This window comes from Notolepis coatsorum (genome assembly GCF_963971535.1).
Source record: "Notolepis coatsorum genome assembly, chromosome: 3".
NCBI classification, from domain to species: domain Eukaryota; kingdom Metazoa; phylum Chordata; class Actinopteri; order Aulopiformes; family Paralepididae; genus Notolepis; species Notolepis coatsorum.
The window spans coordinates 57,773,292-57,917,470 of NC_140167.1; the positions used below are offsets into that span (position 1 = coordinate 57,773,292).

Genomic DNA, 144,179 nt, shown 5'->3' on the forward strand with positions numbered 1-144,179 from the left:
AGTTAACCATACTAGTGTGTATCAGAATATTGTGCTAGCACCACCTTTTAGATGAAAACTACACAATCAAAATGACACCTCTAACTAGTTTAAATCAGCTGTTCATGCCATGCCATTAGTTTCATGCCACAGGTGGTGAAAGTGTGAGTACATTTTGAACTTCCTACTGACAAGCACTGCAGTAACTAGAATGTAAGTGTGGTAACCATAATTCAGCTTGTCCCATGAAGTATAGTATTATCTTAACAGTACAGTACTCTGCTGTTGTTCTGTATCTAAGTTGCTTGCTGCATTACCCATAGGAGAATAGTACGGTGATGGAAGAATCATCAGGCAGGATGCGGCGCTCTCGTCAGAAGGGTTGCATTTATTGCATATAAACACAACTTATTTCTATACTAAAAGGGTTGAAATCCAACAAAGCTCAAGCATGAGTCTTTGTTGAAAAGAGTCTATATCCAAATCAATGATGTTCAGAACAGCGTTGAATATATCTAGCTAACTCAAGTTCTTTGTCTGCTGAAAACCAGGAAGTTCCTTCTTCAATGTCTTTTGTTATTGTTTGATTCGTTGCTATGGTGATGAGTTCCTCCGTCTGTTCTCGTTTGCCGTCATCTACCGCTGGGGTGGTGTGTTCTGTTTTTTCCTGTGTTCCCAGCGCTCCCTTTTATCAATGAGAAAGACACGTCTGTGTGACGTCATCAAAGGTCGTCCCCTAGACGTTTTCCACCAATCACTGGCTTTCAGTTTGAATTTGAAATTGAGGGTTGTACTTTGTCCAACTGCTCCGTTTTTCATTGTTTCAAATCAGAGTAATAGAATTAGTCTAAATATGCTTAATACTGTTGGCATTAAACTCCAGGATGTATTTAGTTGAACTGGGAGGCATTTTCTAAACATAACCATATTATTCCTGACTTAAAAGCATTTGGTTTCAGATGAGAATCACTGTTTTGTATCATCAAGCCCAGTTTTATAGCATTTTAATCATTCCTTTTAGCTTAAATTAATATCTATGTTAACAGTTATACTTAGTATCATCTTAATTATTACAGATTCGATTCCGAAATGGCTTGATTTGTACAACTCAATGATCCTCTTCATAAATACAACATGTTTCATATCCTCACGTTCAAGATTACAAGTACAATATACCAGGAAATAGCTACAGCTTGTTTGGAGCTTAAATTAAGGATTTAAACATACATTTAGTTACAGCAATAGTGAAACTTAAACTTTCCTCCTCAGACTTCTGTCTCTACTGTAAGTGTGTGTCACAGGAGACTCCAGCGAGATAACAGAAGTTATGTGACCTATTGGTCCTTTGTTCCGATCGACAGAGCCCATTGTCTTAAGCTCTTCCTTGGCCTGGCAGCTGGCCCTCAGGTTCCTGTCGTAAATAGAATTATTTGACCACTCACTCTATATGTAAATCGACCTCTGTGTGGCCACAATGTCAATCAGTCTCTGTAAACACACACACAATCTATGAACTAAGTTACCTTAGTCAAATCCAGGTCATCAATATTTTTGATTGCCAACCTACTAATCACTTCTTGTTACAGTCTAAAAGTGTAAAGCATTCCTTTTGTACATAGTAATCTTTAGGGACATTTCTCAACACATTTTATGCGCTATAATTGGCATAATTTACGACATAAGCTAAACTAACGTTAGCCCAAATAACATTCCCCCAAAGTCTTAGCTCTAATTGCCACAGTGGAGAGTGGTGGTGGGCGGTCATTGGTCATGACTCCCTCCTCCTGAAACTGCCCACCGCCCCCTTATTATCTAGAATGTTTGATTAAAGGTCAAATAACTGTTTTATTACCTACTGTATATCGGTGACTATTAGGAATTGCAGCAACATCTGCAAATTTATGTAAAATAACATTAGCGTCCAAGTTGAAACGCACAGCAAGATGAATGTGTGGGGACTCGTAAGCATGGTGGAGGTGATTGTAATTCAAATAGGTGAGGAGTGTGGTTAACCAGCCAAAAACAAACTACAGGCCATTTAGAAAGCCTGAAATCTCAGCAGCTAGTGAAGCAATTACTTAGCAATTGATATAGATCTATAAATTATGTTTTAGTTTTTGCTATGATACATTAAAAAGCATACTGATTTGACCTTTAACTGGGTGAACAAAACAAACAAATAAAATACAAGATAAAAGTAACAATGAACATAGTAGGCTATATTTTGTTACAAATTAGTTTTTTGTTTTTACAAATGTTATGTTTTATTCAGACATAATTTACAAAACCAATTCAAATATGTCTCATACAATACCAGTGATTAAAGTAGTTACAGTTTTCAATTCAGATACACATGTATATGTACACAAATGTCCTTTTTGTGGCTTAAAAATAACTAGGACAATCTATTAACATTTTCTTAAGGTAAAAATCCTGAGATGCTCTTACACTGTTGTTGATATTGTCAATGGAATACTGTATGGCCGCTCCCAAGTTTGAAGCAAAGAGAATAAAGCTACAGTACAGCCAATGTGTTCCCACTACCACACCATTAGAGGCAACTTAGGAAAACTCCACCTATTCTACCCAGAAGACAACACTTCTTCATTTGAGTTTGAGATTCAATGGTCGTTGGAACACTGAACTTACTGCCACTTAGTGGAAAGAGTAATGGGGATCATTCACCTCATTAAATCAGAAGCGCTATACAGTCAGTCACCAATGGCAGACATTCATAAAGCTGCCGAGACATCATTTCGGTTTTTTGAGGACCACAATGCAGTGCACTTCTTTTGTGGTCACAGGCAACATGCTGTAATGTACAGTGTGTCTTTTAGCCATCCATTACTGTGCCTTCCTGTCTTTGGCAAAACCATACCACTGCCCTAGCGAATGGCATCAACTGAGCATAGACCATACATATTCAAGAAAGAAACCGAGGGCACCATACAGTATGAATCCTGTATTGAGCTAAACATCCACCAATGAAGAAAATGCTAATGTAAGCACTGCCACATCGCCGGGTTGTTGCTAACTAACATTTAGCTATAGCTGCGCAAATGTAAGCACTGCCACATCGCCGCGTTATTGCTGACTAACGTTAGCTAGCAAACATAGCACTATGTTACAATCCTTGCTTTATGGTCTGTTGAGGCTACTGTCTGCCTGTTCTAAGATTGACTTCTCCCTGTATGATTGTTGAAGACAGGCGTAACATGGTTGGCCTTGAAAGAAGCCCTTTCTCTTTGGGGAAGTGGGGCTGACACTAAAACCTGACATTTTACACGGCTAAAACATTTTCATGGCTAATTACCTATACAATAATTGGTTACAAATTGGCTTGATTTGTTCCTAATCTTGACACAAATCCAAAAAATAACATTTTGACACTAAGTGAACCAACATTGTGCTTTTAGGGTAGGAACATCACAGCCAAACACATCATTTCTAGTTCCAAACAGTGATTTTCTTCACCCCTCTATTAGCGTTTGAATCGTGATTTCTACTTTAAAGGGAACTGTACCTCAAGCTATGTAGTGTTAAATCATTGAATATTCTAGGTTTAAACAAGATTTTATACATTTCTCCATTGCGTGACCACAGCATTTACCACACAAAATGACCACGACCTGATGTTATGTAGGCAAGGCAACGTTGCTCTCCAGCCATGTTCTGATCTCATCCTCGTTCCTTTTCACCCACATGATGTTGTTCCTCACCGTCTCTAGAGCTTGCCTCCTGGGCATCTCCCCAGCACCAGCATTGGGCGTCAGCTTGAAAAAGTGCTCCATCTATAAGACATGCAGCAATATGTTCAAATATATCACTAGTTAATCACTAAATGTGTATCAATAGCTGTTTCCTTCATTGGGAGAAAATGCATGAATAGTATGAAACCAACAGCATGCTAATTATTAGCATGCTGATGCTCACAATCACAGACAAACACACTGACCGCTCTTAGCATTAGCATTAGGGGTGACAGGAAGGAGGGGTGACAGGAAGCATGGGGAGTATGTTAGGAAGATGTTAGGATTAGGAAGCATAGGAAGGATGTTAGAAAGCACAGGAAGGATGTTGGGAAGAATAGGAAGGATGTTAGGAAGCATAGGAAGGATGTTAGGAAGCTACGCAGACGACATACAACTACTGACAAATTGGAGAAACTCAGCCTTCTCCAGGAGTGCCTGCTCAGCATTGAGAGTTGGATGGGGAGTAACTTCCTCCAGTTAAATGCTAAAAAAACAGAGGTGCTGATCGTAGCAGCTGAAAAGACTGCAGCTAGAGTGGCCACTCACTTGGGGTCCCTTAAAGACAACATACGTCCCCACCTGAGAAACCTGGGTGTTGTCTTCGACCAGGCCATGAACCTAGACAAACATGTCAAAACACTCACACGCACCTGCTTCTTTCACCTCAGAAATATTGCAAAACTATGCACCATCATATCTCACTCTGAATTAGAACTGTCCATGCATGCTTTTATTTCCTCTAGGCTTGACTACTGCAACTCACTTTTCACCTGTCTCACCAAATCATCCACAGACAAACTACAAATGGTCCAAAATGCTGCAGCCATGCTACTCACAAGGTCAAAAAAATCGAGATGATCGAGCCTTCGAGGTGACGACACCAAGGCTCTGGAACGCTCTCCCCCTGGACCTGCGAACTGCCCCCTCTGAAAACTCTTTTAAAAAACAACTTAGACAGGCCTTTGGTCATACATAGGCACTCTTTCTTGTCCTCACTGGGTCTCATTCTCTAACGTAGTTACGACAAAATATTTCGTCTTAGCCAGATTTCGGCCTATTTAAGACATATTAGGGCTGGGAGTGGGAGTCCTCAAATTTTCCTGAGATCTTATTTGAGAGCAGATCCAAGAGTGCTGAGGAGCACTCTTAAATATGCTCTCAGCCCACGATCAAATCTCATGATTGATTGACTAATTTAAAACTTTATTACAACTTGACAGACTGTGTTCTCATAGTGATTCCTTCATGTTAACGCTACAGGCCTCCTTGGAATTAATTACTTGATCATAATTAAAATAAATATGACAATATTTGTACGATAAGAAATTACGCATTTGATGTCGGAAAAATAAATAATATGGATTCATCTGATCACAGGGCAGCTGGATTAACCATATCTGAACCAGCTATTTTGGACAAATGTATAATTACTTTAATTACTCAGATATTCAAACAGAGTCAACAGCTTTAAGTACCTCGGAGCCTACATATCCGAGGACTTGACATGGACCACACACATTAACAGTGTTGTGAAGAAGGCACGACAACGCCTCTACTTCCTCAGGCGCCTAAGGAAGTTCCAAGTCAGCCAGAAGATCCTTAAGAACTTCTACTCATGTACAATAGAGAGCATCTTGACCGGCAACATCACCTCCTGGTTTGGGAATAGCACTGCACAAGACCAAAGCAGACTACAAAGAGTGACACGTTCAGCCGAACGCACAATTGGAGGGGGGCTCCCCACCCTCCAGAACATTTACTACAAGCGTTGCAAGGGCAAGGCTAAGAGAATCATTAAAGACTCCAGTCACCCGAACAACTGCCTCTTTGAACTGCTGCCGTCAGGCAAGCGATACAGGAGTCTCAAGGCGAGCACAGAAAGACTCAGAAGAAGCTTCTATCCCCAGGCCATCAGGCTGCTAAACGAACAATGAATGAACACTACACAACAACAACCACCAAACGCACATAGCACACACATCCACACGCACACACTCACTTTAAACAAACACACTGTAGCACCCACTCCACACACTTATAGCACACACCCACTTTAAACAAACACACTGTAGCACCCACTCCCCACACTTTATATTTATGGATGAAGGATTGCACTACAACTCGTACACCTTACTGTAAATTGTACCTAAAATTGTACCTCATCCCATTTCTGCTTTGCACTAGATAGTACTGTACATTAGTACACTGCATAGTATTGTGTATTGTATATTATATGGTAACTCAGAACATTGTACATATGTCTATACCGAACACTGTGACCTCATTTTCTTCTTCTAAATTCATGCTATATTATGTTATTATGTTATTTGATACTATCTTGTCTAGCACAGTCTCTGGAGCGTAACAGTAAGAAGCATTTTGTATGAAAGTATTCTGTACTTCTGTATGACAACTATTAAAGAACTTGAACTTGAAGAACTTGAACAATTATGCAATTATTGTGAAATGATTGAAAATAATAATAATTTAATGCCTTCTGTGGAATTTGCATTTCTTATTTGTTACACATCTGTTTTAATGATTAATTATATACATTTGAAAGAATGCAGGTCAACATGCAATGTATCCCATTGATTGGTATTGATTGAAAACTTTATTAACAGATTGCAGAATGGGTACAGTACAGTACAGCTCAATTACATAAGGGGATGCAGACCAGAGAAAGAATTTCGTCTTGTTTACATCAGGGTCCCCCATTTTCAATTCATCATAACATATATGACACACACGACACAGATAGACAGTACTGCTACATCTATACATTTATGACATACCAGATTTGCAAATACAGTACTGTTTGTGATACAAAAAGAGTCCAGAAAAGAGAGTACATTTGACGTACAAACTGTTGGAGGAGGTTGGAGGGGTGGTAGACTTACACTGTACAAGCAAAACTGTACATTGGAATATTGACAAAACCATACTTGGTCATTTACTGTACATTGGAGGGGGTTGATATAGCTATAAACCTGCATTCCTTCGAATATATCAATTAAACTTATATTGAAATACACTATATAGCCTATACACCAACACTGAAATGACAGTGGATAAATAAATAAGAACCAAAGCTAATCGGTGAAAAAAAAGTGCCAATACATTAATCTAATCTAGTTTTGATGGGCTCAAGCGTGATTATGAAACCTAGCCGCATTTCTCGGAGACGCTCTCTGATTGGCACTGACTGACGCTAGGTTTCGTAATCACGCGGCTCTCAAAGCACTTCCGCCATTCCATTTCACACAGCTGCGTCAACAGTTGCTTTATAAGGACTGTCGGGGGCGTGGTTTGTATGCAAATGAGCTGAACGGGAACGCGCTTTGGAGTTTACGACAGAATGCCATTCTCCAAGCAGATATCAGATCATATAATTTCTGCGACCGTTTCAGCCACTTAAGACATATCTCCAGCACGTTCAGGACTCAGAGTGTACTTGTCATAGATTATGTCTCAGTGGTTCCAAGATAAGTCTTCCAGAATATATCTTTGAAAAATGTTCGGGAATGAGACCCACTGTTCCTATAGTTTTGTTTTTTAATTAGTGACTGATGATTTTATCTAAATTCTTTTATTCTACTTTTTTTATCTGGTTTCACTGTTTTAACTGCTGTTTGTTGTTGTCATTTATTTCAGATTTTGTTTTTGTTTTTGTTTTTATATACTAAACTGCAGGGGTGTAGCTCCAGATTCTGGGCCCCATGAAAGAATGTATTTGTAGGCCCCCAGTGAATGTAAGCACGCGAGCGGAATCTTTTTTGGCCATTTTTTTATTGATGAAAACGCATAATATGGTTTTTACCTATACATTCAGATCAGCAGTTCAGCACCTGCACTGTTGGTGGGTGAGCCTAGTAAAGGATGTCGCATTGCGTTCATCTTCAATGAATGGACCAATGCAATAGTCTACCAAAGCCCCCCCTCTCTCTATATATATCTCACACACACACACACACACACACACACACACACACACACACACACACACACACACACACACACACACGCACACACACACACACACACACACACTTCAGAAACAAACATAGTATCAATGAGAGCATCAATAATACACCTGAGTGATGTCTTTTGGGCCCCCCCCCCAGTGCTGGGCCCTTGGAATCATCCTAAGCTACCCCCCCCCCCCCCCCCAGCTACGCCCCTGCTAAGCTGTAGTGTAAAGCACCCTGTGCATTCGTGCTGTGAAGGGTGCTATATAAATAAAAGTAATTCATTCATTCATTCATAGAAATAATGTTAGAAAGCACAGGAAGGATGTTGGGAAGCATAGGAAGGATGTTGGGAAGCATAGGAAGGATGTTCGAAAACACAGGAGGGCAGTGTAGTCGAGTCACAAAATCTCGAGTCTCGAGTCCCCAGTGTTCGAGTCCGAGTCCAAGTCCGGGTCACCAAAGAAGAACCAGAGTCGAGTCCCCATTACCCTAGTCCGAGTCTGAGTCCAAGTCATCAAGGTTGAGTCCACTCCACTCTGGCAGTCAAAGAGCTGACACAGCGGTCACCACTGAGTCAATGCTTGAGTCCAAGTCCAAGTCCGAGTCATCAGCGCTCAAGTTCAAGTCGAGTCACAAGTCCTGAAAATCAGTCCAGGACTCGGACTCGAAAGAAAGCTGATTCCCTGAGGCTCTGAGCAGCGAACCTGTGTAGTATCACCTTGTTATATTCAAAAGGTGTAACTTTATACTAAATATCTATAGACAATGATGGAAATTAATTCAAATAATATACTTGTCATTGGGAAGCAAAATCCAAGACAAGATCTAATTTATAACTAATTTACTTCTCCTAGACAAAAAAGAGATCTGTTCCATACCTAAATGAGAATAAGAAACAACTATAGCTGAGCAGATACAGGTATTACTCTGAGAAAATTATGAGGTTTTTAAATTCTCTCAAATATGTATTCATTTAGCTCTTGTTTAAATATTAGTTTGAATGAGAACATGAGATTGAAGTGAAATCTCAGCGAAAAATCAGTGTGGATGTTTCCTAGAATTGTAGGGGCCATATGAGACAATATTGATAGCTCAATGGCTTCTCAGATAATTCTCAAATGGTCTCAAAAAAGGATCTTTGTTGCTCTTTTGGGGCCTTTAGGAGCAATAATTCAGATATGAGTGCGCACAAAGTCATATCTAAATTAGAAAGTTGTTGTAGAACATTCTATGCAAACAAAGTGAAAGGACAGTTTTAAATGTATATGGTTGCCCTGCCCTTTTCAAATGGGTAATGTTGGTAACAGTAGGTATAAGCATAATGTAACAACAAGACCAAACCTTCCATTGCTGCAATTCAGTGTTGTAGGTGGTTGAGATTCGGCTCAGCAGGCGCCCCAGGTTTCTATCATTGATTGTATATCTGCAATGTAAAAGAATATATAAAATATATAACTACAACACACACATCAACTGTTAACCCGTCCTCCAATAATTTATATTTAGGAGAATACCAGGCAGACCAAGGAGACTCATAATATTGTGAGCTATTGTGAACCTAGCTAATTTCTCTGTCAGAAATGTAGGCAGTGTAACCACATAGCTGTGTATTAACGGCTGGCCCAAGGGAACAACCAAACGGAATAACGACGGGCGCCCTGGTGGCTCGCCAAGCTAACCATGTAATGGCAATTCCCTGGGTTTGAATCTGGCCCTTGGACTTTGTTGTATGCTTTCCCCTCCATATCTTACCTCCATGTTTCCTATCACTCTTCACTGATATATCTAATAATTCAGAAATGCCCTAAAAATAATCATATATATATATATAAAATAAATACTCCTATCTTGATTAGCAGTATTGTGGTGAATTGTAAATAATAATCGATGTTCACTAAGTTGTGGTTTGAATTAGTCCACCACATACAGTATGCTTCAGTATACACCATTCTAACATCAGCACAATGAAGTGAAACATTTCAATTTTCACCTTGTTAGCTAATTTCCTCTGTTACATTCTGCACATATTTAACACTCATTGAACATTGGTTTCTGTCATCATGCAGTAGGTTAGTTTGTCAACTACCTCACAGATAAGACCCAGTTTGAGAGTCTTATATCTGAAGTACTAACAGTTTGTAAGGGGACGTCCCTCTGGGTTCAGTTCTAGGCCCAATTGTATTTACTGTTTATATAAACTGCTTGGGAGAGAATGTCCCAAACTCAGCTCTCTATTTTTGTGCAGATAACACTGTTATTTATGGTTGTACATCTACTCTCAATTAAGCTCAACCCTCAAAAAATACTTGGGACTTTTAATTGACCACATCTCTTTTAAAGGAACATGCCAATGTCCTACTCTGAGGTAGGATGCTTCATAATAATACTCAGAGGTAGGACTATTTTCGGTCTTTGTCAAACTTTCAGTGCAAATCCTAGGAGTGATTCTGATGCTTGATAAATACAGGCCGAGGACTTTATGGTACTGACCTCTTGACGAGGTAATCCCAGTTGAGGGTGGTCCAATCCCATGCCATTGTCTTTCCCAATGGGTTCAAAGAGACATATCGCACCACAGTGAACAGATCCTGACTCCTCACAACCGTATCATCTTTAGATGCCTCCAGCAACCTGTGGGAAAGCAAAAGTTACTGTGTGTGTGTACTGCATAACAGACACACAGACAGGCAGGCACACAGACAGGCAGGCAGACAGACAGACAGATAGATCTGTTTAGTTAGACAGCTGTTTCTAATTGAGAGCTGTGCAAAAACACGCAAATTACGTTTTGGTGGAATGTTGTTTGTTTAGGAAATCTTTGCTGACTTGGAACCCGAAATAACATAGGAAATGATCTGGCACAAAGAATTGTGTAAGGTTTGAAACAATCATGTAATGACCAACCACTCCATACCTCAAATGTTGGTCTTTCACATACAGTATTTGCATACTAACGGATCACATAATGGAAAATTACAACATTACAATTAGTAGGCCAATGTAGCATGGAGACTTCAGAAGCAGTGATTGTTTATTTTTTCCTGCTTGAGTGTTATTGTGAGGGAATGAAATAAAGAGAAATTCGATGTTGTGATGATTGAATCATTTGATAATGTGATGAAGTAAGTAGTAACTCAGACCTATAGGTGCTATGGCAATTGCTCCATTCGAGTGTTGGTATTGCCATCATCTACAGTATATTCTATTTTTGGAGTTGTCTTTGATTCATCATTTTATTTTTGACATAATGCAGGGGTGGCCAACCCGCGGCTCGCGAGCCGCATGCGGCTCTTTGCCCGTCAATGTGCGGCTCTTCCATCCATAAAAAAAAAATATATATATATAAAAAAAAACATTTTTTTTTACTTTTTTTTTTTTTACTTTTTTTTTTTTATGTCACTCATTCCATAAGGACGTAGAATAAACATTTACAATTTTTTTTTAAATGGTCCATTTGCATGTTCTTGGTATCTGAATCTAGGGACATAATGGATCAGTGTCAGAAATAGTGTGTCTGTTACTAGGCTTGAGTAAATTGTAATGAACCAAAGGAGAATATCAATTCTATTTAAAAAAAAATTATCTTTGACTGTAAATAACACCATGCTAAAATTGACCAGACCTGAAAAATCTAAGCAAATGAATAAAGGGAAGATGATTAAACAGAAGGTTTTGTAGATACAGTACTGAATTCTGCCATCTTTTTTATAATGTAAATTTCTCCACCATTTTTCATCATATTGCAACACCGTTTTTTGCAAGACGTTCACAGAAAGGTAGAGAAACTAACTGCGTTCTGTTTTATGGCAATAACGTTCAGGTTTGTGGGAGATAATCCCAAAAAATAAGAGAAATTAAAAAGTAAATCCAGAAGTCAGATGATTGACAGGGGCTGGTGTGAGCTGGGTAGGGTAGTTTTTCGAAATTTGAAAGCCCTGAGTCTCTTCCTTCAAAAGACTACACTCACTTTTGGCTGTGCCACTTCCTCCTGTCAATATGCGCCGGTTTCCGACTCAATGCCCTGAGATTTCTATAATCTTATATTTCACTAATAACAGTTAAAATAATTGGTAAACAAACATAATGCTGAAAATATACACTTTTACTGTATATCTCGGGCTTAAGAGGTTAACCCTGTGAGGCCCAAATTAAAAAGAAATTAGCAACTTCAGAGGCCAGAGGGTGGGACATATAAACACATTTACTATCAAATAGCATTGTGAGGCTGAACAACAGGACCAATTGACTATACATGTGCTTAAAGGGGAACTATCTTATAAATGGCTTTTTTCAGTGTTTACCATTGTTTCTTAGCTATGTGGACTTATATTAATAGGATATATGTCTCTAATTCTCATATTGGCGAATTCTTCCAATTCTCCTCTCACAATATTTCAGTCATCTGAAAATATGCATATCTGTGATGTCAGAGATTTCTCAGCTGCATAATAATGTGGCAGTTGATGTGGCAGTTGGCACCAGGCCACACAGTGGTTGGAGCCCAGCCTCAAAACGGCTTAAGATCTTGAGGTAGAAAAATGCGGTTTTTAGTACTTGATTAGAAATACAAAACAATGCATTTTTTTTGAAAAAAACCTAGGTGTTCCATAGACTCACAGGAATTGTGTAAAAGTGCCCAAATAGTGAAAGAAATTGTAAAATAGTTCCCCTTTAACATTTTTTAAATAAACATTATTTTTTTAAATGGCTAAAAGTGATTTTGTAATTTTGCAACCGTGGGTCTCACAGGGTACTTTTAACCCTGTGAGGCCCAAATAAAAAAGACATTAGCAACTTCAGAGGCCAGAGGGTGAGACCTATAAACACATGAAGGGTGCCGTGACTGAAAAAATAGGTTGAGAAACGCTGGTATATGGTGTGGCTCTTTGTGGTACCACAGTAATTTTTTTGTGGCTCTTAGTCTCTGACTGGTTGGCCACCCCTGACATAATGGCTCAAAAACGTATTTGCCTTAAAACAAAAAGAAATCTATACAAAATATTCATTATAAAAAAAGAATTATTCATTATAAAAAGGGTGTTTAATGAACTCGATTCTGGGCAAGTGTGGCATCTTTGTACCTCTGGAACCTCTGTGGAGGCCATTAGAATCCTGTAATGCCGGCCTCTCGTGCATTATCCCTTACAAATATTCTAATATCAAACATTCAACATTTTCCTTTGGATTACCAGTCTGAAAATTGTTTACTTGTAAAGAAGTCCCACATCCTCTACAGATGTTAGTCCGTACAGCAGCTTGTCCTTCTCCTGGGCCAGCGTGGCAGCTTTGTACCTCTGGAACATGACGTTCCACTTTGTTTCGCTGCCCGAGTTCTTCATGCCATATCGATAGACCAGAAGCCTCAGGTTCACACCCACACTGCTGGATGCCAAAAAGGTCATAGAGTTTAATATACCAGAATAATACACAGTGCCGCTTTAATTTTCTGGTTGCCAATATATATACTAGCTGTAGCTACGCTAGCTGTATATCACAGCCTTTAAAAGGAATATTCACTGAGATGAAGATGGATGATGTCATATCATTAGGTGATATATCGATTGATGTTATATTAAACTTTTTTTTTTATATTTAATCTTTTTATAATTTTTTAAACAAACACATAAACATAAACATAACATAAAATTAGATATACAAGCATTAATTAACAGTGCACATCCAATGAAATCACCATTTAAATAAATATATTATACAAGATATACACCTAATACTTGCTATCTAATACCCTACACACATGTGCTTTCACTCGCTCCCCCCCTCGGGCCCCCCCTTGGATAATCCATCCATTATCATTCGCTCCTAACCAGGCACTACAATTCATATGCTAGCTTTTATTCTCTCCACCACTTCTAACCACATTGTAATTTTGGATTCACTGAGACCCAAAATTCTTGCTGTAGATATTTCTAGATAAATCACATCGAGATATGTAAGAATCCAGACCTTCCGGCACATTTTTTCCGGTTGAAACCATCGTGATGCTATCAGCTTTTTAGCCGCTGTGATACCAGATAAAACCAATCTCTTTAGCTGTATAGGGACTGCAAACTCAAAAACATCATTCAACAGTAATACAGAGGGGTGTACAGGTATATTCAGAGTTAAGAGATTTGATAATTGCTGGGTCACTTCTTTCCAGAATATCTTAACTGGTGGGCAGTCCCAATACATGTGCATAAATGTACCCTCATCCCCATTTGTACATAAGGTGCATCTGGAGTCTTGTTTAAGACCCATTCTGTTCAGTCTTATAGGAGTCAGGTATGTCCTATGAATATAGTTAAGATTGATTTGTTGATGGTCCGGGTTACGTGACGCAAGTCGAACATTTGCCCAGGCTTCTTGCCAATCAAAATTTATTTCTAGGTCTGGTATATCCCTCCTCCAGACTGAGTCTAGGTGGAGGATTTCATACGAGGACGTTAGTAATTGATGATAAAAATCTGATACAAAACCTCTCGATGTCTCTCTTTCATAGAATAATTTGTGGTATCTGTGGTGTACAATTGGTATCCTTAATGGGACACCATGAGCCTTCAAACATAACAATAACTGTGCGTAAAAATAATATGTGGAACTGGTGAGATAAAAATGTTTGTGTATTTCCTCATAACTACAAAAACCCTGTTTGTTGAAAACATCTCCTAATGTGTGTATGCCCTGCTTTTCCCATCTAGGGAATCTTATAGGTCGTTTTCCAATCAGGAGTGCATTGTTATTGAATAAGGGAGTATGATTGTGCCATTTATGTGGGTTAGAATTTTTTTTTTGTGTTTCACGCCATATCCGGATCGCATGAGTAATAATGGGGCCAAATTTCAGTTCGCATTGCTTAATTGATAATTTGGTGTATACTATGTCCTGCAGTCTATGTGGTGCTACTATATTTACTTCTAAATTTCTCCAGGATACTGATGCTTGGGGATCAAACCAGGTTGTCAGTGGTCTTAAAGTGTACGCCTTAAAATAGTGGAAAAAATCTGGAAATGCCATACCTCCGTCGGCTTTGTTTCTCTGTGCGGTGGATCTTTTTATACGTGGTGGTTTGTTATTCCAAATAAATCTGTATGCGGAAGAGTGTAATTTTTTCCAGTAACCATCTGGAGGGGGTTAATGGAGCTGATGAAGTTGATTCTAGGTAGGACATCCATCTTAACTATTGATACCCGTGCCTGTACTGAGTTTTTAAGTTTTGACCACCTGTCAAAGTCGTATTTGATTTTATTTTGGATTTTTATGTAATTGTGCTTCACCGTTTGGCTTATGGTAGGGAATACTTCAACTCCCAAACATCTAAAGTGTTTAACCATTGGTATTTCTTCTGGAAGGAGTATATTTTTTTTGCAGGGGCGTTAAGTGGAAGAAAAGCCGACTTTGGCCAATTTATCTTAAATCCCGATAGATCGCCAAAGTCATCAATCAACTTGAGAAGATGAGGCATTGCGGTGTTAGGGTTTTGCATGAACAGTATTACGTCGTCCGCATATAAACTAATTTTATTTTGTGTGCCCTTGATTACGATTGGTTCTATGGATTGGGATTGTCTTATATATTGTGCTAAAGGCTCTAATGATAAATCGAATAGTCTGGGACTAAGAGGGCAACCCTGTCTAGAAGAGCGTGATACCGGAAAGATTTCAGAGGTGATTATACCTGTTGTAATAATGGCCAATGGGTCTTTGTATAATACTTTAATCATATCAATGAATCCTTTTCCTAACCCCATCCTTTCTAATACTGCCCATAGATACGACCATTCCAACCTATCAAATGCTTTCATCGCATCCAGAGACAGCATCGCCTTAGGTGTGGTGTCGTCCTTGCTGGCATCTAGTACGTGTAGTAATCGTCTTATGTTATCCGTGATCAAGCGGCCTCTTATGAAGCCAGTCTGATCCGGATGAACTAAAGACGTCATATGCTTTTGAAGTCTGATGGCTAATACCTTAGAGTACAGTTTGATATCGGTTCCGAGGAGGCTTAAGGGTCTATAACTACCGCACTCGGTGGGGTCTTTGTCTTTTTTAAGGAGGACTGTTATGAGTGCAATATTGTCGTTCTTATGGAAGTTCCCCTCCTTGACTGAGTATAAAATCATATTAAGTAATAGGGGTCCAATTATGTCCCAACATGAGAGGTACATTTCTGGTGGGATACCGTCTCTTCCTGAAGCCCTACCACTTTGCATTTCGGATATGGCCTTCCTGAGTTCATCTAGTGTGATGGGTGTTTCTAACTGTTTAGCGTCATCCTCTGATAGTTTGGGGAGGTTAATTTGATTAAGATATGTGTCCATTTTGTTTTGATCGAAGGTTGTTTCTGATTTATACAAGTTGGAGTAGAACTCTTTGAATGTCGCGTTTATTTTGTTAGGGTCTGTAACAAGTCCTTGTTGAGCTTTAATGGTAGTTATATCTGCAAATTTTGCATTGACTCTTAATCACATAGCTAGTAGGTGACTTGGTTTAGAACCTTGAGAGTAATGCTGTTGTCTTGTGCTACGTATTTGTACTTCAGATTGTTGTTTATAAATGGCGTTAATCTCTTTTTTTAGCACATTAATTTGAGTTTCCAGTCGAACCGAGTCGTTGTATTGTAAAGAAGTAAATAACGTAGAGTAAAACGTTTCCAGTTCCGCCAGTTTTGAGCAACGATTCTTGCGTATTTTGGAGGAAAAGCACCCGGTAAAATCCTTGATCAATCCCTTTACCGACATCCATAACATTCTGGGGTCCTGCACCGAATTCGCATTCTCCAGTAGGAATACAGAGAGAGCTTCTTTGAGTTGTGAAATGAATTCCTTGTTATTAAGCAGCATCGAGTTAAATCGCCATCTTGGGGCTCGGGATGACAGTATACCAAATGATCCTTTTAGGAGTAAATAACAGTGATCTGATAATGCATTGGGTACCATTTCCACATCATAGTTATCAAATAGTCTTGGGGATGCAAAAACATAATCTATTCTGGAAAGTGTGTTATGTCTTGCAGATCGACAAGAGTACTTCCGGGTCGTGGGGTTGAGTGATCGCCATAGATCATTTACACCTGTGTTCTTCGACCAATCCTTTAACGCATTAGATGAATTTTTCTGTTCGTTGGAAAAGGAGGGATAAGATTTATCCATCCCTGGATCCCAAATGGCATTAAAATCCGCACCAATTATAAATGAGTATTCAGGAAGGTCTAACATTGTTCTGGTAAGTGTAGTGAAGAAATTAGCTTCGTACAAATTTGGGGCGTATACCGCTACCACCGCTATTTTCCTGTTCTTGTGTACAATCTTAGCTATAGTTATCCGACCATCTGCATCAGACCATACTCCCTTCAATTCAATATTCAACTTCCATTTTACGACTATGGCAACTCCACGGGTTCTCGTTCCAAAGGAAGAGTGACTAATGTTATGGTATATGTTGTCCACTAACGTAGCTTTGTCTTCCACTAAAATGTGCGTTTCGCTTAGCAGAGCCACGTCGACCTGTTTGTTTTTCATCAGTGTGAGCACGCTTTTGCGTTTGTGTTGATTATTTATTCCCCCAGTATTCCAGATCATTATATTCAAACTAGCCATAATCTATACATGTTGTTGTGTAGTTGTTGGTAATGCTTTTGGAGTGCGAATCTACAATGGATATACATCCAACTATTGAGGTCCCGTTGAGAGCCGAGCTTAAAAACATACATATATACAAATAATAATCCCCTAAGTCCCCCTCCCTCAGAGAGTCGTACAGGGCTGTGTTCCATAGACACACCCTACGCGTATGACTCCCTCCCTTAAACCACCGGGTTGCCCAAAATGAGCCTTCTAACCCTAACCTTCCTATGCTAATTGCCATAGGATCTAAAATTTTCATTCTAATTTAATAGAATGTCACTCTTGGTCTAGCGCCTTCCCATTAATGTAATAAAAGTAGTGTGAAATAGTGTGAAAAATGAAAAATATACCTCCATTGGTATATTTATTTGAACCTTCTACTAACTTGTATATGTTGGAACCTTCAAAAAAGAGGAGAAAAAGAAAAGAGAGAAAAAAATACTAAAAGAATAAGAAATAAAATAAAAATCAAAAAAAAATCAAAAAAAAATTAGAACTAAATTATGCAAATCCCTAAAGCAGTGGAGCAATTGCTTAAAATATTAAAATAACCTTGTCATTCTTATACCTATTGATGAGGATGATGTTTTTAAAACCTTATTGAACTTCCATATCTGGTTCTAATTATGCATATACATACCGGATGTTATTGTTACAGGCCTTCATTGTAGGAGTACAGTGTATTCTAGAAAGTTGTAGAATACCCTTGTAAATTTGTAAACACTGATGTTATGTTCCAGAATATTCTTCCTGTCCAAGAGTTATGTCCTTCTAGTGTTTTCCAGTACATTCCAGTGTGTCCCTGAACGGTCGAAAGAAGAATCCAGAATATTCGAGTGTTCCCAATGTCAATGTTGGATTATTGCCTGCCCAAAAAACAGAAATCTATAAATATAGTGCCTATCGTTTCGTATTAAACACTTTGTACCTCAGTGTTGCCTACAGGCATATCTGCTGTCGCTTTTGTAGTTGAGCCGTGGCAAAGTCATTCTAATAAAAATAATAAAAAGTAAGAAAAAGAAAGAGATGAATAGGCTTGTCTTCTGAGACGGGCCTATGGTGTGTCTGGCCCCAGGGGGCCGATATCATGTTGCTTCATGTATTCTTCTGCGTCTTTAGGCGAGCGTAACCCGAATCTTTTACCATCTTCCCCCAAGATGGAGAGAGACGCTGGGTAGCGAAGGCTGGGTTTGAGTCTTCTCCTGTAGAGTTTCTGCAGCACCTCTTTGTAAGGGGCACGTCGGGAAATGGCCTCCCTGCATAAATCCTCGTAGAAAGACACTGGTTTGTCATTATATTTCAGTCTCCCCCATTGATTGCGTGCCTCTCTGATGATCGCGTCTCTTATTTCTGTTTTGCGCAGAGTAGCAATGATAACCCTCGTCTTGTTGCCTTTGGGGTCCCGTGTACCGATTCTATAACAATGGTCCACTAACGGCACTGTGGGGAGGATCTGTTTACCTAGAATTCCAGCTAACACTGTTGGAAATGTGTCGTCTGTGCAATTGACTGATTCATCCAATCCCACAATACGGACATTATATCTACGGTAGTGATTCAGATTCAGATTCAGATTCAGATTCCTTTATTGAGCCATTTGTGTAAAACACATTGGTAATTGTTGCAGCAATACAGTGTATGCATTCTTTCTTTTTTCACAGTAAACAAACACCAACACAGACAAGAAACGAAAACAGTGCAGTGGGGGATTAATCAATAAATAAAATACATATATATATATATATAAAGTGAAGTGTGCAGAGATCCAGTACGGACTAGTGCAGTGCAGTCAATGTCATTGAGCCAGTGTCACTTGGGGGCAGAGGGGGGGGGGGGGGGGGGGGGGCCCTGAGGCATTGATCAGCCTGGCGGCTGAGGGGAAGAAGCTCAGTCTGTGTCGAGCTTTCACAGCCTTTGGGATCCTCAGCCTTCTCCCAGAGGGGAGCAGGGTGAAGAGGCTGTGACCGGGGTGGGATGGGTCGGCCATGATCTTTCTCGCCCTCTTCAGCGCCCTGGAGTCGTGCAGGGACCTGAGGGAGGGCAGGGGACAGCCGATCACCCTCTCCGCGGAGCGAATCACCCGCTGCAGCTTGGCAAGATCTTTTGCCGCTGCAGCGGGGAACCAGGAGATGATGGAGTGGGTGAGGATGGACTCAATGATGGCCGTGTAGAATTGGGCCATCATGGTCCTCGGCAGTTTATATTTCTTCAACTGCCGGAGGAAGAACATCCTCCCCTGGGCCTTCTTGAGCAGGCCCGTGATGTTGAGCTCCCACTTCAAATCCCGGGAGATGGTCATGCCGAGGAATCGGCATGACTCCACGGAGGTCACCTGAGTGCCTCCCAGTATGATGGGAGGGGGCAGGGCTGCTTTCTTCCTGAAATCCACTACCATCTCCACTCCATCTCCAGTGATGTTCGGTCTCGAGCCGCCTCTCCATTGCTTCCTCTTCGATGTCTTGTATTTTCTTCCAAAGCGCTTTGTCCACCTGTTGTATCTCCGCCGCTAGCTCCATGAATCCATCGTGAACAGTCTTCTTGTTCTCCTCGACTTTCAATGTGATTTCGAGCACAGTGTTTTCCACTGCAGTAATACGCTCGGTTTGATTTGCGGCCGCTATTTTAACCTCTTCGAATTTAGCATCGATGTGTAATTTGAAGTCGTCGATGTGTAATTTGAAAGCGTCAGCCTTGGCATCCGCCTTAACCCAGTTAACGTCCGCTTTATCCATCCGATCCTTTATCAGGTTAGTCAGAGACTTGAAATCGGGTGGTGTATCCTCCCTGCCTGTATCAGTTGAGGTTGTAGGAGCGTTGGGAGTCACGGCAGTGTTGTCAGATATTTTCTTCTCAATTTCCACTGCTTTCTCTTTCACGGAGCTCGTCCCCGCCGGTGCCGTTATATTGTCGTCTGCTGTCTCCCTCTCGGGGCAAGTCGTCATCGGGCCCGTTATATTATCAGCTACTGTCTCCCCGACGGTGCAAGTCAACATCGGTGCCGTTGTACTGGCCGCTGCTGTATCCCTCACTGAGCGTGTCACAGCCTGATCCGTTGTACAGTCTACTCCGTGTTTCTTTCCAGTCTCTTTCTTTTCCTTAGGTCCCATGTTGAATCTTTATTTCTTTTGATATAGTTAGTAGAAGGTCTTATTTAATATATACGATGAGGTTTAAACTCATTAGTGTTGTGCAAATAAGGTTTTGAAGCGAAATTAACATTGACGGGAGCGGAGCGTTGACCAAACGTGTCTGCTACATGTCGTTCTCAAACCGGAAGTCTTAAACTTGTATATCACTCATCATAACACAGATACAATAACAATATAACAGCATCCAGAGAGAAGGCAAACTATCCGTCAAAAGTCAAATAGGACCATTTTAACAACTTTGGAGTGAGTGTTTGACGAACAAGGAGCACAGATCTTATGTTTAGTTATAATAGAATGCATATGAGTAAGAACATTTTTCATCACCAACACTCTTGACATACTTTAGGGTTCCGTCAATCCACTGGTCAAAAATTCGAGATGCCTCATTCAGCACATCCTGATCTCCCATTTGGCAAGCAATCCCAAGGGCCGTCTCCCGTAGTAATCTGACGAAACAATTCAAACATTTCTCAGTCACAACATTATAAATGAGAAAAAACAGGAGTATGAATAATAAATACAAATGTATAATATACATGTATGTGTATGCTAACTACTTCAGTTAAATTGTTATATTTATTGCATTGCAACTACAATATTAACCTGAGCCAGTGCAATACACCTCTTCTTACATTATCAGTTGAAATTCGTACCTCACGGTCTGTGTTCCTTCATCTTGCCATCCGAGTTGCTTGGAGATTTTACTTACATGGTCACGGAACAGTTTCTAGAGGGGAAAGAAAAACAGGTGACATGTAACATCCTAATCTTGCTCCTTATCAAAAGATACCAAAGTTCTAATCCAATAACGGTGGTCCTGTGTGGCTCAATGAGTAAAGCACTTGGTGCTCTGAGCACTGCACTAACACTGCCAGGGTTAGGGGTTTGATTCCCACCCATACTGAAAAACAATGCAATCATTCCAATGTAGAGCACTCTGAGTAGGGTGTCAGTTATGCTAGCAGAACTATAGCTTCCTCTCCTAGGTTGAAACCTGGGGTCCATTCCAAAGGTTTAAAAATGGTTCCTTTCCTCTGTGACGCGGAAACTGAAAGATTGTCGCCATATTTAAGGCCATTACAAAGCTGTAGGAAACAGCTAGGGTTGGGAGGGCTACTTTATAAATGTATTCCATTACAATTACAATTTACCTGTTGAAAATGTATTCACTACCTTACTCTAAATATCAGTGTAAATATAAGTGATTCAACTGGAGTATAATATAAATGAGTACTACTGAGTAATAATGCTAATCAGATAGATGTATGTATGTATGTATGTATGTATGTATGTATGTATGTATGTATGTATGTATGTATGTATGTATGTATGTATGTATGTATGTATGTATGTATGTATGTATGTATGTATGTATGTATGTATGTATGTATGTATGTATGTATGTATGTATGTATGTATGTATGTACATTACTACTTAAGAGTAGGTATGGATACAGCCATAGATATTATACAGGTATGTAAAAAGGATTATATGCAGTTATATTCAGACAGATGTGGATAGATATATATAGTGTAAATATGGATAATAAATAAATACATACATATATGGTATATACAGCATATCATACAGAGTTATATGGGTAGACTATAGTTTGAGGTAGGTAGTTATGATTACAGTGTACAGCAGTTGTACAGCTCTCACCTGAAACTTGGGGTAGAGTGTAGTGTTGTCTGACAACATGTCCCGGACGTAGGCAATAGAGGACTCCAAACGGTCCCAAACAATGTAATCCGTCTCATTGGTCAGGTACTTTGTGAGGTTGAAAGCAATACCATAATCAAGAACATCTGCCCTAAACAATGGAATGAAACACAATGCTTGTATTAGATTTACATTCAGTGATATGGTCCGAGTTTGTGTCACCAGTGGTGTATGTTGTGTGTGTTTGAGTTTACCTCGCAAGAGCAAAAACATCATCAATGTAGCTGGTGCGATCAGGTGCATCAAACACCTGTTAAGCAAGATGATTAAAATAGTAAATGAATCACGTCTCAGCTTGGATTGTATCAGTAACAGTCCCTAGTTGATCTGTCCAGTCAGCGTAACATTACCGTGTGTTCTGCTTGAAGCTGTTGACTGATGCTACCCCACATGTGGTCGGCATGGTTGACTCTGTAGAACCCTATGTGATCATTGTTGACCTTCAGCAGTCCGTCCGTTGCAGGGGAGTAGTCAAGAAGGACGAGCTCTGGAGATCATCAAGTTTCAAGTTCAAGTTTCTTTAATAGTTGTCATACAGAAGTACAGAATACTTTTATACAAAATGCTTCTTACTGTTACGCTCCAGAGACTGTGCAAGACAAGATAAGTATGAAATAAAATAACATAGTAAAATTAGAAGTAAAAAAAATTAGGTCACAGTGTTCAGTTTAGACATATGTACAATGTTCGATGCAGAATAGACGTAACTGAGTTACCATACAATATACAATACTGTGCAGTGTACTAATATACAATACTATATAGTGCAAGGCAGAAATGGGACGAGGTGCAATTTAGGTACAATTCACAGTAGGTGTACGAGTTGTAGTGCAAATCCTTTATCAATAAATATAAAGTGTAAAGTGTGTTTGTGTGATCTAAAGTGTGGAGAGTGGGTGCTGCAGTGTGTTGTTTGTTTGAGTGAGTGTGTGCGTGTGGGTGTGTGTGCTGTGTGCATTTGATGGTTGTTGCATAGTGTTTATTGTTCGTTTAGCAGCCTGATGGCCTGGGGATAGAAGCTTCTTCTGAGTCTTTCTGTGCTCGCCTTAAGACTCCGGTATCGCTTGCCTGACCGCAGCAGTTCAAAGAGGCAGTTGTTCGGGTGGCTCGAGTCCTTAATAATTCTCTTAGCCTTCCCCTTGCACCGCTTGTTGTAAATGTTCTGGAGGGTGGGAAGCCCCCCTCCAATTGTGCGTTCGGCTGAACGTGTCACTCTTTGTAGTCTGCTACGGTCTTGTGCAGTGCTATTCCCAAACCAGGAGGTGATGTTGCCGGTCAGGATGCTCTCTATTGTACATGAGTAGAAGTTCCTAAGGATCTTCTGACTGACTTGGAACTTCCTTAGGCGCCTGAGGAAGTAGAGGCGTTGTCGTGCCTTCTTCACAACACTGTCAATGTGTGTGGTCCATGTCAAGTCCTCGGATATGTGGGCTCCGAGGTACTTGAAACTGTTCACTCTCTCAACCGGTGCCCCGTCGATGCTGAGGGGGCTGTAGTCCTTGACCCCCGACCTCCTGAAGTCCACAATCATCTCTTTTGTTTTGCTGACGTTCAGGGAGAGGCAGTTCTCCTGACACCACTGTGACAGGTTCTCTACCTCTTCCAGGTAGGCCCTTTCGTTGTTGGCAGAGACCAGGCCCACCACTACTGTGTCATCAGCAAATTTGATGATGGTGTTGTTGTTCCGCTGTGCTACGCAGTCATGTGTGTACAGGGAGTAGAGGAGGGGGCTCAGAACACAGCCCTGGGGGGCCCCTATGTTGAGCGTGATGGATGAGGAGGTGCAGTTGCCGGCTCTTACCACCTGGGGTCTGCCCGTCAGGAAGTCCAAGACCCACTGGCAGAGGTCATAGTTCAAGCCCAGGTCCCTGAGCTTGGCTATGAGTTTGGAGGGGACTATGGTATTGAATGCTGAGCTGTAGTCGATGAACAGCATTCTCACATAGTTCCCCTGCCTCTTGTCCAGGTGTGATGCTGCTGTGTGCAGCACATGGGCTATGGCGTCCTCCGTGGACCTGTTGGGGCGATATGCAAATTGCAGAGGGTCCAGGTTGATGGGGAGGGAGGAACAGATGTAGCCCTTCACTAGCTTCTCAAAGCACTTCATGGCTATGGAGGTGAGGGCTACAGGGCGGTAGTCGTTGAGGCAAGCGGGCGTAGATTTTTTGGGTACAGGGATGATGGTGGACTTCTTCAGACAGGTGGGGATGACAGCCTGTTCCAAGGACAGGTTGAAGATGTCAGTGAATACCGGGGCCAGTTGGTCGGCACAGACTTTTAGGACGCGGCCGGGGATGCCGTCCGGTCCTGCTGCCTTCCTGATATTCACTTTTTTAAAGATCCGTCTCACCTCATGCTCTGTTACCCTGAACACTGAGTCTCCATCAGCAGACCCCCCCCCCCCATTGCCGTGGTTTGTAGGCTGGTGTTGTTATTCACAGCCTCAAACCTCGCATAGAAGGAATTGAGATCATTCGCTAAGGAGATGTCACTGTTCAGTTTGAGGGGGGTGCCTTTGTAATCTGTCATTGTTCTGAGGCCCTGCCACATGCCTCTAGAGTCAGCCTGTTCAAACTGAAGTTCAACTTTATCCCTGTAACGCCGTTTTGCCTCTATTACTGCTCTCCTGACGTTGTATCTTGCCATCTTGTGTTCTTCCATGTTGCCTGTCACCAGCCCGGTGTTGTATGCTGATGTGCGCACTTTCAGAGCCTCACAACACACTATGAGTCTGGCACGTTTTTTTTACTTTGGATTTTCAATCAAATCATCTTTAAAGGAACACGCCAACATTATGGGAAATGTGCTTGACTGTCTTCTCTAGAGTCAGACAAGAAGATAGATACAAATGTCCTCTCATTCAGTAGAAATCTATCCATCTGCAAGCTAGCCTAGCTTAGCACAAATGCATGAAAGTGGATACCGACCACTAGCTCAAAACTCCGGGAGACGTATTTTGGGCCAACAGCTAGGCCAGCTGGTCCGTATCCGCTTCCATTCATTTGTGCTAAGCTAGGCTAGCTTGCAGCCAGATACTGTAGCTTTTTACTGAACGCACAGAGAGGAAATTGGCATCTTTCTTCTTGTCTGACTCTGGAGAAGACGATAAGTGCATTTCCCATAATGTTCCTTTAAGTCCTTACTGTTGAAAGGGGGTGTATTGTGTTCAATTATGGCTTGAAGATTCAATGATATAATTAGTTATAACCTGCTTTATTTTAGATTTATCGGCTGGTTTCATTGGTGTGTCATTTTATGGCTAAACAATTCCCAAAAGACTCTAGACTTTAGACTTTTGTTTCTGGACCAGCAGAATGGCCAACCAAGGACCAGATCGACCCTTTCGAGCCTATCCCAGTTCCCTGGGTGTCCCAATCAACTCTGTTCAGAGTAAGTCTTGATCATTATTGGGGCATATTTGGTACCTTGATGCGAATGTATATCCGTTAGGCTAAGATAGGTTAGGTTTATCTGCATGCGCAGAATGCCCATGGAGTCTCTGGATTGTCCAGAGATCTAGGTTTATCAATCTGCGCATGTGGAGTTTGGGGAGTAGGTGCGGAAAAGTGACTATAGCTCGGCCGAGAAAGTGCCGATAATTGGGATTGGTCTCTCTGTGTTCAGGAGACTCAGGCGTATACAAGTATATTGGATCATGTCTCCAGCACCCCCACAGCCGTAGCTCTACAACCACTTAATGTCAAGGCTCTCATCCACATTCATACATTTTCTCTCCCCGCTCTCTCTCCCATGAGCTCAATGTAACGCGGAAGGGTGGTGGTCAGTGCACTACAGTATATTAGCTATAGTCACTTTCAGCACCTACTACTTCGATCGAGACGCAGTTTTTTTTCTAGACGTTCACAGAAAGGTAAATAAACAAACTACGTTCTATTTTATGGCAATAACGTTCTGGTTTGTTCCCCCCGTCAGATATAATTACGAAAATAACGTTGAAAAGATATTTCATGCTAGATGGCTCAAAGTTTGACAGACGCTGGCGTGAGCTGGGTAGTGTAGTTTTATGAAATTCGAAATCCCATCAAAAGCCCTGGGTTTTCTCTGTAATAGGACTACACTGATGTATCACTGCGTCACTTCCTCAAATCAATATCCGCCGGTTTCCTCATATTTAACTTAAAACACTTAAAATCATTGGTAAACAAACGTAGTGCTGAAAATATACACTTTGACTGCTGTTTTGATAGGGTTAGGGTATTTACTCTTGGCTAGATTTGGAAAAAAACGCAACATTAATTAACCTGTTCCACCCATGCGGTCCATCGGCGGACCGCAGGTGACATCATGTCATAAATCAATATTTTTTAGACTGTTGTATAAAAGTTGCGATTTAAATTTCAAACATATTCAAGTATTAACATCATAAACATGTCACAACAGCATGTAGAATGTATATTATCAATCAATACGTTAGTTTAGCAATAAGTTAAAAGTGTCATTCGATTTGTCTATTCCAAGAGGGCGACCATTTTGGAAATTTTGAACCATTTTGAACCAATTGTAGTCTTTTTGCGGCCATTTTGTAATATACATCACTAGCTGTTGATCGGTGTTGGAATTTTTCAAAACGACACTTCCTGTAAATTTCTATGGGGTTCAAGGTTCAAAGTTCTGTATGGATTATTTCAATAACTGTTATTCAGGATAATTCTACCACAAAAGGTAACGTTTTTGACAAATATTGAAATGCAGTTAGTTTCTCCTCCCTATTGTTAGCATGTAGCAACAATTAGATCTGAAATTAGTTTCAAAATGGTTGCACTGAGCGGCTGGGTGGCGCAGCGGACATTGCGCTCGTCACCAACGCAAGAGACACCGGGTTCGACTCTGGCTGTCGGCATTGCCTCCGGCTTGGGCCAGCCGTCATACTAACTCAATTGTCAGAGTTAGGGGGTGGAAGTCGATGGGTGGTAATCTGGACGTTGTGGACAGCGACTCCTACAGGTTGGTTGGGGACGCCTGCACAGCAGAGACAGGAAATGGCGGGGGTAGTGTGAGCCTCCCACACGTTACACCTCACCAATGAGAGTCCGCGCTGGCAGGTGAAAAGATGTGACAGGCTTCCTCCTCGTGTACCGGAGGGGACACGTGATGCAAGGCTTCTATCCTCCCTACAACCGGCCAGTGGGGGGCATATGCGAGCAACGTTCAAGACAGGGGAGGGAAGAATTGGCACATTGGAATTGGGATGGGAGAAAAATAGGAGAAAAAAGTGGATAAAAAGAAAAAATTGTTGCACTGTGGTGAAAATAAAAAAGTACAGTAGATTACAGTATTCATTATCTGTTCGTATGCACGCCTGGTGTGGGATATTGTGGATATCCTGAAGAAGAAGGTTCTCAGTCAACCGAGGTTCAGTTAATAACAAGGTTTATTAACTGGACAGATAGAAACATAGAGAGAATGGCTGAGGCTCGCGCCCCAGGTGATCAGCTGAATGACCCCGGTAGCGACCAGGATTGTTGTCGGGAGGAGCCTTATATAGTTAAAAGGGGGGGGATGTGGTCCCATTTGATAGGTCAAATGGGTGGAGGGGGGGACACAGGATAGGGGAGAAAGGGGAGGGGAATGTCTTTACATGAGGGAGTTGGGGAATCCTTATATTATTCCACACTGGTGATACTAAATCCACATTGAACTCGGGCATTTGAAAGATAATATATGTATATATATAAATGTGTGAATTGGCTATAATAAGGTAATTTATAAGCCTCCTATTCTATATTCTATAATAATATTTCAAATTGCATTGGTCCGGATGGGAGAATTCAGTACTGTATCTACAGAACCTTCTGTTTAATCATCTTCCCTTTATTAATTTCCTTAGATTCGTTGTACACATGATCTCAAGAAGGTACTGATCATTGGTCATTATTAGCATGGTGTTATTCACTGTCAAAGATGCAAAGAAAAATCATAATTCATATTCTCCTTTGTTTCATCACAATTTAAGCAAGCCTAGTAATAGACACAATATTTCAGACACTGTGAATACATTCCCTGAGGTCCATAGATGTCCCTAGATACCAAGAATATGCAAATGGAACTTGTAGAAGTGGAGCAATATTCCATTTACCTTATTTTAGGCGGATTTTCAGAAAAGATTCCACGGGTGGAACAGGTTAATATGGACTGTATTTATCTATTCATGATGAGTGACAGCAGGGTCCCCCTACAGCTTAACAGGTGCTTTAACATGGCATACAAAATAAAAGTATCATAATAAAATATAAAAAAGCGGATAAATTAAAATATAAAAAAGCGGATCAATTAAAACAATAGAATGGTATAGGAAAGCAAATGAGTAAAACACTCCAGGACCCTAAGGAAAAGCACTGTGGAAGAGATGTGTCTACAGTTTTGATTTACAGTAATGGAGTCTGAAGCCCTAATAATTGTTTCTGGCAGCTGATTCCACAGTCGTGGACCCAGTGCTGAAAAGGTACGTTCCCCGATAGATTTCAGCTATTTAATTATCTTAACTTCTACCAGATGAACCCCACTGCAATCAAGTGGAGGGTTAAATATGAACATATCCTGTATCAGAACTGCACAGAACCGTTTGCTTACAGTATATCAAGTCAAGTTAATCTTTCATGTTATAGAATAAGCAAGAATCAGGGCGGCTACGTGGCGTAGTGAGCAAGGCGCTCGCCACGAATGCGGAGACACTGGGCTCGCCTGTTCGAGCCCAGCGCTCCACATTGCTTTCAGTTTAGCTGGTCGTTCATACTAATACACATTGGCCGTATTAGGGGGGGTGGGAAACTGATGGGTGGGGATCGGGCGTTGTGGAGTGTCGGGGGCAGCGTGAGCCTCCCACGCGTTACTCCTCGACACTGAGAGATCGAGCTGCGCAGGTGAAAAGATGCGACTGCTGTTACCTCAAGTACCGGAGGGGACTTGTGCTATGTATGACTTAGTCCACATTGCAGCCGGCTTGTGGGAGGCAAGAAACAGCGTTCGTGACAGGGGAGGGTTGAATTGGATGATACGAAATTGGGATGGAAGAAAATATAGAAAATGGGAGAAAAAGTGGATCAAAAAAAAAGAATAAGCAAGAATCAACCCACCAGTGGCAACAACATCAACTTCATCTCCCTATAATGTAATAAAACGATGAAGCTGTTTAGGCCAATATCCTGAATTTCCCCGAAGGGGATCAATAAAGCAATATCTTATCTTATCTTATCAAGCTGATTCAGATACATTCTGGAAACCCTGTAGCATGAAGAAAGTAGATGACTGTTGAATGTTTCCAAGGTTAACTAAAGATTGTTTGCATTTTTACAAGCCAATTATAACTTTACAGTCCCTTGAATTGGAAAGTAGACTGGTGGTGACCGTAATCTGTTACAGTTAATAAGACACAATCATCATATTACAGATACCTAAGTGATAAGGCTACTTGTTCGATTACCTGTTTGAAAAGGTTTGAAGGTGAAAGGTATTTTCATTGTATGGACATATTATGTATTTTTTCAACAATTGTATATGACTTTATTTTTTACTTTAAATTGGCTAGGATATTTGTTACTCATTGTATTGTATTTGTAAGCAATGTTTTGAAAAGTTTGTATTTCTTCTTTCTCTTTTTTTGAGAAAAGAAACTATATCTAAATCTAATTTTAGATATTTGTTTTCCAGCACCTCTTTCTTCCCTTGTATTGAAGCACACACAGCAATATACAACACATTCATTATTTATTTCCCTGCTTGGTTACCCCACACTCAAGAGAAAAAATATTTTAGGTAAACAGTGTTCCTGGTTCCAAAAACACAGCTAATTGAATAAAGGGATAGTTCAGATTTTTGGAACCCTAGCCCTATTTCTTACTTGCAGTACCGTAGCAATACTGTTGTTTGGAAGAGTCCTTTCTCAGCACAATTCATGCTGTTCCTCATACTAGCTCTGGATAGTTAGCCACAAACCAACAGAGTCAATGGGGTCACACTGAGGTCTGTACAAGCTGCCTGAGGGTCGCTGAAACGTACTTTGTGTGCACTGTAGAGTAACTTTCAGTGAGCCTCAGTCAGTTTGTACAGACAGGAGTGTGACCCCATTGACTTTGCATTGCTTTGTGGCTATTGGCTAACTAGCTGGAGCTGGAGTGAGTATGTGAATTCTACACATCTGACAATATCATATCTATATAATTTCAATAATCATTTCTATATTACGGTATCTTTATGTCTCTTTTATGCATCTAGTGTATTTATGAATATATCCTGTAATATACAATAGTGAACATCTTCGCACACAAGAGGTCAAAAAGTCTACATACCAAAGGATGTTAGTGTATGAGACATCTGGTATCTGATTATCTTAAATGTCATGGATAGACCAAGTTAAATGTATACGTGTTCCCAAATTAATACTTTACATCAACTGTCTCTAAAGTATATAAGATAACACTGTACTGTATGTCATTTGTTATCTTGCTCTTACTCCTATTTGCTTCTTTACCTACTTATCTTTTGCATACTTGTATGGATCCATATCTGTAATGAACTATCATATTGAATTTTATAATTTCTTAGTATGGCATGGCATGTAGTGTTATATCATCTCTTGTGGCCTTTTCAGGATGTGAGTCACAAGTGCTTTCTTACAATTTGTGGTTTTCATTGAGATTGATGTGCCTTTAGCATACACACGTTGTTTCCAATAGAACACGCTAGCATTTACGTTAGGCAGTCCACAATTCGAAATCAAAACACTGACTCAAAACTCAAAATCAACTGAGTAACGCTAGCTGGTTACTGGAAACGCCACACTCGCTATTCACATCACAAAATGAACTCCCCAGTTATGGTTCCAAAAATCTGAACTATCCCTTTAAAGCTAAATTATTGCTTGCTTTCCCATTGTGACAGCATTTAGGAGAAGCAATTCTGAACATCTTGTTAATCTGATAGCCCCGGCCAAATGGCAAGGAATGGGGTTGTTAAGTGACGTATCGACCTTCGATTAAACCGTTTCCCGGGCCAAGCTTCCTGCGTTGGCTGAGGCTCTCGTCTTTTCAACGTGCCTCAGTGCTGTGTCTCTTGTTGTTTTAGTAGATCTGAGTCATAAAAAAACAGTTTGGGGTATGTGTTCCTAGTATCTCCCGCTGTCTGAAGCGGAGCGTTTGGCCCCGGACATGAATGATATGGTGTCAGACTTAACAACCGTATAGCTATTTCATTTTCCCCCAATAACATTTCAGAATGCCAAATCCATACACTAGACTAGGCAAAACCCATTTCCCATAATATGTCCTCTTTAATTAATACATGAAATGTTATTTTAACTTGAGAACAATACCTGAGCTGGTCTTGTTGAACATAACTGACTGGTTTTTGTCAGTATTCACAGTATGCAGTTTCACAGGGACAGTCCACTTGTAGCTGTAATACAAAACACAACTACTGTTGCAATCCATCCAAGTCCATTAAATAACACCACCATTTAGGATCTCTTTTAAGATGGACAGCCATTTTCCTTTAAAGCCAAGGCACCCCAGTTGAAAATTATTATTTTGGCTGGATACAAAAACGTTGAGATATCCTATTTTACCTGTACTTAAAACATATTGAAGCAATCGTCAAAAGCAACTACAAATATTACATTACATTTGAGCGTTTTTGTATGAGCTGCATCATGTACACCAAGCTACTGAAAAAAACCTTTTCAGCCATTTTATCAGAATGATATATTTACGCAAAACAATTGTTATTCACCCTAATTTTGACATGGTGCTTCTTAACAAAGATACTGTAGCTGGTAATTTACAGATTTGGCCTAAACATTGTGTAAAAAAAATATATATAGATTGCCATTTATTTAGTTAGTTATTACATTGAAAACGGAAAATGTATTGACTGAGAAACAAAGCGTTCTAAGTAACACGAAGATTAGATCTAATTCGCTTATTTGAGTATCGCTGCTGTCGGGACAAAACCTCATAACTCCATTTTTTTATTTATTTTTTATTATATAAATCAACTCCATAGATCATCCTCCATATGTGTGTGTGGGTTTTACAAAGTTTAAACAATGGGAAAGCATTAAACCGATCATCTGTCTAAACCTCCTAACTCTATTCACGCTCAAATCTGTGTTAGTTTTTTTCATCTGCTGAAAAGTTGGGTTTTTGGAGTTATGAGGTTTTGTCCCGACAGCAGCGGTATGTTAATAACAAAATATATAAAAGCCATAATAAAAAATATTATTATTTTGTATCCAATTCTAATGTGTAAAGTTCCATTCAGATAATTTCTTTCCCTATTCAACTGGGGTACCTCCCCTTTATACATCCATGTCAGGCACATACTACTTGTTGTGAAGGGCCAGATTAAACCGAATATATATATTTATTTATATATATATATTTAATTGTATTTGTATATTCTCTAATATTCCCTGATATCCCTTGTATATTCCTTGTACAATATGCATTGAATATCCATTCTAGCCTACTGAACATCCCATAATAGTCTCCATTCTACTATTGGTCGAGACCTTGGTGCCAGGCTGCCATACCCCCCAGACCCAGTTCAAACGTACCGCTCAACATGTACGAACAAGTCCTAGTTCCGCGTAGGAATCTGGCTACCGCACCACTAATGGTACTATTTGTTCATAGTGCGTATATATACTGCGCTACTAAAGTAGGACTTCCTTTTTTAGTCCAGTTTCTTACCCTCCAATAGAGTGACGGACGTAAAGCCTCCCCGCGACGCCACGTGTGGGAGTAAGGCCAAGTTCGGCCTACCATCGGTATTGAGACATCGTGTATATTAATATTTGAATAGTCATATTTGGCACTATATCGTCGAGTTGGACGTAGTCTATTAAGCTAATAATAGTCTATTCATATGTAGTGCTTCGTGCGGTGAGAATACTATCGTAGTCAGTACCCCCATCGTTTCGGGTAGAACTGGCTGCTTATCCAGGGTGGCCGACCCCATGTGAGGCTGCACCCGAGGAGCCCCAGAGCCGACGAGCGAGTGGACCTGCATACCGGATTATTCTACCGACGACAGCCCGCCTTCCCAGGCACGGATTATGCTTTGTATACAGTGATTATTCTATGGATAAAGACCAACACTGCCGTGTGTTGGAAACCCCCCCCCCCGGAGAGGACGACAGGTGAGGAGACGCTCTACACGACGAGGTCGCTTCACGTCTCTCCATCGTGGACCGGAGGAAGCCGGCCCACAGAGAGTCCAACTGCTTTCATCTGTGGATCGAGGATCGCTGAGGCACCGAGCCGCACAACCGTGGGTTCTCCCAGGATACCCTCGGCCAGACGGATACAGCCAGACTCTACCCCCCCCCCCCCTTCTCCAGTTGTCTTACAAGCGACCGGAATTCCCCCCTAGTGTATCCAGTTCTATAATCATTAAAGTATCATTGCTATTATTCCTTAAATATTCCAGGTTGTATATTTACCGCCTGCGCCACCAGAGATTGGACGTTCTCTATTGATATACCAACGAATACTCATTTGCCATAAAAGTGCATCCTATTTCAAATCATAAATGTAATTAAGTGATTGCTCTACATACCTTTTGCTATGTATTAATTATTATTAAACGCAGACTTTCGACTTGGTACATTTGTGTTGGATCGTTTCATCTACGTGGGAGTGTTTACCATAATTATTTATGCCTAGTACTGGGTGGCCAGAGTCTAAAGTACAAGAGGTAGTGGTAGTAAGTATCATATCTAACAATACAGTCAGGGAATTGTACCCCTCAGTTACAATTGGTCCTTCGAGCCGGATGGTAATTAGTGTAATATTAATATAGTGTTATTAATATTGAAATGGCCTATGATGAACACTCCACGAAACGATCCTCCTAACCAACGCCCGCAGCGCGAACGACGGCTCCCTCAGTACTTAGAGGCTTACGCTGTCAGTCAACAACCTAGTCTTCTACTAACAGTAAACGCGGTAAAACTAGAAAGTAAAAGTATGTCTAACCCCAACGCCCAGACTACCCCGACCATAGAGGCCCCTACGGGTTCTAATGTAACTGACCAAGCTCACGGTGGGGACCAGTGGGAACCAGACATGACTTCACACCCCGCCAGTACTGAAGAAGTAGTCCCCGATGAGTCCCGGGAGGAATACAACGCTACCGAGAGAGAACTCGGCACGGAAGAAGACGGGGAGAGCACCGTGGAGATAGAGCTCCAAGGCTCCGCAAGGAGTACCCCGAGGGAAGGCTCCCCTATACAACCGCCTTCTCCCAGCGAGGCAGAGAGGACCCTACAGCAGGCCTTCCTCATCAGCCTGAACGCCGCTGCTGAACGCGACCGACTGCAGATCCAGCAGCGGAGCGAAGAAGAGCATATACGTCTAGAAATAAGACGCATTCAGATGGAAGAGAATGTGGCCCGAGACCGAGCAGACAGCCAGCGAGCAGCTGCTGGTGCTCTACGGGACACAGAGCGCGACAGACAGCAAGCGCAACTAATAGAACAGCTGATCAGACGGACAACACCCTCTCCCTCCGCCAGAGGCTCCAGGAACTCGTCTAGACACACCTCCAGGGCGGCATCCCCTAGCCGAGTAAACAACCCTGAACTTGACCAACAGACGAGGTCTATACCCCCCACAGACCACCTCCCCCCACCGGTCCAAGCGAGACCTAGCAACCGGGAAGGAGCAGCATATCCTGTGGAGAGGCTAAACCAGAGACTACAAGCACTGGATGACCTAACTGAAGACGAAGAGGAAGAGGAGGAGAACCGCGCCCGACGACAGCACAGTACTCTACCGGACCAGGAGGTCCGGTACAGCCCAGGCTATACTCCCGCGGAGCTGCGCTACAGACCCCCGACTCTATACACGGGTGAGCACGACGCATGACCCGCACCGAGGAACAGCACCTGGACAAGCGGGCCATGGTACACTGCCGGTACCAGCCCATACCAAGGAGCGGGAGGAGACTCGCCTAGGAGGCCTCTCCCCCAACGCTCGCCGATGTATCCACAGTCAGCGTCATACATTGGCACGCCTATGGTACCCGACTTCACCCAAGAGAACCGGGCCCAGTATACAGAACTCCGCATGTGTCTGGAGGCCATGTTGGTGGATGTATTGGATGAACGCCATAAATACGCCATCCTACTGAAGCACTTAAAGGTACCCCGCGCACATAATATAGCGCTCGCCTACGCGACTTCCACCACCCCATACACAGCAGCGCTGGTAGCATTGGACCAGAGGTATGGGCGCATATGGGATTACGTGATCCAGGAGATCCGACACATCGACCGCTTACCCCCAGCAATAGACAATCGAGCACTGGACGACCTGTCCATCAGAGTGCAGTCCCTGGTAGGGATGTTGGGAGCGCAGAGAGAGAAGGGGAGGCATGAACTTTACGCCAACTCAAATGTGGAAAGGATCTTGGAGAAGCTGCCGCCCGCTCGACAGGAGCGTTTTAGGCGGCAGAGAGACCACCGAGACCCGAATGGCCCCGAACCGAACCTCCTCGATCTAGCAGACTTCCTGGCGAGAGAAGTCAGCAGCCTACGGCTAGATACATTCGGACGGAGCACCCCTGGCTCCAGAGAAGGAACCAGACGACTAAATGATGGAAGAAGATCGGTGACTGTGATGCACCAATCGGAGTCAGTACCGAGCAGCAGGAGCCACAGTACCCCCTCCAGAACGGAGAAGTGGAAGATAGTGTGCCCCTACTGTGAGAAAGAACACTGGCTAGCGCAATGTGACTCCTTCCCCAAGCTGAACGCGGAGGAAGCAAGTCAATGGATAAAGTCCAACAAGCGCTGTTTTCGCTGTGCGCGCTCACACATGGCAGCCGAATGCCGCTTAAAGAAAAGGTGCACCAAGTGCGATGGAGCCCATCTGGACATACTTCACGACAGTAACAGACGGCGCCCTTCACCCGCACCATCCAGCAGCAAAGCGAGCGTCATGTACATCGATCCCGCCAGCAGCAGTGGAGCCCGAGTACTCCTAAAAGTAGTGCGTGTGACACTAAGCTACCAGAATAAAGTCCTGGACACTTACGCCGTCCTCGATGACGGGTCAGAGAAGACCCTTCTGCTCGCCTCCGCTGCGGCCCAGCTAGGGCTGCGGGGAAGCGAAACCCAAATGACAATTCGGACAATAAGACGAGATTTGAAGACGATAAAGGGCGAGAATGTCTCATTCTCTATCGCAGCAAGCGGCCAGCCTGAGCGACGGTACCAGATTACAGACGCTTTCACCAGCCAAGAAATAGGACTGTCGCGGTACACATACCCCGTCGCCAAGCTGATGGAGAAATATGCACATCTGCGCAAGTTACCGATCCCGCTCATAGACAATGCTATGCCGACCCTGTTGATAGGCTCCGACCATGCAGACCTCATTGTCCCGATAGACCGGGTTCATACCGGACCCCGAGGCTGTCCTGCAGCAGTCGAGACCCGTTTGGGATGGACTCTCCAAGGCCCGCTCGCCAAATCTCTCAACCGAAGTACAGCCACTAGATGTCTCCACTCCCGAGTCACAGAGGGAGAAACCGCACTCCTGCAACACGTAGAGCGGCTATGGACCTTGGAACAAATGCCCTTTAAGAACGGAAAGAAAGACATTCGCTCTAAAGATGACATTTACGCCATTCACCTCCTCGAGACAGGGACCAAGAGAGTCCCGGTCAACGGCGTGTTGAGATACGCCACGCCACTCCTGCGGCGAGAAGGAATGCCTACTTTCCACGCCAAGACAGACGCCACAGAACGGTACCTGCTGAACACGGAGCGGCGCTTAGCCAAGAACCCCGCCCAAGAGAGTGTATACCGCGCTGAGATTGAGAAGCTCATCACAGCGGGACACGTCACAAAGATGGACATTAAAGAGGCTGACCAGACCACTGAATCGTGGTACGTGCCTCACCACAAGGTCCATCACAACGGTAAAGACCGCATAGTATTTAACTGCAGCTACCAGATCGGATCCCAAAATCTGAATAAAGAGTTACTGCCCGGTCCCACACTCGGCCCCTCCCTACTCGGCGTTCTACTCCGCTTCCGCCAGGAAAAGGTGGCCATCAGCGGGGACATTAAAGGAATGTTCCTGCAGGTGAGATTAGTAGAGGAGGACAAGCCCCTGTTACGGTTCCTATGGAGAGAGAAGCCAGGAGATGAGCACCCAGCCATCTACCAATGGGAAGTCCTCCCCTTCGGAACGACGTGCAGCCCCTGCTGTGCTACATTTGCACTACAGAAACATGTAGCAGAGGACCCAGCAGCGGACGAAGAGGTCCGACACAGCGTAAAGAACAGCTTCTACGTAGACAACTGTCTACAAAGCCTTTCAACCCAGGAAGAAGCCGAGGCTCTCCTGATTAAACTCCGCGCCTCATTGATCAAAGGCGGCTTTGATCTCAGGCAGTGGGCCAGCAGCGATCCGCAAGTACTGCGCAGCCTCTCCTCCGAGGACAAGGCAGCCAGCAGCGAGACCTGGATGGCTACAATCCCGGGAGAAGCCCAGGAGATGACCCTGGGATTGGTGTGGCGATTCAAAACAGATTCGCTTCACTACAGACACAAGCCCCTGACTACGGAGCAGGGAAGGCCGGCGGCGGCGCCGACCACCAGACGGAGTGTGTACACAACACTCGCCCGACAATATGACCCGCTAGGATGTATTCTACCGTACACCACCAGGGCAAAAATGATTGTACGAGCATTGTGGGACAAGGACCAGGGCTGGGACGACCCCATTCCCGCACACCTTGCATCCACCTGGAGAGAGTGGGAGATGGAGCTCCACTCACTCCCAGGCGTTAACATGCGCCGAAGCTACTTCCCACCCACGGTGAGGCCAGAGACATGTAAAATGGACTTACACGTCTTCAGTGACGCCTCAGAGGTCGCATACGGATCAGTAGCCTACTTGCGGGCCCAAGAAGAGGGGGGAGAGATCTACACAGCATTTGTCCTCGCCCGCTCGAGAATAGCCCCACGCAAGCAACAATCTATCCCACGTCTAGAGCTCTGCGCAGCCCTAGCCGGAGCGCACCTAGCCACGCTCATCCAACGTGAGCTCACCATACCGGTGTCTAGAACAATCCTGTGGTCAGATTCCACGACAGTACTCGCCTGGATCAAATCGGACTCATGCAAGTACAAAGTCTTCGTGGGAGTCAGAGTCACCGAGATTCAAGACTTAACCGAAGAGTTAACCGGAGAAACAGAGTGGCGCTACGTTGATACAAAACAGAACCCAGCTGACGTCATCACCCGGGGAATGCCCCTAGATGACCTCACCCGTCGCAATGTCTACAGTGACGGCCCAGCATTCCTAAAGCTCCCGGAAGGAGATTGGCCCACGCCTATCCCGAGGGAAGCCAGTCAAGAGGAGGCTGAGAATAAGAAACCTATGTTCTGTGGATTGAGCACTGTTATCTCCGCAGACCCCAACATAGATGATTGCACTACCATAGAGAGTGCACAACAAAGGACATTCCTACTGCACTACCTACCGTCTCTACAGACCCGCCAGAAGTGGGTAAAGGAGAGAGACAATTTGACAGAAGGAACAGTCGTCATGATTATTGATCAATCACTGCCCAGAGCTATGTGGCCGGCCGGCCGCGTAAGCAAAGTGATCACCGGTGCCGACGGCAAGGTCCGAGCAGCTGAAGTGCTTGTCCAGGGTCGCACTTACACCCGTCCCGTGGCGAGGCTCATAGAACTGCCCCGACTCCCAGACACAATCGATGATGACCATGACCCTATAACCCTATGACTTTGTGAAGTTGACTGACCCCTACAGCAAACCCTTATGTGTAAATAGACAACGCGATTAATCTGTCTCTGCTTAACTGATTAGGTCTGGGACCAATCAGGGGGTGGCTGTTGTGAAGGGCCAGATTAAACCGAATATATATATTTATTTATATATATATATTTAATTGTATTTGTATATTCTCTAATATTCCCTGATATCCCTTGTATATTCCTTGTACAATATGCATTGAATATCCATTCTAGCCTACTGAACATCCCATAATAGTCTCCATTCTACTATTGGTCGAGACCTTGGTGCCAGGCTGCCATACCCCCCAGACCCAGTTCAAACGTACCGCTCAACATGTACGAACAAGTCCTAGTTCCGCGTAGGAATCTGGCTACCGCACCACTAATGGTACTATTTGTTCATAGTGCGTATATATACTGCGCTACTAAAGTAGGACTTCCTTTTTTAGTCCAGTTTCTTACCCTCCAATAGAGTGACGGACGTAAAGCCTCCCCGCGACGCCACGTGTGGGAGTAAGGCCAAGTTCGGCCTACCATCGGTATTGAGACATCGTGTATATTAATATTTGAATAGTCATATTTGGCACTATATCGTCGAGTTGGACGTAGTCTATTAAGCTAATAATAGTCTATTCATATGTAGTGCTTCGTGCGGTGAGAATACTATCGTAGTCAGTACCCCCATCGTTTCGGGTAGAACTGGCTGCTTATCCAGGGTGGCCGACCCCATGTGAGGCTGCACCCGAGGAGCCCCAGAGCCGACGAGCGAGTGGACCTGCATACCGGATTATTCTACCGACGACAGCCCGCCTTCCCAGGCACGGATTATGCTTTGTATACAGTGATTATTCTATGGATAAAGACCAACACTGCCGTGTGTTGGAACCCCCCCCCCCGGAGAGGACGACAGGTGAGGAGACGCTCTACACGACGAGGTCGCTTCACGTCTCTCCATCGTGGACCGGAGGAAGCCGGCCCACAGAGAGTCCAACTGCTTTCATCTGTGGATCGAGGATCGCTGAGGCACCGAGCCGCACAACCGTGGGTTCTCCCAGGATACCCTCGGCCAGACGGATACAGCCAGACTCTACCCCCCCCCCCCCCCCTTCTCCAGTTGTCTTACAAGCGACCGGAATTCCCCCCTAGTGTATCCAGTTCTATAATCATTAAAGTATCATTGCTATTATTCCTTAAATATTCCAGGTTGTATATTTACCGCCTGCGCCACCAGAGATTGGACGTTCTCTATTGATATACCAACAAATACTCATTTGCCATAAAAGTGCATCCTATTTCAAATCATAAATGTAATTAAGTGATTGCTCTACATACCTTTTGCTATGTATTAATTATTATTAAACGCAGACTTTCGACTTGGTACATTTGTGTTGGATCGTTTCATCTACGTGGGAGTGTTTACCATAATTATTTATGCCTAGTACTGGGTGGCCAGAGTCTAAAGTACAAGAGGTAGTGGTAGTAAGTATCATATCTAACAATACAGTCAGGGAATTGTACCCCTCAGTTACACTACTGTATAACAGAGGATAAATACAGAGGAATGGACCATGTGGATACATATGTCATCTTCCTGTATTGACGTCATGCCTATCCTATAGTGCAGTGGGGCCCAACCAGTCGATCGCGATCGACAGGTAGATCGCGGGCTGATTTCAAGTAGATCTTGATTAATAAAATTCGATTATAAAAAAAAACATTTTTTTTTTTTTTTTTTTTCTAAATCAACTCTTCCTCTCCTTGTTAACTACAACAAGCAATGCTGTTTGTTATTTAAGATGAGGTCAGACTCGGCACTGACAGATTTGTGTTCATTATGCTGCTTTTATAAAGCCTCAAATGACGGCTTACAATATACAATTTTGGCTGGTAGCTCTCGGGCTAGGTGGTAAATAAAAAAGTAGATCTTGGTTCAAAAAAGGTTGGACACCCCTGCTATAGTGTAACATGCGGCATATGCACTGGTTTTCAAACTGATCAGATGTTGACAGTTACAAGTGGGACATCAAAGTATTGATATCAACCTGAGCGCCGGACACCATATTTACGTGGTTGGTCAGACTGCTCTGGGAAGTCAACCAGTAAAGCGTGGGCTTTGAGAGAGATGTGTGGAGTCTCACCCAAGTGGAGAAGGAGGCTGGGTGGCATTTGCATTGGGATCCAGCAGGAAGCGCCTCTGGACCAGTTCAGCCCTAGTGTCTGTGACGGACAGACTCAGCAGTGGGTAGCCCATTTGTTTGGTCCATGTGTCCATTACCTCTGCGATGGGAAACCCACTCACCTGTTGCATACAATACAGACCGTGAACTGTTCGTATCAAACTCATAGGCAAAAGCATGAGGAGGAAGTGTTTACTTGTGACAAGTTGACAATACAAAATAAAAAGAAGTTCAAACATACATCAGCAAGAGATGCCCAGAAGTTGGCTGTTTTGGCGTTCTTAAAGTGGTAGTCTTGCAAGTATTTCTGTTGAGAGGATAAAATAAATGCAGGGTTCCATTAATCATAATCTGGAACCTCAGAATGCTGAACGATACCATATTCATATATATATACGAATAACTGTTGTAGATACCAAGGTTAGCACAGACTTGATCGGTAGAAATTATAGTTTAGTATAGTATAGTATAGTATAGTATAGTTTGTAAACAGTAACAGTTTGTAGCGTGTGTGAGTATGTAGGCAAAGTAAAATGATGAGTTAATAAAGCTGGATCAGAACGTTCTCTGGTGGTCTTCGACTTACTCGACAGCCGTCTCTGAACTTGATCTGACCCATCCAGTCTTCCAGCATCCTTAGAATGGAGGCCCCCTGAAACAAGTTGAAATGGAATTTTCATTCTAGTGTGTATTGCATTGCACTGATTTGTATCGTATTGTAGTATTTTCGCTGGTACCTGGCCTGACATTTCAGACCCATGGAAGGCTGCACAACCCGGGTCTTAAACTTAGAGAGTATCCTGGTGGAAAAGTCATTCTTACCACAGTGTGGTGTAAAGGGGGGAAATAAAATTGTAGTCTACTTCTGTAGTCTACTAGCCAACAGCTCTAGAAGCAGAAGACGTTCAGGCATAGAGATGGCTGTTATGTGGAGATGTTTGTACTCTGACTGAATGTCCCCGGTGGAAACAAGCCTAGCGTAAGGCAGAGCAACTTCCAAATAAAATCCCCCAAACACTTAACCTACTTAATTTTCAGATCCCCCTCGCCACTTGTGAGATACTTCTGAGTCTGTTACAGAGGCAATGGGTTGGTACAGTAGGAATTTTATATTCAAGTCGAGCTGTCATGCATGAAGCTTGATAACCCTGGGGAGAGCCGTTAGCACAGAGGCAAGGAGAGAATCATCTGTTTCCCATACTTCATCCTCATTACATCATTAGGAATGCTTTTTGGGGTAAGAGGCAACACACCACCAGAGTAATTGCAAGCGACTTTATAAACAACAATTTTGGCTGGGGGCGGGGGGGGGGGGGCTCTTTGTCACTAGCCTACGGGGCTGTGAGGCCTTGCATCTGATGTGCCCTGGAGATACCTACCCTGGATCTCCAAAGTTGTTTGTGCTCCATGGGTATCAAATGTGTCATGACCCTGGGACCAAAGCAAAAAGAGAGAAAAACAAAAGCCCTGCACAACAAACCTATTTCAGCACCACGGACAGTATTGTAGCACTCTGTTTAGAGGCTGCTGTCCATACTGCATTCTTCTTTCATTCAAACAAAAATCTTCTGGTAATTTTCTGAGGTTAATCATTGTCAAAAAGAAATTATTAGAAAAAGATGATAACCAATGGGTTCCAAGATTGAGCAACACAAGTGTTAGCATATTTCATCGTCAGAACGTTGAGCAGGGTAGCCAGCAGGGTGGATTTGTTTACCAAGTTGTAGTAGTCCGTAAGCTACAAGAGACCACTGATATGGGCTTATTCCCAATGAGTCACTCAGTATTTTACCATGAGAACCATATTTCTTCATTCAACAGGTCACGTTCATTGGCAAGAATTAGGACTATTTTGTGCTTCTGTGTAACAAATGGTGTATCAATAGACTTGTTTGACTAGGATCTCTGCAGAAATTGATGAATTGGACTATATTTTACGTGTGTTGGCAATATTGTTTCTGAATGGCAAAAAGTATTCACAATATTGGACATGCACACACAACTAGCCACAAAAGATGAGCACCTGAAATATGCTAACACTTGTGTTGCTCAATCTTGGAACCCATTGGTTATCATCTTTTTCTAATCATTTCTTTTTGACAATGATTAACCTCAGAAAATTACCAGAAGCTTTTTGTTTGAATGAAAGAAGAATGCAGTATGGACAGCAGCCTCTAAACAGAGTGCTACAATACTGTCCATGGTTCTGAAATAGGTTTGTTGTGCAGGTCTTTTTCTTCTCTCTCTCTAATTCGTTTGGTGGCAATAAAACACTGCTTTTAATCTCCACTCCTTCGTACACTGTAGGCTTATTTGAACTCTCCCTTTGTGCCATCATCTTCAAAGGCTCACAAAGCCGACTGCAAAGCCGACTGCAAAGCCAACTGCAAAGGCAGGCTACTGGGGCAGGAATCAGCAGACTAATGGCGCCACATTCCCGCCTTGAACAGTTTGTTTAAAAGCCTGGGTTGCGCGTGCTGCACTAAAAGGTCACCCAATCATGTTTCAAAACGGTAACGGTTCATACTCAATATCTACAAAAAGGTAAATATGCTATTCGGCTTAATAAAAACTGCCAAGTCCTTTTGAGTCAAAGCAGACCTCCTCTAAAGAAGTCCAACAAATAAAATTAGCCCTCCTAAATGTCAGATCACTGAATAATAAAACATTTTTAGTAAATGATCTGATTAAAGAAAATAACTTAGATTGCATCTGCCTAGTAGAGACATGGCTAAATAATGACACAGCTACATCAATAATGATAGAAGCTTGTCCACCAGACTATAATTTTCTTCAAATACCCAGAAAAAATAGAAGGGGGGGAGGAGTTGCAGCCATTTTCTCCTCAAAACTCTTGTTTAGAATCACAGAACTAGGCGAGTTCATGTCGATGGAATATCTTGCCATTGAGCTCAAAACAGAATCAACGATTATCGTCACAAAATATACCGCCCGCCTAGACACTCTCTGAACTGATCTCACTATGTGTTACCGGATATGATAAGGTGATCCTAAATGGAGACTTGAACATCCATTTTAATAAGAAAACAGACTCCATAACTATAGAACTAAAACATCTACTGGATAGCTTTGACCTAACACAGCATGTAACAAATGCAACTCACAGACTTGGGAATACATTAGACTTAGTTAGAACAACAACTGGGCTAAGCATAAAAGATATGGAGAAAAACAAAAACCACCATATGCTGTGATATATACAAAGATGCTTTAACTGCTTATAATAAAACCATCCGCTTAGCAAGGAAAGACTACTTCTCTAAAATCATTACAGAAAATGCTGGAAACTCCAGAATCCTTTTTCCCACTATTAATGTACTACTCAACACTGCCCCTACACCTCCTCAGTCATCAACGGTTAAGTGTGAAGAACTTGCACTATTCTTTAACAACAAAATAACCTTGATCAGGGCCAGCATTACTCATGATGGAAATAAAGCTGATTGCAGCAAACCGTGCAATGTAACCATGAGAAGATTCACATGCATCACATTAGATGTACTCTGCAAAACTGTCTCAGAATGTAACTCCTCCACCTCAGACATTGACCCTATACCTACAGCTTTCTTCAAACGGGTGTTTAATAGTGTTTCAAGCCCTGTGCTAGATATCATAAACACTTCCCTTAGAACTGGTATTTTCCCAGATGCCTTTAAAACAGCAGTTGTAAAGCCATTACTAAAAAAAACCTAACTTGGATAGTAATGAAATGGCAAATTATCGTCCAATATCCAACCTACCATTCATTAGTAAAGTACTTGAAAAGATAGTTTCAGTTCAAATAAATTCCTTTCTTGAAGAAAACAACATCTTTTCATCATTTCAGTCAGGATTCAGAAAATATCATAGCACTGAAACTGCCCTCACCAAAATAATCAGTGACCTCAGGCTAAACTCTGACGAGAATAAGATCTCCATCCTTATCCTACTAGATCTCAGTGCAGCATTTGATACAATCGATCACGATATTCTAATCGATCGTCTTGAAAACCATGTCGGTTTCTCAGAACATGTGCTAGGCTGGTTTAAAACATACATCAGAGGGAGGAAATTCTATGTTAAACTAGGAGATCACATGTCTGATATATACGACAACAACTATGGAGTTGCACAAGGGAGTTGCTTAGGTCCTTTACTCTTCTCCCTTTACATGTTACCGCTAGGTGATATCATCAGAGAACATAATGTAGATTTCCATAGCTATGCGGATGATACACAACTGTACATATCTGCTGAACCAAATGATACAGCGATTAGCTCCATTACAGACTGCCTACTGGCAATAAATAAATGGATGAGTAAGAACTTCCTGAAACTAAACAAAAACAAAACTGAAATTCTAATTATCGGCCCCAAAACTAAAAAAGAAACATTAATAAAGAACCTGGGAGGACTAACCCCTTGGATCAAATCTGAGGTCACTAGTCTCGGGGTTATCATAGATTCAGAACTGAAATTCAATTCTCATATTAGCAAAGTGACGAAAACATCGTTCTTCCATCTCAGAAATATAGCAAAAGTACGACCATTTATTAATCAGAACGATGCTGAGAAGCTAATTCATGCATTCATATCAAGCCGGTTAGACTACTGTAATGCACTTTTCACAGGTCTCCCTAAGAAAACCACAGAGAGGCTTCAGCTAATTCAAAACTCTGCAGCCCGACTGCTAACTAGAACCAAAAGGAGAGAGCACATTAGTCCAGTCTTAGCTGCTTTACACTGGCTTCCTGTAACATTTAGAATTGACTTTAAGGTCCTTCTCCTTACATACAAAGCTCTAAATGGACAGGGACCTAGCTACATCGCCAACACTCTAATAAATTACACACCAGCAAGAACACTGCGATCATCAGCTGCTGGACTACTAGAGGCTCCCAGAAACAGTCAAAAGAGGATCGGTAATGCAGACTTTATCAACTATGCCCCAAAACTGTGGAACAAACTACCCCAAAACATCAGAGAAGCCAACTCGCTAGACATCTTTAAAATACAGCTTAAACCCTATCTCTTTGCTCAGGCATTTCACTGTGAGGTAATGCAGGCAAATATCTGAAGATAGATATCTGCTACCACCTAGTGGCAAGGGGAAATATTATTATAGAAACATCAGGGATATCCTGACACAAATTGTACTTACCTGCACTATTATTACCCTGCCTACTTTTATACACTGCCTTCAAATTCATGTGTCGGTTAACACACTTTTTACTTCTTACTGATGACTATTTTTAAACTGAATCATTTTAAACTATTTTTATTATTTGTATTACTGAATCAAACTGTACCTACTTTCATACACTTCCAATGAAATTCATATGTCGGTTCTATGATGTTGGAGTGATGCTCTGCTGTGAGGAGAAGATGACTTTTGACCTAAATCTAGCAAAGTTGTTTACCATTCCAGTTAGGTACATCGTGAACCTCACCGCCTAGCCAAGGTTGATTCTCCTAACTGGGCCATTTTCATCTGATTGAACAATCTTATCACACTTTTTACTGTAACCTTGCTATTTACATTAAAAAAAATTATGCTTGCTTATGCCTGTATTTTTTACTGTTGTTGTATGTCCGTTCTATTTTATAATTTTTAGACTATTTTAATTTGTATTACTGAATAGAGAGCCTATTAGGATGCTAGATCCTAATGTGAAACACTGTGATTTACCATACCTTGCTATGCTCGCTCATGCCTGTATTTTTTTTTTTACTGTTGTGAAGCACTTTGAACTACAACCTCTGTATGAAAAGTGCTATACAAATAAAGTTATTATTATTATTATTATTATTATTATTATTATTATTATTATTATTATTATTATTATTATTATTATTATTATTATTATTATTATTATTATTATTATCTGCCTCGAGTCAAAGTCAAGTCTCAAGTCATGAATACCAAGTCAAAGTCACCATCCTCTGTGATTTTAACCAGATGTCACTGAAAAAAGTACTTTCAACACATCAACATGAACACGCAAGGCAACAACACGCTTGACCACTGCTACTCCTGCTTCCACAATGCCTACAAGCCCCTCCTCCGTCCACCCTCCTGCCATTAACAGAGGCTAAAACAGGCAGCACCCACAGTGAGGAAAATCCACTGCTGGTCTGACCAATCAGAGGCTGAGTTGCAGAATTGTTTTTACAACATAGACTGGGACATCGGATGACATTCATGAATATTCAGATGTAGTCATGTCATTCGTATGAAAGAGCATAGAGGATACCGTCCCAACAAAAACAATCAAAGTCTTTCCAAAACGAAAAACCATGGATCAATAAAACTGTAAGAACAGCCCTCACTGCTCGGGACAGAGCCTTTGCTTCTGGTGATGAGGAGGATAAAGAGGCACATTACAATCTCCACAGGGCCATTAAATCAGACAAGAGGGAGTACAAGGAGAAGATAGAGAACCAGCTCAGTGGGAATGATTCACGCAGAGTATGGCAGGGCATCCATACCATATCTGACTTCAAGGCTAGGCCTAGCTGTGCAGCCAATGTCTCAGCCTCCCTGCCAGATGAGCTAAATAATTTCTATGCCCGGTTTGAGTCCACCAACCACAACCCTCCAGAACTAACCCGCACCCCCACCAACTCCATCATGCCCAGTGATCTGACCATCACTGCTGGTTTATATTGTGTATATTTGTATATTGTATTGTTCTATTGTGTATTTTATTGCCATGCTGTAGGTCGAGGGGGAAATACCCAAGAATTTTGCTCTTTTTTGTATGTAAATATGACGAAGATGCAACAATAAAGCTGAATCTGAATCTAAAGTCAAGTATTTTATTGACGTGAGTCAAGCAAGTCCTCAGATTTGCAACTCAAGTCTCCGGCCTCTGATATGTATGCATGCAATTCAAAGGTATTACCACATTTTCTTTCAAACTAATTTGTTCACAGAGTTGAGTTTTTGTGACAGTTATAAGGCACTTGGGGGAGAGCTGTCGCAATCACAATCACAATGCAAGGTCTGAGCTGACCTGTATAATTTCCATTTAGTCTCCTTTAACGCTCCAGATGGTGTGCTATTCTAGCCATACTACTTCCACATTGTGCTTGCTTGTGTTCACAGGAAATACAACATGTCTATAGACTTCTGGGATTATGATCTTTGCCATAATCGAGCAGCCCTAATAGGTTATGTCCATGAGGATGAAGGTCATCTTTATTACCTTGCTATATGAGATTGCATCAAACACAGAGGTGATCTCAGCCGGGCTGGACACGTCCACGATGATTGGATGGGAGGAAAGAAGAGCATCATCCACCATGACAGGAAGAACATCACTGATGATCATTATGTCACGCTGTTAAGTACCAAAGGCAAAGAAGAAGATTCAGACACAAATTTCATCTCATCATCCTCAATTGTATGTATATGAAATATAAATGTTATGGTAAATGTAGGAAAACGCAGATTTCCAAATTCACCAGCTCTATGGTGATTTTCCAGTATAAATATTTCCCTGGAAGTGTGTATACCAGCTCCGTGGTGAATGTGCCTATTAACGGGTTATTGGGCTTATTACCCGACCACACAGGACATCTGAGTGGAAATCCCACATTTCCCGGTGAAATGGTTAATGTGGACGGGCAACAGTGCTGCACAAAATTGATTATTCGCCTTATGGAGTTACATTACGATGCATTTCTTAATCACAGGCCTAATGTGATTCACAGCTTAGCTTAGACCCAAAAATAGGAAAGAATTTGGCAGAAAGATGGCAAAAACCGCAAAGATATTTCAATGAGATGTTGATTTATTTAGTGCGCCTCAGTGCCTACAGTGAATGTTACTCAAGTCTACACAAATGAGTGACTACTAGACTGCCAAAATGGTCCAACTTATGCTTTCAACTTTCAACATTTTTAAATGTGTGATACAGGCTCCTGAGAAAAGGTAGAATAAGTTCAGTGCCTCTTGTCGCCATTTTCCATATTGTCTTGTTTGGTGCTATTATTGAATCATTTGGTGCTTCATTCATGTCGTTCAGAATCTAAATGTAGGAAAGAAATCCACTGGCCAGGCCGCCATAAACCTAGCAACCAGTAGGCAGGTGATAGAAGACGAGCTATTTAAATATTTCTGGTGCGCCACGACTTTAGAGATACAAACCTGCTTAGCAAAGGTCTGAATACGAACATCTTCTCCCACTTACCTTATCTAAAATCATCTACAAGTAAGCTATTCACTTCCATTCATTTTGAGGACCATGCATAAATATCAAGTGTAGTTTGACCAACTGTAAACTTCTCACAGAATGGTTACTTGAATCTGGTAACCACTCTCCAAACATTCCATGCGAAGCAAAGATACAAAGCACACTCAAACTTACAACAAATTAACCAGATCTGCTTTTCGATTTCAAAGGAAATACAATTTAAACGACACATCAAAAGACTGAAAGTTCTAATAAAGTGAAATATCCCTTTAGGTCCTCAACTCTGAATCGCCATGTGTTCATAGTAGGTGGGGAGACAGAGTGTGAAACCTATAATCAGTGTCATTCTTATATATTCTCTCATTAGGCCGATTTCTAGACAATAAAACAGTGACATTAAACTATTTCCCATTTTTCTAGACCCCACGTTGAGAAGCAGTGCAATAGAGCTTACCATTCCCCATGTGGGCTCAGCTTTCTCCACACCAATGTACTCAAAGAAACTGGCAAAGCCCTCGTTAAGCCACAGGTCATCCCACCAATCCATGGTCACGATGTTCCCAAACCACTGGAAAAGGAACATCCATACTGTTAATGTCATGGAATGTTAATGTCAGTAAGAATGATTCTGGCTGTGCCTCTTTGTTTCCTGTTTACCCCAGCTCTGCTTCGTGCTTAGAACCTGAGTGCCACCTAGTGGCAAAGGCCCTCCCATAGTCGAGCAGACTGTACACAGAGCAGACTCCGCGGAGGTCCGCGCGGACTCTTTGAGCTTTGATCTCAGCGGACAGCAGACCCACAGCAGAGTCCAAGTGCGAAGCTCCTATTTTCTGACGCGCGGACGTCCGCGCCGCTGACTTGGTGTCACACAAAACGCTTGACATCGAACTGCATTTAATGTGACGCCGATCTGCATTTTACTCTGACCACTCGCTCCGTGCCAAGAGAGATGTTTGAATAGCTTTTCTAAATGAAGTGTGTAAAATTGCCAGTTTTATTTCGAAATATTGGAAACGGAGATAACATAGAATGTTATCTCCGTTTCCAATATTTTGAAATAAAACTGGTGCTTTTATTTCATGCAATGTGTGTTTGTCATTTCAGCACCACGCGCTGTCCACCTCAAGCCTATATACCTGTTATTCAAGTGCGTAAAACTGCCCGTTTTATTATCGAAATATTGGAAACGGAGATAACATACTCTTTATTTTGACATCGGATGACAACGACATGACAGAAGTTGAACAGCGTGGGGACAATTGTGTAAACTGGCGCGTGACATGTAGGAAATTGGTCCGCGGAGGTCCGCTCGACTATGAAAGCTCAAAGAGTCCAGTCCGCGTACAGTCTGCTCGACTATGGGAGCACAAGACTTCCAGTCAGGGTTTTTCAAAATAGAATAACATCTGTCACTTCCTGTTTACACACTTCTGCATGGAGATGCTGCCGCCTGGTGGAGATTTGTGCTCTACTGAGCGCGCATTTCTAATTATAACTGTTTTAGTGCAGCCTCTCTGTGCACAGCCAACTCTCAGTATGTTGAGGGGGCATGGCACTCTGTTAATTGAAAGGAGATGTCCAGTTAGTATTATAATACATTAGGCTTTCAAATGTAAACTAATTCATGTGACAAGTGTGATTGGTTGCTATGGGACTAACATTGGCTAACCTGTGCTAGCAGATGATAAATAAATTGTCACAGTGGATGTGGAAGTTTTTTAACCACTAAAATTAACTAAATTGTAGCAAACTAGTGGACTAGTGATAACTAGCTAGCGGATGTCCTTTACAACTACTAACATTTACATTTAGTCATTTAGCTGACGCTTTTATCCAAAGCGACTTACAAGTTCTGTACGACAAGCCATCGGGAAGGGCACAAGTCGCACAACTCTATCAGCTGAGCAACAATGTTCATCAAAGTGTTGAGTGCTACAGTGTAGGTTAGTTTATTAGGACAAGTGCATGACAGTACGGTTAGTTAGGGTTAGATTTTAATTTTTTTAATTTATTTTAATTCAGATAATGGTTGAAGAAGTGCGTCTTTAGTCGCCGGCGAAAGATTGGACGTGTTTCGGCTGTCCTAACTGGGGTGGGTAGTTCATTCCACCATTGTGGGGCAAGGACTAACAACTGACAGACTGACTATGCTACTATAGATTATGCAACGTTTTCAGGGAAGCAGATTGGATATCTGAAATGATCTGATTGTGTTGATACCCAGGGGAATATAGTGATCAAAGGGCGTTACAACATAACAACATAGCAACAAATGGCTTTCATAACTCGTAAAAAACAGATTTCAATTGCACTGAATCTTTATTTCTTCTTTATTAAATCTTTATCATATTCAAGATTTGTTGTGGTTTCATGTCCGTGTCACCAGGAAAAACAGGTCATACATATTAACATACAAAGTGCAAATTATAAACAACCAGTAAAGTTGTTTTCATTCTTGCTAATGGGAAGAACACATGTTTATGGTCTCCTCTTCCTCTCGGCTGAGGAAATCATTTTGCAGCTCTTTCTACTTTATAGACTACTTTATGGACCTCACAGCCCGTATCTCTCTTCACAGTAAAACTAGTGTATCATCTCAGAGAGAGAGATCGTTAAAGGCTTAAAGAATAACACATGATGCATTTTTACATGACTCAACATTGACCTTTACTGAGTCTGTGGCCAATCTCACGGTCAATGACAGACCTGCCAAGGCTTTGCACGGGGTGAGATAAAGATAGAGGTGTTTTGTTCCTGTTCACTGCGTCATGGCGCTACAGTAGAGTAACTTCTTCCTCATGGCTTTTCATGGATGATTCACTCTTTGAACCCTTGGCATATCCGTGACGATCCCGCCATGCCATAAACTGCCTTAAAACAGTCCTAAAATGAAAAGGATCATTCGGATTACGTTTTTATTTTTACCTAGACCCTCATTTCTACCATAGCATCATACTGATGGAAGATCTGCTTAACGTCAAATAATGTCCTCAAAGGCAACCTAATAATATTGGTGTTTATTTCTCAGAAATTACCATGAAATGACACATGCTGTTGTGCTGCTCTGCCTCATCAGATTGAACTGTGACTGGGCTTCAGCCAACTGGATAGCTCAGAAAAACACGACTTGCTCAATTCGTGATTGGCAGAAAGTTTGGTGAGAAATGGACCGCGTTTATATAACGTTTTTTTAAATCCAAAGCTATTTACAACGTAGCCTATGCCTCGCCCACATACAAAACCATGCAAGGTGCCACCCTGCTCAGACGCTTCAATGCGCTGACGGGAACCTTGTGATTACCAGATGACCGTTCTACCTCCTGAGCCAATGTCGCGAGAATCGTATGTATGATGCCGGGGTGATAAAGAAAAGGGGTATATGTTGAAAGTAAGTGTAGCGATCCATTAGGTTGGCCAGACAGTCCAGTGCCTCACCTGGTGAACCAGACAGTCCAGTGCCTCACCTGGCGAACCAGACAGTCCAGTGCCTCCAGGGGTGCAGTGCTAGGCATACGCGGTCAAACGACGTTTGGGCTTCGTCACTGAGGCCGAAGTGCGCGCATCCTATTATTATGCAAAGTCTAGGTGGTAAGTGCCGGCGCGACGACACAAAAATGACTCGTCGCCGGCACTTATCACCTAGACTTTGCATAATAATAGGATACCGACAACCAAATACAAGCCCTGTAGGTGGGGGGTTGCTTGATCTCTCGACTGGAAGGATGAGACAAGGTGTATCATCTGTTCTGTGCGCAACCGAGGGAACATGTATGCGCGTGCGCGGTCGTTTGGCCTTCGCCCATATTACGACTGCACCCCTGAGTGCCTCACCTGATGAACCAGCTCATGAGCGATGACACTGGCCACACGCTGCTTGTTGTAGGAGGACGACTGGTCCTCGTCATAGAGCAGGTTGGTTTCCCTGTAGGTGATTAGGCCCCAGTTCTCCATGGCACCTGTGCCAAAATCAGGGATGGCAATCTTATCTGTATCAAGAGAACAAAGGAAGAAACACAGAGAAGACCTCTGACTTATCATCATTATTGTTCCACTTGCAAAGATAAGGACTCACACACCGCAATATACTGGTTGCATCACGTGAGCGGCATGTGTATGCCCTGGTTCTGTTTGAACATTCAAAAGTGTTATATCAAGTGCAATGCAAGCAGCTACATATTCTCATATTCTTCATATTCATATACTGATCTTCCTGTTTTGTATGTTTTTCCTATTCCTATTTTGCTATAAATATAGATACACTAGCAGATTAGCTAATACTGTATCAACTATGTAATTGACTGTAGGATATTGTTGGATGTGGTTAGATGAAAGAGAGAGAACAAAAGCTGGCTAGCTCGCGTAGAGCACAAACAATGTCTGAATGATTTATAGGCAAATTTTTTGTGGGAAAACCAACTATGGAACCATAAACACCCCAGCAGCCAAGTGAAAGCGAAATGTCAGATGCTCTCTGGTCTCTGGCAACTAAAGATCATTTGTCGTTTTATTTTTCTCACTTTAGAGCCTTTTTTTAAGTTAAGCCATAACTATTATACAAACTTTTTCTGACGTTGGGATATCCATGTATCTCAGAGACTGTGCTGCAGGATTGATTGATTGATTGATTGATTGAAAACTTTATTAACAGATTGCAGAATGGGTACAATACAGTACAGCTCAATACACACAATTGTTAAGGGGATGCAGACCAGAGAAAGACTTTCATCTTGTTTACATCAGGGTCCCCCATTTTCAATTCATCAGGACATATATGACATACATGACATACAGATAGACAGTACTGCTACATCTATACATTTATGACATACCAGATTTGCAAATACAGTACTGTTTGTGATACAAAAAGAGTCCATAAAAAGGAGACAAGGTTACAGTGTTGTCAAATCTCAAGAATATCAGATTGGATTCATAATTTATTTTATAAGTTACCTAGTTTGGGGATGGAGTATGTCATGTTGAAATATTCTTCAAAATAGTCAAAGATGACCTTGGTTGTGTTGGCTGCATACTCTGCAGTTTTTATTTGGGCTGGCTGTGCATAGATTCGCAGCTGCAGGGAAAGGATGAGAGAACACACAAATAGCAAGTGTTTGTGCGCGAATGCGAACATGTGAGCTTGTACACAGTTGTGCGTGTGTCGGTTTACTATGATCGGATGAAGTCCTAATCCCAGGGTCAAATTGAACATGCATCTCTGCCAAATAGTTTAGAGCTGATCTAAGATGGTCTCTGGTATGTCATTCACGTTGCTGAGGGGAGAATACTCACAGGAATTCCTCGCGCAGAGAATCTTTCCACAAAGGTAAACTGGTGTATAGCGAAACATACCAAATAGGTACTCATTGGAACTGACTTCTGGAAGGAGGTTTTGACTTTACTAGTATCACCAGGCACTGGTTCTGGTGAGCCCTGTGTGAAACAGAAGACATGGAGAAGAAAATAAGCTTGTCAAGACTTTGAAGATGTGTGCTGCCGGGTGGAGTCGCCCCAAAGAAATGTAACCAAGATTTGAACCTGGGACCATAGTATTAACAGGCAGCCACACTAACCAGCTGAGCTAAAGGGTCAGACCTGTTAGCAGTTGCTGGTTGACTGTGACTGACTCGTTAGTAGTTTACAGTCGTCCTCCCCCCAAGAAGTGCGATGTTGACAACTTGCTTTAGCTTTGCCTATTTTTTAAACCTATGCATAAAAAAATAAAATCCTCCCAGCAAATCTCTTAGTTACAACAATATTGTGCCAATAAATCAGTTTTAGGTTTATATGACAAGGCTTTGATTTTGGGGGGAAAATCATTTTGTTTATGGTGGAAATGTGCTGCCCTCTAGTGGTCAGAAAATGGTTATTGCAGCTTTAAATCATACCTCAACTGGCATGTTGGAGAGAGCTCCATAGGCAGTATCATGAGTGATGGAAATCTTATAGGTGGCCTTTTTATTGGGTTCATCAAAGCAGGGGTATGACTTGCGGGCATCTGTGGGCTCATGATCAGTCGCAGCAATTTTCCTGTAAACACACACACACACACACACACACACACACACACACACACACACACACACACGTATATATATAGACAACATTTCATTCGCTGTCAAAAAGCGTTTAAAAGCAGCTCTGTTATTTTAATCTGTCTGTCTTTGGGCTCTTTGCACTGTGGGAATCACATGGAAATAATGTATTCCATCCTAGAGAGCATGTGCCAATATGTCAAGCTGATGAATTATTACACACAACAATACCATCCAGTGTAGTAGTGCTATTTTTGGAAGTGGGGGAGCATATACCCACTGTCTACGAGTGCAAATAAACATCACTCATGACAACACGAAGCCTTCTCTTTGGTGAGGTAACATCTTGAGGAAATGAGAAATGTGTCACATGCTGGGCTAGTATGTTGCATACTCGGCCGCGTCCTAAAAGTCTGTGCCGACCAACTGGCCCCAGTATTCACTGACATATTTAACCTGTCCTTAGAACAGGCTGTCATCCCCACCTGCCTGAAGAAGTCCACTATTATCCCTGTACCCAAAAAATCCAAGCCTGCTTGCCTCAACGACTACCGCCCTGTAGCTCTCACCTCCATAGCCATGAAGTGCTTTGAGAAGCTAGTAAAGGGCTACATCTGCTCCTCCCTCCCCATCAACATGGACCCCCTGCAATTTGCATACCGCCCCAACAGGTCCACGGAGGACGCCATATCCCATGTGCTGCACACAGCAGCATCACACCTGGACAAGAGGCAGGGGAACTATGTGAGAATGCTATTCATCGACTACAGCTCGGCATTCAATACCATAGTCCCCTCCATACTCATAGCCAAGCTCAGGGACCTGGGCTTGGGCTATGACCTCTGCCAGTGGGTCTTGGACTTCCTGACTGGCAGACCCCAGGTGGTGAGAGCAGGCAACTGCACCTCCTCATCCATCACCCTCAACATAGGGGCCCCCCAGGGCTGTGTTCTGAGTCCCCTCCTCTACTCCCTGTACACACACGACTGTGTGGCTCAGCGGAGTAGCAATACAATCGTCAAATTTGCTGACGACACAGTGGTGGTGGGCCTGATCTCTGCCAACGACGAGAGGGCCTACCTGGAAGAGGTCAAGGTCCTGGCGGGATGGTGCCAGGAAAACAGCCTCTCCCTGAACGTCAGCAAAACAAAGGAGATGATTGTGGACTTCAGGAGGTCGGGGGTCAAGGACTACAGCCCCCTCAGCATCGACGGGGCACCGGTTGAGAGAGTCAACAGCTTTAAGTACCTCGGAGCCTACATATCCGAGGACTTGACATGGACCACACACATTAACAGTGTTGTGAAGAAGGCACGACAACGCCTCTACTTCCTCAGGCGCCTAAGGAAGTTCCAAGTCAGCCAGAAGATCCTTAAGAACTTCTACTCATGTACAATAGAGAGCATCTTGACCGGCAACATCACCTCCTGGTTTGGGAATAGCACTGCACAAGACCAAAGCAGACTACAAAGAGTGACACGTTCAGCCGAACGCACAATTGGAGGGGGGCTCCCCACCCTCCAGAACATTTACTACAAGCGTTGCAAGGGCAAGGCTAAGAGAATCATTAAAGACTCCAGTCACCCGAACAACTGCCTCTTTGAACTGCTGCCGTCAGGCAAGCGATACAGGAGTCTCAAGGCGAGCACAGAAAGACTCAGAAGAAGCTTCTATCCCCAGGCCATCAGGCTGCTAAACGAACAATGAATGAACACTACACAACAACAACCACCAAACGCACATAGCACACACATCCACACGCACACACTCACTTTAAACAAACACACTGTAGCACCCACTCCACACACTTATAGCACACACCCACTTTAAACAAACACACTGTAGCACCCACTCCCCACACTTTATATTTATGGATGAAGGATTGCACTACAACTCGTACACCTTACTGTAAATTGTACCTAAAATTGTACCTCATCCCATTTCTGCTTTGCACTAGATAGTACTGTACATTAGTACACTGCATAGTATTGTGTATTGTATATTATATGGTAACTCAGAACATTGTACATATGTCTATACCGAACACTGTGACCTCATTTTCTTCTTCTAAATTCATGCTATATTATGTTATTATGTTATTTGATACTATCTTGTCTAGCACAGTCTCTGGAGCATAACAGTAAGAAGCATTTTGTATGAAAGTATTCTGTACTTCTGTATGACAACTATTAAAGAACTTGAACTTGAGAGCTGAGATATAGAGGTCAGATGTGTTGCTCAATTGTATTGAATGTTAATGTCAAATAAAAGTATTATATTGTCTTCATTAAAATAATTAAATCATCCAATGAAAATACTTTTCCCAATCAAAGTCAATGAATGTTGCTCTTTTGTCAGCTCATATTCAGCTGCCTCTTCTAGTATCATCATTCTATGCTTTATATGATATTTACAAGCAAACGTATTGGTTTTGCCATAGAGTTTTTAGAGTCAGTTTTCCATGACATCGGCCTGATGGCGCTACAATCAAAGGTAAAAATATCTCATTTTGAAAAGCGATTACCTTTTACACGGCAAGTCCGATTAACACAAGAATTTGTACACATAATACAGCTGTCCTTGGTCTACAACTTGGCCAATAGGGAGGTGTAGTCTGACGTCACTGGTTGTTCCACCCGTATAGGGTTTTATCATTGGGAAAATGTATTATCTGCTATTGTAACAATTCTGCCGCATGGAAATTGAAAAGCTTTCCATTTTTGCACAAAATGAGTTCCCTTCTATCACTAACATTATTTTTTAAGCATTTTTAGTTGAAATAAAATTTGGCGATTTTTTTTTATGATTAATTGCGAATATTTTCATGTTGAGCTATAGATTGTGGATGAATAAGCACAGAAAGGTACAGCATACCAATGTTAATGCTTTATTTGTTTTAAACGAGACAATCTAGAAATGGGCAATGGGGAAATGCATTGTGTTCCAAAGAGGGTGGACCACGAAATATGGCAATGACGTAACCACTACACCTCCCTATAGGACCACCCATGTTCGCCATATTGGATTTCGTACCATTTAGCTATTTCCTCTAGTAATCCGAGGTTTTGCACCTGATTCTCAGGAAACATGATGTGTGGCATCTAGGGATGAACGTCTGTAATGGTTTAATTCTGCAAGTTACAATGCCAACCCATATGACCCCCACATCCAATGGAATGGAAAGATGCGTTGTACACAGGCAGTCAAGTGTTACTCATGCACGCTTTATCGGATTTGCACCAAACCTAATGATGGGGAAGAGGTGTGAAAACCTTTGTCATTCGGCCATATGGTGGTGCTATAAAAAAAAAAACACACACACACGAGAGAGACGTAAAATTTGCCACAATGACATACTGATGTACTGACTCAGCAGCCAAGAAAGTTAAAGCCACTATCTAGCAGCGGAGCCGGGTTGGGCAAGGCCAGATTAAGAATTCAGAGGCCTCTGGGCCAGACTCTTGTGGAGGCCCCCACACACACACACACACACACACACGTGCACACACGCACAGTGACGTTTTTATATGTAAAACATTGGTGGGGCAGCCACTTACCAAGGCTACATACCAGGCAAACTACAGTAATCAAAATGACAGTAATCGTTCGCAAATTTCGCACCACATATCAGGCATAGGCTACAGGTAAGCCTGCATTGTTAGTCGTGAAAGCAAATTAATCTGTCCACGCTGAATTAAACCCTCTATTTTCCTCAGACTTTCCTTTTTTTGGATTTATCCATGGTTAGCTTACTGGGGGGTCGGAAACTCAAGATTAGCCACTTGCAGACGGCAGGGAGAGGCACGGGGTGTGACATACTGTATATTTTAGTTGATAAAATATTTTTGTTGACTAAATATTTTTGTTGATGAAATATTTTTTTATTTCAGTGTCACAGTATGACATCGACCTCCAAAAGAAAAAAAGAAAAAGAAAAAAGATTTTTTTTTTTTTTTTTTAGGCCCCTCATCACTAGAGGCCCACGGGCCGCGGCCCAAACGGCCCGGTCGTTAATCCGGCACTGGGGTTGGGGTGTTGGTCCTAGGGGGTCCGGGGGTCCTGGGGTGGGGGGGTGGGAGTGGGGGAAGAAATGTATTTTGCAGTGTCTTTTGTGGTGTCTGTAATAGTACAAGTAAAAGTAAAAGTAGATATTTTTTATGTTTTATGTTCTGTATTTGTCATTATTGTTTTTATTATTATTGTTGTGGTATTGTGAGGTCTTGTTATTATTATTATTACTGTATTGTGTTTGTTTTGTTTTGTGTATAATTTTATTTTTTTCTTTAATAAAGAAAAAAAAACACTCTAGTTTGACAATAAATAAATACTCATACATTTCCAAGCTTTAAATGTAACTACACTACACATATCCAATCATTTCAAAACAGGGTGCTCCCTTTTGTTGAGGTTGACTCTTGCTGCGTGCTATTTCTGCTGTCCCATTTTCTGGGGATGTTCTGGGCGTATACTACCAAATAAATGATCATCATCAACAATAATAACAACAGTATTAATAATTGCTTCAGAAACATACCTTGTGACCTCTCCCTCTGTGTAAGTGACCCTGTAGAATCCCACCAGAGACCCGTTGAGCCATCCTTGGAAATCTAGCGTGAGGATATAGACTTCGCCGGGGCTGGTGATCGGCAGTTCTGTCGCGGCTTCCACCACCACGTACTCCTGAGGCTTGTACTCGAAGCAGCCCGTCACGGCCACGGCACTCTGCCCCGTCTGAGTCTTCAGCAGCAGTCTGGGCGTGCTGCTGACGAAGGTCTCTCGGATGTGGAGCCAGATGTGGCGGGTGGGCTTGGTGATCTCTAGATGGATGGAGACGCTCCCAGCGTAGAGGTCTGTGGTCAGGTCAGGCTCCATATGCAGGTCATAGTGCAGAGGTTTCACATAGCCGGGCAGACGGAAATCACTCCAGGCCCCGTTGGAGTCGATGGAGGCCTTGCAGGGCCCCCTGTCAGCAGGTGGCGGTTGGGGGCTGGTGGTGGGCCTTGGGGGCTCCTCAGTGGGGGCGGGGGAGGTTGACTGGCTCAGGCCCACTCCCAGACCCACAGCTACAGAGCAAACCACCACCGTTACACAGATGATGGCCGCATGTTTTCCACGGATGCAGTAACTTGTCTTCTCCTTCTCAAAGTCCATGCTCTCGACGACCATGGTGAGATGAAGGCTGCGTCTTAAGGCTAACCTTGGACACCACACCAGATAAGTAGGATAAAAGAGCAGGTCTCAGATCAGACCGCGAGGGACGTCCCCAAGGGAGAAACAAAAGTAGACCTGATAGGACGCAGACTGCAGATTAGATTCAAGTGGAAAATATTTCAACAAACCCTTTCTTGGGAAATCTGCTGTAAACCTTGCATTAAAAGTGGGTTCCAGACTCCAGCTGCTGCAGTGTGCAATCCAAGCTCTGCCTGCGGTACTGAACGCAGGGAGCGAGCTGTGCAGGAGGAGAGCAGGAGGAGGGCTGTGGAGAAGAGGATTCTATGAGACAGCACAGAGGGAATCCCACACGTCACATGCAAGCCATAAAGTATCCACTGCTCTTCACACCACTGTCTTGTTAAACATCAATCATCCGTGGTAAATCAACAATCTCGTAGGCTACGGTTTAGCTATCAGCTCATTTCCGTCTACAGTCCCTGGGCAGTATAGACATACAAGAAATACAAAATACATGATACAATTAAGCAATACAGAATACGATTATGAATGAACTAAATGACTAAGAAAACCTTTGGCAGTAAACAAACTCATGTACAGGAAAGAAATTATTAGTGCTGTAGCTGAGTGTGTGTGTGTGCGTGTGTGTGTGTGTGTGTGTGTGTGTGTGTGTGTGTGTGTGTGTGTGTGTGTGTGTGTGTGTGTGTGTGTGTGTGTGCATTTGAATGTGTGTGAACATGTGTGCGCACGTGTGCACAAGACCAATTGACCTCTTTTGGGGAGGTAGATGTTGTGTTCCTATATGACTCAGCATGACTCAGCTTTTTTTTGTCTATGAGTTTGTTGCTGAGGCAGGAGCAGATATATAAAGGATAACAGTTCATGTAGTGAAACAATGCTTTTATTGTCTGTGGGCCTCAGTCGGAGCATTTGGTTATAAGCTGAAAAGTCTGACTTCCCTTTAAGGCAAGGCTCCCCAGTTGAAAATGGTGATTTTGACTGGATAGGAACATTTTGATATTATTATATTATTAATTAATACATTAAACAATACATTCTTCCTCTATAATTACTGCAGTGTCGTAAAACATATAAAGCAACCATTAAATGCAACTATAAACATCACATTTTCATGTTTTTATTTCTCGCCTTCATGCAAAGGGTAAGCCATTTTAAGTTTATTAGTGAATCTTAAAAGTGAGGAACCAGCTGACTTGATTAAAGGGGCGTGTTTAAAACGGCCATTTTGTTTAGTTAAGTGCCCCCATTAAGGGACTGTTTCCTGTTTACTAGTAGCAACTGATTTGCTGAGTGAGCCATTAAGAGCCTGCCCTGTTTAAAAGCAGAGGTCCAGACTGTGTTGAAATCACTCTGTACTGAGCTCTGTTAAGGAAGGACAGGACACACTCACTGAGAAACATTGCTTTATACTGAAAACTAGGGTAAGCCATTTTAAGTTTATTAGTGAATCTTAAAAGTGAGGAACCAGCTGACTTGATTAAAGGGGCGTGTTTTATGTTTTATTATGTTATTATGTTGTTTGATACTGTCTTGTCTAGCACAGTCTCTGGAGCGTAACAGTGAGAGGCATTTTGTATGAAAGTATTCTGTACTTCTGTATGACAACTATTAAAGAACTTGAACTTTAAAACGGCCATTTTGTTTAGTTAAGTGCCCCCATTAAGGGCCAGGTGTTAAGACAGCACTAATTAGTGATAGAGATTTAAATCCACCTAGTGCTAAGTACACCCTAGTCCTATTTTACACTCCACTCTGAAAAATCTCCCTTTCCCTCCCACTCTGCTATTTCTCTACTTCCTCCCTGCCACTCTTGACAAAACAATGTGTCTCATACCTATATCCACAATCTGCTCCTGTAGAACAGATTTAACCCACCCACGGCAGTTTGCTAGCAACCCAGCTAATCTCTCCTACCCTCCTACAGCCACTAATACACCTGTCACAGTACGGGGAGGCTTATGGAATTGTCAATCAGCAGTCAAGAAAGCTGACTTCATTACTGCCTACGCCCATAGTCTAAATCTGCAGCTCCTGGCTCTAACTGAGACCTGGATAACCCCCAATAACTCATCAACACCTGCAGCATTATCTACAAACTATAACTTCACTCACACACCTCGACCTTTCAGACGGGGTGGAGGCACTGGCCTCATGACATCTCCTTCATGGGCTACAAACGTAACACCACTCCCAGAACTGTCACTCTCCTCTCTCGAATATCATGCAGTATCTGTCTCTAATCCTTTCAATCTCACCATTGTTACACTCTACCGCCCTCCAGGTACACTCGATCACTTCACAGATGAGCTGGACATGCTTCTTAGCTCCTTACCGGAAGATGGTACCCCTCTCCTTCTATTGGGCGACTTCAACCTGCCTGACTCATCTCAGTCAGTCATAGTAGTCTCCCTCCTACAATCGTTTGACCTGACTCCCACTGCCATGCCTCCCACCCACAAAGCAGGCAACTCCTTGGATCTCATATTTTCCCGTAACTCCAGCATCATTAACACCACAGTAACTCCCCTACATGTATCTGACCATTCCTTCATATCCTTCTCACTAACTCTCATGCTTAACCGAAAGGTCTTCACCCCAACTCAAACAGTCTCACTCAGACGCAACCTGCCCTCCCTATCCCCCTCCACCCTCTCCTCTGACATACTATCCGCTCTACCTTTGAGTGACACCTTCTCTGCTCTCTCCACAGAGATGGCAACCTCCACCCTCCTTTCAGCCCTTGCAACCTCCTTCAACAAGCTCTGTCCCCTCGTTGAGAAACCTGCCCGCCGTTCCCCACCCAGTCCATGGCTGACAGATCCAGTGAGAGAACAAAGACAGGTCCTGAGAGCAGCTGAAAGGAAGTATAGAAAGTCACGCCTCACTGCTGACATCGACACATATCACAACCTCTTGTTAACATTCTCCAAAACCATCACTAATGCCAAAGCTTCTTTCTTCCACCATAGGATCGAGGCCTCTGCCAAGAATCTTCGCAAACTGCATGCTACCATGTCCTCCCTCCTCACTCCCCCCCCACCCCCCCTCCCTCATCTTTCTCTGCCGAAGACTTTGCGATCTTCTTTGAGGAAAAAGTGGAGAACATCCGCAGCTCCTTCTCCCAACCCCCACCCATTCCAAATGCTGAATCGAGAACCTCATCCTTCACTCTGTCATCTTTCTCTCCCATTACAGAAGCAGAGACCCTGACACTGGTAACGTCGAACCGTCCGACTACTTGCCAGCTGGACCAGCTACCCTCCCCACTCCTCCAGACCATAGCACCAGACATCCTCCCATTCCTAACTGCAACCATCAACTCCTCACTCAACTCGGGGGTGGTCCCCACCTCCCTAAAACAAGCCAGAGTCACGCCGCTCATAAAAAAACCAACCCTGAACCCTACCGTCATAGGCAACTACCGTCCTGTCTCTCTTCTCTCCTTCCTTTCTAAAACACTTGAACGTGCTGTATCCAACCAACTCACTGCTTATCTCTTACAGAATGACCTCCTAGACCCTAATCAGTCAGGCTTCAGGACTGGTCACTCCACAGAGACAGCCCTCATTGCGGTCACAGAGGCACTTCACTTAGCAAAAGCGAAAGGCCTCTCCTCTGTCCTGATTCTCCTAGATCTATCTGCAGCCTTCGACACAGTGAACCACCAGATCCTCCTTGCGGCCCTCGCAGGAATGGGAGTGGCTGGCTCTGCGCTGACATGGCTGTCATCATACCTCAATGACCGCTCCTACCAAGTGTCATGGAGAGGGACCCTGTCGGCCACCCGCCCCCTGCGGACGGGTGTCCCCCAGGGCTCGGTTTTAGGACCCCTTCTCTTCTCCCTCTACACTAAATCACTGGGTAACATTATCACGTCTCATGGCTTCTCCTACCATTGTTATGCCGACGATACTCAACTCTTCCTCTCCTTCCCTCCCTCAGATATCCACGTCTCTGAGCGGATCTCGGCCTGTCTGTCCGACATCTCAGCCTGGATGACGTCCAACCACCTCAAACTGAACCTAAGCAAAACAGAATTGCTCCACCTGCCGGCCAAATCCTCCCCCCTAACCGACCTTTCAATCACAGTCGAGAATGCAGCTGTGACTGCGTCCCCGACCGCCAAGAACCTTGGTGTTGTCCTCGACGACCAGTTGAACTTCTCTGCTCACATCGCAGCGACGACCAGAACCTGCCGATTCCTCCTGAGCAACGTCAGAAGGATCCGCCCCTTCCTGACAAAAGAAGCCACCCAACTCCTTGTCCAATCAACAGTCATCTCCCGCCTCGACTACTGCAATGCACTGCTCGCTGGCCTCCCGGCCACTGCCACTAAGCCTCTTCAACTCATTCAGAACGCAGCGGCCCGCCTGATCTCAAACCTACCGAAGTCGGCCCATGTCACCCCACTTCTTAGGGACCTGCACTGGCTCCCCATTGCTGCACGAATCCGCTTCAAGGCCCTCGACCTAGCATACCGTGCGGCAAAGGGAACCGCTCCCGCCTACCTCCGGTCAATGGTCTCTAACTACACACCCTCAAGACCCCTACGCTCTGCATCTTCTGGCCGCCTCAGACCTACTCCTATCCAAGCTCCGGGAGGGTCATCCAAGAGAAGTCGCCTATTCTCAGTCCTTGCCCCACAATGGTGGAATGAACTACCCACCCCAGTTAGGACAGCCGAATCACGTCCAATCTTTCGCCGTCGACTAAAGACGCACTTCTTCAACCATTATCTGAATAAAAAAAAAAAAAAACAATAAAATAAAAAAAAAAAAAAAATCTAACCCTAACTAACCGTACTGTCATGCACTTGTCCTAATAAACTAACCTACACTGTAGCACTCAACACTTTGATGAACAATGTTGCTCAGCTGATAGAGTTGTGCCCTTCCTGATGGCTTGTCGTACAGAACTTGTAAGTCGCTTTGGATAAAAGCGTCAGCTAAATGACTAAATGTAAATGTAAATGTAAAACCCTTTTTTTCCACGTTAACTTGTAGGTACCGTCACCAAATTTGATATGGTGCTTCCCAACAAGAATAGCTGGTAATTTGATATATTTTCCAATTTCCATTTCATGGTATATTTTATGGTGTACTTTATCAATCATGTATTCCAAATTAGTCTTTTCTCTTTTAACTCGTGATAGAAGCAAACATTTAAAAAATCCCTCTGTAAATGACCAACTATTTACTTATTCATCACACTGAAACAGAACATAAAGTGTTCTAACTAACATGCAAATGTGTGGGTACTATTCATTTGGGTGTGTTAATAACTAAATATATATATATTATAATACATTTATATAAGTCATAATACAAAATATTGTTTATTTTTTATCCAAATTACATTTGCAAAGTTTAATTATGATAGGATGTACCACCCTGTCCACCTTTAGGGGCCAACTCAGGAAATGGCTGTTAGACAGCCAAATATGCACTCATTAAGGATGTTGTACTGACTGAATGTCATGTTAGTGTGGTCATGTCAGTGATGTCAGTTTTTATGAATGAATGTTGTATGGTCCGTTTTGTGTTTGTTTTATGTTAGGACTACGGGTGGAAATTAGCCCTGTGCTATTCCCTGCATATTTACGTCCTTATCATGCTGTGATGTTATGCATACACTCATGTAAATGATGTTCATTAATTTGCATTGTCCTTAATAAACACATCTTAATCTTAGGATGCAACATATTTTTTCTCTATTCAACTGGGGTCCCTCCCCTTAAAGGTCCCATGCATTATAAATAGCATTTTCCAGTGTTTAGCATTGTATCCTAGCAATTGGAGATTATATCAATGTGGTCTGTGTCGTTAATTATCATATTGACTCATCAGTCTAGTCTCGAGTTCACGAGATCTTCCCTCACTCAACTAAGCTGTTCTGATTTGACGGTATTGCTGAGTTGGGTTTTGACAGAGGCAGAGAACGAGCAAGCGAGAGAGAGATAGAGAGGGAGATAGAGAGAGGGACCGGCGGGACCATGCAGAAGTGTGTAAATGTGTGTGCGCCATCTCTCTCCCTCGTCGGGGACACACACACAAACTTGACTGCTTGTGTGTCGGGGACGTAGCTCATTGTGTAACCCGACACTTCCTCAAGCGGGTTTTGACAGAGGCAGAGAACGAGCGAGCGAGAGAGAGGGAGAGAGAGAGAGAGAGGGACCGGCAGGACCGTGCAGAAGTGTGTGTAAATGTGTGTGTGCCATCTCTCTCCCTCGTCGGACACACACACACACACACACACACACACACACACACAGACACACACAGACACACACACACACACACACACACAAACTTGACACCATGTGTGTCGGGGATGCATCTCTTCTTTCTCTCTCTCTCTCCCTCTCTCTCTCTCTCTCTCTCTCTCTCTCTCTCTCTCTCTCTCTCTTTCTCGCTTGCTCGTTCTCTCTCTCGCTCTCTCTCGTATGTATCATGCTGTGTGGGTAACTGTCACTGAAAGCGCTTATGGGCGGAGCCCATCCAATAACAGCCTGAAATCCTGAGGCTGAAAAATGATACTTTTGAGTACTTCATTAGAAATATAAAACAATGAATTTTCTTTGAAAAAAACCTTACAGATGTCTTCCATAGACTCACAGGAATTGTGTAAAGTTGCCCAAATAGTGCAAGGAATAGCAATGCATGGAAAAATTGCCAAATCAAGAATTCCAATATGTTATTTTCATGGCCATGGAATGTTCAATCAATATTTGTGAACATGAGCTACTCTCTCTCCCAAAGCCAGAAACCAGAGTAACACAAGTAAGACTCAAACTTGTGATGTCATCAGGTATAAGGTCTGGAGCTGCTCCATTGACAATGAATGGGAGACTGATTATGTCCCACGTGAACCCACATCACATTTTCTTAAATCTTTTAATTTCTTCTCAAATTAGTATAGTTTTATTATTTGAGTGTTATCAGTTCTGAAACAGAAAATGTACCTGTAGGCCTATACTCAGAACATTCCCCTGGGTGGGTCATCTTTACCATTAACACATTCAGTGCCAGCCATGCGGGGGCGCTAAAGGGCTCTGTATGCCAGCGTCCACTTCAATGATAGAGCTCTCATATTTGCAAACGCATAAACTATGTCTTAACTATGTCTATAAATTATGTGTCTAATCTGGCCGTCGCTTATCAATGACTTGTTTGCAGTCAACATTGTTGAAACGGATTGTTTTTTAATCGGTTCATTTCCGTTTTATACCATTTTGAAAAACCCTCGTTTTTTTTAAAGTTTCAGGAAAATATAAAGATTCTGTGATAAACGCCCTTTCCTGGAATATTCTGGAATACACAAAAAACGTTGTCATTTTTAGGCCTATTTATGAATCGTTTTCAAATAAACGCTAGATTATCGATAGTATATGTGTACTTATGCACGCTATATAAGCGGGCTGAAAAATCGAATCTCTTATTTCCTGATCGCACACACACACACACACACACACATATGGCACACGCTGATATCTCTGTGAAAAAAGTTCTGATTATCCTAAGACCAGTAGCGGCCGGTGTGAACTACATTTGGGTGGGCGCGGGTGGGGGGGGGGGGGGTGAAGGGGGGCAAGCGGACAGCTCACAGCTGACCAAGTGGACAGCTGACGACATAACGTTACCAACGTTAAGTCGAGTTACTACACTAGTACACGTATGATCAATGCAATAATGAACACATATATATATATCTTGTCATTTTAAACAAGTTACCATTCATTCATTCATCCATTATGCGTCAAATTAACAACAACAGAGAGAGAGCGAGAGAGAGCGAGAGAGAGAGAGAGAGAGAGAGAGACCGAATTAACTCACTGTTCGTGGTCGAGGAGGGCTTAATAAAGTGTATAATTATGTCCACTGTTGTCCCACAGTCCCAGACCGTTGATGTATATCCACTCTGTCCAGACTGCATCCAGCTATTAGCCAAATAGCTTGTTGTTGTTGTTGAATGAGTCTGTCTTTGCCCATTTCCGCGTCGAACAGCCTGCAAACTACCTGGCGTTCTATCGCCCTGCTCGAAGACAAACTCTAACCTTAACCAACTTTGAAAGAGTGCCTAAGCTTAACCGTCGAAAGAACTTGCCGTCACGCTCTAAGACAAACTCTAACGTTACCTTAACCTACTTCGAACGAAGAGTGGCTAGGCTTTCCCAGTGTAGAAACTGGTGTCGGCCAATCAGAGAGCGTCTCCGAGAAATGCGGCTACGGAAATTATTGACGCTGCTTGCTTAGATGATAATAGATCGCTTGCAAACGCGCCCGTTTTCCATCATAATACATCATATTTCAACGCACAGCGAATTACGCACTGATTGGCTGCGACAGTACAGCGATGAAACCAGTGCACGCCCACTGTGAGCGCTATGCGTCTAGCCCAGGAGAAATGCGGCTATGGAAAGTATAGAGGCGGTATTAGTCACTTCCTGTTCATGAAAACAATTATTTATATTTGATATATTAACGTTATATTGTGCATTGGAAACACAATGAGTAAATATTATTCATTTTAAACATGTTTATTTGATTTCTAGAGCTCTTAAAAAAAATAATAATAATCTTCTTCTTCTCTCTGTTCACCAGGGAGGGCGGCGCTCTAGCGCCCCCATTGACCAGCCGCCACTGCCTAAGACTGGTAAAATAGATTCCTTACCTCAGATCAGATGTTCTCCAAAAAGATTATTCCAATTCCTGATCGCCATTCCAAATATTTATTGATCCAATGCTGGATACTGGAAATATGTATTCCACGCTGTTTTGGGGCTCTGAAATGAATCTGAGCCTCTCGGGTGGCTTGCCCTAGAAGTAAAATGAGGAAGCTGGATTCCTCCCCCCCCCCCCCCCCCCACCATGTGTTTTGTTTCAATCCATTCCAAAGGGGTGCAGTACCACAGGGAGACGATAGGGTGCGGTATTTTCCCAATGGAGCGCAGAGAGAGTTTGCAGCACTAACGTGAGACTAGATTGATGCAATATGAATTCAAATCGCTAATAAAAAAAAAGCGAGATTTATCGTCACTGGCACTCAACGGTCGGCATGAATTAACGATAAATCTCGTCGCTGGCACTCAATGTGTTAACTCTATTTCATTAATTGTCTATGGAGCAGCTCCAGATTTTATACAGTGTCCGTAAAAAATTTGCCCATTCTGAGTCCATGCCCTTTGGGAATGCAGGCCCAGTTCAGAACGGGCCTCAGGAGGAAAACCATTTGAGCTCCTGTCAGATCAGGGCATGGATTTCAACATCAAGGGTGGATGTCGGAGAGAAGACCTACATATGCCCAGTCGCCTGCCTCATCCAGCTACCTGCCCTACCAGACTGATGTGTAATCCGCTACTGACGTCCACTTTCAGAAATATGGGTGCGGCTGAACAAAAGGCTATCTCCATTACCTTCACAGACTCCTTTGGACACGCTCTCTCTCTCTCTCTCTCTCTCTCTCTCTCTCTCTCTCTCTCTCTCTCTCTCTCTCTCTCTCTCACTCATATGCTGCTTTCGGCCAATCAGAGCACTAGACAGACTTCAAAGTTCACAAGACTTCGTTTTCTAGTGTTGTGTGTGAAAGGACAACGTAAGTAACCTGGTTTGACCTGCTATATTTGCAAAGTTAAGGTTCGGGCCAATTTGTGTTGTTCATGGCCCCGCGGAAAGTGTGAAACACAATGCAATTCATGATGCTTATGCTATATGCTATATTATGCATGTTTTGGATGGTTTATTAGATTATAATAGGTTAATCTGAAAGATATGGAAGAAATTATGTTTCATTACTTCCTCAGTGGTGCGCAGTTATGTAAAGCTAGACAGCTTGGTTCCTTTGTTTCCCACCATTGGCTCATCAGGCTATCTATTCAGTGTGTTATATTCAGGTTGTATTTGGGTAGTTTTCTTATTGCTCTGCAATAACAGCAGAGATGATGATAAATATTTAGAATGTGGTTGTGCATAATATACACACTGACACATGCAATATTGTATATTATAGTATAATTTTAATCCATTCTAGCATAATTCATCCTTTAAACTACTGTACATATTTACATTGGTTAGTCTTGTTTCGCTTTATGTACAGAAACCACATTAACACTTGTGTAGCCAGTGATTGTGAGCTTCATGGTGGTGACAATAGAAGGGTTTCTCCCAAAGTGAGAAGGTTATCTTCCATTGTCTTTTTCCGTTAGTTACTTTTTCTGTCATTACCCTACACCAATATGACTGTGCACCTTGAGCCAAGAGCTGGCTCTAATCCGCTCTGGTATCTTTATTGTTGCCATTGATTTTAAAGAGTGTGATGAGTGTTATCATCCTCTCCCCTTTGATCTCTCCCATGAAAAAGATCTGTGAAGGCAGACTCTACAAGGTCACACGCACTGAAGTGGATTAAAATAATCTAGACATGATACCAGTAGGGATTCATCAAATGATCAACGCTTTTTAATGCTTCAAGACACAACCATTCAATATAAATCATTATCCGAAGGATAAATGGACAAAAGAATAATGAGTACATATTCACAAACAAACAAACACTGGTTACAGTTGCATCAATGTTCAAAGGTTGCAATTTCACCAAAGACATGGCAGAGTGATTGAAGACCATATGTGGCCGAGAAATTCTGCCGCCGCTTTCTGCTCTGTGAATCAGCTGAGACTCATATAAACTACCAATATTAGGCAGAGGTTCCTGGTCACATGTAGCTATTCATATGGAACTAAACATCCTATTCCAGTTTTGGCGAGGAATAGGTAAAATATTCCAGATGACTAACTACTATTTGATTAAACATATGTATGGAGGGAAATCCCTTTCAAATATTCACCTAGACTAGTAATTTAACAGATATATAAATTAGGAGAGAGGAATAGGAGAGAGAGAGGTGGAGAAAGGGAAAAGAAAGAGAGATATCTAAACATTTATCAACACAATTCATGTACAAACTATCAGATTTCTACATTGAGCAGTGACAACAGACATATTAACTCATAATAGACTGAATAGACAGAGAAGTTAATATCAAACCGGACAGAGTGGTGTTCCTCCAGGCATCTAACCCCCTGGTTAAAATTGTTCCTTTTTGCCACCCCCAAGCCACCCCCATCCTCTGCCTTGTCCCAATTGGTCTTCGTATTTATGATGGGTCATGTGCAGCTTTCCAAAGCTGGAGAAGAGAAACGATAGGTTATGACTATAACCAAGTTCTGTTAATAGTGGTGACGCTCGGCGTCACTCATGCACTGTCCTCGCACACGTGCACGCGCACTGAATAAAGACCACAATGTACCTTTATATCCCAATATTTGTCTGACCACACCCATATCAGCTTACCTACATAAGCAGGGGTGGGGCCACATACTCTCCTCCTTCCCAAGCTTTCACCACAAGGTGAGATCAAGGGCTGCAGCGGCGTCGGACGCCGAGCATCACCACTATTAACAGAACTTGGTTATAGTCATAACCTATCGTTCTGTATTCATAGTGGCTCCGCTCGGTGTCACTCATGCACAAGGGAGGCCGAGCGGGAGCCACCGGCCGACAAATACACCCTGCTGAAGGCCCCCCACAACCATCAGAACAGGGGGGGCCGAGCCCCCCCGGACCCCCCCTAATGGAGGGCACCCCCCCTATTGGAGGTCCCCGGGAGGGCGACGGACCCGACCGTGCGAAGAGGCACTCAAGCAACTCAACGCACAGGGTGAGCAGACCGTGGCCTGACCCCACGACTACACACACGCACAACCCGCATGCCACCCGGGAACGAACGGAGGGAACAACCTCGTTACTGCCCCCAGAATCACGGGGTCAAGGGCAACTTAGTGACCCCGCCCCCCACATCGCCAGCGTATTCGGACAAAGGCCCCTCAGCCGAGCGGGCCCTGTCCCCCCAATAGTACACCGCCTGGCACACTGACCCTGCAGAACAGGCAGTCAGCATGGCCGTAAGCACACAAAAAGGTTAACCAACAGAAGCAGGCAGCGCACCGGGGAAAACCAGGCAACAGGCTGTAACCTGAGCCTGGAGCACTGCGGACGAGACAGGCGCCAAAGGAGTCAGCTGAAAACAGCCGCCCCGGCGGAAGGGGCGTATGCTGGCGTTGTTGCATGACCAAGCCTCCATTTAAAAAAAAAAACCCACCCAGAGGGGTTGAGGCAGAGAAGGCTGACACGATTCGCAGACGTCATGAACGTGCAGGGGCAACCTCAACCGGGTAACCCGGGAGTTGACACTGCTCCAACACACCAGGGAATCAACCACCTTGGTGTTACCCAATGCGGTGGTTGTTCCTATAACCCCTCAAGAAAAAACTCCAAAACACACCTGCGGGTATACACCGGCTATACCGCAGTACAAGTGTTTCAGTTTTCAAAAAAGGGTTAACCCAGGCCTACGGGTCGACGAAACATTACTTCGGACCGGGCCCGGCGATACGGGAAGCACAGGGTCACCAGAGGAGGTCAAAGACCACCCCAACAGGCCCCTCTTCGCCATGCGTGAGAGAGGAGCGAAAATAATGGAGAACCAGCCCCAAGCACACCGTACTTGGTATTCCCAGGCGGTCTCCCAACCAAGTACTAACCAGGACCAACCTGCGTAGCGGCCGAGATCTGACCCAACCAGGGTCTCCATAGCGATTAACCCTGTGACACCCGGACCGACCTGGCATTTTCCCCCTGAAAAAGCCCAAGTCCCTCAGGGTACCAGAACAGCAGATCTGCATCCCCGGCGGACAACGGGTTTAACTGATCCGGACCAGCGTGACCAGAACCAGTCCCGTGCCCTAACCACGCCGACATGCCTACTCCAGGAGAAGGGGCAGATATGCGTGTTGATCTTAAACATGAAAAGAAGGTGCCACCCAGACGTTCGGTGCGAACCGCACCCGGTGGCCCACCCCCAGGGCGTGAGACCCCTCTACATATGTTCAGATCCATTCCGTCATCATCCCCCAGATATGAACGAGAATCCGTCGACAACCAAAACAGGTCGTCGGAAGAGCAAAAACCTCCAAAACCTCGGCCCCCTCACCCTGTAACGTGCAGAACCGCAACGTGACAGGAACCTTGAAGGACAGGTGGGTTTACCCCTGACCAACAGAAGAAAGGGGGAGGAAAGGTTACCAGTTCACCCCTTTACGACCCCACACCCATGATACGATGTAATGACAAAAAGAGTATGACGCAGTCATAGTCAGCCCCATGAAGCGTCTAACAGCTTCACACAGCACATGTGCCAACCTGCTATCTGATTTTTACTAAGGAAAAAACACAGAACAGAGAGGGCCCTCGCAAGAGCCCCGGTACCAGACTTACACATGTGCTTCTGTGGCCAGCCCAACCCAGTTGTAGGTCACACGACACACACAACCCATTATCACCTACAAAAAATGGCAAAAACACTCTACAGAGGAACGCCGTTTTTCATAATGAGAGAATACACAATTCTCTATTAGTATTGACCACAGGCCTTGCTAAGCACACACGAAAAAGTTACCAAACAATCTTTTCTGTAGGAATATAAAGTTTCTCAAGCGGTTAGCACAACCCCAACAACTAAGCTAAGGGTTACATCGTATCCCTACCACACAGTGACACAATATAGTGTAACAACACGTCTGAGAGGAGGATGAAGAAGTCCCCAGGGAACCGGGGGGAAACACAACCCTCCTACTTTACCCTTAATACGGCCAGTTAAACAGGTAAACCTGTTAATATGTGAACACACTGTTCATTGTCATTACAGGCTGAGAAAAGAATAATTCTTTACTCATATGTCACTAAGCATAGCTTTATAGGTTAGTTTAACCCCCTTAGTTGTGAGTACACGGTACATGAACACACAATGTGTCTCAACACAACAAACCAGATCATTTTCACATCTGTAACAATAACCCGATTTGCATGGAGACCAGTGACAAGACAATTCACACATAACTCGCGTCGTATCCTAAATGTAGTGCAGCAACACTCGTTTTGGAAAACATTGTTATTTATAAAACATTTAGAAGAAAAAGCAAGAAGAAGTGTTCAAGGTCTGGTCAGGACCTTGCCTACCGGTAGCGCAGATCAAGCGAATTGCAGTCTCTAACATGGCACCGAAGTAAACACAGCCTCCTGTGTTTGACGACACGGGCAGCTCGCTGCTCCAACGCGCCGCTACGGTGCTCCTTGTTGACGCAGTCCTTGCCGGCCTGGCTCAGGGCAGGTTCGACGAACATCCTCTGTCAAAGATGACGTCGTAGTCAAGAGTGTTTAAAACATGTTATAGTCACAGCACGTTCAACAGTGTAGCATTAAGCTAACGGCCGCTCTCGGCCGATAGCAGCAAGCTAACGTTACCTAGCCTAGTGACACAACAGGCTTGGTAAACACAGCGAGCTAGCGCCGCAGCTAACAGCTGACTGGCTAACACAGTAGGCCACAACTAGCACGCAAGCTAAGCAGCTATCACCTTAACTTGTACACAATGATATAACAAACCACACTCAGACATGCCGCCGTTCTGAAACCCTCCTCACTGTTTAAGAGAGAAGAGAAACGAGATGTTAACACAGTTTACAACAGTGATTTTACCAACATCCGACGGAGCCAGCACAAATCCCATCTGGGCTGTAGCTGACTTGAACACGGATCTTCCGCTAACGAACAGCCATGCCCATATTTCCTCGTGAGGGTATACTCTCATTTGTATATGAAAGACAGGGCCTACACGGTGACAGAGAAAAATCCACTCTTCCAGAGAACACAGGGAGCACCAGTGTTACTGGTCGTGGCCCACTAGTTGACTATAATGGGCTTCAGACCAAGGTCCTCCGCCGTCACCTAAGAGGCTGAACAAAGGAGCCTAATCTGGGGCCGGTTTTCGTAAACATTGTCAGCTAGCCCCCATAGCACTAACAGACAAGTGAAGCTCGCAAGCAAACATTACTCACCAACCTGGAACCCACCGCTTCTCACGACAGCGGCGCGTCCTACAGTCCAGCTGTATCGCTGGAGGGTTTCACCCCAACCAGCCGCAGCAAGAAAGACTGTAGTTGGGAGGCATGTAGCGGCGTGCTCCCAATACGAAAACCGGTGGAGGTTTTTAGAATGATCACCATCTTCCAGACACTCCAGTGACGAAGACAATATCGCCGTATTTTCTCGAAAATAGTGAGAGAAAAAATAAAGATATGATGTCAACGTATCTCTTGTTTTCCAAGTCTTCTCCTACCATCACATCACGTCAAGTGGGGATCTACCGAGGCACTACCTTGTGGTGAAAGCGAGAAGGAGGCGAGTATGTGGCCCCACCCCTGCTTATGTAGGTAAGCTGATAGGGCTGTGGTCAGACCAATATTGGGATATAAAGGTACATTGTGGTCTTTATTTAGCGCGCGTGCACGTGTGCGAGGACAGTGACGCCGAGCGGAGCCACTATGAATACAGAACACTTTAATATGGACTTTCTGCATCTATCTTACCACCTGGCTATTTGTATATAGTCTTCAGTGCAGCTTCATCCGTTAGATAACGTCCCCGGCTTCCAACACACCAAAAATAACAAACTAAATTCAACAATACATTACAACAGGGGTTCTCAAACTTTTTTATACCACAACCCCATTTGATTTAGGATTTTTTTTGGCGACCCCACACTTAATGTATCGCATAATTTCAACGTGGAAATAAGGAATATCAAAATAAAAGCACACGTTGTTGAACTTGATCATGCATATTTATTAGAAAATGAAATTACAGCACTATGTTATCAATGAAATGTATTCATATTATCAACAAAAGCAACAGAATTGTTTCTGCATACAAAACGAGGCATATTTAGCCAAAATATGTTGCCAGAACATGAAAAGAAAATGCGCTCACGTGCGCTTTGGCGGAGATCCGCTGCTACTCTGAAAATCCGGCCTCACAGAGGTATGTTGATGAGAAGGGGACAAGCTTTCTCAGCGCAGAATTACACAACACTGGGTACTCGTTACGGACTGATATCCAGAACTTTGCGAGGGCCTGTTGTCCAGTGAACTTGACTTTCAGTAGCTCGTCATCAGTGATGCCACAGATTACTTGTAAAAGTAATCTGATTACTGATTACTGATTACTCCTTTAAAAAGTAATCTAAGTTACTTTACTGATTACTTGATTATCAGAGTAACTTAGTTACTTTGAAAGTAACTAGGTTACGAAGTCGTCGTCGTTCCCCCAACAGTTTTTTTTAAACGCTTTATTGAAAGTGCATAAATTGTTTTTAACTTGTTTCTCTGCACATAACGTAAATTGTTAAACTAGTGCTTCAGCTTCTGTACCATCAAGTATGGTAAAGCAACAGTCTATGATGCTCATAGCATTAGAGCAGCCAGCCAGTGGTTTTACAAAACCAGTGTATCACATCTAACAAATGCAGGCTGAACTATTCAATTATATCAACTGTAACTATTAAATTGTTTTTATAAATGTCTCTCTATAAACATACAATCAGTCTCTCTTTAACATGTAAATTAACGTTAAATCTGGCAAATAAGAGCTTTTGCTCTGCCACCATCAAATATACATTAATCAAAAGGGAAAGAAACAATCTCTCTCTTTTGCTGTTGGACATCCGAGTCCTCCTGTACCTAGTCGAAGCGTCGGCTAGTGTTGTGATTCCAGATGCTTTCAATGCAATTGGATGTGCTGTTTTTAGCGGTAGACAGTATTTTGTTTCCTCCGCATATGAATGTTTTTTTCACCCGGCTTAGCTGACACAAACGTGAAGTAGTGATTGAGGCTACGTTTAGACGAGCGTTTTGGGATGGAAGTCTGAACAGAAACCGCAATCACTTTTAATTTTGCGTTTAGACAAGCGTTTTGGGGTGGAATTCTAACGACGGAGCCCTGCTGTCACACGATTGGTGCATATGTCACATGACGTGCTGTGAAGACCCGCCCTACTCTGCCTCTGATTCGCAGACTGTGGATGGGGAATGTGATTGGACCAAAGCAGAGTCACTCACAGACAGAGGGTCCAGTCACGCCGCGGGACACATTCTTGTGTAACCCTTTCACTGCCACACGACGTCACTCCCAAATAAGAAAAACAGCTCAAAATGTATTTTTGACTGTCGAAAACGAAATAAAATACTGCATTCCGCCTGCATTATGAATTTATGATGAGATAGTAACGAAATAGTAACGCACAGCCACTTGGACAAGTAACTGCAATCAGATTACTGGCTTTTAAAGATTAACGCGTTAGATTACTATTTTCGGGGAAAAGTAATCAGATTACAATAACGCGTTACTTAGTAACGCGTTACTGGCATCACTGCTCGTCACACGAAAGACGAATTACCACTAAATCTCCGCTGATTAACCTGGAGTGTCACTAACAGAGTTTTGTAATCCAGCTCATTATCAGCACATTTCTCTGCCAATCGGTTGCTTTTGTCTGCAAGGAAAATCTGCGCTTCTTCTCTGAGTTAAAATGTAATACTCTGCCTCGAGATAACCAGCTGCTATACCACACTGAAGGAGGTGGCTATGTGCAGAGCCCATTTCATCGCAACCAACCGGCACCGCTTCTGACAACAAACCTATCCATTGAGAGTCCAGGTTACACACAAAAGACCAGACCCCCGGCCCCCTCCCGCGATTATACATGCGCAAGATGTAGTGAGATGTGTATTGGAATACGTGTGTCGGCCTCCGTTGATGAAGCGGCGAGACATGGCAAATACACACAGCTGCCGGGTGGAAAACTCGATCAGAGTTTATTTTTTTTGCCTATGCGGTGTCACCTACCCGCGACCCCACTTTGGGTCGCGACCCGTAGTTTGAGAACCGCTGCATTACAACAATAAAAGGCCTACTCGCCATCTGTTGATGGTATGATCTGTTTTGATTTTAACCGGATGCATACAGGATGGTCTATTCCATGTCGTAATATGTGTGTTGTCACTGCTTCACATCAGCTGCCTCACACACATTATGACCCCTCCACTCAAAAACTTTTAATTTTATGCTTAGTTCCTCTTGGAGGCAGGGCCGTCAAATTCTGCTTAGGCTTGGGCCGGCCCTGATTGAAGCCATGACTTTGACTATACAGATTTTCATTTTTGCAAAACTTGTCACAAGAACACCATTTTCACATTCTTCCCCTGGAGAGGGAGAGCTTCTCTGTACTTCCCTGAAGTTGCATGTGTGATGTCACTAATAGACGTCACCTATCATGGTCCAACATGTGGTAACTTGAGAGACCTTTACCTTCAGCTAATTTCAGCAGTTTATTGAACAATTTGGTGGGGTTCCAAATTAAGTTATTCAATATAGAACTTTTTTTTAAAGGATTTAAAATACTGTCGTGGAATATATTATCATGTCCTTATAGATCTGTGTTGAGATATCATGTTATACAGCTTGACTGTTTTCAGTGTGACCAGCTTGACTGGTTAATGTGTGTGTGTCTCTTTAAGGGACTCCAAGATACTAACATCTCCCCAGTCATAACAAAGTTGTTGTTGCTTCCAGTGACTGAGAACCATTTTTGTTTACCTTCGTCATCATATCTGATATATTATGTTACAGACGCAGCGCTCAAAAATCAAACCAATTCTGCTGCTTGTCTGCTGCTTGTTGCTGCTTGTGTGCCACTTAAGTCTACTCAGGTGTTAATTTTCCGGGGGTGTTGGCTGGGGGAACAAAGGGAGGGTAGTTAACTTAAGTGCTTCCCCAGGGAGGGGGTCGGGGGCTACTGCCCTCAGACCCCCAAAATAATTTTTATATGGGCAGTCTGACTTGGGGTACTGACCATATATTAGTGTTGCAATGCATGATAAGTAAACAGTGAAAAAAGCTAAGAAATCTGATGGGGCTGGGACATTTGGGACGAATAAAAATGTAAGATGAAAATCTGCCCAGCCTGTGGGAGGAAGTGGAGGTGTGAAATCTGGCCCGGTCAAGAACAATAGAGGAGTGGTAGAGAGTGGTAGAGAGGCATGAGAGGTTTGAGTTTTGAGTGCTGTATCTGTACGTCTGACAACTGTGTATTTAATTACATCTGACTAGAGCTCTTGGTCAGTTTATGGCCAGACGCTACTGTGTTAACATGTTGTCTCTGACTGTAAACTGTCCTTTCATTGTGGCCACGGTGAAATAAACGTTCCTATTATTATTAATAATGACTCAGAATGATTTGTAAACGGCTCATCGTTTAGTCCTTTAATATTTCCCATTACAGATGGTGACGAGAGATTTCTTTTTTTTTAACCGATGGGTGTCGAGGTCGGCCGCCAAGCGGACTCTGCAGAAAGGAAATTCCGGGGGAGCGCTGCCCTGTGTCGAGGCTCCTCCGTGCAGCCTCCGCTTGGCTGTCGCCTCCGGCATGGACCTTGGGGAATGGGGACGCGTGATAAGGAACACTCGGTGAGCTGTTGACATTCTGATTTCTGTTTAAAGCATTTTTAGTTTTTTAAATTTATAATTGGAGGTCTAAACTAGAACATGGTGCCTGTCAGAGCAATTTTTTGTATGTATATTACTGTATGCTTGGCAGACTGGCGATGGTTTTTTCTATAGTTTCTCAATCTTGGTACGTCCCGAATGTATTAGGCAGGGATTAGGCTCGTGCCTTATAGACGGGGTGCGGGGGCCTACCACGAGTATAATAAAAGATGTTGAGTTCAAGTCTGCATCCCGAAGAAGAGGGGTGGGGGTTTTTGGGCTTCAAAATTATATATATATATATATATATATATATATATATATATATATATATATATATATATATATATATATATATATATATATATATATATAGCACTAGTTTCGCTCTGCAGGCTCTGTATTTGCTTTTCACAAAAAGCAGGAATTGGGACTGTGCTGTGAGATTGTAAATAAGGGCTGTTAGTAGAGGGAGATAGCTGTGTTAGGGGTGATCCTGAGAGAGGATTTGTTTTGGGGTTTTAAAAGGTCCTTTGGAACGCTGTGAATAGGTGATCCTGCCGTAAAGGGAAAACGAGACAGTATGTTCCACAGGGGTTGATTATCTTTAATTATTTTACCTGGTAAGGAGAACTAGGGTATAAGGGTACTTTCTCATGGGGTCATGGACAAGGGAGGCAGTGCTCTGAGGGTTAATTCCATTTTTGTTTGTCTGTACTATAAGGTTTTTTTTTCTCACAAGGAGGCGGGAACGCGGGACTGTGAGTCGGGAGAATTTACCTATGTTTTTCAGACCTACCGTCATTTGCCATTCAGTCTGTTTTGACCTGTTCAGTACTTACATGTTTAGTAGCTGCTAGCAACGGCGATCATCTAATTTCATGTGACCTGCAGAAATCATTATGACCTGTTTGCCGACGAGACTCTTAGTTAGAGACAGTTGTTTTTTTGTTGTCATGACTTAGGAAACTGCCCTGCTCGTTGGAGCATCCTAATTTATGCAAATGACATGTCGTCAGCTTGTGACTGCAACTTGTTCCTGTTTGCGGACGACTCAGCCCTGCTGGTCTCTGACAAGAACAAGTTACAGGTTGAAAAAACCCTCAGCTCAGAACTAGGCAAAATCTGCATATGGCTCGCTGATAACAAACTATCATTACACATGGGCAAAACAGAGTCCATTCTCTTCGGTTAAAATAACAAACTCAGCAAGACCGACAGCTTCTCAGTTACAGTGGGTGACAATATTGTCACAAGGAAAAAAGATATTACCTACCTGGGTTCCATCCTAGAGGCAAATCTTTCCTGTGACAAAATGGCATCGAATGTAATAAAAAAAGTCAACCAACGAACTCGATTCTTGTACCGGATCTCCTCACTGGTAAACAAGAATACCCTGAAGACTCTGGCAGGAGCACTCATTCAAGGGTACTACGACTATGCTTGCACCTCATGGTACCAAAGCACCTCAAAGGCGCTAAAAACAAAATTACAAACATCTCAAAACAAACTGGTCAGACTACTGCTTGACCTTACTCCTAGAACCCAACTCACCCCTGCCCACTTTGACAACCTAGGATGGCTTAGAGTAGACGACAGAGTACAGCAACTTGCAATGGGCCTGGTCTACAAGATACACTACACGACCAAGGTACCCATGTACATGTCAAAATACTTCCCAAAGGTCAGTGAATACCACGATCACAACACCAGAGGGAGCTCCACAAATCATGTTAAACCCAGATTCTGCTCAAACAAGGGACTAAACATGTTTCGCAATTATGCCACATCAATGTGGAACGCCCTACCCAAAGCTGTAAAGGAATGTGAATCACTACCCACTTTCAAAAACACTCTCAAAAAACACCTACGCCCTACGGGACACTGCAATTCGAAACTGGCCCCTGTAAATGTCCTAGCACAACCCCTTCCAATGTACAGTAAAAATTACCAAGTATGGTCTTGTCAATATTCCAATGTACAGTTTTGCTTGTACAGTTGTACAGTGTCCCCCACCCACCCCTCCTACCCAACCCCCCCCCCCCCCACTCCTACCCAACCTCCCCCCCCCCCCACCCACCCAACCACCTCCAATGTACAGTACCCCCACCCCCCCACCTACCCAACCTCCTCCAATGTACAGTTTCTACGTCAAATGTATATACTTTTTCTCTGGACTCTTTTCGTATCACAAACAGTACTGTATTTGCAAATCTGGTATGTCAATAAATGTATAGATGTAGCAGTACTGTCTATCTGTATGTCATATATGTCATATATGTCATATATGTTACGATGAATTGAAAATGGGGGACCCTGATGTAAACAAGACGAAAGTCTTTCTCTGGTCTGCATCCCCTTAACAATTGTATGTATTGAGCTGTACTGTACTGTACCCATTTTGCAATCTGTTAATAAAGTTTTCAATCAATCAATCAATCAACCATTGTCTTACCTTAATGCAGATAAATGCGACGTTTCGTCTTGGTGAGAAAGACCGTTCACAACTTGAATCACAAGTTGCAATGAAGGGAACGTTTTTCGTAATTTAGATCTCATCATGCTTTGAAAACAATGTACATACAGTAGCTCTAAAAGGTTTCCACGGTTTGATGAACTCGGACTCTCATCATGTCCTCTTAGAGCAAGCCCTTGTTTGCCAAGATAAAACAACATACAGCCTCAGGTGATCGGTAGTTATGCCCAGGGCCAGCCCGGTGCAGCTTCTAAATTACTTTGTTTATGCCTTGGAAAAATACTGTATATCCATTTTGCTTTTTGAAATTTGACTCAAAATAGTGCGCTGGTGTTCGCTACAAAGCGATCGGCGGGCTGAAATTCGGAATGCAGATGTTTGCTTTACTCGGCCTGCGGGATCAGGATGATCATGTGAATGATGTGATTGGCTACATTATTTAACCTGAGCCTATGTGTGATTGGTTACTGCCTGTACCTGGAATGTTAAACGCTGCCACCGATTGACACCTTCGTCGTTGACACATCGGCCAGCCGGCTGCAGCACAAGACACACACAATAGCCAGCAGCCTGCGCATATATTATATACATTTCAAGATTCCCAGCATAACGATTTGGGTAAGGCATAGCCTCGCCTAGCCTTATATACCCGCCGCCTATGGCCCTGCCCCATGACTGTCCAGAGAGGACACACAGCCCTGCCTGGTGACTGTCCAGAGAGGACACACAGCCCTGCCTGGTGACTGTCTAGAGAGGACACAGTCCTGCCTGGTGACTGTCTAGAGAGGACACACATCCCTGCCTGGTGACTGTCTAGAGAGGACACAGCCCTGCCTGGTGTGACTGTCTAGAGAGGACACACAGCCCTGCCTGGTGACTGTCTAAAGAGGACACACAGCCCTGCCTGGTGACTGTCTAGACTAGAGAGGACACATATCCCTGCCTGGTGACTGTCTAGAGAGGACACACATCCCTGCCTGGTGACTGTCTAGAGAGGACACACAGCCCTGCCTTATGGGACGGGTCACATTAGCACAAATGTCTTTTCCGTCTCATTCACCACCACTCAAAACCACATGAAATTGTGTCTGTTCCATGGGCGGAGTTTATGGGGGTGCAGGGGGTGCATTGCACCCCCTGGTGGCCGGGGGTGAAATTGCTTTAAAAAAAAAAAAAAAAAAAAAAAAAAATTTAATAAAATTATAATAATTGTGAGAAACAAATCTGAATTCTATTATGTTTTGTTTTACAATACATTCATTTTATAGTAGTAATCATGTCACATTATAAGGCGAACCTTCTGTAGTGTGGCAGTGAAAGGGTTAACGCGCCGCCAAGCACCAAGCAGCAGCAGCAGAATGCCCCGCGCGATAGATTGTAACGCTTGTACAAAGCCACTTATTCTGAGATGATAATTAATGTATCTGGATAACCAATGCACGGATTTTGTCGAGGCAGGTAGCGTTATTTCGGGAAAATTGATATCTATAGTCTGGTATATTTTTTGTCCACGAAAAATGGAGGCTGTAATAATTATTATTGCTCGAGACCGAGAGTCTCTATGAATAATAATAATTAGAGCCTCCATTTTTCAAGTCAGTTAAAAATGATCCCCCTAGTGCTGTGTGTGTGAGTGTGTGTGTGTGCTGCTGTACTACCTAAATAAAATAAAAAATTAGGGGTTAGGGCATTGTAAAAACGCTAAAATAATAAAATAAAGGTCAAAAAAATCGGCGCGCCCACTGCGCGTGCGCGCGGGTATCGTTCGACAAGCAGCACCCCCTGGCGTCAAGTTCAAACTACGCCTATGGTCTGTTCACCTTCTGTTGTGAAGGAATGCTGGCCATGCTGGCTCGTTTGCTTGGTTGAAGTTCAAATTAGTTCAACGTTGACCTGCAAAATCGCATGACACGCTTACGCTCAACCAATATAGGAGCAGCTGAGAGGATTTTGCATAGGCCCAGGGCTAGGCCTACCCAAATCGTTATGCTGGGAATCTTGAAATGTATATGTGCGCAGGCTGCTGGCTATTGTGTGTGTCTGTTTAACATTCCAGGTACAGGCAGTAACCAATCACGCATCACATGATCATCCTGATCCCGCAGGCCGAGTAAAGCAAACATCTGCGTTCCGAATCTCCGCCCGCCGATCCTTTGTAGCGAACACCAGCACGCTATTTTGAGTAAAATTTCAAAAAGCAAAATGGATATACAGTATTTTTCCAAGGCATATAAACAAAGTAATTTAGAAGCTGCACCAGGCTGCCCCTGGGCATAACTACGGATCACCGGAGGCTATATGTTGCTTTATCTTGGCATACAAGGGCAGAGGGCTTGCTCTAAGTGTAAGAGGACATGATGAGAGTCAGAGTTCATCAAATTTTGCTGCATTAAGGTAAGACAATGGTTAATCTATTATTGGATAAGGGTTTGAAATGAAAAATGCCTTCATTTGAACACTTAATTTGCACTATATATTAAATGAGTGGGGCTCGCCTCGCATAGCCTAGTGGGTGTGTGTATTGACAAAAAAGGAAAAAATTTTGCCTACCCAAATCTTAATCTCACCCGCCGCCTATGGGATTTTGGCTGATGAGCAGATTGACTGAACACCAACCAACAACATATCCAGTATCCATATCCAGGGCTACAACTAATGATTATTTTCATAATCGAATATCCTATCAAGTAATCTGTTAAGTAAAGTATTGATGTATGTTTGCATGTAACTGCACAATACTTATCCACAGCGAGAGGCCGAGGCGCTGTCGGCAAAATGAGACTCGGTCTAATGACTGACATGTACTTGATAAAAGGGAATGTTCCCCCCCTTTCTATCTCTCTGTGCTCATGTGGTACAATGTGAAATAAAACATATGCCGGTTAGGCTAAAGATGAATACCTCGTCATGATAAAGTTATGTAAGGGATAATGTATAGCTACGACTCCTACGAGGTCATTGTCGCAAAATAATTTACCGACACAGAGTTTAGAACACAGAGGCGCCGTGCCGAGGTGTTCTAAACGCAGTGAAGGTAAATTATTTTGCGACAATGACCGAGTATAGCTATACATTATCCCGCTTATTACATGGCTAACTTACTAACAATATACCTAATTAATTTTACACCATTGACAAGACGAGATCAAATGCAGACGCAGTTGTTATGTGGCTCCTCTGTCAACGCCGGCAGGTGTGTGGTCTGATTGCACTGATGAGTGCTGCTGTGCATAATGGTAATGCTTAGCTTTCGTGACTGCGATCAAAATGCTTGATTGTGATTGGTCAATAGCGCTGTGTTACCCGTATCAGCGGTCATTATTGCGCATTGCCCATGGCAGCGGTCAGTTATCGAGAAATAATTCACCGCTGTCAGGGGCAACCGAGCGCTATTGACCAATCACAATCAAGCATGTAATAATGCTGCTTAATGTGACTCTGACAACATACCGTAATCTATTGTTAAAAAACTAAAGGTATATAACATTCAGCCACTAGATGTCGCACTAGAGCACCAGTATGTAATTTATCCAATCATGTGCATTCCATGTATGTAAACGACAACATTCATTTTGGACCTGCAAACACTTTCAAAATGCATTAATCAATACTCGAATGTGCACCTGTCAGGCAGCAATAACAAATGTTGAGTAATAGTTAACTCATTGCTGGACGCCGACAACGCTTCTATACGATTTGACGTACATTTTTGCTTGATCCTGCAATGCTTTCATACTGATCAGGCTGATAACCGTTTTTAGTGTTCAATGCGAATGCCGTTACTGACAATCAAATAATCAGAACCCCCCCCTTTCATGCATTCATGATGGAACATAATAGGATTCTTAATAGGACTAGTTGTTAAAGATCCCTAAATATTCAGCACAACAATTGAATGAGGTTGGAGTGGGGTGAATTTGGCAATGATCACGTGGTGCCACCAGTACGACACATCTTCAGTTGTGTTCCCCGACCTCATTGGGTGTTTCGGCCATTTATCACAATACACCCTCTGCCGAGGTTGGCCCACCACAGGCTGATCAGGCCTGGGTGTGTGTCGTACGGTGGCACCACGTGTTCATTTAGCAACCCATGATGCGTCTCTACGTTTCAGCCACAACCAGTGACTGCTCCGTTCTGCTGCAGTGGCAAGTTCTTTGATTGCCTTCCGTTGGGCCTGTCCTCTGATCCCTACTTCCTTCAGGAGCCTTGTGGTGGAACTGGCTACAAAGCCTCTGCAGCCCACCTCCACTGGCCACACCTTCACGTTCCAGCCCCGCCCCTCTGCTTCAGCTGCTAAGTTGGCATATCGCAGCCTCTTCCGTTCGAATGCCTCATCGATGGCTTCCTCCCATGGGACCGTCAGCTCAACGATGAAGACACGCCGGCAAGATTTGGACCAGAGGACCAGGTCTGGGCGCAGGTTGGTCGCTGCAATTTCAGATGGGAAGGTAAGCCTCTGGCTGAGGTCTACCCGCATTTCCCAATCCCGGGCTGCGTTCAGTGGGCCTGAGTTCGGAGGTGACGGCTTGGTCCGCCGTTTCTCCCCTTCCCGGATGAAGGTTGTTTTCCGTGGGAAGGTAGTTTGGTCATTTAGAGGCATGGCGTTGGTGGTTACTCTCTTGTTCTCAAGTTCGGCAGCCAAGCACTTCAGTACCTGGTTATGGCGCCAGGTGTATCTTCCTTGAGTTAGACTGGTTTTGCAACCCACTAAGATGTGTTTGAGGGTTGCTGGGGCTGCACACTGGAGACAGGCTGGGTCCTCTCCATACCAGAGATGATGGAACATAATACCTATAATGTGGATTTGATTCCGGAACAATAGCGGGTTCAGGAAGGAAACGGCAACGTCTACAAAGGAATCGACGTGTACTGCCATAACTAAGCATTTCATGAATTACCCTAGACCGCTCTAAAACCATACTTATATTCACCACGGTATAACACGGGAACGTATGGATGGAAAGATTATCTCTTTTTTGCATCTTGACCGGAAGAAACTCAATAAATGACTATAGTATTGTATCCATGGCTATAATATAGAATATAGATTTAGCTCTACAAACAAGGTGACTAACTCCCATTGTTTACAGCGTAGCAATACTACCACAGGATAAGGCTATCCCCGGAGGTCAATGAGTTAATGTCAGCCTCCGCCATTTTTGTTTTGGTATGTACAAAGTTGTATGGTCAGAGATAGGCGTCTGTCCTGCTAGCTACCAGTTACTCTACATTAAATGAAGCTTCACTACACTGAAGCTACTGTACCAGTTACTCTACATTAAATGAAGCTTCACTACACTGAAGCTCACCCCAGAGAAATGTAGCAAGTTAAGCTACAACAACATGGCAAACATTTTTTACTTGTTTATTTATTTTACATTGAATTGAGTCATTCATTCACCTTCATTCCAAGTCAAACAGGCAAATAATGTTCAGTTCAATTGTTTATTAAACAATATCAGCTGAGTCAGCCATAGAACACATTTTCATTGTGATATCTTGAGGTGAAAGGTCAAATGGCCATTTTGAATTTCCCAGATTTCAGTTTAGCATCTTAACTCTTCAGAAAAATAGTACTAACCACTTCTCAGACTACAAAAGACCGCATCAAACATATGCAACTAGTGTACATACAGTAAGCAGGCTATTTGTGTCACCTCATAGTTTGTGGTGTAAAATTTCACGATGTGATTAAAAGAAATGATCTCACAACAATGAAAAGGCTACTATGGGGACTAACATCATCACACATGAATACAATAGGGCTCATTGGATCCAGAATGTATGCAATTCCAAGAGGTTTCAGGACCCCAGTATGCATAAATAAATTAAAATCCACCATTGTTAGAATAGGCAAAAATAACAAAGTTGTACTGCATGCAAAAGACTGCATGGTTATTGACGTTTCATTCGGATATCTTGAGGTGAAAGGTCAAATGAACATTTTGAATTTCCCAGATTTCAGGAAATTAAGATCCTGTGTGGTACGATACAAGTAAAATAACTTTTGTTGTAATTTGTGTGAGGTCAAGTAACATAATTACTGGACTATATGGTAAATCTAAAAGGGTCCATTGTATCACAGTAGAGCACGGATGAAGCCTTTGCTGCCCCCCAGTGGACAAAGTGCAGTGATTTGTGTGTGTGAATGAATGAATGAATTAAAACTTTATTTAACAGATTGCAGAATGGGTACAATACAATACGGCTCAATACACACAAAGACCAGAGAAAGACGTTTGTCTTGTTTTCATCAGGGTCCCCCATTTTCAATTCATAGTGACATTTATGACATACAACATGACATCATGACATTTATGGTGTAGCAGCCTGAATATTCTACAAAGTATTCAGTAGTGCTAACTAACTGTTACTTTCCCTGTGTGTGTATAACGTGTGATTTACAGTGTTCCTTTGGATAGCCTAACAGTGTTCCTTTGGATAGCTCACCCAGTCTAACGATGAGGTGAGGTGCTACTCTCCTCCGGCTGCAGTATGGACTACTAACAATAACATTGAGCCCTTTTTCCCTTTCTGGAGCGGTCCTTGAGTGGGACCAGTGGAGGTTGCCAGCAGGGGGCGGAGTGGCAGTGGTGGCAGGTGGAGCAGTGGAGAGAAGCAAGCAACGAGGAAGAGGGAGTTACCTGGAGGCAAGGGGAGCAGGAAGCTCTCTTCGGCGTTGGACTTGGCCGTGAACAGTCACAGCCACAGAGGGCGTGTGCTTTGGAATAGCCCTGTTGAAGAAGTTAACGAAGGAGAGCCCCGTCGGAGCGAGCGGCGGGTGATGAGAAATACTTGCTAGTGACGGGTTATCCTAGAAGTATCAGCGATAGTGTGTGAGTAAGAGAAACCGAACCCAAGGACTAACGTCTAGAGCTAACGAGACTAACGTCTAACGTTATCGGGTTATAGTAGTTACTGTGTGCGGTATAGTAGTATGCTGCTAACGGCTCCGTCTGACTTGAGTAGACTACCGGGCGCGCGGCGCTGAAGAGACCGGTGGTATAGCCAGCCACGTTGCGTTAGCAGTGTAACCGATATAGCAGGAGGGTGCGTCGAGACCCAAAGCTTAGCTGTGTTTAGGGTAGCCAAAGTATTAGCACGCGCGACAGAAGCAAGCCAGCAACAGCAGCGGTGGACGTTTCCCAGATGGTACGGAGGACGCCTCTTCCCACCAGCAGAGGACGCCATACAGCACGCTCCTCCAGCTAACCACTGCCTGCTGTCCGCCCAGCCTGCTGGCTGTGCTCGCGGGATCGCCGACGCCATCTTGTCACCCGGACGAGCGGTGACAAGAGTGGGTCCGCCATCTTGGCTAAGTACTAACAGTACCACGTGTATCAACAGCAACGTCCATTGAAGTGAACGCTAACAACCAGTGTCTAAGGGGTACCCCGAACAATTTAAGCCGGCTTAGGTTAGGTTTTCTTTGGTAACGTGGGCCCACATTTACTTGGTTTATTTTGTTATTTGTTTATTTGATTGTTTGATTCTTGAATTCCCAATGTGTCTACATTTTAAGCCTGGGTTCCCCTAGTACAAGCGGGGCGTTTTAATGTATTGAGCACTCGGTGCCTATGGTGGGAAGAGCTTCCCCTACATTGATAACAAGAGCACCCGGTGCCATATATTAAGGATTAACATTGTAATGGATAACCTGCCCAGGCTTCAGTAAAGTAGACCTAATCGGGATCATTGTGTGTGTCTGTTTCTTTAAGTTCCATTTGCTATTCTAACCTCTGGGTAAATATTGTGACTGCATAATTATTTAACCCTTACACCCCATTTACAGAATAGCATTTGAAGGGTCTATACAGGTGGTCAAGGAAGGGTACTGCTTAAAGGGAAGCCCAATAATACTATTGAACTGACAGTCACTGGGTGTGGGAGGGCTGTCGGAGGTACTGAGGGAGTGAGGGTGTGTGGGGAGCTACTGCTGACCGCCTTGGAAGGCGAGGGAGACCAGAGTACCAGTCCCCAGGTTAGTAAATCCTGGGCCCCATCCACTCCAGCTGCAAGCCCTCCAGAACGACGTTCCGGGCCAAAGACGGGGGTACATATAGGTCCAATAGTATAGTATCCTACTACCCAGTGTCTGTGTACTACTACTCCCACAAGCAGGGATAATCCACCCTTCTACAATGGCATAGGGACATACATGACATACAGGTATATAGTACTGTTACATTTGTGACATATACGATATGCAATTTGCATAATGCAAATATACAGTACTGTTACCCATAGATCCTAACAGAGATTATATGATGGGGAGGAGACTGTACATTAGGAGGGGGTGGGTGGGTGGGAGAAATAAATATACATAAGGCGGGGAGAAAATATATACATACGGTGGGGAGGAGACTGTCTATTTGGGGAGGGGGGGGGGGGGGTTGGACCTTTACAGTGGCCAGTTTCGAATTGCAGCTTTCAGTGCCGTTCACGTAGAAATACCTTTCTGTCGTCCAATCGTTGAGTGCCGGAAACGTAGATCTACGTTTCTGTCACGGTATTTCTTTTATTATCTATTGCCATTCATTATTCAGCGGGGCACCTTGTGCATACTGTTCTGAGTGTGTCTGAGCACATTGTTGTGGCATAATTGCTAAATGTGTTTAGTCCCTTGTTTGTGCCGAATCTGGGTTGCACATGATTTGTGGAGCTCCCTCTGGTGTTGTGGGCGTGGTATTCACTGACCTTTGGGAAGTATTTCGACATGTACATGGGTACCTGTGTGGTGTAGTGTATCTTGTAGACCAGGCCCATTGCAAGTTGCTGTACTCTGTCGTCTACTCTAAGCCATCCATCAAAGTGGGCAGGGGTGAGGTGGGTTCTAGGAGTATGGTCAAGTAGTAGTCTGACCAGTTTGTTTTGTGATGTTTGTAATCTTGTTTTTAGCGCCTTTGAGGTGCTTTGGTACCATGAGGTGCAAGCATAGTCATAGTACCCTTGAATGAGTGCTCCTGCCAGAGTCTTCAGGGTATTCTTGTTTACCAGAGAGGAGATCCGGTACAAGAATCTAGTTCATTGGTCATTTTGTCACAGGAAAGATTTGCCTCTAGGTGGAACCCAGGTATGTAATTTCATCTTTCCTTGCGAGTCACCCACTGTAACTGAGAAGCCGTCGGTCTTGCTGAGTTTGTTATTTGATCCGAAGAGAATGGACTCTGTTTTACCCAGGTGTAATGATAGTTTGTTATCAGCGAGCCAGGTGCAGATTCTGTCGAGTTCTGAGCTGAGGGTTTTTTCAACTTGTAACTTGTTCTTGTCAGAGACCAGCAGGGCTGAGTCGTCCACGAACAAGAACAAGTTGCAGTCACAAGCTGATGATGTGTCATTTGCATAAATTAGGAACAGTAGCGGTCCTAGTATGCTTCCTTGTGGAACACCACAGCTCACTGTGAGGGGGGGGGGGGGATAGAGTACCGTTTACCTCCACCATCTGTTCTCTCCCCTCCAGGTAGGATTTCATCCCCGCCCCTTCCGGTTCTGCAACGTTGGTTCCGGACAATCTCTTTCCCTCCCTCCCCCCCGCCTATGGCGCGGTGACACCTCGGTGCGGCCGCAGCAGACTAGTGCATACAGTGTCTCAGACATACTGTAGTCGACATGTGTCAACAAATGTACATGCCTGTTTGAATTTATGTTGTGCCGTTATTACTGTACAAATTTAATGATTGTGAAATGATGACTGTTTAATGAGACGATGAGCTGTATGTGTATGTCACTTGAATTTCCCCGTGAGGGATTAATAAAAAGATATCCTATCCTATCCAGCTCACTGATAGACTATCAAAACCAATTGCTTTTAGCTTGTCAATCAGAATGGAGTGATTGACAGTGTCGAAGGCCTTTTGTAGGTCCAGCATGACCATGCTGCAGTATTTGCCTGCGTCCACCTCTTGTTTGATGTGGTCGTTCAAATAGAGAAGGCATGTGTCAGTGGAGTGGGATGTTCTGAAGCTAGATTGGAATTCGTAGATTAGATTTTTTCCCGCATGTTTGTGTTTGTGTGTAGAATAGCATAACATACAAAATAGTATTGTATAGTAAAACTGGAACCAGAATTTCCCCAAGGGAAGGCTGTTTTTATTTGTGGGGGAAGGCTTCTTCACTGTCGTAGGAGAGTAGGAGACAAGCCACCGTTAGCAGTTCTCTGGGTGCCGTTACGTGGGACAGGTGACAGTCCAGTCAGTACCTGGCTCTTCTTCTTCAACCACGATATGGAGGTACTTGTCAAACGGGGGTTTGGGTTTTGGGAGGGGATTTGTTTTCTGTAGTTAGATGAAGATCTGGATGGAGCTCCTAGGGACTTCACTCCCACCACTTCAAGCCTAACGGGGGCTTCAGCGGTTCCCGCCATGTTCCGCGCCTGGCAGCGGTACTCGCCAGCATCCTCATATGACAATCCATTCAGGCTGAGGATGGACCAGCGGACTCCGACCCGAGGAGATCCCTGCATGACTGAGACATAGAGAGTTGCAAAAACATGAAGTCCTTCAAAGTCAACCTAACGCAGCTCTGCTATGTGCTATCTGCTATAACAAAGACTGGGTAGAAGAATAATTTATTCTGACACTTACAACTCTGTAAATACTTGGGCAGCTGTTCAGAGTCTGCTGGGATGTTTGCACGTTTGCAGCATCCTGCAGAGAAGTAACAAAGCATGACAGTTGGGTTATGAAAGCTGAAACCCATGATGTTTTGGGATAGAAATGATTTGAACCTCTGAAACTGAACAGGGGTGCAGTCGTAATATCAGAACTGCCTGGGTGCCACGTGCACGCGCATACATGTTCCCCTGCGTGCGCACAGAACAGATGATTATTATGCATAAATAGTAGGAAACATGTTTGTATAGGAAATTACTAGTTTTAGTTTAGTTTTTGTAAATATTGCCTTGAAATAGAGAAGCTGAAAAAGGTAGCAGGATGTAGCCTTCAATATATAAAGAAATTATATTGTCAACAGATATGGTTGAAAAACAAACAATGTTTTAAATGTAATTGTAGATACAATATTGTAGTTACAATTTCTTTAACCTGTTCCACCCCAGGTGAAATCTGCATAAAATGTATACCTAGGTAAATGGAATATTGCTCCACTTCTACAAGGGCTATTTGCATATTCTTGGTATCTAGGAACATCTATGGACCTCAATGAATGTATTCTCAGTGTCAGAAATATTGTGTCTATTACTAGGCTTGCTTAAATTCTGATGAAACAAAGGAAAATATGAATTATGATTTTTCTTTTCATCTTTGACAGTGAATAAAACCATGATAATAATGACCAAACTTAAAAAACTGCCACTGAGCTAATTCAGTACCCTCTTGAGATCATGTGTACAAAAGATCTAAGGAAATTAATAAAGGGAAGATGATAAAATTGAAGGTTTTGTATATACAGTACTGAATTCTCCCATCCGGACCAATGCAATTTGAAATATTATTATAGAATATAGAATATATGCTTATACATTACCTTATTATAGCCAATTCGCACATTTATATATATATACATATAGTATCTTTCAAATGGCAGAGTTCAATTTGGATATAGTATCACCAGGCATGCATAATAACTAGTGCTGTCAAACGATTAAAATATTTAACTCGATTAATCGCATGATTGTCCATAGTTAACTCGCGATTAATCGCAAATTAATCGTTTTTTTTTTTTTTTTTTTTTAACCTTAAACAGATCTTTTTCAAGTTCCAAGTTTTAATACTCTTATCAACATGCGAGTCAACAAATGCTTGCTTTATGCAGCCATTTAACACAAAAGGATGACCCTCATGCATTGCAAATTTGCATCAAATTCAAAACAGAGTGATGCACAAAATAACTTAAAAGAAAATAATAATTTAAAACAATGAATAAAGTGTGCATGAAATAATAGGGGAAAGAAAACGTTAGGAACTTGTTACATTCACACACACAAGGGCTGATTAATCACACACCCCCCTCTCTCCCTCACACACACACTCTCCAGCTCTCTTTCTCTTTTGCCCCTTCCTCATCTCTCTCACCCCCCTCTCTCTCTATATCTCACTCACACACACACACACACACACACACACACACACACACACACACACACACACACACACACACACACACACACACACACACACACACACACACACACACACACTTCAGAAACAAACATAGTATCAATGAGAGCATCAATAATACACCTGAGTGAAGTCTAGTAAAAAAAAAAAAAAAAAAAAAAATTTTTTTTTTTTTAGTTAATCTTGAGTTAAAAAAATTAGTGGCATTAATAGAATCGGGAGTTAACGCGATATTAACGCGATATATTTGACAGCCTTAATAATAACATATACAGATATTTAATGTAATCGACTGTACTTTTTTATTTCTCCCACAGTGTAATCATTTTGTAACAAATTTCAGATCTAATTATTCCTACATGATTACAATAGTGTGGAGAAACTGACTGCGTTTCAATATTTGTCAAAAACATTACCTTTTGTAGCTTATTATCGCGAATCATAACAATTATTGATATGATTCATTCAGAACGCCGAACTTTGAACGACCATAGCGGACCACAGGAAGTGTAGTTTTGAGAAATTCCGACGCTGGCAGATAGCTGGCGAGCCGCTCTTCAAAAAAACTACAATTCCCATGGTTCAACATTTCCATTTCCGCTTCCGCGTCAAAAACGCGAGTGAAAAATAAAAACTTAAAATGATATAAACTCACTTTTAACCTATTGCTAAACTATTGCCAACCTAACGTTTTACATTCTACATGTATTTGTGACATAGTAGTGATAATAATACTTGAAAACGTTTGATTTTAAAAACGTTAATTTATTGCATCACTCATAAAAATATTAATATATGATAATAATGTCAAAAAGGGGTCGGTACCGTCCCCGTGGGGTGGAACAGGACTTAAACTAGAAAAGTAAATACAAACTAAATTAACAATGTAACTTACAGTTTATAGAAGGACAGTTTCCTTCTGAAGCACAACTTAATGCCTCATACTGGAACCCTATGTTCCCCCAAGGTCCCTCAGGTCCTCTGACCAGCTCCTCTTGGCCGTTCCAGACTCCAGGCTGAAGCTTAGGGGAGACCGTGCTTTTGCAGTGGCAGCCCCAAAGCTCTGGAATGAGCTGCCACTGCATGTTAGGCAGGCCCCCACTCTGCAGGTGTTTAAATCACGCCTCAAAACACATTTATTTGCTCTGGCTTTTGTTTTTTAAACCGTTTCTGAGAGACTGGCCTTTTTTATGTGACACATTGTACTGCTTTTATTCAATTTTTTATGTTTTATCTTATCTTATGTTATGTACAGCACTTTGGTCAACTTTGTTGTTTTAAATGTGCTTTATAAATAAAGTGGATTGGATTGGATCCTTCCAGTTGGGACCATTTGCCACAGATCAAGCAAACCCCCACAGGGCTTGTATTTTGGTTTTGCACTTCTCGTTCTTTGTTATGTTATTGGTATCCTATTATTATGCAAAGTCTAGGTGATAGATTAGTGCCGGTACTTGGCGCACGGCGCGACGAGTCAGCACTTATTGTGAAAGCATTTTTGTGTGCGCGTACTTCTGCTCAGAAAACTGCTGGGACGGCATGGTACCGTGTGGGACCACCACTGCACCACTGGTACTGAATAAAGAATTTCAATAGGTAGAGTGGATCCTACCATCCCACCATGTTCACAATATAATATAAGTGTAATAAGTGTAAAGACACCATGTGGAACTATATACAATTATGTAACAATATACAGTATGCCAATTGACAAATTGAAAATCAAATTTCCATCCAATAAAATATGATTGTCAATTTCTAAATAATCATCACCTGTGTAATCAAAATGTGAAAAGAAATTATGTAATTTGTGCCACAGTTATGGCACTGCTCTGTTAGTGCTGAGGCGGGGGATACGTCACATTACTCGAGTCACATTCAAATAGCAATTTTGAGGATTTGACATTCCAGACTTGAGACTTTTGATCTTGTCTTAACATTCATGACTTGAGACTTTTGATCTTGTCTTGACATTCATGACTTGAGACTTTACTAAAACTTCAGACTGAAGGAGAATATCACTGGTGGTAGTGTCTATATTCCATCACCTGGAAGGACGTTTTTATGGGGGACCGTGTTTGAGCTGCAAAGCAGTGACTAGTCACCATGTGGTGGGACGATACATCGATCCAGATCGATATATCAATTTATTATCAATGATCCAATAGGATCGATGCAACGTAAAAAGATCGATTCATATTGCGATACTCTTATTTTGACAATCCTGTGGCGAGTCGTACCCATCCAACAGCACAGCAGTAGCGTCTGAAATGCTGTGTAGACATTACAACAGAGCAAGGCTACATAGTGTGCCTATTTTGCGACCCGAAATAAGTCCCTGCTGTTTTATTCCGCAACGGGTCAAATGCATCTAACATGCTTTGCATCCTCGCCATTCCTTTATGCCCACGTCGCATTAAATACCGAAATTAACGTTACGTTAGCGTAAGCTGTAATGATAAGTGCTATCATAGCTAACAAGCTAACCCTGATCAGAGCCATAGAGAGAACAGCAGAGGGGACTGGGGAGGGGCATTATCCCTTTCTGTGTGTGTGTGTGTGTGTGTGTGTGTGTGTGTGTGTGTGTGTGTGTGTGTGTGTGTGTGTGTGTGTGTGTGTGTGTGTGTGTGCGCGCGCCTTTGGAAAAACCAGATGAAGTCAGAGGAGTATATTATATTGATAATAAATTTACTGAGGATGGACAGATAATGTTGATATTTTAAACATAAAAAATACAATACATAATAAATGTATTCATGATCATCATAAACATACAACATAAAACAATTGTAGGAACGGTATGGGAGAGGAAGGGGTTTTAGGTTGCGTGTTGTAAGTTCCAAAAAAATGCACTTAAAGTTTAAAGCTCAATACATCAAAACATGGCACTTTACAGTGAACAGGAGGTCTATTTTTTTTTGTATCCACTTTTTCTCCTATTTTTCCATTTTTCTCCCATCCCAATTTCGTGATTCCAATTCCCTCCCCTGTCTTGAACGTTGCTAGACTATGCCTCCCACTGGTCGGCTGTAGTGAGGATAGAAGCCTTGCATCACGTGTCCCCTCCGCTCACGCTGCCCCCGATACTTCCTGTTTCTGCTGTACAGGCGTCACCCAACCGACCTGTAGGAGTCACTGTCCACAACGTCCAATCCCCACCCACCGGCTTTCCCACCCTCTAACACTGCCAATTGTGTTAGTATGACGGCCGACCAAGGCGGTAGCAACGCAGAGAGCTGGGCTCAATACAAGCATCTCCTGCGTTAGTGGCGAGCGCCTTGTCCACTGCGCCACTCAGCCTCCAGGAGGTCTATTTGTATTAAAAACAATAGATTTTTTTTCATTTAAATGTCTGGAAGAGCTCAAAAATTTAAATGTCAAATGATATTTCTGTTGCCTTTTTTGAGTTGATCTAAATGTTACTGATTGTGTTAAATGGGCATATAATATCGTCTCATATCGATTGCAGGCACCCAGTGTTGCGTTCCTCATATCAACACTGGTTGCACGCACGCTAATGACGCCACGTGCACGCGCGCTCCCGGGCATGTGCGCGCGCTCCCGCGCATGCGCATAAATGTTCCCTCGCTTAACACCTTAACTGCCACGCTTATATCCATCAATGTATGATCACTGCCACCAGTCTAAGCCTATGGAGATGTTCACCTTCTTTGCAGGGCTATAACTTTTTAAATTGTATTGCTAAATTGACATTACTATGGCCCATTCAACATCGATTATCTATCGTTCAGGATGTAGGAACGTTATACTTTTTCATTCATATATTCATACGAAAATACCATCTAGAATATAAGTATGTTTTTATCGTTTTCTGCAGTAATTCCTAGAACGCTAGTTATAGGCCTAAACGCATAATATAGATTATCGATTGCAGTTTATTCGCGATACACGCTATATTAAAAAATCCAACTGAATACGATCCTAAACATTATGACTCATCATGCGCGGATGAAAGGGGGGGGGGTCGTTTATAATTCCGTGATCGTCAGTAAATGCAGTATGGGTGATATATTGATCAGAGCGGTTTGCATTAATAATAATAAACAATCAAGCTGAAAGTAACGTTACTGTCCTCTTACCGTTCGCCGATAAGACTGGAGGAAAAAGATCCCACTTATTTGACGTCGATCGACTAGATCCATTTCCGGTTTGTATGGCGCAATAAACGCCCAAATCACATCGATTATTGAGTTATGGCAGCGATCCATATACACGGATGTGTGTCTAGAGTCCCGCAACAATATGTGACTGCCGGACGGAATTCCCAGATGCACGGAGATCACCAGAGATCCATTTCCGGTTGTAACTCGCCCGATCATCCACCAGGCGGCGGTATTGAAGCGTTGCACGGTTGTGCCGAGTCCCACTGTCTCAGCCGAGGCTGGGTGAGGGAATTATGAATACCATCGCGAAAAAATTAAATATGATCTCAATAACGCTGTACGCCGTGGATTGGCGGAATTCGCATGACCTTGAAACCCGTCGTACAACGTGATTGGCGGTGGATGTGTTAAGCACAGACTAAAGACAGTGCCTAATTGCCTCTACGAATGGAATGTAACACATTTCATGCACAAGTTCTGTATGAATGTATCTGAGAACGTATTTAACACACCTGACGACCGGCGCTATTGATATGCAATGGGCCTGGTCTACAAGATACACTACGCGACCAAGGTACCCATGTACATGTCAAAATACTTCCCAAAGGTCAGTGAATACCACAATCACAACACCAGAGGGAGCTCCACAAATCATGTAAAACCCAGATTCGGCTCAAACAAGGGACTAAACACGTTTCGCAATTATGCCACATCAATGTGGAACGCCCTACCTAAAGCTGTAAAGGAATGTGAATCACTACCCACTTTCAAAAACACTCTCAAAAAACACCTACGTGAGACTGCAATTCGAAACTGGCCCCTACAAATGTCCTAACCTAGTTGTACAGTAAATGACCAAGTAAGGCTTTGTCAGTATTCCAATGTACAGTGTAAAATGTGTGTGTGTCCCCTACCCAACCCCCCCCCCCCCCCCACCTCCAATGTACAGCCCTCACCCACCGACCCAACCCCACCCCACCCACCCAACCTCCTCCAATGTACAGTTTCTATGCCAAATGTATATACACTCTTTTTCTGGACACTTTTGTATCACAAACAGTACTGTATTTGCAAATCTGATATGTCATAAATGTATAGATGTAGCAGTACTGTCTATCTGTATGTCATGTATGTCATATATGTTATGATGAATTGAAAATGGGGGACCCTGATGTAAACAAGACAAAAGTCTTTCTCTGGTCTGCATCCCCTTAACAATTGTATGTACTGAGCTGTACTGTACTGTACCCATTCTGCAATCTGTTAATAAACTTTTCAATCAATCAATCAATCAGGCCAGGTGGGTACTTAGCGAGTTGGCGAGTGCAGCGCATTCCTGTGTGCACGCACGTGCACACAGGAACGCGCTTCTGCTCACAAAACTTTGGCTGCACTGCGTGCAACCCCGTCCCATGAGGAACGCATCACTGCAGACCTGAATCGAATCGTATCGTGGCAGACTTTGTGATATAGGCAAATATCGTATCGTTGTCCAAATAATCGATATCGTATCGTATCGTGATGAAACTGGTGATTCCCACCCTATCCCTTCACTAACCCCACCCTTAACCATACCCACACTACCCTCCAGTTTGCCTTTATCTTTGGTCAATATCAAAATCAAGACTCTTTAAAAGGAACACACCAACATTATGGGAAATGCGCTTACTGTCTTCTCCAGTGTCATACAAGAAGATAGATACCAATTTCCTCTCTTGCATTCAATAGAAAGCTATCCGGCTGCAAGCTAGCCTAGGTTAGCACAAATTAATGGAAGTGGATCCCTCTGTCAGTTCAACCCGAACTGCCTGTTTTATTCTGAAACACATCAAATAATAGAAGCAAAAGATGATGCCTTTTTCTTTCTTTAAATAAATGATAATGATGTTTCGCTTTGTATTTGTGTTTCTAAACATTTACAAGTAATTTTTCTATTGGTCATTTCGTTCTTTAAATAAAAAAATGTCATAGTGATGCTTTATATGTCAGAAATATAACAAACCATTATAGTTTCAGGAACTCTCTATTCCACAAAGGTAGTCCTAGTCAACGTATATGCTCCCAATTTTGGTGACACGCATTTCATCAATAAACTTATCTCTTCACTCCCGACCTGAATTCTAATCAACTGATTATGGGAGGTGACTTTAATTGTGCTCTTAACCCAGCCTTAGATAGATCATCATCTAATCCAGCTCCACAATCTCAGACTGCTAGAGCCATAGTGTCCTTCTTGAAGCAATACAGTATTTCAGATGTCTGGCGCTTCCTTCACCCCACCGCCAAACAGTACTCTTTCTTTTCACCAGTTCATCATACATATTCTCGAATTGATTATTTGTTTATCGACAACACATTTCTATCTCAAGTGCGTTCCTGCTCCTACGATAGCATTGTTATTTCAGACCATGCAGCAATAGTCTTAGAGCTAGCCTTCCCGGACAAATGTCCATCATTCAGGCCGTGGAGACTTAATCCACTATTGCTATCTGAGGACTCATTCTCGTCGTTCCTGTCCACTAAGATCACATTTTTTATTGAGGTAAATTCTACCCCTGGCATGTCTATGTCCATCATTTGGGAAGTTCTTAAAGCTTTTCTCTGTGGAGAAATTATTTCGAACTGTGCTCGACGTAATAAACTGCGCAACAGCAAACGCGCTGAACTTTCAGACCAAATTCTTAAATTGGATTATTCATATTCAGTCTCTCCGACACCTTCACTTTATAATGAAAGAGTGACTCTACAGACGGAATTTAACCTCCTCTCCACCAGTCATGCTGAGCAGCTTCTACTCAAATCACGCCAGTCCTTTTTTTAATTTGGTGACAAACCTAGTAAAGTGCTGGCACTACAGCTAAAACACCGCACCGCTCAGAACTTGATCACGCAAATTAACTCTGCCACTGGAGAGATCTATACGGACCCATTGGAAATAAATGGTCAATTCAAAACATTTTATTCTTCACTATATACCTCTGATTCCCCTAAAGACCCCTCTCTCATGAATAGTTTTTTTGCAGATTTGGATATACCAGTCATAGACAATGATTCAATGATGCTTTTGGAAGAGCCCATTAGCACTGATGAAATTCAACAGGCCTTAACTATGATGCAGAGTGGGAAAAGCCCAAGGCCAGACAGTGGAATTCTTAAAAGAATATTCCACCCAGTTATGTCCCATTATGGCTTCAATGTTTGAGGAATAATTTCAATCCCGCTCGCTTCCTCTGACTCTCTACCAAGCCTCAATATCCCTGCTCTTAAAAAAAGATAAGGACCCGAAAGACTGTGGCTCATATTGTCCTATTTCTCTCCTCAACAATGAAGCAAAGATCTTGGCAAAGGTACTCGCTCGACGACTGGAATCTGTTATACCAAGTATTATCCATCCAGATCAGTCTGGTTTTGTGAAGGATAGAATGGCTTTTTTCAACCTGCGGCGCCTTATGAATATAATTTACTCTTCCACCGAGTCTCCCGTTGCAGAGGTCGTTGTTGCGCTAGACCAGGGGTGGGCAATTATTTTTCCCGGGGGGCCGAATGAGCAACTGAAAATATGTTGGGGGGCCGGGCCGAAATTCTCAATTATGCATAATATACATTTTATTTCTATATAAAAAGCAGTAAATGGCATTGTTTTGACCCCTGGTAAGAGTGTATGTTATTATTTGGCAATTAAAAGGTGAGGTTAGCTTTCAAAAATATCATTTATTCAAATAGAATTTATTTCCAAAATGATAAACAAAATGTGAAACATTAATAACAAAGGGCATTTTGAGTTTCATATACTATTGAAACAAGGATTTTCTAAAGACATCACATCATCTTATAGCAAAAATAAACAAGACATGTCACTGAACTGTGTAAAGAAAAGTGTCCCAGTTTTGTAGCCTTTTTTTACTTTACATGCCTATATTAAACATTTAAGAAAAAAAAATATCAAGTGTCCCATTTCACTTGTTATATTTCCACATTTGAGTGTTTTTCAGTTCTTTTTTGTTTCATTCAGTGTGAGAAATCCAGTCTCTGTTGAGCTTTAACAAGTCCATCAAAGTCAGGTTGCATGTCTGAGGTGGAGATGCGAAGCACAGCTGCCAGATGTTCATCAGTGAGAGAGGATCTGTACCTGGACTTGGTAAACGAGAATGAGAATGTCTGTTCACATATGTAGGTGGATCCAAAGAGAAGCAACATCTTCTGAGCATGTCTCCTAAGCGTATATTGTGCGTGTGAACGTTGACATGAAAAGAAAAAAGTAAAAAAAAAAAGAAAAAAAAAAGATTTTTTTTTTTATTTTTTTTTATTTTTTTTTTATTGTCATGTAATCTTTCGCGGGCCGGTCAGAAGCATCCCGCGGGCCGGATGCGGCCCGCGGGCCGTACAATGCCCAGGTCTGCGCTAGACGCAGAGAAGGCCTTTGACCGGGTTGAATGAGACTACTTATTCTATACTCTGCAGAAATTCGGTTTTGGCGAGAAATTTGTGTCCTGGGTCAAACTTTTATACTCCTCTCCAGTGGCATCAATTCGAACAAATGATGTGACTTTGGAATATTTCCCCCTACAACGCGGTACAAGAAAGGGTTGCCCTCTCTCCCCGCTACTATTTGCGCTAGCGATCAAGCCACTAGCTATTACCTGGTCATGTAGGTCATGCTGGACCTACAAAAGGCCTTCGACACTGTCAATCACTCCATTCTGATTGACAAGCTAAAAGCAATTGGTTTTGATAGCTTATCAGTGAGCTGGATGCAATCCTACCTGGCTAGCCATATCACTGAAGAAGGACATTGTCCGAAACATGTCTGCTATTTATTCAGGCTGCCATTAAAAAAACATTGAACCTGTGAGTGCTGGTCCGGCTACCCTGCTTTTTGATATACAGCAAGACCGACGGCTTCTCAGTTGCAGTGGGTGACAATATTGTCACAAGGAAAGACGAAATTACCTACCTGGGTTCCATCCTAGAGGCAAATCTTTCCTGTGACAAAATGGCATCCAATGTAATAAAAAAAGTCAACCAACGAACTAGATTCTTGTACCGGATCTCCTCTCTGGTAAACAAGAATACCCTGAAGAAGGCAGGAGCACTCATTCAAGGGTACTACGACTATGCGTGCACCTCATGGTACCAAAGCACCTCAAAGGCGCTTAAAACAAAATTACAAACATCACAAAACAAACTGGTCAGACTACTACTTGACCTTACCCCCAGAACCCACCTTACCCCTGCCCACTTTGACAACCTAGGATGGCTTAGAGTAGACGACAGAGTACAGCAACTTGCAATGGGCCTGGTCTACAAGATACACTATACGACTAAGGTACCCATGTACATGTCAAAATACTTCCCAAAGGTCAGTGAATACCACAATCACTACACCAGAGGAAGCTCAACAAATCATGTTAAACCCAGATTCGGCTCAAACAAGGGACTAAACACGTTTCGCAATTATGCCACATCAATGTGGAACGCCCTACCCAAAGCTGTAAAGGAATGTGAATCCCTACCCACATTCAAAACCGCTCTTAAAGAGCACCTACGGGAGGCTGCAATTTGAAACTGGCCACCGTAAATGCCCAAAAACCCCCACCACCTCCTAATAGACAGTCTCCTCCCCACGCATGTATATATTCCCTCCCCGCCGTATGTATATTTCTATCCCACCCACCCACCCCCTCCTAATGTACAGTCCCCTCCCCATCATATGTATATACTCTGTCAGGATCTAGGGGTAATACTACACGAGTTTGGTGTATTTTCTGGTTATAAATTAAACTTAAATAAGAGTGAACTTTTCCCCATAAACTCCTTAGCTAGAAATATCCCCCCCTCTATGTTCCCCTTCAAGCTTTCCCCAAGCAGCTTCCGTTACCTTGGCATAACGATAACACATAAACATTCTAATCTCATAGCGTCCAACTTCACCCCTCTACTGGAGCGCACCAAGCAGGATTTTATCAGATGGTCATCACTTCCTTTATCACTTCTTGGCAGAGTGAACACTGTGAAAATGAACACATTACCGAAATGTCTGTACTTATTTCAAAATATTCCAACCTTCATTCCAAAGTCATTTTTCAAAGCCCTCGACAAGGCAATATCAGATTTTATTTGGAATAAACGCCCAGTCCGAATAAATAAAATGGCCCTCCAGAAGCCTAAATCGCAGGGAGGCTTTGCACTACCCAATTTCTTGGTCTACTATTGGGCTGCAAATATTCACAGCATTCTCTATTGGAGTCATTCCCATTACGGACTCTGTCAGTGGGTACCGGCATGGGTGGACATGGAAAGGGCATTTTGTTCTAGAACATCTTTGCAATCCTTAGTTTGCTCTTCGCTCCCAGTCACAACCGCCCAGTACACCAACAACCTCTTAGTACAACACTCCCTCCGGATCTGGTCCCAGTTCAGAAAACACTTTGGTCTCCACGCCATGTCACCGTCGTCACCTGTCCACAAAAACTTCCTTTTCCCTCCCTCTATGGTGGATGAAACCTTCAGCAACTGGTTTAAGAATGGCATTCTGAACATTCATGATTTGTACCAAGACAGTTAATTTATGTCTTTCACACAACTGTCCCTAAAGTTTAACTTACCTTCAGATATCTACAGATACGTGATTTTGTTAAGAGCAAATTTGCCCAGTTCCCCCATACACCTCCAAAAACTGTGATCGACCGCATCTTGGAGGTGAAGGTTGTAATCAAAGGCTCAATATCTAAACTATATAATATCATATCCCTTTCCCTACCCTCCTCAGTATTGGCTATAAGACAAAACTGGGAGTCCGATCTAAATCATCAATTTACAGACAAAGAATGGGAAAATGCTCTTGCCCGAATACACTCTTCTTCAATATGTGCCCGCCATTCACTGATACAATTCAATCTCCTCCACCGTCTATATTGGTCAAAGACTTGCGAAGATAAATCCTGGCATGGATCCCATATGCGACCGGTGCCACCAAGCCCCTGGCTCACTTATTCATAATTATGTTTTGGCATTGTCCAGTATACTGGCCCCTTTCTGGACTTCCATTTTTAAATCTTATTCAGACATATTTTTTATGAATATTGACCCATGCCCTCTTATTGCATTATTTGGTCTGACACCGGAGAACGCTGCAATATCTATTGGGCAATCCAATGCTATGGCCTTTGCCTCACTCATTGCCAGACGCCTCATCCTATTCAACTGGAAGGCAGCCACTCCCCCTTCACACTTACACTGGATGAGGGATGTCATGTCTCTTATACATATAGAGAAAATCAGATTTACAACACAAGGCCACACAGATACCTTCCACAAAACATGGCAGCCCTTCCTATCTCATTTCAAAACCCATATGACTCCTTCCAAACTTGGGACCCCATGACCCCCCTCCTTCCCCCATCTACCTTCCTGACACTGCTAGCCCACGTATGGCTGGGGAGATGGCATTGTGGTGGTCTGCTAAGGGTGTTAAATTTACTTTCCATTTGATTTGTTTTACCATCTGGAAATTACGCTACTAAAATGGAGAGTATTACTTATATTATATATTATTATTATGGTCTTTTCTATTTATATATATATATATATATATATATATATATATATATATATATATATATATATATATATATATATATTTTTTTTTTTTTTTCTCTTTTGTTTTGTTTTCTTTTAATTTTACTTCATTTCTTTTTGCGTAGCTTTGTCTGCCACATCTGTACTTATGTTTAATTATTAAAATTTCTTTATTTTTTTAATTTTTTTTTAATTTCTTATTTCTACATGTATGTTTGGCGTCGCCCTCACTGGGTGTGATGGGGTGGGATTAGGGGATAGGAATGGGGAAGGAAATGGAAGTTGTATAATTTGGATAACTCAAATGTATAAATATGTACTAATTCTTCCAATAAAAAAAAATATATATATATAACATAATCTCCTTTGGAGTCACCACAGAACTTACGTGTGTAGACCGATGTTTTTATCCAAGTCAGAGTTGGCGTGGGGTAGCCAGTGCCGTCGCAGCGGAGGAATACATTACTGCCCAGTGAGGAGGTCACCATGGTGGCTCTGGACTGGACGAAGGGCCTTGTGCACCGGAATGAGTCGGCCTGCGTTAGAAAGACACCCGATTGGCCAATAGACCTGACGCAGGTGAGGAGCTGGTCCAGCAGAATTACGGGACTTTGCGGGGACATCGACAAAGACATCACCGTGGAGATCTGGCAGTCACACAGCCAAGGGTTGTCATGGAGACCTAGGCATCCAGGATAGAGGTGAGGGAGAGATGCTTCAGGCACAGAAGGGAATCTTTACCATTCCCAATGGCAAGCAGCTTGAACATTAATCAGAGTTAACTCTGAGAATAACTCTGGGAGGGCTGGAAATGAAAGACTCCATTACGCCACCACACCTGAAGCTCATTTCATTTGATTCCACTGCGCTTGTCTTAACTCATTGACATCCACGCTGTTTTTCCATCTTTACTCCCTGGTGCCAGCATTATTGACAATTTTCATTATGTTTGCGGACCCATCGTATATTCTATACTATAGCTATGGAGACAATACTATGGCTAATTTGACAGGCACTATTTATACTCCAACAGGGACTAAACAGTTTATTTCGTTTGTGCGCTATGCCACGCAAAAAATCGCCCCGTTTCACAATAATCCAGGCTGGTTTTCTAGATTGTGAGATATAGAGTGTTTTGTGCACGTATGCGCAGATCTTGCGGCTGCTCGCCTGAAACCTATATTATTGCCAGGTCAAAGGTAAACACGACCATGTTTTTTCACAAAGCCATTGGGGGGGGGGGGGGGGGGGGGGTCGTTTTCCGACGCTGCAATCTTTACAAAAGCATGTTTTGTGATGGGGTTCAGTAAAATAGATGTAAAATAGACGTTACCTTTGTCAGCAGGTACACAACCATATGTTTCTTCACAAAGCCATCGGGGGGGGGGTTCCGATGCTGCGATCATTACAAAAGCATGTTTTATGATGGGGTTCGGTAAAATAGATGTAAAATAGACGTTACCTTTGTCAGCAGGTACACGACCATATGTTTCTTCACAAAGCCATCGGGGGGGGGGGGGTCGTTTTCCGACGCTGCTATCATTACAAAAGCATGTTTTGGGATGGGGTTCGGTAAAATAGACATAATATAGATGTTACCTTTGTCAGCAGGTACTCCACTCTCGCTCCAAGTGTCTTGAATCAGAACAGGATCAATACATATAATGTTAGGATCATCCATATAATCCGCTTCGTCTTCTTCATAATATCCAATAGTTCGCTCTAGGCGATCGCCATTATCGAAGTTAGATTGCTGTAGTTTGCTCACTGCTGCCATGCCACTGCTGCCACTGCTGGGAGTGCCCTAGTGATCCCTAGTGATTTGGTTGCTCTCACTGAACTGGCCCATGCAGTTCATAAGGTAGGCGATACTGCCACATGTCGGGATTCAATCGTGATTGCAGGTCCCGGGTGCGTGAACACTTAAGGTAACCTACTTGCGTTCAGCGTTTCTCTGATTGGCCATGACGCCCACGTGACCGCACGCTAGCCCGCCCCCTTATCGCCGCCTGCCGCTCCTGTGTGTTGCAGCGCGGCACGAGCGGCAGAGGTCCCTCGCGGAAATGAAATGCGGAAATGTAATGTTATGTTCAAATCGAATCGCTAGAATACACAACATATTTATCAAAACAACTACCAGATTCACTCATAACGTTATTTCGCGTGACAACATAGCCCAGCTGTCAGAAACTGTACATTATTTGTAACCTTATATAACGCAACGTTATATAGCGTTATTTCAAGTTTTTATTCATAACGTTATTTCGCGTGACAACACAGCACAGCTGTCAGAAACTGCCCATTGAGGGGGTTTGAATCACTGTACATCAGTGGAGGCTGCTGACTGATTAACTAGAAACTGTACATACAGAGTTAAGTGTACTGTACTGTACAATACAGAGTTAACTCTGTATGTACAGTACACACTTAACGCTGTATGTACAGTACACTCTGTATGTACAGTACACACTTAACTCTGTATTGTACAGTACACTCTGTATGTACAGTACACACTTAACTCTGTATTGTACAGTACAGTACACTTAACTCTGTATGTACAGTACTCACTTAACTCTGTATGTACAGTACACACTTAACTCTGTATTGTACAGTACAGTACACTTAACTCTGTATGTACAGTACACACTTAACTATGTATGTACAGTACACTTAACTATATGTATTGTACAGTACACTCTGTATGTACAGTACACACTTAACTCTGTATGTACAGTACACTCTTAACTCTGTATGTACAGTACACTCTTAACTCTGTATGTACAGTACACTCTTACTGATTAACTAGAAACTGTACATTGTAACGCAACGTTATATAATGTTATTTCGCGTTTTTATTCATAACGTTATTTCGCGTGACAACACTGTACAGTGGAGGCTGCTGACCAAATTTTTAGGTGAAGCACAAATTATTATATTATATTATATATTAAATTATATTTTTTAAACATCCCCAACGCTGCAACACCCCCATTCCTCCCAGGTGTCAGGCTCCTCATTCGCTTCCATTCATTTTGGGGACCATGTTTTAATATCGGCGATGAACGTTATTTCGATTGATATGAATAGCTAGTTACGTTTATATAGAGAGATGATAAATTAATTAAACGTAAAAAAAAAATATATAATAATAATTGAAGTGATTCAAACTTGTCACCGACTGACCATAGGCTCTACAGCAAGCTGACGAACGAGTTGAGCTATCCGTCGATATTAAAACTGAGTGACGAATGTATAATTTACACTTGTGCCAATTGCCTACTTATTATTAAGCTAGGTATTGCGCGAGCGTTGCTTGATTAACCTGCGTGGTTATTATGTAGGGGGGATTACGAATGCATAATGCCGCGGCAACCTATTAATATTACCTATGCGACCTACAGTATGTGACACATTAAAGATGGCGGCCTGCGTTCTGAACGAGCGTATTCACAAAGGAGAGCGCTCTGCCGCGGGGGCGTGGTCACGTGGGCGTCGTGGCCAATCAGAGAAACGCGGAACGAAACGCTGAACGCAAGTAGGTTACCTTAAGTGTTCACGCGTCCCGGGCACACTCACAGAGGCCTGCGCGAGTGTTTAGAATAAGAAATTCGAAAAAAAGGAAAAAGGAACTAAAAATGAGATATCTCGTTTTTGGCGCTCAAGCATTGGCTCTCAGAAACGAGATATCTCGTTATTGGCGCTCAATGAGTTAAAGGGGAATGCCACCCATTTTAAGAATTCACAGATGTTTCCTCCTGTGCCCCAGGAACACTGAACAGTTACTTACACTGAGCAAACAGACTACTGATGGAAAGACTCTAAAATCATCACACAAGGACACTTGTTACACACACACTGCTGCTACTTACACTGTACAATAATACATTTTTATATAAAAAATTTTTTACCTTGTATTGTATATTGTTGTGTATTGTTGTCTACAAAACCACTATGGTTGAGAAGCTGGGAAAAACAAGCATTTCACGTTTTTCTGAATGTATGTACTGTGGTAGATATCATCCCTCGTCACATGGTTACGTGGCGGAAGGGATACTATTGTCACGGGGAGAGGAGAGTTAATTGAGAAGTTGATTGGGACTGATGGAACACACCTGTGCACCACGTGATCACCCACATCCCACACACACACACACACACCTACACACCTACACACACACACACACACAAGACACATGCATAAAGCCCTAGGAGAGACAGAGGAGAGTTGAGTGGAGGTGAGGAAGGAGCAGAGATTGTGGAGAGAGTGTGATATACTGAGTTTGTGAGGTGAGAGGTAGTTGGAAGGAGAGGTTAGAGCAAGAAGGTGTTTGTGGTATTGGACCCTGGACTGGCTGAGATACCCCCTTGTGAAACTGACCCTGTACCGGACGACAAACCCTAGTATTGAACATCCCATTTTTGTACTAGAGCCTGGAACATGTTTTGACCCTGGACTGTAATTTGACTACTCTATTGCCTATCGGACCTGTACTTTTGATCAATAAATATCACCTGTTTATTGAAATTGTGCTTGTGTGGACATTGCAATTGTTTGTTTTGGTCCGTGTCGAGCCTGAACACCACAAGGCTCGTCACAGTACATTTAAAAATTTGACAATCAAATAATCTGAATCTGAAGGATAGTTCAGTCAGTATTTTCAGGCCTAGTACACATCGGATGGAGGATGGAAGGCAGCCTACTGGTGACGTTACTGGTGCTAGTAGTAGCCATATACTGTATACCTTAGCTATGACAGTAGCCTATTAACTTAGCCTTGCAGAAAGCACATGTGAATCTTTGTGGATTTGTAATGGAAGAAACAATTGGACAACAGGACAACACAGATAAAAAGACAGAACTCTGGAGACAGTGTTATCTACGTCATATAAGGGGAGATGGATGTGGGTTTTGGAGAGAAGCGGGTCGCTAGCATTGGCCACTTTACACCCAAAGGCTGAGAAAAGACAGTTTCATGGACCCATATAGTGACTTTTGGGGCCTCATCTGCTATAATGCAGTGGGTGTTTTCACCCATCATCAATCAATGCAGTATCCATTCATGGTAAATTAAATTTTATTGTACGTTTGGTGGCCTCAGCACCAAACGTTGAGTTTACCTTGCTGGCCGTTTGTGCATTTGTCTGGTGCTGATTGTGAAGCCTGGTTTGAGTATTTGGCTGCATGATGTGCATGGTGGTTGTACATCTCTCTGGTGTTTATTTGAGTTGTAAAGACATGGCATGATGCATCCCTCCTGTAAGTGATTGTGGTGCCGAGCTCTCCTGTTTAATGTAGGCCTATGTATGCCGTTGTTTTGTAAAGGCTTGTAAGTACGCCTGGTTGGTGCAGATGTCTCTTGTCCAGCTATGTGTGTGTAACCATGATTCGTGCGCATAAATGTCAATGACCAGGACTTCGTGCGTCAATTCACACAGGGCCTCACACACCACCTGCGACAGTGTCGAACCAACCTGCCGTGGACCCAAGCCATGCATTCCAGGTTCTACTCTCAGGACAAACAACCATGCAAAATATCAGTGCACTTGACTTTCCATCCTAATCATACAGTACCCAATACTCTTCTCTTTACAGTGCCTTCCTGCTGCCCTGGGAGAGGAAACCAGAGGTCCAGCAGTTCCGCAGGAAGTATGGTCAACCTGGAGAGAAGAGGAAGGAACATTTGCTTTATATGATTGTCAATGGACTGCCAGGGGCTTTTGGTTAAAGATCCCCTCCAGATGAATTTTAAACGCTTACATTTATGTCTATATTGAATAACAGATTGTATAAAGATGCTTTTTCCACCAAATTCTTCAATATACAACTGAAAATGGCTTAGCAGCATCTCTACACCTTTACCCTCATTGAGATGCAAGGAGCCATGAATATGCAAATAATTACAACAAGCACCCACTGAGCTTTCTGTGTATTCTGAAGCTAAAGATGTCCAAGTTACCAAATAATGGACCATGATAAGTTTGACCAATTAGTGACATCACACATTTCAGGGAAGCTCTCCCTCTCCAGGGGAAGAATGTGAAAAGGTGCTCTGGTGACAAGTTCTGCACAACAACCTGCATAGTCAAGCAAGGTTACCTTAAGGTACCTTTAAAGGGATACTTTGGATTTTTGATATTAAGGTATTGATATTGAGGTCAGAGCAAAGTGGAAAGCAAACCGGGTCATGAAACCAAAACGTTTTAATCCACACCACAACATGCATGCAAAGGAGTTACCTATGCTAACACAAAATACTGTTCCTCCAGCTGTTCAGATTCTACTATTTTGATTCTTGAAAAAAACAAATGTATTACTACGTGCTGGAGCCGGGTCAGAGGTAACACGGCTGTTTCAAAATGCTGGAGGACTGTGGTTTTGTGTTGGAAATGTGTAACCCTTTGCCTGCATGTTGTGGTGTGGATTACAAAAATGTATTTGGTTTTGTGACCCTGTTTGCTGTCTGTCTAAAGCTCAGGTTTGCAGTTAGCTTGGAACCCGGCCAGACCACGGGACTCTAAGTAAGCTAATAGTATTGTGTACACTACACTAGTACTACTGGCAAGTATTTCACCCAACTTAATGTCCACAAATCTCAACTATCCCTTTAATTTGAAGTCTTTCCTCACAGGAATTTACTCTATTCATTATCATCATCATCCCTCAAATAATAAATTTCAGAGTGGGAAAAATATATAAATTGTTTAATAACTATGGAAACAGAACCAGTAGTGGGACCACAATGTTTCAGCAGGGGGCATGATATTGCAAGCATGAATTGTACCTTTAATCACAGTATATTGTACCAATTCAATTCATAAACATACACCAAAACTAGGGTTGGGTACCGTTTACATTTGAACCAATACCAGTACTGGTATCTGGGAATCGATTCAGTCTTTTTCTGGTACATTACTCTCTCTAGTAATAACAAATACTTTATTTCAGTTATAAAAAATAAGTCCAAACATCTCAATTTCAACATTGTTATTTATTTAGCACATTTAGTTATATTAACACACCACACACAATAAAACCCCTCGAGTCCCTACCTCCCTCTCCCAAGCCATTCTTACAACCATTTTCTTTTTTAACATTGCATGATCATGTATACATTTATTATGTCATCATCAACATTATCTGGCCATCCTCAGTAAATACTATACTACACAGAGAGAAAGGGAGAATGGCTTGTCGCAGACTTAATGATTTTAGAATATTTCAGCTAATGAAGTTAAATATGTATCATCCTCAACTATCCAGTTAGTTCCTCTTAACCTGCAATGGCCATTTTGGCCATTTTAGTTTTCGTTTTTGAGGACTGCATACCAAACCAAAACAACATACTTTATACTTATAGCACATGCATGAGCCTGGTTTCTTTTGAAAGATGACATTCTGAAGTTTCTGATTCCAGAATTTTTTTTTTACTTTTTGTGCTAACGTAATAGAGTAACATAGGTCTGAACTTGAGTTGTAGAAAAACTTGTTACTCAAGTTTTTCTGTAGTAGTTAGTAGTCCAGAGGTAGTATTTCCCCAGAAGGTGGTATGGCTTACAAATCCATACGGACCCATAGCCTGAAGCCTTATGTAGTACATGCCCAAATTTCATAAAGATCCACTCAGAAATGAGTGATTAGGAGTGGTAAACTGTGTACAAAAGAAAAACTCAGTTTTCTCATAGACTTCAATTCATTCGGCTGTTTTTCTCTTCCTGTTTTCGCTTCTTCGTTTTTTGTTTTTGTTTTTTAGATTCATACATCCCCACGTGGGTTATCATTGGAAAGCCACACTCATTGGCTACAAAAATCCACAATCATTTTCGAGATCGGATCTAGATTGACGGAACTACTGCGCCAAGAGTCGGGAGTGGTATTTTGCGCAATACCGTGTACTTTGCACAAGCCTCAAATATCGGCATGTAACTCGAGAACCGCTGAACGGATTTTGTCGGATTTTGTCGCTATCGACAGGCAACAAATAAGCCTTCAATTCGATATATAAATATCGTATTACAAAATATGTACACCCGAGCCACTAGGGGTCGCCAAAGTACCGGTGGGCAAATCGTCCTAAAAAGAGCCCACATGTGGGCCCCCGCTTGCTAAGAGATTATAAGAAAGTGAGAGACAAAGTGAGAGTGAGAGACAAAGTGAGGGAGAGAGACTGGTTCAGCACCTCCCATTCCTCACTGTTGGAAAACAAAACTCGGCCAGAGTTTTTTCCTACGAAAATGAAACTATTTCTCCGTTGAGAGCGTTTCCAGGGTTAGTTTAACCATTTTGGGACCAGCTTAGTTAACGTTAGCAGCTAATGTTAGTTTAGGTTTTTGACGTGACTTGGGCATACAGGGATGGTGAGGATGATGTTGCTCGCAGAGTTTTCACTGCAAATAGAAATAGTGCAACTCGTGAGAGGAGTTGTCACAGGGCTGTCGAACGCAGGGCTAAATAGCTAAATGTCCATGCTGGTCGGTGTCTGTTATGAAATGACAATTGCGTGTCATTGGAATTTTGATTATTTTTTTACCTGGGCGGGTCTTAATCTATCTCAAGGTACCGAAATGTGGCACTGATTGATCTAAAGTGAATGTCAGCAGTACCAACGTAATTCGGTCGGTACCCTTAAAAGTACAGAGTTCGGTACCCAACCCTAGCCAAAATATGGTGTTTCTTTGCATGCATACAGACCTATTGCTGGAGAGGTCTAGATAGGTGATATTGGGGAGGAAGACAGCGGCGTGGGCAGGAAGAATGGAGAGACGGTTGTTGTGCAGACTCAGGGTGTGAAGGTGAGGCATTTCCCTCAACACCTCCCAGGGGAAGGCAGACAGGAGGTTCCCATCCAGGCGAAGCTCTCGGAGAGCCTTCAGGTTGACAAAGCTCCTGGGATGGATGGCCACGATGGAGTTGTAGGTCAACCACAAGAACTGCAGCTGAGACAGGTTGGAGAAGGCTGCCCGGGGCACCTTGGAAATGGAGGTTTTCTCCAGGCGCAGTTTCACCGTGTTGACTGGGGCGTTGATGGGAACAGCTGAAATATCCGGGTGACTGCACAGCACCGAACTGAGATGTTGAACAGAATGGGGATTTGATGGTTGAAGTTCAGGAGTGTTAACTGTGTGACCCTTTACTTTAAAAGAGAATCCTCCAAATGAAACCAACATTGACAATATACATTTTCAGTTGAATAGCAAAAGGTATCTGAGAATGTATGGCTTACGGTATTATGCGTCTCAAGGAATGGAGGCCTTGCACAGAATATTTTGAATGCTCATTTGTCCTCATGTTGGAAGAAACAATGGTCACTATGTGAAAAACAATGGATGCTGTGTGTTATTTTCTTTTGAAAGTGGTTACCAATAGTTATAGGCAGCCATGTTAGAAGAGGGAGAACCGCACAAACATTCCGTACAAGGCCTCTATTGTTTAGTTCTTCTAATCAAATAGGTTGTTGTTCACACAAATTGCAACTATGAAAATAATCCATTGGAATAATGCAAGTTATATATCGTACTTGGCTTATCGTGTCCCGCTCTTAAGCCTATCGAGATACACCTCATCTCATGTACCTATTGTACTCCATCACGAATAAAAAAACACGTACACCCACACCTGCCGGGTCCCCCTTCTATGGAGGCGCAGCCTATAAGACAGTAGGCATGGTCACCAATACACTCTTCCTCTATTTTCGTTTCCATCATAACGGATGCAGTGCACCTTATGTTAACTAGTTGTTATGAAAAGATTAGAGAAATTGCGTAATGTTGAAAGCTTACCGGAGGTTTGCTTACCCCTGGCATCTTCGAGGCATGTTTCAGCGACACGTCGGGCCTGTGCTGATGTTTCCTCGTCTGATTGATTGATTGATTGAAAACTTTATTAACAGATTGCAGAATGGGTACAATACAGTACAGCTCAATACACACAATTGTTAAGGGGATGCAGACCAGAGAAAGACTTTCGTCTTGTTTACATCAGGGTCCCCCATTTTCAATTCATCAGGTAACGGTAATGGTCTGACGGCGGCAGACCAAGGGGCAGCGTACAAGGTTTGGCTATCGAGCCGGCTTGTACAAAGGTAGGCCCTGTGTCATTAGGCATCAATGTTGGTATTGGTAATGCTGTGGAGTATGTTTCGGCGCCAGGGCCGGGGTGGCTTGGTGAACGTTCCACTGCAGTGGACGTTTTCCTGGCAATCCTGGAGCACGCTGCTAACGCTAATGCTACTAATGCTACTACTGCTAATGCTAACGTTGGCGCTGAAATGGGTCGTTGTTCTAATAATCCCTGCCGCGGGACATTGCCGCTTTTCCCTCCTCTTGCCCGCTTCATTGATGAAGGTCAGTCGGTTGTTAATGTGGGGGGTTTCGCTGAGTCCTATTTACCTTTTTTACGGGTAAACGGGCTAACAACAGGGTGCAGGCCGGGTGTACCATGGCTACGTAGCCAGGTAGCTTTGTTCCTGTGCCCCGGCGGGGATGAACGATGTCGATGCGAATCGGCTCGGAGGGTGGCAGTATGGACGGATGTGTTATACTGCTGCAGGATGGTATTTAGCGGCGGCCAGTGTTATGGCTCAGCTGGCTAGTTTCCTATCCACATTGGCGTCGGGTAGTAGGACTATGGGTCCAGCCGACATTGTAAACATGTTGCATGTTTGTGGTGTTATAGAGATCTTGACTCAGTCGCAAGCTATAACTGCGGGGAGGATTAGGATGCTATCAACGTTTGTTGTTAGGCATGTTTGGTTGGAGCAATCTCCTCTTGGGGAAGAGGATAGGTTTTCTCTCCTCACGACTCCTTTTTCCACAGAAAGTCTTTTTGGTCATTCTGTGGAGGCGCAGGTGGTTCTGTGCAGCCAGAGGTGGGAGCAAGGTCTCGTCAACGACTGTGGCGAGATCCTCGACAGGCGGCCATGTTTCCCCCGCCAGTGGTGCCCTGGGTGGAGAGTCAACAGGGTTCCACAAGGCCGACAGCCTTGGCGGCAGAGGGATCGGCCATTTTGGGTGAATTCGAGTTTGGTAAAACAAGCCGTCGTCACTTTGCCGCGAGTAGCCCGCTCCCCGTTCAATCCTCTCTCTGTTACCCACGGAAGCGGGGCTCTGATCGTTCTCCTTTGGCTGCGGGCCGCGAACCTTCCTTGAAGCGCATGCGGCCCCATTCTTCACTTCTCATGGGGACAGGGGCTGACACCCAGTTGATGGCTGAGCCTGGGTCTGTCCGTGAGAATGTTCTGTCGCGTGGCTCCTGCACCACACGTTGTGTGATGGATGAGCCTGGTGTTACAGCTGCCACTAGCTACGGTGGTCAGCAGGGGGACTCGAGACCTCTTCTGTTGAATGTACAGCAAGGGTTACCCCGGCCTCGCCTTCGCCAGGCGGGGTATCGCGCTGATGCCTCCCACTCCCGTCACAGCGGCAGTGGTCTGCAAAGAAGAGGCGAGCGTGATTTGGGTGGTAGCAATATCACGGCAGGGCTTCGGCGTGTAGGAGCCCATGGGGTCCTCATGCCTTGCGTGTCTAGCTGCGGAACAACTCCTCAGCATGCGCTAGAGGGGTGTTCAGGGGGGGGTGTGTGTCAACCAATTTGATGACAGCTTCTCCCGTATCAAACCGGCCCTTTCTGTCGGGCCAACTATCTACTGTTCCTTGCGGCCCAGCGTCAGTTGACGGCGGGTGCGCTGTGGGATTATTTTCACATATGGCGACAGGAATGCCGTTTGGTGGGGTGGATAGAGAGAACGTTGAGGGAGGGGCTTGTTTTGCAGTTCGCACAACCCCACCCTCCGTTCTCAGGTTTGGTGCCGACCCTATTGTCAGGGTCAGACGCAGTGACAGCCCTGGCCGACGAGATCCAATCTCTGTTGGTGAAGCAGGCCGTCGTTGTGGTTCCGAGAGAGGACGCGATGTCAGGAGTCTACTCCCGTTATTTTCTGGTACCCAAGAACACAGGGGGGGTCAGACCTATACTGGATCTGTCCGCGTTCAATCGGTTGATTGTAGCGAGACCGTTCAGAATGTTGACCGTCAAACTCCTTTTGCTTGCTGTCAGAAGGGGAGACTGGTTCACCTCCATAGACCTGAAGGATGCGTATTTTCACATCCCGATTTTCCCTCCTCACAGGAAGTTCCTATGGTTCCTGTTTCAGGGCGTAGTGTACGAGTACCAGAGGTTGCCGTTCGGCTATTCTCTGGCTCCCCGCACATTCACCAAGTGCGTGGCGACTGCGCTGGAGCCTTTACGTCGTCGGGGGATACGAGTTCTATTCTATCTCGACGACATTCTACTCCTCAGTCGTTCGGAGGAGGTTGCCAGGTCTGGTGGTGGAATTCCTCACCAGGCTGGGTTTTGCTGTGAATTGGAAGAAGAGTACGCCTCTTCCCAGTCAACAGGTGGAGTACTTGGGCTTGACGTTGAGGTCGAGGCCCATGATTGTAACCCTCTCGGAGCAGCGCCGGGTGTCTATCCTTCGCGCGCTCGGGGTTTCCGTCTGGGAGGGACGGTCACGGCACTGCAGGTGATGAGTCTGCTCGGCATGATGGCATCTGCTCACACGGTGGTTCCTCTTGGCCTCCTCTTCATGAGGAGGATACAGAGGTGGTTTTTCTCTATGAGAATAGATCCGGTGAGGGACAAATGGAAACGGTTGACGGTTCCTTTGTCGATATGGGGAGATCTCGCCCACTGGAGGAGGCTGGGTATCCTCACCATTGGGGTCCCCATGGGCAGCAGGCACTCACACGTCACGGTCTTCACCGACGCCTCTCTCACGGGTTGGGGAGGGACGTGTCGGACCCACGCAGTGGGGGGCAGCTGGACGGAGGTTCATGCTGGCCCATCTACCCCGCACATCAATGTGTTGGAATTGAAGGCGGTCCTCCTGGTCCTCAAACGGTTCGACCACCTGGTGGTAGGCGAGCACGTTTTGGTCAGGACAGACAGTATGACGGCAGCGGCGTATATCAACAGGCAGGGTGGGACTCGTTCCATCCGCCTGCTCCGGGCGGCGGTCGAACTTTGGCTATGGGCATCCCGCAGGCTGCGCAGTCTGAGGGCGCTCCACATTCCTGGTACAGAGAATATGGGCACGGATATGATGTCTCGGGCGGTCCTCGTTACGACGAGTGGGAACTCCGCCTCGACATAGTCAGACAGATCTGGGATCGGTTCGGGGAGGCCTCGGTAGATCTGTTTGCGTGCCGACGCTCTCACAAGTGCCCCTTGTGGTTCTCGGTCAGTCGAGCAGATCATCCCCCCTTGGGGGTGGATGCCTTCTCGACCTTTCCATGGCCGCCCGGTCTTCTGTACGCCTTTCCTCCTGTACAGCTGTTGGGTCAGCTGTTGGAGCGGATACGGAGGGAGCGCAGGACAGTGATCCTGGTCGCGCCGGACCGGGGCACGGCAGTGTGGTTCCCGGTCTTGATTCAGCTTCTGGTCGCTCCTCCTTGGGTCATTCCTTCGTCGGCGACGGCCCTCTCACAGCACAACGGGTCACTGTTCCAGTACCTGATGTTGGGCCAACGACTGTTGGTGTGGCTGGTGGGAGGGTGAGTCTGGAGAGGATGGACCTTTCTGTGGTTGATACCATCCGGAATGCACATGCTCCCTCCACTGTCGCGCTTTACGCGGGCAGATGGCGTATGTTCCAAGAGTGGTGTAAGGCGGGGGGCTGGGATCCAGTCTCCTGCCCCCTGGATACTGTCCTGCGTTATCTCCAGTCTCTCCTTGGTAGACTGTCGGCTTCTACGGTGAGGGTATATGCGGCGGCTATATCCTCCTATCATGAGGGGTTTGAGGGGAATGTCTTGTTCAGCCACCCTCTTGTGAAGCGTTTCCTGCTTGGTGCTCGACGCGTTAAGCCGGTGCAACGCTCCTTGGCTCCGACTTGGGATCTTCAATTGGTCCTCGGCGGGTTGTCCTTGGCCCCGTTTGACCCGCTCGAGCAGGCGCCGTTGGGACAGCTGTCTTTCAAGACCGCGTTCCTGCTGGCTGTCACCTCCGCTAAACGCGTGAGTGAGCTCTGTGCTCTTTCGGTACGTCCAGAGTGCCTGTCTTTTCGGGCCGATTGCGGTGCCACTCTGCGACCTAATCCTGCTTTCATGCCTAAGAATATCCGGAGTTCCTTCCGCTCCCGGGATATTGTGGTTCAGGCTTTTCGTCTTCCTCCTCACGCTAGTGAGTTAGATGCGGGCCTTCACCTGTCATGTCCGGCCCGTGCTTTGGGAATTTACCTCAGCCATACTCAGGACCTCAGGGTTACCGATCAGCTTTTTGTCTGTCACGGTGGTTCTCGTGCCGGTAAGGCACTGTCGAACAAACGCCTGTCCCATTGGTTGTGCGAGGGCATTGCCCTCTGCTACACGTTGGCTGGGCAGGATCCCCCTGGGGGCATCAGGGCGCACTCCACTCGTGGGGTGGCTGCCTCTGCCGCTCTCCTGAGTGGGGCCTCGGTGGAGGACATCTGTGCTGCTGCTTCATGGTCCTCCCCGGGCCCCTTTGTAAGGTTTTACCTCATGGACATGACCGGGGGTTCTGTCTCCCAGGCGGTTCTGGGGTCTGTGGCCTTTCCTGCTTCCCGTCCTTTGGTAGGGTAGCAGGAGTGTGTGGGTATGGGCCACAGTGTGTAGGTCACACATGGTTCCGCCTGTGCTGTGTGTTCAAGGGGTTCTAGTTCCCTCTTGCTCGCACTCAGGTGGAGTTGACTGCGCCCCCCCTTCAGGATGGGGTGACGGGGCTCCCCGAACCCCTTGATGTGGGCTTACGGGTCCTCAGGGGGTGCATCTGTCGGGCCTCGCGTCCGCTCTAACCCATATCTCGATAGGCTTAAGAGCGGGACGCGATAAGCCAAGTACGATATATAACGGTAGGTTATGTATATAACCTAGTTATATGAGTACTGGCTGAGCGTCCCGCTCTTAAGCGGCCCTGAGTCCCCTTGAGGGGTCTTTTACTGGAAACGGGTTTTTGGCGAGGAAGAGTGTATTGGTGACCATGCCTAATGTCTTATAGGCTGCGCCTCCATAGAGGCGGAACCCGGCAGGTGTGGGTGTATGTGTTTTTTATTCGTGATGGAGTACAATAGGTACATGAGATGAGGTGTATCTCGATAGGCTTAAGAGCGGGACGCTCAGCCAGTACTCATATAACTAGGTTATATACATAACCTACCGTTAACGCTTCAATTACTTTCTATTTACTTGGCCTCCAAAAGCTTTAGAATATGAAGTTAAACTAATACTATATTCCAATTTACAGTATAATTTTTGGATAGTTTTATTAACAAGTCATCTTTTCCCCAAAAGTATGTATTACATAATTTAAAAAAATTATCTTTACCCTGACTGTAACAGATTGCCATTATCAAATATTTTTGTGAACAGATTACTGTAATACTGTAACCCATGTATTACATATAATATGTTACTTTTACAAAAACCTGCCAACAACCATGAGCACATAACCACTGCTTTGTTTCTACAGAATTCAATGTCATTCAGTTGACGTAACATATGTGGACATTGTCATCACATGTCATCAGATGGTCCATGTCAAAAACTTGACAGGTTTGAAGATAATAATTAGCTTTACGACAACTTTATGTACACTGTTTGAATGTTTTATGATAGGTGGGCTATTTTACATACCAATACCACTGGTTCCAACCAAGGTGCACTGGTATAAGAGTAAAATATAGGGATGCACCAATAGGAAGATATTGGCCGATAACGATAACCGATATTAATATTTCTGTTATGGCCGATATTACAGACATAATCAAATAAAACACATTTCTATGATAATTCGAATTTTGTACATACTATTTTTGTACACACTGAAACAATGTAAGCCCACAACCCTGTGCTTTGTCACATTGTCACATGCAAGTAATGTTCTCAAACAAACTGCGTGGCCAGAAAATTCAAACAGACACACACACGACAGCTAGACAGAGAAATAATCATCAGTTGTTCACATCGGCCCAGTTTTGCTCATCGGACCGATGCAATCAATAAAGGAAAACCACTATCACGATATATGTTTGCCCCTATACTGTATATCTCCCCAGATTTGCTCATCGTACCTATACCGATATATGAAAAAAGCACTATCATCGGCAGAGACGGATCTGGTCACCAATATATCGTGCATCCCTACTCAAAAACTCACAAACTATCTCAAGTTGAAGTTGAGTAAAGCCCATGCATGACAGAAGCCCTTGTGCAAGAGGAAAGGTGTTAAATGAATGAACTAAATCAAGCTAGTCTACCTGAGTCCTCTGGTTCCATTGCTTCCATAGACACAGACACACAGAGGTGGACAAGAGTGGACGACCAACAAGCAACACTGAAAGATGTGGATCACGACAAGTAGATACATTCTTCACCAAACGAGCCACAGGTTTTCAAAAGCCGTCCGTCACTCCATAATCATGGTCTTGTTCAGTTTGAGTGTGTGACCCACAGAGAGGAGTGAAACTGAAGCCGAGATTAGCTGGGATTACGCAGGTTACAAACAGCTCTTATCCCACGTCACCCTGTCAGAGTAACACAGCATCAACAGATAAAGTACATTAAATGGGGCCTGAAATGAACTTGGTGAACTATAGAGATTATTATATCCGCGGAAGGCAGAGCCAGTGTGCATTTGGTAGCGTCTGTGTGTGTGAATCCATGCAATATTTTACAAACTATGGGGCCGATTTACAGTTGCAGAGGCACAAGGATGAGTGTGTGGGAATATGTTTCACATCTGGCAACGGGAAGTATTCTTTGAGAATTAATTTCCAGCATTCTCCATTTACTTGTCCTTTGTGTAGTTGTTGTATTGTTTTTGTTTTAACTGCCAGAGGGCAACAACAACTGCATGAGACCAGACAGAGAGGCAATAACAAATGCTGCTACCGAAACTACTGCAAGATTAAATACATTTTAAATGGCCAATGGCAGGCAGAATTTGCCTCTCTTCACTATTTTCTGCACTAATTGTACGTCATGACCAGCTAGTGTTTCAGATTGATGATTTGCAGCCGCCCCTGAGAATGCTGCACTTTTCTTTTTTTTATGAATCCTTTATTTAACCAGGGTAATCACGTTGATATTACCACCTCTTTTTCAAGTGGGCCCTGGTCAAGAAGGCAGCATATAGAAAATGTTCAAATATATAACAATATTAATACAAATAAAAACAAGATAGTAAGTACATGTCATACATTCATCATTCATTGGGGGGAAATATGTATTACCAACTAGTTCATTAATGGACCTGTACCTGCCGATCATCAACCATTAAACACATCATACCTAACCAGAAGAAAAATAAACAACAGTTAGAGGAGAGAGAGAGAAGAGGGGGGGGGGGCAAGAGAAAGAGAGATACACAGATTTGCAGTCAACTTTCAAAAGAACTACACCTAACCCCATTTGAACTCCCCTTACTCAGGTACACCTTTCCTCTATTTTAGGATACATCCTTCCCTCTCTTACAGTGCACCCCCCGTCTTTGGGCTGGTCCTGTCTTCTAGGGCAAGGTCTCCTCTCTTTAGAGAAAGGTCCCCGTTCCAGGGCGCAGTTCTAGGCAAGGTGTCTCTTCTGCTCTGCCTCAGGCCCCGTCCACACGAGCGCTGGATTTAATATAACCATGATTGTATGTGCGCAGTTGCACTGTTCGGCCACACACAACCGGGGATTTGCTACACTACAACCGCGGTCTTGAAAACGGGTGGCCAGGGTGAAGTTTTGCGGTTTTGCGGTTGCGTGTGGGCATAGCAACCGAGGTTATTCCCAGTGTTTACAGCAGTGCTGTCGCAATTATTTCCCATGTTCACGGCAGACCGCGGGGTAGAGAGAGCAGAGCCAGCTACACCAGTGTTTACAGCAGAGCTGTCCCAAGTAGCGTTATATGAAAATGATTGTAACAAACTTTTGTTCGAAACGTATCGTCTGTGTTGAAGAGTGTTGTGATCGACTGATGTCTGTTGTCGCATTCCTGACCTGATGCTCGGAGTAAACATGTAGCTGCGGCTAAACTAAACTCATGTGTTGTCAAGTTATTGTTATAAGGAACCCAGTCCAGACTGCATCCCCTTAACAATTGTGTGTATTGAGCAGTATTGTATTGTACCCATTCTGCAATGTGTTAAATAACGTTTTGCATCCATTCATAGCGGTAACGTTACCACATTACGTTAGCATTTAAGCTATATACTATACATAGATATAGCCATTCACATTAGCATGTAGCTAACAACACCGGCGGTCTTTTGTGAGACTAAACTATCCGCTCTTGGTGGTAAATTGTGTTACTGATGGTTTGCCACTTTTGACCACTTGGTTCGACCGTAACAATCTCAACATAATGAGATTAAAGAAAAATGCAATCATGGCTGATCTCGGTTTCCATAATTCCATTCTCTAAACTCTGACAGTGTCTGAAAAGTCCTCAGGCCTAGTGCCTACACAATCAGACAGAAGCTGTTTCCATGATTGTTTTGGTTGATGTAGAGTAAAGTGAAGTCACACCTTATATTGTAATACTGCACTGCATTTTGAGAGTACAAATGGTGTAACGCCCCAACCAAGTTAGATGCTGCATATTTCTACAAAAAACGTGACTCAGCCAATAAAACCCAGAAGACAGTAGACATCCGGGGACTGAGGCAGTATCCAAAAAATGCCTATGTCGTATATTTCTAAATGAAAACATGAACATAGCAACTGAAATGTACAAGGAAAATGATTAGAAAGACAAAATGCTGACAGACCCCGCACTCAGCCAACTGGAGGACAATCTGCTGTCAGGGTTTCACAGATGATGGTTCGCTGATAGGGCAAAAAGACTGTTTATGACGTTAATGCACATTCCACTGGTTGGTTAGCAGCTGTGGTTTAGGAAATGGCCACCCTCCAACTGACAAGAGAGGAGATCATTATCTTTGAAACAGGAACCAAACTCAAAGTAACAGTTGAGATCAAAAGGTCATATTTACCCTAAGTAAGGAATGTCAGGTTACGACACGGCAGCTGCTCAGAAAACCTAAGGCCCAGAGGTCAGAAAGGAAACACCAGACGGTTGGAATCTCCCCTTACCCATCAGATTTGATTGACTTAAGACATACCACACAGGCTCCAGGATATTGGAATTTAAGTAGAATGCCACCAGTTACACATTAACTCTAATAGTTAGACTAGACGGTTTTTAGACCTTAAGGAAAATAGATAAAACTAATGGCTTTGTCAGAGAGATTAGTTAGATGGCCTTAGAAAACATTGCAACACATATGTAAAGCAAGGACCATTATGTTAAAAGTGAGCTGTCATACCAAATCACCTTAGATAAATAGGTTTGGCAGGCATGAAAAGTTGACAATAAGTGAACCAAATACAAAGACATTGTTTGTAAATTAATGTTAATACTGAACAAAATACTTAGTGATCAAATAGAGCTACAAACTAGATTACAGATTACTTTAGAATAGGAAATACAAACAGTAGGATGTAACATTAAATAGTTCAATCAAATAAAGTAAAATGTGGACAGAACTGAAGAAAAGACTGTTAGTCACTGTTTAGACAATAAAGAATAAAAACTCTTAATACTAGAAGATAAAAGATGTACAATATTGGTCATAATTTAATCTGGAAATAAAGTGTTACTCAGTGAAGAACGGAATCCCCTCATCAATGATTAAACAGGCCGACAGATTCTATTGTGAACGGTTGTGTCAGCAGAATAAATTGTGTAACATGTTGTCACAAGACCCGCAGACAAGTTCCTGCTGGAATGTGGCCAAATAAGGAAGGCAGATTGTGGACGTGAATAGGCAGGCAGGGACTCTCTCTCTCTCTCTCTCTCTCTCTCTCTCTCTCTCTCTCTCTCTCTCTCTCTCTCTCTCTCTCTCTCTCTCTCTCTCTCGCTCTGATAAAAAGGGCTGTGATGGCGACGGAGGCACACACACAGGGGACAGACCCTGGGAAGCAAGCCACACAGAACTCGAGAGCCGAGCAAGACACTCAGAGGACACACCCCCGGTGACGGGAGAGAGGAGACGGAGAAGGATCCCTGGAGAGCCGAGCCTTGACACAGCGAGAGGGAGACACCGATGACAGACGAATCGCATCGCAGCAGGGGATCCAGACTCCACCGAGGGTAGATGAAAACCAAGCGCTCCCAAACCTCCAAGGATCCGAAAGCAAGGTTGCCTTGACAACCACACCACGAACCACGAGAGAGAACGGTTGTTGCCATGGACAACCTGAGACAGCGAACAGCAATGGAGAAGAAAAGCTCTGATCGGGCCTAGCTGATCCAAGAATGGACCAAACAAGCCACATGAAAGAGACAATTAGATTGAACCAAAGAGACGATGTACTTGTTTTGATTCCTGAGCTGTGGTATTAATAAACACCGCAGTTGTTATTTTGACCACGTCGTCAGTCTCCCCTTACTTGAACCGAACATCTAAAATACCTAACCAATGCAGAGGAAAGGGTAATAGAAAACTATACGATCAATGAACTTAGATATAGGTAAATGAAGAACAGAGTTTACTTCAATTGGTGCGGTGACCCGTGCTGCATTCGACCGGAACCGGTTGAAGACGACAACAAGCTACTTCTGGAAGATGGGCCTCGTCGACGCCTCTACGACTGAAATAATCGTCACCACTTCGCCAGGCCAGCGGGACTAGGTAAGTAGTGATGGCGGTTAAGATTGGTAATGGTCGAAGCAGTCTCGCATTTTGGGGTTGCTAGTTGCTTTAGGTAGAAATTAGATGGAACAGGTTATGTTGGTGTTGGAGGAGTACCGGGGTCCAGGGTTCACGACCTGGCTCTGGTCTCAGCCACACACCGGCGCTGCACTTAGTTAGCTTAGGAGGATAGGCTAGGGATAGGTAAAATATTTGAGGGGACCGGCGTGGAAGCGGTAGAACGGGGATTAGTCACAGATAGCGGGACGTGGGACTGTGAGTGACGAAATGGTTCATTAAAGGATAATGCGGGGTAGTCAGATCTTAGAGGGGAGATTATAGGGTAAGGTAAAGTGTTAAATGAGAGAACCGTGGTGTAGTACAGGAGGTCCTGGTTCCACGAAGAGAACAGAAAACGGAGTGTAGAGTACTGAGAACAGAGTACAATGGGGATTAATTGGTTGCTTTTTGCCAGACCGCCGGGGCTTCACTCTTAGAATCGGCGCGTATGACAGGCGAGCTTTGAAAGACGTTTCATGCGGAGCTGTTGTATCGTGGCCCGACATAATCTGCTAAGATTGAGAGGATGGGGAGTTAGGATGACGTTGGGAAAGTAACCTTTGGAGTAAAGCACTTTGGAAGTAGATACTGCACATGTGATTAGAACATAGGAGAATATTGTGTGAAAGAAGCGAGGAAATGCGTTTGGAATGAATGTGTACAAATGAATGGTATGCTTATGAATGGGACATTGTTTTGCTAAGTATATGTATTTGAATGGATGAATGTTAGGAGCTCTGAGTGAATGCCGAGGTATTTTTTGTATTATTATAAACACTGGTGGCCAAGGCTGCAGCGGAGAAACCGCACCCCTGTCCGGAAGAAGAGAGGCGTTTATGTAGCTGCCGGCATTAGCTGAGGGCAACGGGACTAACGTGTGGACGCTGTGTTGCGTTGTCGAGTGAATTGAATGAATGGCATGTGTGATGGAACCTAGATGATGTGTAATGTTCGTTGAATTTTTTTTAAACTGTGCTGTGGGGGTCTAGAGATAATGTAGTAACGATCATAAGAAACGGAGATTTTGGAGCTGATGACGTCACTGGGAGCGTCTGAGCTGGGGGAGCGTTGGATGTAAAATACTGGGTATTTCGGTCAGGCGGGGCCAAACGGGCGTGCGTACTAGAATAGGGATAATGATATATGTTCTGTGAACGGGGGCTAAATAGGGTTAAAGTTATGTTACGGGGTATAGCAGGGGTTGTGTAAACGTCGCGATGTGTTGTGCCGCTCGGATCAACAGGAGAATGGGCCGTTTAGGAGAAGTGATGTTGGATGCTGAGCTAAGCTAATAGGAGCTAGCAGTACTGGGCTAACGAAGCTAAGATGCTAAGCTATCTGTGCTAACAATATGGCATGATGGAACTCTCGGGGGATATCGCGTGTTGCTACTCTTTGGTGGCTGGCGCGGGATCTTAGAGAGGCGGAGGACAGGGACTTCCGGTGTAGGGAATTCTGGGAATTGAGGTTTTGTGGTTGAGGTGGAACGTCAGGTTGACGTCTTGGTGTGGTACGGCGTGATGACGTACTTGCGGGGGAGGGCGTGGGCGCCTCCTGCAGGACGTGGTGAGAACTGTGGTGCAATAAGGGTGATGAGCGAACGTTCCAGTGGAGGGCAGTGTTGCCTCTTTGATAGTTACACCTCTCCTTTACAGGTAAAACGAGGTGCAGTAGGCAACGGCAGGACGTTTGTGATTGTTATAGGTTTTGAGTAGCGACCATCTGTGGGGATTTGTAAATTCTTTATATTCGGTTTTTTCAGTTGTTGATGATGTATGTGTATACTTGTTTGGTTATCAATCTGTGATTGTTATGGGCCGAGTGTAATGGCGCTAGTGGGGTTTGCGTGAACCCCACTTTTTTTTTTTCTCCTCTGTCTCTTCCTCCCTCGTTCACACTCTCCCCTTCCTCCTTCCCTGTCTCTCTCTCCCTCCCTCCCTCTCTCCCTCCTTCCCTCCCTCCCTCCCTCCCTCCCTCCCTCCCCCCCCCCCCGCCCCCCTCCGCTCCATCCCTATCTCCCAGCTTGACTTTGTGAGATGACGGGTGCGCAAAGGGAGTTTTGTTGTTGCCTTTATGGTGGGCTTGGAGTATTGGTTATGTTAATATAGTGTTACTTGCTAGGTTAGGATTACATAAGGATGAATTGAATGTCTCCATGCGGACTCTTTTAGTCTGGTTAAAGTTGAGGTTGATTTGAGTTAAAGTTGGCAGCAGATGATGGTGATAGTGTTTGGAGTCCTGTGGGTAAACGGGACCAAGCAATACGGAGTAATCTGCTGATTGAGTGTAGGCGGTTTTGGTAATAGTTAATGTTGCATTGTGAGCCCCCCCCCCCCTTCCTCCCCTTAGTCCCTGTATCCCTGTATCCCTCCCTCCTTTTTCTTCTCCCTCCGCCCCCCTCTGACTCTCCTTGTATTTCGCCCTGTGGTTCTCCATTTCTAGTTTTGTGGCATGTTGTGGGCATTGGTTTGTAGGTTTATTTGAGCTGCGTTGTTATTGTGGATGTGAAGTAGGTACCGGGTGGGCGTTGGCCTGTCTAGGTGCGGGTGATGGTAGGTTGAGTTTGTGATATTCCTTGGTGGGAAGCTTGGGGTGTTTTCGTTCAGATTCGCGACTGGAGGAAAACGCTTTGGGCTGAGGACGGACGGTTCTTTGTGTATTCAGGGAACTGGGTGAATATTGCGGTGGCATGGTGCGGGTGTCCATGAATTTATTAACATGGCCAGCTGTACTATGTGTCGGTCAGGGTTTTAGTGATCTAAGTTGCTAAAAGTTATTGTTTTCCCTGATTGGTAGTGGGAAGCAGTGACAATACTAATGGTTTTATTAGTATTGTGAGGGGGCAGTGGTTGTGTGTAAGCGGTAAGTGTGTGTGGGGATGAATGAAATTGATGTTGTATGAGGAGTGTGAATGAAATTGATGTTGTATGAGGAGTGTGAAGCAAAAGCGAATAATACATTTAGTCGATACGCTAATCGGGCATTTAAAGTAAGAAATAAGATTAGGATGAACAGATTCATCAAGCAAAGAGAGATTGGAACGGATGAAAGGCCAGGTTTACAAAGGTTATTAGGCAATTGATAGGCGTGGGACTAATGATTATGTTTCCCAGAAAATCAGGTGGAGAGAACACACAGGGGATTGGAAACCTCCAGTGTTCCTGTTGAAGGAACGGACAATCAAGATAAGCTGTATCGTTATTTTCAAACAGATCACACTGTGTCTCTCTAAATATTTTAGTATAGTGTTGCCCGACATTTCCAATGCATAACGAATAGTGGAAATAACAGGGAAATGCCACTGTATTAAGTCTGGATGTTTTTGCTTTCTTTCTGTACAGGTGCTCGGCTGGACAGGAGCTCTAAACGATTTCCATAACCATCTGGGGAAACGGCTGTAATGAGCCTTGGTATAAGTATGAATGATAAGCCAGTTATCAATCCTTGTCTGCACTGTAGAAATTTGACAGTGTGAGTGTTTTAACTCAAGTAAGTGGAAATAGTGAAAGACAGAGAAACTTGTTTTTTCAAACGGTGATTGCAGGAGTGTTTGAAAGTGGAGTGAATGACAGTAACATAGGAAGTTCATCTTAGAGGAACATTGATAGGAACAACTGAAGCGTTAGATGCAATAACAATAGAATAACAACAACAACAATATGGAAAAGGGCCTTAGTGATCAGGCCATTGGGGGGAGAAGGCCGAGAGCCTCTGCAGACATTTCCCAGATAGACTTTACCAGTGATGATCTGATTGATTGGAATATGGACTTCTCTCATGTGACCAGTACGACAGAAGGACTTGAAATGTTGACTTTGGTTCCAATACAGGGGAGTGAACCAGTGACAACGGTGTTACTCCAACCAGAACCGATTCAAGCTGGAGTGTCCATTGCAGGCGACTGCAGTTTAACCAAGGTACAGAAAAAGAGACTGAGGAGGGCGGCGTTGTTACAGCGGTCCCGCGAAGTCCACTCTGGCCGGATGGCTGGAACTGAGACCGACAGCAGGTATGGAATTACACACGAACAGTTTCTACAGCCCACCCGTTTCCCATGTCCACCCTGCCCTCAGCACCAAAGCCAAGAGGAGAGGCGGGGCCCAGCGATGGGAAGTCAAACCGCCAGTGCTGAGATGGGGGAAGAGGCAGCATCCTATAGACAACAGAGAGCGTTTGTGACAGCGTTCGAACAACACGAGGCGGTTCATCGAGATCTGATGAAGACACAGCTGGAGATCGGTCAAGCCGCACACGAGACTCAGAGATTGGAACGAGAACTGGCAAGAAAGGCTGCGCTACTAGAAGCGACAGCTGTTGAGATCATGCTTCGGGCGTCTGACCTAGGCCGCCGTGATCAAAGAGTGCCCTGTGCTCCGTTGCCCGGACAGGGAACTGGGCCGCGACAGGGTGAGCAGAACCGCAGGAGGGGTGAGTTTCTAGGCCCCTCCCAACAAGAAAAGGCCCGAGGAGAGGCAGCAGAAAAGGACAGGTATGCCCCTCTCTCCTCCAGGCAACAGGACATGCGACCAGAGGACAGGAGAGGGGTTGACCTGGCGAGGACTGTGGGATGCCAGCCGAGAGACTGTGGGAGTCGTGGTAAACTGGAACCCCTAGGATGGCCGGCGTCGGCTGTATGCTGGCATTGTGGGGAGATTGGCCATTTCGCTCGGTCATGTGACAAAGGGTGGAGGGCTCAGCAAGAGTCCAGTAGAAGGCGAGAGTCCATCAGAGAAGGGAGTTGCTGGAAATGTGGAGAGTTGGGACATTTTCAGAGGGGGTGTCTGCATAGGTCATAGGTTGATTAGGAGCGAAGCGGAAATGCACAAACAAAGCCTTTGGGTGCTTGAGTAAATAGAGTTATTGATAAATTAAAGTGGAAAATGAGACTGATTAGAATAAGGATAGAGACGAGGATACATAGATAAGGTTTGATTAGGTGTGTGAGTTACTAAAATGGTTTGGAAGACTAACCAGGGTAAGTTGGGGCTGTTGATGGGATGAAGTAACTGGGAATATTGCATGGGCTAATCAAACTAACAAAATTAATGGTTTTAGACAGGAACAATGGAACATTTAATATTAGACAGAGTTAGAAACAAAGGACTATTTATAGTAGTGATTACATACTTGATCTAAGGGTGGTCAAGTTGAGAAAAAAAAAAAAAAACAGCATTATTATTTCATTACTTATTTTATTTCTTTTTGGATTTTTAGTTTTGCTGTCTTAGTTTTTGCGGGGGTATTTATGCCTCTAGATGATAGTTTAATTCTGTTGGATGGGTGTGTAGCATGTAGGCACTCACAATTTTTTTGTTTATTTACAATTTTCTTTGTTTTTGTTTGACTGTATTTTTTTAGGAACTGGCTGGCTGGGGGAGATCTCTCGCCGGTCAGGGATAGCAGGTGGTGGTGACACAGCGAGACTGGTAGGAGGTCTGATATAATGAGCTGGAAACTGGGAATGGACGGGAGCTGGTTCATGGTTTGTTTTCCGCTCATTAAGAGTCCAGATGTAGAATCTGGGCGGTTGTGTCACTTTTTGGGTTATGGTAAGGGTTGGGGAAACATATTTCTCTGTCTATAGAAAGCTCTGTAGGTTTTTGGTCGCAAATTGGCCGAAATAGTGTTCATGTAGGGTGCAGACATGTGAATTTGGTGATTGACTTATGGGAGACTCTGCACCGGCTTGTTGAAAGCTGGCGGAGTGTGTGTGATGTGTGTTTAAAGGGACTGTGGTTTGTTGACCATGCGCATAGGTTCTGTTGGTGATTGGCCTCGTCTAGAGCTGACTGTCCGGACCGAGGAGCTGTCGGGAAACAAGGTATTGATAGTGAAATAATGAATATTCCACTTTCAAGGGTGGAGGTAGTTGTGTTGATCTTGAGATATTTGATCTAGTAAAACAGTACAGCACAAAAAGAAATGAGACAAAGGTGATTTGATTGAATGCTAACATAAGAAGCTGTGAAATACATAGATAATTAATTTGGAGAAAAATGTATTGTCAGAATGCAGAACAGTAGAGAATGTATCTGCGAAAGTAAAAGTTTCCAATCTATTGTGTGTTTGTAAATAATAATCCAAAATGCAAAAAGGACAGAGGGAAAATCGTTTCCTTCTGTGGAGAATCGGAGCAGTACCGAGACCTGCATACAACGAAGAAGAGGCGGTGATTAGCACAAAATACAACAAGAAGAAAACGGTCAAAAACAAGTTAGCAGTAAAGGCCTCAGGAGGTTGAAATAGGGATAACTGACAGGGAGGTAATTGAGGCCTCAGTGGTCTTTTCAAGGAGAAGAAATGATTTATGTTGCTTGTTTGAATTTCCCTCAAATGTTTAGAACTGTTAGTCTTATATTGGTGTGAGGTAAATCTTTTCTTGCAGAGTCCATTACACAAATAGACACAGGTGGTAATTACATGGATAAATATAGTCTTAAACGAAAAGAAGCTGAGAATGGTACGATCATCTCTTTGCATAGAGAGACGGACCTAGACTGGATGTCATAATAATAACTGATAAATGTGTATAACTGTGCAAGAAGAAGAGGTAGGTGAAATGATGATTTTGTAACTGTACAGATGGAAAGGGGTTTTGTAGTTCGATTTGGGTAAATTTTGGATTTTTTTGAAAATGTTAGAAAATATTAGCAAAAATTATGAAATGATTTTAACATGTTTAATTTAGAATAATGATGCTGTATAGTGGGTTATTAAACCCCCTAAGGGTGGATTGTCGTATATTTCTAAATGAAAACATGAACATAGCAACTGAAATGTACAAGGAAAATGATTAGAAAGACAAAATGCTGACAGACCCCGCACTCAGCCAACTGGAGGACAATCTGCTGTCAGGGTTTCACAGATGATGGTTCGCTGATAGGGCAAAAAGACTGTTTATGACGTTAATGCACATTCCACTGGTTGGTTAGCAGCTGTGGTTTAGGAAATGGCCACCCTCCAACTGACAAGAGAGGAGATCATTATCTTTGAAACAGGAACCAAACTCAAAGTAACAGTTGAGATCAAAAGGTCATATTTACCCTAAGTAAGGAATTTCAGGTTACGACACGGCAGCTGCTCAGAAAACCTAAGGCCCAGAGGTCAGAAAGGAAACACCAGACGGTTGGAATCTCCCCTTACCCATCAGATTTGATTGACTTAAGACATACCACACAGGCTCCAGGATATTGGAATTTAAGTAGAATGCCACCAGTTACACATTAACTCTAATAGTTAGACTAGACGGTTTTTAGACCTTAAGGAAAATAGATAAAACTAATGGCTTTGTCAGAGAGATTAGTTAGATGGCCTTAGAAAACATTGCAACACATATGTAAAGCAAGGACCATTATGTTAAAAGTGAGCTGTCATACCAAATCACCTTAGATAAATAGGTTTGGCAGGCATGAAAAGTTGACAATAAGTGAACCAAATACAAAGACATTGTTTGTAAATTAATGTTAATACTGAACAAAATACTTAGTGATCAAATAGAGCTACAAACTAGATTACAGATTACTTTAGAATAGGAAATACAAACAGTAGGATGTAACATTAAATAGTTCAATCAAATAAAGTAAAATGTGGACAGAACTGAAGAAAAGACTGTTAGTCACTGTTTAGACAATAAAGAATAAAAACTCTTAATACTAGAAGATAAAAGATGTACAATATTGGTCATAATTTAATCTGGAAATAAAGTGTTACTCAGTGAAGAACGGAATCCCCTCATCAATGATTAAACAGGCCGACAGATTCTATTGTGAACGGTTGTGTCAGCAGAATAAATTGTGTAACATGTTGTCACAAGACCCGCAGACAAGTTCCTGCTGGAATGTGGCCAAATAAGGAAGGCAGATTGTGGACGTGAATAGGCAGGCAGGGACTCTCTCTCTCTCTCTCTCTCTCTCTCTCTCTCTCTCTCTCTCTCTCTCTCTCTCTCTCTCTCTCTCTCTCTCTCTCTCGCTCTGATAAAAAGGGCTGTGATGGCGACGGAGGCACACACACAGGGGACAGACCCTGGGAAGCAAGCCACACAGAACTCGAGAGCCGAGCAAGACACTCAGAGGACACACCCCCGGTGACGGGAGAGAGGAGACGGAGAAGGATCCCTGGAGAGCCGAGCCTTGACACAGCGAGAGGGAGACACCGATGACAGACGAATCGCATCGCAGCAGGGGATCCAGACTCCACCGAGGGTAGATGAAAACCAAGCGCTCCCAAACCTCCAAGGATCCGAAAGCAAGGTTGCCTTGACAACCACACCACGAACCACGAGAGAGAACGGTTGTTGCCATGGACAACCTGAGACAGCGAACAGCAATGGAGAAGAAAAGCTCTGATCGGGCCTAGCTGATCCAAGAATGGACCAAACAAGCCACATGAAAGAGACAATTAGATTGAACCAAAGAGACGATGTACTTGTTTTGATTCCTGAGCTGTGGTATTAATAAACACTGCAGTTGTTATTTTGACCACGTCGTCAGTCTCCCCTTACTTGAACCGAACATCTAAAATACCTAACCAATGCAGAGGAAAGGGTAATAGAAAACTATACGATCAATGAACTTAGATATAGGTAAATGAAGAACAGAGTTTACTTCACCTACTCAACCATCATAAAGTTAAGACTACTGAACCTCTGTACTGAAAAGAGTGTACTGCTACTAAACCATCATAAAGTTAAGATACTGAACCTCTGTACTGAAAAGACTATACTGCTACTAAACCATCATGAAGTTAAGATACTGAACCTCTGTACTGAAGAGACTGTACTGCTACTAAACTATCATACAGTTAAGATACTGAACCTCTACTGAAGAGACTGTACTATTACTAAACTATCATACAGTTAAGATACTGAACCGCTGTACTGAAGAGACTGTACTATTACTAAACTATCATAAAGTTAAGATTCTGAACCTCTGTACTGAAGAGACTGTACTGTTACTAAACTATCATAAAGTTAAGATTCTGAACCTCTGTACTGAAGAGACTGTACTGTTACTAAACTATCATAAAGTTAAAATACTGAACCTCTGTACTGAAAAGAGGGGGTTTTCAGACACAGCCTATTTCTGCTTTCATGTGGTATTGGATTATCCAAAGATGCACCAAGAAGAAGACACATTAAAGGCTTTGCCAATGGGATGAAATGGAACAGTGCCTGGCAGTGTCTGAAATTCCACAGTACCTCCTACACAATCAAGACAGAAGCTACTAACCCAACTACCCATAGTAGCCTACCTCCTACACAATCAAGACAGAAGCTACTAACCCTACTACCCTTAGTAGCCTACCTCCTACACAATCAAGACAGAAGCTAATACACCACTGAAGCTACACCAGAAGTGGAGAAGCGAAAGCGTAAAAATAGAGTCACATTGCCATAGCGATTTCTACTTGCTAAAAGGCTTTGAGCGAAAACACCCAACCTTTGGAACAGCGTCGATTCACGCCATGTTGAACTCAAATCCGGAACGAAAGAATTTACCCCCGACTGGCAGGTTTGATCGAAGATCGATGATTTTACTTGCTACTATCGGGAGATATAAATCTGAACCCAGGCCCAGTCATCACTCAACATCAAGAGGGACAACTGGGTCTGCTTAACACTTTCAGTGCCGTTCACGTAGAACTACGTTTCTGTCGTCCGATCGTTGAGTGCCGGAAACGTAGATCTACGTTTCTGTCACGGTATTTCTTTTATTATCTATATTCATTCATAATTCAGCGGGGCACCTTGTGCATACTGTTCTGAGTGTGTCTGAGCTGGCAGACAGTATTATACCGCCCTCTAACGCCTTCGGCCAGTAATGTACCCAGTTAGAAACGGGTTTGTTTATTTTCTATACTGAGCTGCGGCGTGGGGGCGGGTCCTAAACACTCCGGCAAAACACACGCTTGTAGGGATGATTTGGACTACTGACCCCGCCCCGCCCATTGAAGAGCAAAGCCCAATATCGTCGGAGGCACGATCGCTGTGGATAACTGGTATAAACGGTATAAAATGGAAATGTACGGATGAAAAAATAATCAGTTTTTTGCACGTTGAAGCAGCTCAGACTCGAGGGCGTTATTAGACCCATAGTGATACTATAAAATATAGGTTTAGTTCTACAAACTACAACTACGTTTACATGGGGTTAATGGGCGGCACGGAAGTGGTCACTTCCCGGAAGTGTTAAGCAAGAAGCGGCGGCTACCGACGCGACCAAAACAACCAACGGCAACATCCCTCCACCGGTGCTGCGACGAAATAACGCACAAGAGGCCTCAACGTGAAGGAAGGAACCGGGGTTTCTGTGGCGCCCAGCATGACGCGGGACACGACCTTGACTTGACTTGACTCCCTGCGGAGCATAGGCCACTGACGATTTCTTTCCATGTTGTGCGGTTTTTGGCCTCTCGAGAGATGTTGTGCCATCCCAGTCCAGCCTCTTTCATTTCCCCTTCCCAAGAACGGCGCCAGGTGTTTCGAGGCCTGCCGTGTTTCCTCTTTCCGGGTGGGTTCCATCGTAGGGCTTGCCGGGTGATGTTTGTGTCTTCCTTTCTCAGGGTATGGCCTATCCACATCCACTTTCTCTTCTTTATTTCTTCTGGCGGGGGTAGTTGTTTTGTGCGCTCCCACAGGTCCAGATTTGTAATGACATTTGGCCATCTCACTCTTAGAATGCAGCGGAGGCAGGAATTTATGAAGGACTGTACTTTCTGTTTCAGCCCTACAGTTGTCTTCCAGGTCTCCGAGCCATACAGGAGGACTGATTTAACATTGGAGTTGAAGATCCTCAGCTTTGTGTTTGTTTTTATTTCGCGAGACCTCCATACTCGACCAAGTAGGTTGTATGCCGTTTTTGATGCCGCACTCTGATGTCTTCTTCTGTGCCACCCGCTGTATCTACTACGCTCCCAAGGTAGGTGAAGGAGTTAGTTTCTTCGATGGCCTCTCCCTCTAGTTCAATGTTTTGCTGGCACTTTGTGTTGATCTTCATAATCTTGGTTTTTACCCTATTGATCTTCATTTCTAGAGTTGAGGCTGTTTCCTTTAGTTTGTTGTATACGGGACACGACTAACGAGACAATAACATCGCCTGCTGGCCTGCTAGCTAACATCGCTAGCGGAGCCAAGCTAGGACAAAGGACCCCCCCTCCCCCGACCCTGTCCGAGATGAAGAATACTTCTCAATGGGAGACATAAACGAAATAACAAATATACGGGACACGACTAACGAGACAATAACATCGCCTGCTGGCCTGCTAGCTAACATCGCTAGCGGAGCCAAGCTAGGACAAAGGACCCCCCCTCCCCCGACCCGGTCCGAGATGAAGAATACTTCTCAATGGGAGACATAAACGAAATAACAAATTCAAATGGACTGCACATTTTCCATCTGAACATTAACACTTTCCGTGCCATGGGTCCGGTGTCCCGGAACCCTGTTGCGTGCCAATGCCCACTTCAATGATAGAACTCTCATATTTGCAAACGCATAAACTATATCTTAAATTATGGCTATGTGTATAATATGGCCGTCGCTTATCAATGACTTGTTTGCAGTCAACATTGTCGAAACGGATTGTTTTTTAATCGGTTCATTTCCGTTTTATACCATTTTGAAAAACGCTAGTTTTATGAAAGTTCCAGAAAATGTCAGAAGATTCTGTGATAATCGCCCTTTACTGGAATATACTGGAATACACAAAAAACGTAATTTGTTGGCCTATTTATGAATAGTTTTCAAATAAACGCTAGATTATCGATAGTATATGTAAGTAAGTAAGTAAGTAAGTAAGTAAGTAAGTAAGTAAGTAAGTAAGTAAGTAAGTAAGTAAGTAAGTAAGTAAGTAAGTAAGTAAGTAAGTAAGTAAGTATTTATAAAGCACCTTTCATACATGTCATGTAGCTCAAAGTGCTGTACACAGACATAGGCATATATAATGATAAAAGCAATAAAGTCACAGTGATCAGTTAAGATCAATGGTTAGAAAATGTTTGTAGCAAAGTAGCAACCGGAAGTAAGAAGTGCACTAAACCAATGCACTTGTACTTGTTCAGCAGCAACTATGTGTACTTATGCACACTATAGAAGCGGGCTGAAAAATCGATTATCCATTTCCTGATCAGCACACACACACACGCACACACTGTTACACGCCCAGACCTGCTCAGGTCTGGGAGGATCAATGCCCCAGGGTCATGCCGCCATCTAGCGTTCATCTGCAGAAGCTGCAGTCAACATTGACCCTGTTTGCTCAGATTAATCATATTTTATTGTGGCAATTAGTGTCTATGTTAGAAGTGTTGTTTGTTTAGGTTTTTTCTGTGTTGGCATTTTGATTCTGTGTGTTGTATTAGTTTAGTCCTTGTTCTGTATTGTTGTTTATTGTATCTGTTCTAGTGTCTTCTTCCCCCAGGTGTTTTCCATTGTAATCAGTGTTAATTAGTGTCTGTATTTATTGCTTGTGGTTTGTTGGGATCTTTGTGGCATCATTGTCTCTTCGTTTTCCCCGTGTCGTGCCTGCCTTCCCTGTCGTTTTCTTGTTTTCCTTCGTTTTATTAGTAGTCCTAGGTCCTTTCGTTTGTTTTGTATTCTGATATTGTTAGTAAACTTCTCCTCGTTAAGCATCACCCCTCGTCTCTGCCTCCGTTCCTTCTTCCTGGTCTGCAAACTGTGTTGCAGAGGTGGGACCAAGTCATTGTTTTGCAAGTCTCAAGTCAGTCTCAAGTCTTGGTACTCAAGTCCCGAGTCAAGTCCCAAGTCAAGACAGGCAAGTCCCAAGTCAAGACTGACAAGTCCTAAGTCGAGTCCCAAGTCCTAACCTTTGAGTTTCGAGTCATAAACAAGTCATAATGCGTGCTTCACCAAATGTAGTACCATTTTAACAACAGAGTAATAATATATTACATTTACACAATGTAATGCATGAATGGTTTTTAAAATGTGTATTTATTACTTTCCAAATAAACTTCCAATAATTCCATGGAAATACATGGGTAGCCATGAGAAAGGCACATCAATATGACAACAAAAACAAATAACAGACCTTGGTTCAACTAGTCTACCTTAACCCTTTATCAATTTTGGGGTATAAGAAATCTGTACTGAAATGACAAGGCATCTCTGCATTTCGTCTCTCCCTCTCTCTCTCTCTCTCTCTCTCTCTCTCTCTCTCTCTCTCTCTCTCTCTCTCTCATTAACGTTACAGTAACAATGTGGTCTATACAAACACAAATCTGACACAAACACAAAGTTCTGTATCGTATTAGCTCTCGCTCGGCGTCACTCTCTGCACTGTCCTCGCACACATGCACACGCACTGAATAAAGACCACAATGTACCTTTAATCCCAATATTTGTCTGACCACACCCCTATCAGCTTACCCATATAAGCAGGGGTGGGGCCACCCACTCGCCTCCTTCTCGCTTTCACCACAAGGAAGTGCCTCGGTAGATCCCCACACTTGAAGTGATGTGATGGTAGGAGAAGAGTTGGAAAACAAGGATACGTTGACATCATATCTTTATTTTCTCTCTCACTATTTTCGAGAAAATACGGCGATATTGTCTTCGTACTGGAGTGTCTGGAAGATGATGATCATTCTAAAAATCCTCCACCGGTTTTCGTATTGGGAGTTCGCGCCGCTACATGCTTTTCCAACTGCAGTCCTTGCTGTGTGCTGGTTGCGGTAAAGACACAGCTGGGCTGTAGGACGCGCCGCTGTTGTGAGAAGCGGTGGGTTCCAGGTTTGGTGAGTTATGTTTTGCTGGCAGGCTCCACTTGTCTGTTAGTGCTATGGGGGCTAATTGACAATGTTTATGAAAACCGGCCCCAGGCTAGGGTCCTTTGTTCAGCCTCTTAGGCGACAGAAGACCTTGGTCTGAAGCCCATTATAGTTTTAACTAGTGGGCCACGACCATTAACACTGGTGATCCCTGTGTTTTCTGGACGAGTGGATATCTCTCTGTCACCGTGTTAAGGCCCCATCTTTCATATCCAAATGAGAGTATTCCCTCACGAGGAGATATGGGCATAGATGTTCGATAGCGGAAGATCTGTGTTCAAAGTCAGCTACACAGGCCAGTTGGGTATTGTGCTGGCTCCGTCGGGTGTGGTAAAATCACTGTTGTAAAACTGTGTTAACATCTTGTTTCTCTTTTCTCTTAAAAAGTGAGGAGGGTTTCAGAACGGCGGCCTGTCTGGGTGAGTGTTATATCTTTGTGTACACGTTCAGGTGATAGCTGCTTAGCTTACGGTTAGCCAGTCAGCTGTTAGCTGCGGCGTTAGCCTGCTGTGATCACTGCGTGGCCTACATAGGTTGGGCCTACTGTTAGCCAGTCAGCTGTTAGCTGCGGCGCTAGCCTGCTGTGATCACTAGGAAACGTTAGCTTGCTGCTATCGGCCAAGGCCCAGCGCGGGGTAGCTCCGGCTCCTCGCGCGCCGCTGCGAGCTCCCCTCTGGTCGCGTGCGCCGTTCGCTCGGCGTCTCGCGGGCAGGGGCAGTAGCGACCGACAGTTGGAGCGGCCGTTAGCTTAATGCTACTCTGTTGAACGTGCTTTGATTATAACATGTTTTAAACACTCTTGACTACGACGTCATCTTTGACAGAGGATGTTCGTCGAACCTGCCCTGGGCCAGGACGGCAAAGCCTGTGTCAACAAAGGGGACCGTAGCGACGGGTTGGAGCGGCGACGCTGCCCAGATCGAACAACACAGGACGGCTGTGTTTTCTACGGTGTCTTGAGACTGCACTTCGTTGATCTACGCTCCGGGTAGGCCAGGTCTGACCAGACCTTGTACACTTCTTCTGGCTTTCCCTTCTAAATGTTTTGTAAATAACGATGTTTTCCAAAAACGAGTGTTACTGCACTACATTTAGGATACGACGCGAGTTGTGTGTGAATTGTCTTGTCACTAGGTATTTAGCTTCTCCGTGCAAATCGGGTTGTTGTTTCAGATGTGAAAATGATCTGGTTTGTTGTGTTGAGAAACATCATGTGTGTTTATATGTACCGTGTACTCACAACTAAGGGGGTTAACTAACCTATAAAGCTATGCTTAGTGACAAATGAGTAAAGAATATTCTTTTCTCAGCCTGTAATGACAATGAACAGTGTGTTCACATATTAACAGGTTTTCCTGTTTTAACTGGCCGTATTAAGGGTAAAGTAGGAGGATTGTGTTTCCCCCTGGTTCCCTGGGGACTTCTTCATCCTCCTATCAGACATGTTGTTGCACTACATTGTGTCTTTGTGTGGTAGGGATGCGATGTAACCCTTAGCTTGATTGCTGAGGTTGTGCTAAGACTGCTGGAGAAACTTTATTTTCCTGAAAGAAAAGATTGTTTGGTCGCTTTCGTGTGTGCTTAGCAAGGCCTGTGGCCGATACTAATCGAGAATTATGTATTCTCTCATTATGAAAAACGGCGTTCCTCTGTAGAGTGTTTTTGCCATTTTTTGTAGGTGATGATGGGTTGTGTGTGTCATGTGACCTACAACTGGGTTGGACTGGCCACAGAAGCACATGTGTAAGTTGGTACCGGGGCTCTTGAAGAGCCCTCTCTATTCTGTGTTTTTTTCCTTAGTAAAAATCAGATGGCAGGTTAGCTCATGCGCTGTGTGAAGCTGTCAGACGCTTCATAGAGCTGACTATGACTGTGTCATACTCTCTTTTTGTCATTACATCGTATCATGGGTGTGGGGTCGTAAAGGGGTGAACTGGTAACCTTTCCTCTCCCCCTTTTTTCTGTTGGTCAGGGGTACACCCCCTGTCCTTCAAGGTTCCTGTCACGTTGCGGTCCCGCACGTTACGGGGTGAGGGGGGGGGGGGGAGGGAGTTTCATGGTCCCACGGCCTGGAATATTGGGCGTGTGCACCGCAGAAATCCCCCCGCCATAGAGTACGTCACCGTGCGCGTCTCTGTTGGTAGGACTTCCGTGTGCTGTTCAGGTCCATGTGATGGATCTGTTTCGGGGGGTGGTCAGGGCTCCTCCTCATCAAGCTCCTATTCGGGCCTTCTGTGAGTTGGGACTCCTCCTTCCATGTGAGGGAGCCTCCTTCAGAGTACAGAGCCTCCTCCTCAGATTGTCAAGGTGAGTGGACCCTCTAGAAGGAGTCCTACTCTATTGTGTATGTATTCGATTCAATTCGATTATTGAGTGTGTATGGGTTCAGTGCCCAGTGGTAACGGGAGGCTAGATTGATGAAATATGAATGGAAATCGCTAATAAAAACGAGATCTCTCATCTCGTTGGCACTCAAAGTGTTAACAGCCTAAGACCCAAACTGGCTGAAATCAAACAGATGTTTATTAACAGTAAGGCAAACATAATATGTTTCTCAGAAACAAAACTTGATGAGTCAGTAAAAGACCCAGAGATAGAAATTGAAGACTACTCAATCGTCAGAAATGACAGGAACAAGTATGGAGGTTGTATCTGCATGTACATACACAAAGATACCAAATTCATTAACCGTACTGACCTGAAGTCCAATTTTTTACATGGCTCAAGGTGTAATATATTCTTTTCAATCTGTACAGCTCGCGTGGGAAGTCTCTCTGGGGATTCCCGTCTCCTTCCTATGGGAGGGTGGTGGGATGTAAAAATGTGAAAAAAATGTACCCCCGGCTGTGTAGACTGGGATACATACTGTTGGTGCTTCCTTCTTTTCTACTAAAAAGAGTTGGAGTTAGGAAGTGTCACACCTCTCTTGTCGTTCCCCATGGCGCCTTGGGGATTCAATGACAGGTCTAAATAGCCTGTTCATTGATGTGGGTGTGTCCCGACGCACGTATAGTGCTAGCTCGCTGTAAACAGGCGACTGACTGGCACGCCTTGGTTGCTTGAGGTTAAAACGGCGTTTTTATAAAGCAACTGGGATGGAGGTTTTTCCTCTTCCGACGACCACATCCCACGACCTGGGTTGGTTATCGACGGATTCTCGTTCATGTCTGGGGGATGATGACGGAATGGATCTGAACATATGTAGAGGGGTCTCACGCCCTGGGGGTGGGCCACCGGGCGCGGTTCGCCCGAACGTCTGGGTGGCGCCTTCTTTTCATGTTAAGATCAACACGCATATCTGCCCTTTCTCCTGGAGTAGGCATGTCGGCGTGGTTAGGGCACGGGACTGGTTCTGGTCACGCTGGTCCG

At 43.6% G+C, this 144,179-nt stretch overlaps 1 protein-coding gene across 1 annotated transcript; it reads right to left on the reverse strand.

The window, feature by feature from the left end:
- Positions 1 to 3,614: 3,614 nt before the first annotated feature.
- On the reverse strand, positions 3,615 to 60,561 carry enpep (glutamyl aminopeptidase; the record flags this gene model as incomplete). Its single annotated transcript, XM_084311218.1, has 20 exons — positions 3,615 to 3,770; positions 9,044 to 9,125; positions 10,193 to 10,333; positions 12,911 to 13,084; positions 20,815 to 20,919; positions 21,127 to 21,200; positions 22,137 to 22,287; positions 22,391 to 22,446; positions 22,547 to 22,683; positions 31,525 to 31,607; positions 41,127 to 41,287; positions 41,407 to 41,472; positions 41,752 to 41,817; positions 48,374 to 48,508; positions 49,818 to 49,931; positions 53,195 to 53,349; positions 54,314 to 54,434; positions 54,653 to 54,793; positions 55,249 to 55,390; positions 59,930 to 60,561. 20 exons carry the CDS (start codon positions 60,559 to 60,561, stop codon positions 3,615 to 3,617), a joined length of 2,892 nt encoding a protein of 963 aa, XP_084167344.1.
- Positions 60,562 to 144,179: the final 83,618 nt, after the last annotated feature.